Consider the following 144,179-nt stretch of genomic DNA (forward strand, 5'->3'; position numbering starts at 1 on the left):
AATAGGATTAAACGAATCTTCTTGATTCATTTAATCTGTAGCTTAAGTTAGATGTAAAAATTTTTGTTTTACTTTTTCCGCAGCTTAAGCTAATTAAATGAGTTTGAACCGTTCACGAAAACCCAACACACAAGTCATTGTTGGTCTCATTTGTGATTATGCAATTTTCAATATCAATTTCACCACTATATTCTTTACCACCTTCATTTATACATTCAAGTTCGGTCTCATAACCATCAAGACTAAGTGTTGAGTGTACCTCACTAGCGAAGTTTGTTGAGGTGTTGACTCCATCATCTCTCTCCTTTGCATTCCTTGATTTAACAAGCTCCATGAGAAAGTTGATGGTTGTTTCATCGGTGATGTTCTTGCTAGCTATAATTGAATCTATGTCAATTTTCGAGGGATCTTCATCTACACGTGCCATCAATGCAAGGTTGATCTCCTCTTCATTCTCCGATTCCGTATCGGATTGTTCCGTCTCACTATCCGAGAACAAAGCTTGCATAGCTTTGGCTTTCTTCTTCTTGTACCCATCATACTTTTGTCTTGGTTTTCGATCTTGTTGTGCTTCACCATCCGTGTTCTTCAATTGTGGAAATAGCTTGAAGCATGTTTGAATGGAATGCCCCTCTCTATGGCAAGCGAAACACATTACCCTTTTGTTCTTCTCTTCTCGTTCCTTGTTGTATTTTCTTTCAAAGTCAAGTATTCCTTGAAACATCTTGGATAAGAGAAGGGCATCCTTGGATGTTTCATGATCAATTTTGTTGATAAATTGATCATTTGAAAGACGGGTGTTTGAGGAGCTTGGAAAGTTACGGTTTTGTGCCGGAAAAGCTACGGTTTTGGATTTGAGCTTTGCTTCAAATCACCGGATTGTCGAAGTTTTTCTTCAAAACTCCTAAAATGAGCTTAGAGGTCATCCGGTGTGAATGTGTCGTGCGTGCCTTGGATTGCCTCTAGAGCACTCACCAACCCGGACCATCTATCCCTCATGAGCATCACCCTCAATAGCTTTCCTACAAGTTTATTGTTAGAAAGTGGTTCTCCCAATTCGGTAAACTCATTTTGGATATGCATAAGTCTATTATACATGTCCTCAATGCTTTCACCATCTTCAACCTTAAAGGTTTCAAATTTTGCTTCTAAACCGGTTATTTTGGTTCGTTTGATTTGGGTATTGTCTTCATACCGGTTTACAAGAGCATCCCACATTTCTTTCGCACTTGATGCACTACCAAAGAGTTAGGCTACCGATTCACTAACCAAATTGAATATGGCATTGGTTGCTAGGTCATTGTCTTTCTTGGTTTGTTTGGAATCGACGGTCTCAATTTTGGCATCGGTTGAACCCTCGGTAGATACACTTGTGTATGTTGGTGTATACCCTTTTTCAACCACATACCACACCTCAAGGATATTCAAGTAATTAATCATGGTTTTCTTCCAATGCATGAAATTTTTGGTGGTAGTACCAAAAATTAGGGGTTCTTTCACGGATCTATAGGGTGCCATTTGTCAAGTTGATCTAATCTTCAATTAAGTGTGTCTTAATTCGAGTAACTTGCTCTGATACCACTTTGTTGCATTTAGGGGCACCTCTAATTGCTCAAAAAACTGAAATTAAATTGCAATTGAAAGTAAAGAGATGAGTTTAGAGAAATTTGACACGCGGGGTGATAACGGAGTTCGGCAAAACAAAGGCTTACGTCTCCGGGGCTTCGCAACCTTGTGAGGTGCGCCTTCCTATTACCCAATACGAAAGGATTACAACTTGTGAACCGTTGAGCCCTTACACACCAGGCGGGAAGTCAAACGGCCAACTTAAAGAGATGAGAACAAGGTCTCGATTGTCTAGAAACACAAGAGAAACACTCAATAGATCACTCTAACCTAATCTATATCAAGATTAGTGAAGTAGGTTTGAGGTTGCTTGAGGGATTTTGAAGTTTTAAGCTCTCACAACAATGGAGTAGGCTAAGCTCTCAGAAAATCACTTTTGAATTAATTAGGGTCGGCTGAGATAAGTGAGAAAGAAACCTCACTCATCTATTTATAGTGTCAGCACAAAAATGAGCTGTTTGACATAAAACGTTACCAACGTTTTATAAAACGTTATAACGTTTTATTCCAATGCGATTTTAGGGTTTTAATTCTCTGACAGCTTAGTAAAACGTTACCAACGTTTTATAAAACGTTACAACGTTTTAACCTGTAAAAACTTGATCAAAACAGAAGTTATTTGAAGCTTAAATATTTCTCAAACGTTACAACGTTTCATGTTGGTACAGTTCAGCTATGCTTCAGCAGTTCTAAAGCTATTAAACGTTAAAACGTTTGTCAAACGTTATGACGTTTGTAAAACGTCACAACGGTTGTATAACGTTATAACTTGATTCTTCTTTTGATCAGTTTGTTGCTAAAACGTTACAACGTTTTGAAAACGTTACCAACGTTTTATCCCATTTTTCACATACTTTACCAAGTTTCTGATTTTACAATTTGTATTCTTGATAAAAGTCTTCGTGATTTCTTCAGTCCAAGCACATTATACTGCAGTTCTTACTCTTCTTAGACCTACATATTCTCAAAATAGAAGAAATCGTAAAATTCAATAATTGTATGTTTTTGCAAATTAGTCAAATAGACGTAAAAGATTATTGTACGAACAACAATTTCCACCATATCATTGATTCTTTAGATTTTAACCCTCAAAATTAAGAAGTGCATATATGGAGTGTATAGAAAACTGCCCTGAATACAGACACATACTTCAGCCCTAAATGAATAAATTGACAAATAGATGCAAAAAATGTAAATCCTCTCCAAAAAACAACTCATACAATGAGTTTAATTCGAGAAATTATACACGGTACTGAAAGATAGTTAGATTATAGTAAAAGGAAAAGTTAACGAAAACATATATAGACAAACCCTCATGTGATGAATTGGAGGTGGATGGAATCACAGTATTATACAATTTTATGCGCGAGTTCCTCCATTTCCATGCAGTAATAAAGATACATGTACTTCTGGACGCTCTTCTCCATCTCTCTCTATCTGATAAAATTCAATATTAATTATTTAAGAAGAATATTTCATTTTTATGAGTTGCCTGAGGCTGCCAAATTTTTTTATTGAATTGAAATTAGTATTTTCAAACTCCTTTCTTTGGAGGGGATCCAACGCTACTTAATTAAAATCATAGTAGCAAGATTCGCAAATTAAACTCGAATAATTTATTTTTTTGGTGATGCCGAACCGAACATCAAATTATTTGGTTGATCGAACTTTGATCAAATTAAACCCGAATAATTCGCAAATTTTATGAATTTTTCCCGAATTTTATGAATTATTTGCGAATTTTACAAATTATTCATGAATTTTTTTCCAAATTTTTCCCATAAATTTTTTTTGTTCTTGCAGGACTGAGATCTTTAGTCCAGATAATTCCGAATCATTCATGCATTATACCCGAATTATTCCTGAATCACAAATTTTTGACATCACTGAACTGAACCCGAATAATTCATTTGTCACTATGCTTACAATTGCATGGTACTCTGCTTGAATTGTGATTTGTGATTGATTGTTAATTTCGAAATTGTACGCCTAATACATGCATATTGATAGTATCGCAAATGAGCAATTAATGTTTGCATAACTGGTTGAATTGTTTGGTCGTGAATTAAAAATATATGTTTGGTATGCAACATGAATTCGATCGATAATACAATTACTTGAATTGCTTAGGTATAAGATTATCGAATCCTTTTAACTTGTTATTTGTTATAGCAAATATTATTTTAAGGACAAAGTCACATACAAAATTAATTCAGAAAGTGCTCAGTTGCAATACTCTATTATTTTAGAAATTTATTTTAAATTGTGAATTTTATATGCATGTTCAAATTGTCATGCATAACATTTTTTATTAAAACGTGAATCATATATACATGCTCAATTTGTCATTTCTTACATCTGTTGTATTGTTAACTTGCTTATTGGATCCAAACTTTTGAATTGTTGGATCCTCATATTTAATTGATGTAATGTAATAATTACTACCCTCAATTGTTAGATTAAATTGTGTTTGAATTTCAAATTATTACTATGTTGTAGTGGAGTGCATAAATTGAAAAAAAAAACACTATGTAATTGTCTATTTTTTTTTTTCGTCGATTTTCAAAAATAGAGAAATTGCAAGAGATGCAAAAATGATATTTGAGCAAACTAAATTGGGATTATTGGTTTATGCACGTACTTAGGATGTATATTTTGCAAATCATCAAAAGAAAGAGATTGTTGTTCTATACAATCTTCTAATTATGTTATTTAACTAATTTGTAAAACATACAATTATTGAATTTAATGATTTTCTTGTATGAGTGAGTTTGTAGGTTCATGAACATTATACTTGTAAGATTAATTTGAAGAACTGAAGAAATCAACAAGACTTTACGAAGATTAAGATCATAAAATTGTAATATAAAATAGAAAAGTAAAGTAAATTTGAAATTGTTGATTTCTGAAACTATTCGTTCAGAATGGAAGCAAACCATTCAGTACATAATGTATTGAATGGGTTCCGGATGGATAGACAAGCATTCAGTACGGAATAAATGGTTCTGATTAGTAACCGTTTAGAACATATCAGTTATGTTCGCTCCAGGGAACATCCAGGTCAATTATGTTCTGAACGTATGCCAACCGTATTGTACGCTAATTCATGTTACACGGAATTGGAATGAAATATATTATCGTTTGGAACGGACAAAAATGTTCCGAACGGATCAATTAATGATTCAAAAGGCGAAACCCTAATCTCAAATACTTTGTACTATCCATTAGAATGGAACTTTATCGGACTGAACGGATCAATTAAAATACCTAGATCTGAAGCTCCCTCTATAAATAGAGTTAATACTCTTACTTTAGATAAAATGTAGCCGCTCCAAATTTCAAAAAACAAATCGGACCCGTTAACTAAGGCGATTCCATGGCGAAATGGAAATCCCTTCCCCAAGTTGGTGGCTGGCAACAAATCATCTCCAAACGCTACCATCAACACTTCTGTCAAGCGCTGCAGGGAGATCACTACTAGAGTTTTTGTTTTTAGCATGGAGAGAAAAGGCATTTCCATTCATGTGAAGGGTCAATGGAATTAAAATCGGCGTTTCTAACACCATAAACCATTTTCAAAGGTAGGCCCATGGAACAAGTAGTGCATGAAAATCTGTTGGGGTTTCGGGTAGGTTTTAGTGCAACAATTCGAAACAGTTCCAGATTTGTTCACTACCCGAAAATCAGAATCCAAGTATAAAACTAATTCTAGGATTAAAACAGAGTTTACCACTAGACGCGCAGCGGAAACTTCAAGTCCTAGCAGTAATCTTCTTTGGTTTCGCACACCTTGTGTCGGATCCACGCAACAGCAACTGCAGCCACGTCTCTATTAGTATCCACACGAACAGGTTGACAAACAACTGCAAGTCGAAGTGCTAGCGCCAACTTGCAGTCTCCTTCTTGTCTTTCTGTTTTCCTTTTCGGTATCTGAATTAGAGCGAATTCAGACAGATCTGATTTTCAGTTTTCATCCAATAAAACCGAAATTTCTAATCTTTTATTTTCTGTCTCTTTTAATCCGAACAATGCAACAGAGAGAGATAAAACTCTCTTCCGAAAATAGAGATATAGATTTTCTGGAAAAACGTTTCCGATAATAGCATATGTAATATATTTATAATACAATACATCTGTTGATTGCATCCTTTCAGTTCGCACCCATTCAGATATGCATATCCAATTATATCTTATCAGATCATATCAGAAAACAGATTATTTCGGACCCATGTTTGATGCAGCCCAAAAAGACCTAATCCATAATTAATTAACTATTAATTAAGGCCAAAAATATTCTGGCCTGTTAGTACATATCTAACAAAATCCTCCGTGTGTGTCTATGGAAATGTATTATTCCTTCTCTTGGAAAAAGTTTGGCATGACCCGCAACCCGTCAAACATACCAAATATTATATTTTATTTAAAGTTCATGAAAATTCCTCGCCTCATGCCCTTGGAAATAAGTGCGAAGTTAGGAGACATTATTTTCATGAGCTACCTATGAAAATATTTTGTTTAATTTGTTTATATTATTTTATAGTGATGGTTTATGAAAATACTGGAGCACTATGCTTTTGTAAAAGTTTTATTGATTCAGTTTATATTATTTTAAAGTTAGACTTATTATTTCCATGAGGCTATCATTGGAAAAGTTAAGTTCATGAAGACATAAATGTGTATGTTTGTTTGAGATCTCCCTTTGTAGCAATAAAAATAAATCACAACAGCAAGCAGTATTTAATTACAACATATAAAATAAAACACTACAAATTGAAAATATAAATTTTGATATTTGGACTAAGCCAATCTATTTAATTTAGATTCAAGACATTTTGACATATATAAGACATGTCAGTTTTTGTTCATGCTTGACTTGTCAGTTTTTTTCTTTTTTTAATTCGGGAGTGTGCACGAGGATCAGGTTGAGACGGTGGCAGCTGGACTATGTGCGCCTTGTTTTGAGCTGGTGAAGGAAGGGGGTGGGATGCCTCCGGTAGCAGTGACGGTGGCAGTAACGGTTGCGATGGCGTGGGCGGTGACTGGGTAGCAGTTGTCATACTTGAGGATGGATTTAGTCTTGAAGATTTTTGACCTTGAACCAAAGCATACTGGGAGGCATATTCGTCAGTGACTCTCCTTAATTTCTACAACAATTAACACATATTAATAAAACTAATAAAAAAAATAATAAAACAAATAAAGCAAAAATTTCTAAAATAGAAAACTGGATAAAAGAGCTCCAATTTTGCATGTATGAGTAATTACTAACTATATTTGCACATGCATTAAACGTCGTTATTCTTTTGTTTTGTTTTTGTGAAAGTCAAATTAAAGTCAAATGCATGATCAATAGGCAAAGAAATAATACAGAAGCTGTTGAAGGATTCTCTAAGTTATATATGTTGAATATTTTTCGGGATCCAAATATAAAAGAAACTAGATAATATCAACTAGATTGTTGTTGTTTGCATATTTTATAGAAAATAAAATATAACAAAAACACATGATTGATTTGCAAATTTGCTTTCTTCAATGTCAGAGCATTATCCTTCTCTTTTGTGATCAGAATATCAGCTTTCCCTAATTTATGTACAATTATGAACTCTAATTTAAAGAACATTATTAGTAATTAACTGATTGAGACTATACCTTGTACTGACAGGCTTATCTTTATACCTTATAATGATAGGCTTCACTTTTAGTAATTAACTGGTTGAGCATAAAGCTAATTGGAGATTGGAGAATGAATTCAGGGCATATGAAACTAATTGGGGATTGGAAATTTTGATTGTGACATAAACCCTAGAAGGGTGTTCGGCAACCCTCTTTAAGAGGTTAAGAATTAAGATTTTAATCTTTCCTAAGAAATAATTGGAAGGTAAAGTGAGAGGATTAAAAATGAAGACTAGTATTGATGAGCCAGAACGTGACTACTACTTTTAGTATAAATTAATATACATTTTAATCTTAATTTCTACTTGTTGGTGGATTACAAGCGCATAATCCTACCATGTAGTATAGATTGGGATGTCGATCCATAGGAATATATAGTGTATAATTAGGTTATAAAAAAAATAACTAGTTAGGTTGGTTGGTTGGTTTATACGAGTATTTGTTTGGATTTGATGTGGAGCTGCTAATCGAATATAAGCGTTAGACTAAATTATTAAATAGAGATTCTCTAGGGTTCAGGTTCACTATCCTTCTTATTATGATAAAATATATTCAAATGTCGCTCTAGATTTATCCTGTATGCGGCATTGTCACTGTCATGTGCCGTATAGATTGTCCCACATAATGACCCCGCATACGGTACTGTCACTACCCGCAGGCGTCTAGGACATTTACTAATGTGTTTTGAAAGGTTTTATGATCTTTCGATCATCTTTTGGGTTATCATTTCTAAGTATCATAAGTATGCAATTGTCTTCCTCACACGAACACAATTGATCGTTCCCTATTCTACCCCACAATTAAGATATCCCAAAACCCTACTTAATAATAAGTATCTCCCAAAGACCCTACTTAATAACTTCTTTTTATATTTTTTTTTGTGCCCTCCAATACTAATTAAGTCACTCCATATATATAGTTGCTGTGGTATTAATCATGTATCCGTCTATAGATGCAGTTCAACACTTGTGATATTAAATGAACAGCTAGGCTTTTATTTCAGAAATCAACAGATAATTGCAACTGTTTAACTGTTTTAACAAGGAATTAATCATGAGCTGTCAAAGTTTGAAGTTTAATGTATTATTTAATTAGAGTTAATTTCTCATGTATGTACCTTTCAAGAATTGTTGAATTTCTTATTTATTCTTCTACTCTTAGTTATATCTCACATATCCCTTAACTCTTATTTTTCTTTTCTATTTACTATTTGAATTAATAACTCGCAATTAAATATTGTCTAATTTATTTGTTTTCCATTATACCCTTATTTTTTTCTCTTTGATTTAAATTTTGCAAATGGCACTATTGTTATGCATTCTCATGACTTCATTTCATCTAAAATTTCAAAGTTTTGACTTGTTGATTTGATTTGACTCTTTAGTAAATGAAATTATTTCTTGCTCTTAAAAGGATTCATATTCCTGAACCACGCCTCCTTGGAGGATAAATAGATTGGTAGAATCAAAACCGCAGTGTATGAAGCCAAAACTGCTCTACTAATCTTTACCCAAAATCTCAAGTTGCTAGGTGTTACGGTCTAAGATATATTAACAGTCACTCACGGCCCTTTAAACAAAATTTAATTAAGTGGCCCAATGAAAGTGGTTTAGGGATATGAATCCTTTCAAGGGCAAGAGATAATTTCATTTCCAAAAGAATCAAATCAAATTAACAAGTTAAAACTTCAACTTAATAGTGAAATTTTAGATGAAATGGAGAGTCATGAGGATGCGCAATAATGGCGCCCTCTGCAAAAATTTAAATCAAAGAGAAAAAATAAGGGTATAATGGAAAACAAATAAATTAGACAATATTTAATTGTGGGTTGTTAATTCAAAGGATAAATAGAAAAAAAAATAAATAAGAGTTGACGGATTTGTGAGATATAACTAAGAGTAGAAGAGTAAATAAAAAATTCAACAACTCTTGAAGGATACATGAGAAATTAATCCATTTAATTAATAATACAACAAAAATTAATGGCATGAAATTTACTTTTAGCTTGGTAATACATTATTTCAATAACACACACACACTAATCAACAAGTCCTTAATGTAGTAAATAATTCTTAAACATGAGAAAATACAACAATGATTTGTTTAGTATCTAGTTAATTCTTCTTTTATATATTACTTCAGTATATTTCACACCAAGAGCACAATTAATTAATAAAGTTGCTCCTTATTCTATACCATGATATCTATGTATATTTTAGCTAGTGACAGCACATCGATCTATCAACTGCCTAAGCTTATATTGAGAACCAATGGAGAATTCCCCTTGTCGACAGTGAAATTCTGAGTGAGCTTCTTTCCTGTGGTGGTGTCAACCTCCACTGTGTAACTCCCATGATATCCCCTGAAATTAAATCCGCCTTTGTCATCGACCTGTCCTCGTGCGTGCGAAAGCCACTCTTTTTTCAATTTGAGGAACCTCTTTCCAGCCTCATTCAAGTCCCATTCGGCATTAACCAAATGAGCGTTTTGCCGCCACATTGACATTTCCCAAAAGCCCCACAGCATGATTCCCTCCACTGCCGGATGCGCAAATAACTCCCGCAACATCACCTCCAAATCATCAGCCCGTACAAACTCATTATCTGACACCACATCAAGCTCAGTGAACCAAATTGGCAACCCCAACACACCTAGCTTGTCTAGTGTGGCTGACACCACCGGCCCGACTGGGTTGCTTATATGGCCTTGTATTCCGATCCCACCAACCGGTGCACCTTGCTCCTGTAGACCAAGTATATGCTGTGTATATGCATCTGCACAAGCATGGGCATCATGCCCATCTTCAATGCTGTAATCATTGACAAAAAGTGTCGGTGAAGGATCCAATTGGCTTGCAGTTTTGAACATGTTTGCTCGTATGTCCTTGCCGAGCCGATCTTGGTAGAATGAGCCATGTAACATCTCATTGTTCACGTCGTAATGCTGGAACTTGCCTTTGTACCTATTCAGTAGGCCCGTGATTCGGTTTTGCACCGCTTTCATGAGGTCGGTACTGGGCAGAGCTTGCACCCATGATTGTACCGCATTTTGCACCTCCCAAAAGATGCAATGACCCCGTACAAGTATGTTATTTTTGTTGCACAGGTCCAATAGTTCATCTGCATCAGTGTAGTTTATGACGCCTTGTTGCGGTTCCGTCCAGTACCACTTGAGCTCATTGCCAAATACTGCCCAATTGAAGTTCTTGACGAAGAATGAGACATAGTCTTCATTATCTATGTTGCTTCGATTGATGCAGGTGCCAATTGGGAAGCTGTTGTGGGTTTGCCGAACCCGAACTGATGCGCCTGACAGACTGTCCCCGGTTGATCCTGAAAAGTTTAACACGACATCTCTCTTCCGTACCTAAAACAGATTTCATGATTTATGTTAGTTTTGACCAAAGTGACTAATAATTAGTTGGTGCCTTATTTATTAAGCAAATCGTAATGCATACCTTTTCAGTCTGGTGCTTTAGATGCTTAAACCGTGTTTTCCGATCAACTGGAAATAACTGCAGTCCGGCAACCATCAAGTCAACACCAGCTGCAGGACCTTGAACGGACACCATAACCTTGGATGGCTGTTGTTCGACTCGAAACGAGCTGCCAATCTCATACCACCTCGCATCGCTAACCTGAACCTGGCCTCCATTGATCCATTGTGAATCCACATTGATTGTCACATTTATAACCTGAGGCCCATTTTTCGCTGACCCGATTCGAACCCAACCTGAAACTTGGTAAGTAACGTACGGGCTGATTTTATTGGTGACATCTTGCTGTGGACCCATCCATGTCTGGGACCTGTTGGTCACAAGAATACATTTTCCGTCAAGGGGTTCATGCACGTCGAGAGATTCCTGGGCCATGGTAGGGACATAGAGCGGTGAACCGTCTGCTACTGTCAATGTACAGTTGCCGAGTGTATTCCAGCTATTTAGGCCGTCAGTGAGGTCGTCATTTTGTAGTACATTTACTCCATAGACAACATTCTATACATAAATCAAGTCAAGAGAAAGATTATTATAGAGATTCGTTAAGAAAAATAAAATGGAGAAAATGTTTCCCAGTAACGCCCAATTAAAGGCCTGAAAATAGTTCTTTGATCATATAAATTAAGGCCATGATTTTGAAGACCAAGTGATATAGAATTTAAAATAGCCTAGTATGAAGGCCTTAAAAAGAGCATCAAAATGCCTAGGCAATTTGGGTTGAGTCCTTCGGGCTTTAAAAAAATAGAAATTGCAATACGAGGCCACACTGTAGTTTGTTATTAAAAATGTAAATGTAAAAGAGGACAAGAACTAACAGAGAAGTCCGGTGCCGGAGCTGGCGGTGTTTTCTCAGCATGCTTGACAACCAAACTATTTAAAAGGATATCAGCGCTTGGTGGAGGGCCTTCGATGAATATCACAGCCTTCGATATTGTTCCACTCAGAAGAAATTTTCCTTGGATCTGCACCCAGTCTTTGTCCGATGCTTGCGACCTTACAAAAAAAATAATAGATGTGAAATTTCCTAAAAGATTATGCTCAATTATTTATCATTTTGGTAATAATTGAATCCTCCCACTTCAGTTCTTTGCTTTCTATTGTTATTTTCTATAAGTAAATCTGTCCATTTTTTCCCCTGGGTAACACAATTAATGTTTATGCGGTGTAAATTCCCTGCATTTTTGGCATATTGTTTTAGAGTAAAAGTGATGTAAACAACACTAAATCTTTACAAGACACATTTGTTAATTATCAGATAAACCTTTTTTTGAAAATATCAGCAGTAGCTGCGATATATCAGATAAACGTTGTGTACCAAATTTCCAAATCGTCTCCACTTTTACCAACTAAAAAAATTGCTTTGAAATGTAATAAATATATTTCTGTAGCACCTCAAGAGAAGTCGAAACAATAAAACAGAGAAGAAAAGAACAGAGTTGCTCACTTGGCAACTGCTATATACTGCTCTTTGCCATTTGAATCTTGAACATACAGAGTGGCGCTCACATCTGAAGGGGCAATGCTGCTCCCGAACAACCGCACAAGGGCAGTCACCATATACACGAGCTTCCTTTGTACCCGGTCGGTGATGTCTTGCTGGATCCCATTCCAAGTTTGGGTTCGGTTGGTAGTTGATGCGAAGTATTTGCCCATTTGTGGGACCACCTTGCCGTCCCCCAAGGTATCATGCACCTGGACATTGCAACCTCTGCCTGACCAGTTGTCAAGTGATCCATTGTCGAAGTTCGGGTTCAGTATGATGTTCTCGTTGTCTACATCTCCTTTTGTTTTCTAGTAATTCAAGAATAATGGTTTTTTTTTTCCAGATCAGTCGTAATTAGAGGTGAGAAATAAGAATGTTTATTTAAGTACATTTCTAGAAGAACTTGTCTTGGACAAACTTTACTATTTGTCATAGTGACAGTTACGAGATGCATGGTTTATTTTTGCATTATTAATAGAGGCTGCTTGTTGAAACAGGGACATTTAATTGTATAGTACCTAACAAAAATTCTGGGTATTTAATTAATAAACAGCAAAAAGATGATAAAAGTACCTCATGAGACCCATAAACATTGCTACTTTCAGAATCAGCCATGTAACCCTCTAGTTGGTTCAAAGAAAGGAATAAGTCTGATTAAAGATATATGTAAAGAAGTTGGTTTGGGAATAAGCCCAAGGGCTACCTTCCTTTATATACTGTAGTACACCCGCTTGAATTTTGTAATACCGACTTAGTATTAAGTGAGTTTTAAGTAACAGAAAGGAGGACCAATAAACCGACCATATAATTAAAATATTTACCTGGATTGCAAGTTAACCTAAAACCAAAGTTGTTTGTGTTAATTACGATATTAATTATATCTGAACACTGTAATGACAACTAAGAAATCAATGATTTGCATGATAATTATATACGCATTCATAATTATATACGTATATATACTCACTGGTCCTTGCCTATACTGCCAATATGTCAACATAACTACGCGTCTACGCTTCAACTGGACTTTGGTCTGAAAGAGGAATAAGAATGGGTTTCGGTTTTATACTGGATATCCTTCTCTTATTAAAATAATTTTCTCAAATATATATATATATATATATATATATATATATATATATGTGTGTGTGTGTGTGTGTGTGTGTGTCAATCAAGGGCAGAGTCAGACTTTCAAATTATTGAGATCAATCATATAAAAAATATTTGTTACGAATGGAGATCAATATTAATATACAACATTTTATCCTATATTATATAGAAAATTGTACATAATTACAAAAATTTACAAAATAAATGAGTTGTACGTAGCTCCGCCTCTTATGTCAATGTCTTATTGAGTGTAAGTGAACCTAGTAGCTAAAAAAATTGTAATACATATACCAGCAACTCATGTAATGCCAACATAGGCCAGGACGTGCACCCAATTTTAATACGTGATAGATGGCGATAGCTGGAATATTATGCTATACTTAATTATAGGGTTGAGATGAATTAAAAATAAAGTAACTTAATAATCTTTTTCAAACACTACTACAAAAATGATCATTGTACACTACACATTGTACACGAATTTGGCAATTTTATATAAAAAACGTGTAGAATTTGTAATTTTTTGGGTGCCTGAAATATATGTGGTATCTCTACACGGATATTTATTAAAGAATCAGTGTAGAAAGCCGTGAGAGAGCTACACGGACGTTTATTAGGAAATGTACACGGCTTATTGTTTAAATAACAGTGTAGAAAGCCTTGAGAGAGCTACACGGATATTTAATTAACGAACCGTGAAGAAAGGTAGGAATTATACACGGATGTTTGTTTAAATAACAGTGTAGAAAGCCTGTGAGAGCTACGCAGACGTTTAATAAAAAGCCTTGTAGAAAGGTGAAAATTGTACACGGATGTTTGTTTAAATAACAGTGTAGAAATCCTTGAGAGAGCTACACAGACGTTTAACAAAGAGCCGTGTTGAAAGGTTATTTTAGGATTTTGTTTATATAAAAGGTCTTCTCCTTCGAGCATCGTTTTAATCAATTTATACTCTCCCTCTCACAGTTAACAATTAATAGGTGGAGATTTAGGTTTATCAATTATTTTGGATCGCAAATCTATCAAGATGAGCGGTCTGATATAATTGATAACCTACATCTCGAATTCCCATGTGAATTGCTTCATTTTCCCAATTAATTGGTCTGATTTTTGCGCTAAAGTATTTTTGAAGGATAATATGAAGATACATGTTTTTGGAGGCCAGATCTGAGATTTTTGGAAGTTAATTTGTACTTCTCCTCTCTTAGCAAGATTTAGAGGAGAATAAGGAAGATTCTGACAAATCCTAAAACATGTATCTTCATGCTATCCTCTGTAAACATTGTGCTTCTCCTTCCAGCGTTGTTTTGATCAATTTATTGAAAAAAAAAATTCTTTCTCTCTCTCTCTCTGTATTCTGATCATTTCAGAGCTGGATGAAGAGTCGGATGAAGAGGTGGATGAAAGATCTTCAGAGCCGGATGAGGAGTCGAATGAAGAGTCGGACGAGATCGTTCGACTCTTCATCCGGCTCTGAAGGTCCTTCATATATCCACCTCTTCCCTTTTTTTGAAGGTCCTTTATCCAACTTTTTATTCAACTCTTTCTTTATTAAAACATGTATCTTCATATTACCCTCTATAAACTCTACTGGCACCAAAAGAAAAGAACCACCCACTTGTCCCCTCTTCCAGTCCTTAATGGAAATTTTTAGTTTACATATGAATTTAACTTTTGTAATGCTCAATATAAATTTGTATAATTTTTGTATAAATTAGTGTACATGAATTTTTAGTTTAAATTGCTATATATGTTTTGGAATTCTAGATTTTAAATGTCTGTTTTGGAAATTGTTTGTTTTGCTATATGAAAACATAGAAAAAAAAACTAGTGGAAAGCCAAAAACAAAGATTCTGACTCACCCGTGCTTAGGATCCAAAATCCTAGGGGCCAAGATTGGCTCATGGGAAGATCCGAGATAACCGCTGACGGGAGGATAATACTCCCAAAAGAAATGGAATCTGTGGCTCAAAAAATGGTAAGAGTCTTTTGTTATAACTTTGTGTCATTCAAACAAAATTATAACTCTGTACACATTATTACTTAGTCTTTTGTTATAACTATTTTTTTAATTAACATTTGAAGGTGGAGGAGGAGGTCAATTCGGGTGCCCGGACTGTCGCAAGACAAGAAGATTCCTTGTCCTTAGCGCTCCCGAATCCATAACACACGGGTCAAGTTAGGGGCAGAGAGGCCTACAGGGGATGGAATGAGGAATTCAACGAACCAAACCCTGAAGAAGACCTCGTACCAAAGTTAACAAAGACGAGATGGAATCAAGGTTGGCGCAGGTACGCCAGGAGATTACAATGGAGTACACCCAAAAGATGGTTGAGCTGAAATCAAGGATGGTGGACGAAATGAACCAAATTAGGCAGCCATCCGAGCAACACGTACCACCTATTTCACTAGGAATTCGGCGAAGTAGTCAAGCATCCGGGACCGAAGTGCTAGGCGAGTTGGACAATCTAAAGGTAATCACTACTTGTTCATAATCTAAAGGTAATTTTGATAATGTCATTAAGTTACTAGACAATATTTCATTCGAAAAACAACTAATTGTTGATAACTATATATTGCAGGAGGCCACAGCATGCGACCTCGTCTTATGTCACAGTGCTACTCCTCTCACCATTGCTAAGGGCATTGTATATCCTCCTTCAGCCGGTGTTCAACTAAGGCCCAACCATCTCTGTGTAACGGTTGACAAGATCACGCAGGAATGGGCTGCGAAAATACATCTTCCTGTCCCTGACGATGGTATGGTGGTGCTCGATGATGCCCGCCAGGAGATAGTCCAATGGCCCAAGAATCATATTATTTTGGATAAGATAATCTCTAAATAAAACACGGATATCTTATGTTACATTCAAATTATTCTTTTAAAATACTTGAAAAAGGTACAAAATTTGATACAAACATGAAGAGATGCTGCCAACACTGCGGATGAAGCTTTGTCACCAATACGGAGCTTGGAATTAGTCGTCGGGGCTGATGCGCCAGCATCTCCTCATGCGCCACTAGACCGTACGGGGCTCACCAAAGAAGAGGTTAGTTGTTTGCTTAGTGATTTGCGGGATCTCCACGCCTACTTGATTAAGGCACCCGAGGGCATGACGGATGTTACATTCACTGTCCCTCGCGATATGTTTCTACACGAAGGCAGGGATGTCGTGCTTCCTTTCAAAGAATTCAATGACTTTCTACAGGCCGCCTCGTCAAGCGATAAATGGCTCGATGTAGGAGTCATCACCGTTTTCCTCATGTTAGTGACCAAAAATTATTTATATCATGTTTATAGCACTCAAATATATATTCTAATGTAAAATGATGATTTTCAGGTACCTAGTCGAAAAATGCCGTGAGAATACGTCGAAAGGTAAGGTGAACTCGTGTGCATTTTTCGACCCCGGCAGAATTAATGCTTTCATGGTGGAATGGTATGAGGTTGCGTTTGTCAAGTACTTGTGTAGAGTGATGCATCGAGCTCGTGAGGATCAAAAGAAATTTATTCTCCTGCCATACCACCAATCGTAAGTTACTTGTAACCTTAACTTATGTATTGTTTATATTTGATCAGTTAAAGAATTACACCATAGCAAACACTTGTGTCACTATTATATACTGAAATATATATATGTCACTAATTATATGCTAAAGTACTACAATTCTTCTCCTCCCACAGAGGCCACTGGTGTTTGCTTGTGATTGTGCCGCTTGAAAATGCGGTTTATATCATGGATTCTTCACGGCCCGAACAAACCATCACTCCTTAGCAGTTCAAAAAAATCTTCCTTGCTTTATCGAAGTAAGCAATAATAATTCACTTGGTTTGTTTTTTTTTCAATTATATATAACAAATTGTGAAATTGTTAATTACAGTCACTCAATTTTGTAAGGGCTTTTAAGCAATATGTTAGAGAGGGTGGAGTGCAAAGCACGGGCAGGCAGAGAAATAAATTGAATGGGAAGTGGTTGGCAGTGGGCACACTATAATTTTATAATTTCATATTTTGTTCAAAAAATTACTGTCATTCTAACACAGGCTGCTAAATATAAATTTTAGTCCCCGCAACAGGAGGACGGTTGGAAATGCGGTTATTACACAATGATTTATATGTATCACTTTGCCGACCACATACAATTCCAATGGCCAGCATATCTGGTATGTAATTCATATGTTTGCCTTGACTTGTCCATATAACTAATATTGATTTCCTCTAAATTTATTTTATTAGCTGCATTGTTATAATTACAATATTTATTTCTATAAAGCAAAATAGAGATGTAGTTGCTAGATTGTATTTTTGTAACTTGCATATTTTGAATTTTTGTAGTATTCAACAGAGTCAAAGAGTTACTCCAAGGAGCAGTGAGATCATTGTAGATGTATGTGGGCAGTGTGGTTTATGAAACAAGAATATGGATTTGTATAATTTAGTGTACATGAATTTTGTATAATTTTTGATATAATTTAGTGTGCATGAATTTTGTTTAGGGGTTTTGGTATTCTTATTTTGGAAATTTTCTATTTTGGAATTGATCTGATTTTAAATGGCTAGCAAAAAAAAAAAAAACAATTATAGACGAACATTAATAAATATTAAAAAAATCCGTGTAAAAAGGTATTTAAACATTAAAAAATATATTAAAAAAATTAATAAATAAAAAAATACGAGAGCTCAACGGACATTTAGCTAAATATCCGTGTAGAAAGGTATTTAAACATTAAAAAAATTAAAAAAAATAAGAGAGCTACATGGACATTTAGCTACATATCCATGTAGAAAGGTTTTTAAACATTAAAAAAATATTTAAAAAATAATAAATACAAAAATAAGATAGCTACACGGATATTGAGTTAAATATCCGTGTAGAAAGGCATTTAAACATTAAAAAATATTAAAAAAATAATTAATAAATAAAAAAATACAAGAGCTACATGGACATTTAATTAAATATCCATGTAGGAAGGTATTTAAACATTAAAAAAAATAAAAAAAATTAATAAATAATAAAAATAAGAGAGCTACACGGACATTTAGCTACATATCCATGTAGAAAGGTTTTTAAACATTAAAAAAATATTAAAAAATAAAAAAATAAAAAATAAGAGAGCTACACGGACATTGAGCTAAATATCCGTGTAGAAAGGCATTTAAACATTAAAAAAATATTGAAAAATAATTAATAAATAAAAAATAAGAGAGCTACACGGACATTTAGCTAAATATCCGTGTAGAAAGGTATTTAAACATTAAAAAAAATAAGAGAGCTACACGGACATTGAGCTAAATATCCGTGTAGAAAAGCATTTAAACATTAAAAAATATTAAAAAAATTAATAAATAAAAAAATAAGTGAGCTACACGGACATTTAGCTAAATATCCGTGTAGAAAGAGTAATCGTACAGGGATATTTAGCTAAATGTTCGTGTAGAATAGTAATCGTACACGGCTTTTTATGTAATAATCTATGTAGCTCGGTTATGGAGAGCGCCACTGTCAGGGAATTGTACACGGTTGTTTTTGTAATAATCCGTGTAGCTCTCAATAATCTCACACGGGTAAATATCCGTGTGTAAATATTCAGGTATTTCTACACCCTCGCATTCTACACGGCAGGAAATCTGTGTAGCTCCCCTGTTTATGTCCGTGTATAATCACTTATTCCGTAGTAGTGAAACTAAGATAAAGTGATTATAAAATTGAAAAACGTTTTTATATGCACATTATATATATATATATATAGAGAGAGAGAGAGAGAGTCCGGCTAATGTCATAACGTTATAATTTCAACCTAAGTTATAACGAGTCAGTTTTTAGATTTCAAAGTCCAAATAACCTATCCGAACTGTTCATCTTGTTCTCCATATTAATATGTGCTTGGAGACTAAATTTAAATTTTTTGATATTTTTTACTATTTATTAAGCCACTTTGAAAATCGCTGATCCAACAGTGCCTTTTGGTTTTAATATTGTCGTTAGATCAGCGATTTTCAAAGTGGCTTAATATATATATATATATATATATAGAGTTAGGCTGGGGTGCTATGGATAGCATAGCGGCCTCTATGCTACGGCTCAATATTCGAGTTTTCAAAATCCAAACGGTCGATCCGAACCGTTCATCTTATTCTCCATATTAATATCTGCTTGGAGACCAAATTTTATAATTTTCTGAATTTTTTTACTATTTATTAAGCCACTTTGAAAATCGCTAATCCAACGGTTTTACTGTTTTGTGCAGCCACCATTGGATCAACAATTTTGTAAAATACTTAATAAATAGTAAAAAAATTCAGAAAAATGTAAAATTTGGTCTCCAAGTAGATATTAATATGGAGAATAAGATGAACGGTTCGGATCGACCGTTTGGATTTTTAAAACTCGAATATTGAGCCGTAGCATAGAGGCCACTATGCTATCCATAGCACCCCAGCCTAACTATATATATATATATATATATATATATAGAGGTTGGCTAAGATCAAAGTGGTAGTTCCTGAGCTTTGGTGCTACCAATTCGTTTTTCAATATTTTAAAGTTCAAAACATCGATCCGAACCGTTCAAGTTGTTCTCCATATTAAATTGTGCTTGGAGACCAAATTTTACATTTTTCTGAATTTGTTTACTATTTATTAAGCCACTTTGTAAACAGCTGATCCAACGGTGGCTTAACAAAACAGTAAAATCAAAAGCCACCGTTGGATCAGCTGTTTTCAAAGTGGCTTAATAAATAGTAAAAAAATTTAGAAAAATATAAAATTTGGTCTCTAAGCACAATTTAATATGGAGAACAACTTGAACGGTTCGGATCGACGTTTTGAACTTTAAAATATTGAAAAACGAATTGGTAGCACCAAAGCTCAGGAACTACCACTTTGATCTTAGCCAACCTCTATATATATATATATATATTTACATTATAGATTGAATGCTTATCAATTTTTTGGACAATTAATTGTTGAAATATCACACGTTTGCTACTTTATAGATTGAATGCTTACCAAATTTTGAACAATTTAATTATCATTTGATATTTCAACGTAGACCGTCAAACATGAATCATTACAAGTTTCTAGAGTAGTTTGATGGAAGATATTCTTGCATCAATTTTATAATTTTTTTTGTATATCCCCTCTTTTAATTTTACTATAATTTTAAAAAATAGTCTTTTGTTGTCAAACTTTCCTTAAAACCTAAGTCAAATCCTTGAGCTTTCTTTGTACCAAATTATTTCTTAATAAAAAGAGAAGTTGTTCCTTACAATATGGAAAAAGTACAAAATTCGTCAATGAAGTTCTATTTACACAAATTGTTTCATGGGTTTTAAAGAAAAAGCTAAGTAGGTGTTTTTTTTTTAGAATGACTAATTCAAAGACCGACAGATTAATTTGTTTATTCTGAGAAAAATTGAAGGACTAACTTAGATTTTGTTTTTTTTTCCTTCAAAATTTTAAGAACTGATATGTTGTAAATAAAGTATCAGAAACTAATTTGATTTTTGTTAAGAAAACTTGAGATTTAATATGATGTTAATGAAAGTATAAGGACTAATTTATTTTGTCTTTTATAAAACTCGGTAACCAAACCTGTTTTTTTTTTTTTTTTTTTAATGTACATTGCTCTAGCAAATCATGATCATGTATGCGAATATAACAGCAATAACAATTACTGGATAGTGCTAGATACATTAACAATGTTATCCGCAACATATTCCAAATGATTCTGTTTTCTCAGATAAGTAGATTTGGTTTTGTTACTGCAAGTTAAAGCATATGAAAGGCAAAAAGTTTCAGTGTGAACCAAATAATGTAGTCCGCTTTCTTTCAGAACAGAGGCGTTTAAAAAAATCGGTTCTTTTAAAAAAAATAACTTTCGATTCGAACCATGATCCAATCCTTGCACTATAATGTAAGATTTTAGAAAAATTAAAGCAATATCGGCCGTAGTTATATCACTGTTGTAGATTTCTTAGTAGTGTAAAGGCTTTGGAGTGAAGGAAAATGTTGTGTGACAGGTTTGGAATATTATGACTACCAATGAGAAGTTTTGCTTGTTAAAGCCGACAAAATTGACAGAATCAAACATAATTAATAAATAATGATAGAAATGAACGTAATGAAATAGCATAGTACAAGAGTGCGTGTGGAGGAGTGCATATTTTCTTAATTTTGACAGAATCAAACATAATTATAAAAAAAAAAAAAATAGTATTTAGTTTAGTGACAAAACCACGTAATCTTTATATAGAAAGTCATGACTCATGAGTTCAAAATTCAAATAGGAGAAATTATTTGTTGTAATAACAAGGGTATTAAATAGTTTGATGGTTTGACCTACAACTTTACTTAAAAAACATAAATCATAAGAATGTTGCCCCAAAATTATAGAGTACAATGGAAGTTTCCAACTAACAATTTCTTAACTTTGTGAAAGCATCCACATCCCTTAAACTATTAGAGTTTCTAATCTGACGTGGCAGTTTTTAATCCAGTTTCAGGGATGTAGGAGAGTTTCTTATTTAGAAACTATGCAGGAAAATTTCTTATTAAGAAACTGTTTATAAACTCTATGTTGGTCAAATGATTGGCTCAAATTGTTTCTTCTTTTTAATTTGTTGCTGACGTGAGTTAATAGAAACTCTAAAATGAGTTTCAGGGATGTGAGAGTTAGAAACTTTAGAGACCATAATTTCTAAAAAATAGTTAATAGTTATTTAGAAATCATATTGAGTTTTAGAGATGTAGATGCTCTGAGAATAATTTCTACATCTTCAAACTTAAGCAAGTATTTAGTGAGATAATGAGTGAAGAGAATCAATCTTTAGTCTACTAGACAATATTTTCTATATGACTGATTGTCGGTTTAAAATATGACGTAAGATGTTTTGTATATATTTAAAATTGAAAATTTTAACCTCCAGTTTATAGAAGTCAAGCTGGTAACAAATAATGTTGCAAATAGTGAATTAAATGATCCGCAAGCTTTCATAAAAAAAAGGGGTGATCCGCAAGTAATAAAAATGAAGCTGTGGTATTGTGTATATAGGATTGATATGTACTACAGATCAATATCTTTTCTTTTTGAAATTTAAATAGTCGATCTGAATTGTTAAACGTGATTTTCATATGAAAATGTAATTGCAGACTATATTTTATATTTTGTAGAATTTTTTTTAATATGTTTTAAATAGGTAAAAAATACTACTTTTAAATTGTTCAAAATCTTTAAATCAAGTGCTTTCCAATCTATCTAAAAAATAATAAAATAATTCAAAAAATATAAAGTTCGATCTACAAGTATATTTTCATATGAAGATTATGTTGAATGGATCCGATTGATTATTTGCATTTTGAAAATTGAGATATTGATCGATAATACGGACTAATATGTATCATGCATAGTATCATAACCTCACTTAGAGTGAGTAATTATGTCCTGTTCAAAACGAGAATAGGGCTAATTGCTTGGTGGTAGAGGGGGAACCAACTTTTAAAATTATATAGATGAAGCGTGAATGAGAGTTAATTATATAAAAAATTTATGCTATAAATGGAAGTCAATTTACAATATTTATAATATTTTATTCTAAATTATATAAAAACTTATGTATTTAGCTTAAATACAGAGCTTTTAAAAATAATGGAGGTCAAATTGACCGAATTTTTTATTAATATCCAAATTTAATATTAAATTTCAAAAAATAACCGCATCAGCAATGATTCTCGAAATATACCCTTTCCGGAAAAAAAATTTCCGGAAACAGGCCCCATTTCCGGAAAAAAAATTTCCGGAAACTAGCTAAATCCGGAAAAAAAATTTCCGGAAACTTTCCGAATCCGGAAAAATTTTTTCTGGAAACTTTTCGAATCCTAAAATTTTTTTTCCGGAAATAGACGGAATTTCCGGAAATTTTTTTTCCAGAAATGCATTAAATTTAGTTTATAAATTCGCAGAATGTCGTCGCTTTCACATCATCCGCTCTCTCACAGTAAGTTTTAATTTATTTATAATTTAAATTTAATTAATTTATTATTTATAATTTAATTAATTTATTATTTATAATTTAATTTATTTATATTTTAAATTTAAGTAATTTATAATTTTAATTTCATTAATTTATAATTTTAATTTCATTTATTTATAATTTAAATTTAATTTATTTGTAATTTAAATTTATTTTATTTATAATTTAAATTTAGAAGTATTTAATTTGTAATTATTTAAATATGTAACTATTTAATTTGAAATTATTGAAATTCTGAATATTGTCATATTAATTGAAAAAAATAAAAAATGGTGCAGAATAAATTTAAAAGTTTTATTAATTCTAAAATAATTTTATTAATTCTGAAATAATTTTGATTAATTCTGAAATGATTTAGAATTGTTTTAGGAACTTTTTGCTTTTCGGATTCCTTACGGAGCTCTGACAGTCAGATCGACCAGTTTTCGATTGAGGTAATTTTATTTTCTTTATGTTATTTTTAATTTAATTTAATTTATAATTAATTACTTCATTCCAACATTTTTTTTTTATTTTTTATAATATTGTCCAGCAAATTTAGAATTGTTTACAACCTTCCAAAATGGTTTATAATAATTTAAAAAATTCCAATATAGTTTAGAATCTTGCCCTATTAATTTATGAAATTCCAAAATAGTGTAGAATAATTATTGAAAATTGTCTAGAATATTTTTACCAATGGCAACACAATTTTTAATTAATTATATGTTGTTATTTTTGAAATTGCCAGACCAATCGAAATTAAAAATGACAACTATTTGTGCGAAAATTTATACTGGAGGGGAAATCCAATATAATGATGACGGGGTCTATTACAGTACCCGAGCTAAATACTCATTACCGCTAACCGTGAACCACAATTTTGATTATCTTCAGAATGGGATTTATAAATTTATTGGGTACAATGCTAGTCAAGCAAATCTGGAAATTCAAGCCAGGTTTAATATGTCCACCGATGGACAACGTGACTATCAATTAGTACCGGTAATGGACCAACAATCATTCGAAATGATTTTAGGAATTGTGTCATCTTTTTCACAAAGGTTCAAGATTATGGAGTTATATGTAGAATTGGAACCGAACTGTACTAGTCAGATTCCTGAACCTCGATCCCGACCCAGTACCAGTCAGAATCCTGTGGAACCCGACCCAATACCAGTTAGATCCCGACCTAGCACCGGTCGGTACTCTGTGGATGTAAGAATGAGACCCGGACCCAGTACCGGTAGCAACTCTGTGGATCAACCAGTTATATCCCGACCCAGTAGCAGTCAGAATCATGTGGATCAAGACCCAATACCAGTTAGATCCCAACCTTGTACCGGTCGGCACTCTGTGGATATACCAATGAGATCCCGACCCAGTTCCAGTGCGGTCTGCAGACATGTACGCGATTATTCGCATGTACCTATGGATGCAATTGATTCTGATAGTTTGGCGAGTGGAGATGAGATGCTCTCCGGTGAGTCGTCGGGTTCCGATGATGATATCGGACAGCCCAATCAGTCACAACCACAGTCCCGTCAATCACAGTACCCGATTACTGGTCGGGAAAATATGACACATCCGGTTGACAGTTTCAATGACATATCCGGTTTTCGGCCTGCGGATGTCGATTTTTTCGGCAGCTCAAAAAAAATGACAGATAATCCATTGGCTAAAGGTGTATTTTATGAGTCGAAAACGGCTCTAAAGATAGCAATCAATGAGTTTCATCTTGAAAATAATTGTGAGTGCAGGGTTATTAGGAGCGAACCTAGACGTTACGAGGTGGGGTGCAGAGATGCTTTTTGTAAATTTAAGGTGTCCGCAAAGCAGAACGGTCTTTCAGAATCTTGGATTATTACCAAACAAGCACTTCCCCATACGTGCACAGTATCGGCAACACGTACTGATCATTGTCAGCTTACAGCAGAGATGGTTGCCCTTGCGATTGATAAGACCATTAGAAGGGACGTGTGCTCTTCTATAAATCATATTCGAGATATCGTCATGATGAAATATGATAAGGTAACCCCCAAGTACAACAAATTATGGAGAGGTCGTGAGCTTGCTATTGCAAATTTATTTGGGAGTTGGGAGAACTCGTACAACTTGCTTATTCCACTATTGGAAGCCATCAAGAGAAACAATCCAGGAACTAAGTATTGTGTGATCTCGAAACCGATTGAGAAAGAAACTGATAGGCACTTCCACAGAGCGGCATGGGCATTTGGAGCGTGTATTGCAGCGATACCGTTCCTCAGACCAGTGATTAGTATCGATGCATGTTTCATGTCGGGACGGTACCAAGGTAGGCTGCTAATGGCATGTATGTACGATGCTGAAAACCAATTGCTTCCAGTGGCTTTTGCAATTGTGGAGAAAGAAAGCGCTGACAACTGGGGTTTTTTTATGAGATGGTTAAGGTTAGAAGTAATTGGAGATAATCGATTCTTTTGTGTCATATCGGATAGACATTTGGGAATTAAAGCCGTGTTTCAGGATCCAAATCTCGGATGGGATGAGTCTACCGATCAATGTGTGCATCAGTATTGCTCCCAACATGTTGCCGAAAATCTCTACAAGCACGTGGGCCGTAAGAGAGAGGTCAGCGACAGGTTCATAGCTGGAGTGAACAAATGCAAACCTAGGAGGTTGCAGGAGATGTTACAAGACTTTGAAATTGGTTGTCCGAAGGCTATCGACTACCTTAACAAGGTGGGTAAGAGGGACCCTAACGATGAAGACGAGCTTCCATGTCCAGAGAAGTTGTATAAAGCTTTGGACGGAGGCCACCGATGGGGGATAATGACAACAAATGGGTCAGAGTCACTGAACGCCGTGTTCAAAATTAGTCGGTGATTACCGGTTGCAGCGGTCGTGGAGGATACGTTCTATAAATTAAATAAATGGTTTTTTGAACGATGGAACAAAGCTCAAATGGCATGTCAGCATGGTCAGGTGTGGTCCGACAGGGTAACTAAGTTATTGCAAAAGCGTATCGGAAAAGGAAGGGACATGACTGTGATTCCTTATCGTGGAAGTCATGGGCTTTTTGAGGTCCTAGTTAAGGGTGAAAAAATTCCAGCAAGGCGTAATCAGCCGAGACTTGAGTATACTCGTAGGGATTTCGGGTATGGGGTTGTTGTTAAGGACAACAACAAGGTTGAATGTGAATGTCAGAAGCCTCAATTGACCGGCATACCTTGTTCTCATTTCATGGCCGTTGTCCGTGAAATGAGATATAATGAAAATTTATACGTCAACCCCTTGTACCGTATGTCAATAGTGGCACAGACATGGAGTGGACATTGGGAACCAAAAGGCAACCAATGTGAATGGCCCAACGATCCATCTTCCGAACTGTCGCATGCAGCGATCAGGATTGTGATGCTCAACAATCCAATAAAAAATAAGAGGACCACGGTACAAGTAGAACGGCTGACAAATTTAGAGTTCCAATGTTAGGTACAAATTATAAATGTGATGACATAAATGAAAGAAATAATATGACTTTACTACAATGTACCTGGTCCGCCCGGGTTGTTCTCGAAAGGTTGTGGTAAACAGATGCGTATGGCTGCCAATTGACCATGTTATCTGTCAGTTTCTGAATCTGGTCGCGAGGGATACTTGAACCGGAGGTTGCACCATGGGACGAGTTTTCCCAATTGTGTGGGCCTTTCCACATGTCAGCAAATGATGGACATGTATCTTCTGTTTCTGCGCCCCAATTCGGTTGAGATCCCGATAACGACCGGTGAATTTGAAATCGGGTCCACGACCAGTGTTGCAGAAGCATGGTGGGACCATGCATGCTTTTGCATGAAGGACTGGATGCGAGGCATAGATTTCTATATAAATAAGCGAGAACAGCTCCGTCCCAGTTGTACTTTCTCGGCTCGTCCAAGTTTTCAATCATGCTGAGATACCACAGCGGTATTCCGTCCCCGCTATTGTCAGCAAACATTGTATTCCTTAGCATGTCGAGGAGAAATCCACGGACATACCTAACCGTCAATTTTAAAATGTGAGTACATTATTAAAAATATCAAATACGAATAAGGTTGTAAATAAAAAAATACTAACCATTTCAATTGTTCGTCGTTCGCATCTGTTGGTAATGTTTTGAAGCGCTCACGGACAGCTTTTTTGGCGATAAGCATGTCGTACGTATCATTTCCCCTCTTCTTCATGAACCCCTTCACTTCATCATCTTTCACCCCCAGCAACTCATACAGTCGGCCTTGAAAACTCGCCGAGTTTGTAAATCCCGTTATCGGCTCCCCCGTAATAGGCAAACCCCAGAGACAACTCACATCCTCCAGAGAAACTGTAATATATTTGACTTGTCAGTAAGGAATAAAAAAAATATATATATTTAAATTAGTTAATACCTGTCATCTCTCCGAATGGAAGATGAAAAGTGTGTGTCTCCGGACGCCACTGCTCGACAAGTCCATGAATGAGGGCCGCATCGAGGGCGATATCGGGCAATGTCGCGAGCTGATATAAGCCCATTCGAATTAAAAATGGTGCGTACCTCTCATTATACTCGCATTTGTGCCGATAATGTCTCACGGTTAAAATCTCTTTACTCTAAAATAAGAAAAAAATTAATTACAATATTTATTTGATTACTTACAGAGTTATGAAAAACGAAATAAGTAAATGTTTACCTCCTTAGACGCCTCAGATATCCTGTGATTACCGTGAACTATCCACAACAGGGGGCTAAATCTATGTTTAAGTACTGGGTCTGCCATACTACAAAATTCGAACAATATTGTAAATCACCTGAAATTTTCTAAATTATTCTACACTATTTTGGTATTTTTCTAAATTATTATACATCATTTTGGTATTTTCTAAATTAATCAGACAATATTCTAAACCATTAAAATGAACTCATTAATTATATTTTAAATTAAAATAAAAAAAATTCAAATGTAAAAACCTGAATCGTAGATCCGATCGATCAGACAATCAGAGCTCCGAAAGGGACCCGAAAGGAAACGAGATTCCTAAAAAAAAATTTAATTAATCGAACAATTTTCTACATTACTAAGATAATTTTCTACACCATTTGGTATTTTTTAAATTATTGTAAACTATTTTAGTATTTTTTAAATTATTCTACACCATTTCGGAAATTTCTAAACAATTCTACACTATTTCGGTATTTTCTAAATTATTCTACACCATTTGGTATTTTCTAAATTATTCTACACCATTTAGAAATTTTCTAAATTATTCTACACTATTTTGGTATTTTTCTAAATTATTATACATCATTTTGGTATTTTCTAAATTAATCAGACAATATTCTAAACCATTAAAATGAACTCATTAATTATATTTTAAATTAAAATATAAAATATTCAAATGTAAAAACCTGAATCGCAGATCCGATCGATCAGACAATCAGAGCTCCGAAAGGGACCCGAAAGGAAAAGAGATTCCTAAAAAAAATTTAAATTAATCGAACAATTTTCTATATTACTAAGGTAATTTTCTACACCATTTGGTCTTTTCTAAATTATTCTAGACTATGTTGGTATTTTTTAAATTATTCTACACCATTTCGGTAATTTCTAAACAATTATAGACTATTTCGGTGTTTTCTAAATTATTCTACACTATTTTGGTATTTTCTAAATTATTATACACTATTTGGGTATTTTTCTAAATTATTCTACACTTTTTCGGTATTTTTCTAAATTATTCTACACCATTTTGGTATTTTTTAAATTATTCTACACCATTTCGGTAATTTCTAAACAATTCTAGACTATTTCGGTATTTTCTAAATTATTCTAAACCATTTTGGTATTTTCTAAATTTTTCTAGACCATTCGGTATTTCCTAAATTATTTGGACATTATTTTAAACCATTTAAAATTAAATAAATTAAATAAATTAAATAAATTAAATAAATTAAATAAATTAAATAAAAAAAATACCTGAAAAACGCTGATGGGGTGTGATGGGGACAGGGACGAGCCAGCAGCCAGCGCCCTTTGTAGTCATTCTCTGTTTCCGGAAAAAAAATTTCCGGAAACAGGCTATTTCCGGAAAAAAAATTTCCGGAAAGGGTATATTTCGAGAAACGTTGCTGATGCGGTTATTTTTTGAAATTTAATATTAAATTTGGATATTAATAAAAAATTCGGTCAAATTGACCCCTATTCAACAAACATAACTTTGTCACTGGTTGGTGAAAAATGATAACTTGGCCAAGTGTATAACAGATCTAGTTAGGAGTGGAAAAAAAATTCGTAGTTCGTGATTCGTTGATTTGAGTTTAATTCAATTTAAAATTAGTTTGTTCTGAAACAAATCAAACCAGATCAGTTCAAATTTTATTCAAATCAAACTCAAACTGGGTATAATTCGTTCGAAATTGATCTGCGAACTATTTAGGCTCGAATCTCAAATAATGCAACTAATGGATTCAACCATTAATCTTTAATAATGCAGGAACCAAACTTATATCTTAGTTCAAAATTGTTAATATTATGGTAACTTATAATAGGAAAATGTTTCAGCAGCGTAACAAATTAACAATGGAATAAGTTTCATTTGACTAGGTTCATGCCATGATTTTAATCAATACAATAGCGTAAAAGGTAAGGAAATCTTGAACTGGCCCATAATCCATTAGTGTGAATTCATGAAAGGTAAAAAGAAATCGTGTGAATTTTGTTCAGCGAGAAGAAAACTAATGTATAAACTACTAGTATAACTAGGGCTGCCAAAAAAATTTGTAGTTCGTAATTCGATTCGAAATTAGTTCGATTTGAAACAAATCAAATTAGTTCGATTCAAATCTTATTCAAACTCAAACTCAAACTGGAGTTAGTTCGATTCGGTTTGATTCGTTTACAGCCCTAGATCTAGTCAAAGTCTCCTGTTAAGGTTGTGTTTGTAGGCTTCTAGATGGCATATAAAATATCTGATCGTGTAAAATGAAATTTTAATTATTTATTCTTATTTTGTATGAATTTTAAAGAAGAACCTCTTATATTTTAAATAGAAATCAAATTATTTTTTTATCTACATGATCAAGTATATGACGACTACTTACTCATAAATTCTCTATATACAGTGGGTTAGCCAAAATTACTAGCTATTAAATTTTTTGATAAATGTCACAATATAACTCATCAAAAATAAAATTATAGATTTATTAAATTTTGTTCATAACTCTTAGTTCTTTCTATGGCTAGATATTGATATATTGAAAAAAAATAATTTAAAAATCATTTCAATAGATTTCAGAAGTCATAAAAACCACAATTAGTCTCTCTATACATAGATAAGTCATTTATCAAATTCATTGGGTACAGTTTCGAACCAATTAAGTGGTATGTCCAAGGGACTTGAAAATTATGATTTTTTTTGTTGATTTTTAATCCGTAAACAAACTATTTCAATTGAAAAATTGATCTATAACTCTATGTCTCCGTAAATGACAAAACAGTGTAAATATTCATAGCTTTGCTTAATTACTGAGCGACAACATAGCTATGAAAACGAATTTATAACTAGAAAAATATACGTTATTTGTTGTATTTTAAGCTATTTTAAAAAAAAAAAGTTGTTTGGATATATTTTCTATTAAAATCATTAGTGAAGGTGTGTCCTCATAACACATATTTCAAACGAAAAAAATACAGTAGGAAGATAAGATTCACTTTTCGAAAAGAGCGTCATTCGTCTGGTGGTGGAGACCCAACAACAAATACAACAGTGGCTGCTGGTCATTTGACCGAATGATGGGATTCAACTATGCTTCATTGTTTTCCATTTTCCTTAGTGTTTTGTTCACTCTGTAAACGTTTTAAATTACATCTGCTGAGTTCGGTGGTGTAAATATTTATGTACAGGACTTTTTATTTCTTTAATGGAATAGTCGGTAAGCGCTTGCTAACTGACCTTCAAAGAAAAAGATTCACTTTTCGAGAAAAAAATATTTCAACACCTCAAATCTACCATAACAACAAGTGAAATTACACTAATTATACGAGAGCTCAAAACCATTGTATAGGCTAAATTGTGAGACTTTCTTTCTCAACGTCAATTGCATTCATTTTATTTGGTGTAAAAAAAAAAATTGGTTCATATATTAAGATCTTGTAATTTTTGAGATAGTATAAGACATACTTTGAGCCTTTGAGGTGCAAAGTTCCTGTATGTAATATAAGCTAAGTTTTGATACGGCTCCAAACTTAATTGCATTATGATTGTTGATTGTGACTTTCTTACATTTTGGTTCAAATCGGTTGTTGAATTCAGTACAACACAAAATGGGGGGATTTCAGGAACTCTGATAACTTCGAATAACATTTTTTTTTTTTTTAAAAAGAAATTGGCAGCAGCTACCAATGAAAATATAAATTGAAGGGTAAAAACGTCCTTACATCCTTACAACTCACACATTCAACATTACAAACTCCATCCTTGATCAAATTCAGGAAGGTACTACTGTTGCAAAATTAGAAGGAAAAAAAAACAGGTAACCACTCATACCGTACCAGTTCGGTACCAGTATAAATTACCAGTCAGATCCGCTAACTTGCAATTAGACCCGGATCCGCAAATCTTCAATCTTCTAATCAGAATCAGGTCTCAGGTTATCTCCCATCAACCTTCTCGAGCCAGTATTGCAATATTTGAGCCATAAGCTGCCTCTTAGTCTTTCTAACAAGACAAGTTCTTAGAAAAGCCGAACTAAAAACCTGTCTGAAAGGCCCTTAATTAGGCAGCAAGGGTCTGGTCCGAACTATATATTTTTTTAATTTAAAAAAAAAAAGGAAATTTCATCAAATTATGAATGTCTTGTACCATACATCTCATCAAATTATGCAGTTATACCTTTTTATTCTGACAATATCCAATTCTGTTTTCAGGAAAAGACGGGTCATACTCCCAAATTTTATTAATCAGAATGATTAACTTTGAGACGGACATCATCATAGCCTTTTTTTGCTAACATCTTCATCTAGTGACTAATCTGATTAAATGAAGCAACAGCATAAATAACCAATGTGAAGTTAACATAGCATGAATTTAATAATATATGTATAAATTTTATAGTATATAATTTCAATATACATCAATCAAAATAAAAAGGAAACCCATATATGACAAAATGCGTACATTTTGTGATCTGATTAATTTTCATGCTATTAATTTCACATCAATTCATTATTACTAAATGTCCCAAACACCAAGATCCCAAGCATCCTTATTCCTGCATCGCCTCATATGATTCACCTTTGTTTACCAAATTTAAGTTGACCACGAAAGGAGAAACCCCCTTGTTGACCGTGAAAGTCTGTGTGAATTTCTTTTTTGTTACAGTTACAATCTCCACTGTGTAACTCCCATGAAATCCCTTAAACTTGAATTCGCCATCTTCACCTAAATGCCCGCGTGCATGCGAAAGCCAGTCTTCTTTCACCTCCAAAAACCTCTTTCCAGCCTCATTCAAATCCCCTTCAGCATTGACCAAATGCCCGTTATTCCTGCTCATAAACAACTCCCAGAAACCCCACAGCATGATCCCCTCCACTGCAGGATGTGCGAATGCCTCACGCAACATCACCTCCAAGTCATCGGCACGTACATGCTCGTTATCAGATGATACATCAATCTCAGTGAACCAAATTGGCAACCCCAATACACCCAATTTATCTAATGAACCCGAGACTACCGGGCCCACCGGGCTGTCTATATGGCCTTGTATACCAATCCCGCTGACTGGTGCACCTTGTTCTTGTAAACTGAGTATATGTTGGATGTACGCCTCGGGCGTTGCATGCGCATCAACTCCGTCTTCAATGTGGTAATCATTGACAAAAAGTGTTGGTGAAGAATCCAATTGGCTTGCAGTTTGAAACATTTTTGGGCGAATATCCTTCCCTAGTCGGTCTTGGTAAAATGACCCATGTAGCATCTCATTGTTGACATCATAGTGCTGGAACTTACCTTTGTACCGGGTTAAAAGGCTGTTGATCCGGTTTTGCACCGCAGTTGTGAGATCGGCATTGGATAAAGCTTGTACCCATGACTGTACCGCGCCTGGCACCTCCCAAAAGATGCAATGACCTCGGACCAGTATGTTGTTCTTGTCGCATAGGTCTAATAGTTCGTCAGCATCAGTGTAGTTTAGGTTGCCTTGTTGTGGTTCAGTGTGGTACCACTTAAGCTCGTTTTCGAATACTGCCCAATTGAAGTTCTTGACAAAGAATGAGACGTAGTCTTCATTGTCTATGCTGTTTCGGTTGATGCATGTACCGATGGGAAAGCTGTTCTGAGTTTGCCGGACCCGTACTGAAGCGCCTAATAGATTTTCTCCTTTTGAACCAGAGATCTTTAGTACAACATCTCGCTTCCTTACCTTTACAAAAGCCATTTTATGCAAGTATTAGATTCATTGTCATGTGAATCCAAACAATAGCCAAAAAATTTCCATAGGTACCATACAAAATACAAAATACAAAATAAGACAATTCAACCTTTTCACCGATTATTTTTTCCTTGATTAGTTTCTTCAAAGCCTGATCAATTTGAAATCTAAAACAGATAAAATGTGCAAATATATACCTTGTCAGTCATGTTCTTCAGATGTTTGAAACGCTCCTTCCTATCCACTGGAAATATCTGAAGCCCGGCAACCATTAAATCAACACCTGCTGACGGGCCTTGAACATACACCATAACTTTAGATGGCAGTTGCTCAACTCGAAACATGCCCCCAACCTCATACCACCTTTCATCACTAACCTGAATCTGGCCGCCATTGACCCATTGTGTATCCAAACCAATAGCCACATTTATAATCTGGGCTCCTTTTTTTGCCGACCCGATACGAACCCAGCCCGAGACCTGGTACGTCACTTGTAGGTTGATTTTGTCGGTGATTGTCTGTGCTGGGCCCATCCAAGTTTGAGTTCGGTTGGTGACGGCAATGTATTTTCCGCTCAGTGGTTCTTGCAAACCGAGAGATTCCTTGACCATGGGCGGGACAATGCGTGGCGAACCGTTAGCTACCGCCATATTGCAGTTACCGAGCACATACCAATTGTTTAAATCGTCATAAAGGTCACTATTCTGAACTATGTTCACTCCGTATGCAACATTCTGAATTCATATTTAAGGAAAGATTAAGAAAAATTATATCAAGGGGGATAAATTAATATAATAATTAACAAACAAAAGTTGAATTTAGATACAATGAAGATGGTCTAAAATATTTAGGCTAGGTCCGTAGTTATATCTTTTAAAGGTCTTTAGTTTAACAGTAACTATGTAGATAATATGGGGCCTATATATGGCTACTAGCCTTTATGGCCTAATTTTCAAGTTAAAAAAGCATTGCTAAAAGAACATAACAGAGGTGTAGAGCTAGTGTTCAATTTATTCACTGTTGAGCATGACCACTACATGTCTACATCACTGTAAATAGTGCCCATACATTAGAAAAATGTAGATGAAACCTAAATTATGGCTTAAATGTGATAGAAAAATTGCAAATTAAGAAGAACTAACAGAGAAGTCAGGTGCTGGAGCAGGGGAAGGCTTTTCAGCATGCTTGACGACCAAACTGTTGACAAGCAAATCAGTGCTTGGTGGGGGGCCTTCTATGTATATTACTGCCTTTGATACTGTTCCATTAATTAAAAAATTTCCTTGTAGTTGCACCCAGTCTTTGTCTGATGCCTGCAAACTAAAAAAAGAAAAAAGAATATAATTTTAACATTAATTTTTCCAAATATTATTATTTTTATTTTATCTTCATGACATAGATAATTTTGCTGCGCTCAATTCCTCTGGATATTCAATATTTAACAAAAATGAAATTTTGATGAAAGAGAAGAGAACAAAAGAATATACAAGCTGATTGACAAAAATACTTACTTTGCAATTCCTATGTACTGATCCTTGCCATTCAAAGTTTGAACATACAAAGTCGCGCGTACATCCGATGGGGTGACATTGCTTCCAAACAACCTTACAACAGCTGTTGCCTCATATAAAAACTTTCTCTGCACTCGTCCGGTTACATCTTGCTGGATCCCATTCGTGTTCTGGGTTCGGTTAGTTGTCGATGCAAAGTACTTGCCAATTTGTGGTACAACCTTGCCGTCTCCCAGTGAGTTGCTCACCAAGATGTTGCAGCCTCTGCCCGACCAGTTCTCAATGCCATTGTCGAAATTCGGGTTCAGTATGATGTTGTCATTGTCTACATCTCCTTTTGTGGCCTTAGTATATACATGAAAATTTTAAAAAAAATTAGGTCTATTGCGTATATTTCTGGTAAAAGAACATTATTTTAGTCTCAAAAGAACCTACAAGTAGTTTGTATATATGACGTCAAAGGTGAATTATATTATACATTATATTTCGATGTAGTGCACTCGGACCTTTTTTCTAACCTTTTTGTTTTGAAGGATTAAAATGCAATACTCGTACCTCATAGGACCCACATGCAGCTTTTGTTTCAGCCATCAGATCTTCAAGTCAACTAATAATAATTGCAGTACTGGAGATAAAGATAAAATTAAGGGGAATGTGTTATATATGCTCAGAGATCAGTGTGTGAAGAAGCTGCTTTGAGATATCACCATATATATACACTAGAAATTCAAAGGTGGATAATTTTATATGAAAGCCTTTGATTCAAGTAAGGTTCAAGCAAAGCAGAGAGGGACCAATAAACCGTCCACGCAAGAAAATTTCCAAACTAATAATTAAACTCCAAAAGAATTGGTTAGACACTACATAAATCGTTCTCTCTTTTTTTCTAGCATGTAAATATTATGTTAATAAATCATTAGTACTATACTTCCTACTACATCAAGAAATTTTCTCTTATTTAGTATTTATTATGTCAAGCATGCTTCAAAATATTTGACCAAATTAATGTAATTATCATCCTTAGTAACTAGTAAGTATTAGAACACATGCATCATGTATTCATTGATTAAAGGGGGAGTATTAATTAGTAGTGTCATAGTAGTTTATATTAGTTCTCTGTTTATATGCTATATACTGCTTACTATGAAGTATTAATTCCTTCGCACATTCCAAAATAATTGTATAATTTGTGGCATCCTTCAGGATACAATTTTTAACGTTACTATGTCATAATTATGTAAAGACATAATTAAAGTATCACATGGCATGCATCTATATATGTAAACAAGCATCGGTGCGACAAAACCTCTTGAGTCTTTCCATTGTTTATCTTTACATACCTAAGAATAAAAGAGGATAAGTACTATTAAATATCTTTATCAAAAGAGGAGGATTCAAATGCCTTTATTTTTTTTGTGCTTCTCCTGTATCTTTATTTTTAAAAACGTTAATAATTAAATTAAAATTTAAATCATAAACGTCAAAATAAACTATGAGATGTGATATATGTTATTTTCCCTATGTGCTCATAAAAAAGTATGATATTTAAATTTTGTTATTATATGAATCAATTATTTGAAAAATCAACATCTAGAAATTATTCACATTAGCACGTTTTTACAAGCTCGTAATGACAACTAAAACAAAGTTAAAATGTTATAATTTTTTACACGTGTATAGATAAAATGATGTAGATCATATCTAATGGTTTTAATTTGACTTTTAAGTTTTAAATTTTAAATTATTAATGTTCTTAAAAATAAAAATATGATGAAAGCACAAAGCTATTTGAACTCTCCTCTTCATCAATTTTGAATGATTGATTGGCTGGTACTAATTCTTTGCATGACGGAAAGACGAAAATGTACGGAATAGGACAAATATTTAGTTAGGGACAAAATTTAATAAAAAAAAATAATATTCAAGAAACCATAGTTTTTTTTTTTTTAATCAAGTGCCTTCCCCTTTCCTATGTCCATTTGGTTCCGCTCCAAAATTTGTTTACATTACATATGCAACAGCTTAAAGCAGATTCTGATATTCCTGATTTAGCATATCTTTGCACAACATTTTGAAAAAAAAAAAAAAGGTTTACCCAGTATATTATTTCTCATTGTTAAACTGTCATCTATATATCGGACTCGAATAAAAAAATTATTGGATGAAAATTTGTATAAATCAGAGTAATATTCGGGTCCTAAATGTGATATATTTTCAAATGATTTTGGAAAAGAGTTTGTTGCGCGCGATTTTCTCCATATAGGAAATGAAGAGTAAATTAGTTATATAATGAACTTGTAGAATACTAATTTTTATTATTTTTGAAATTTTTTTATTATTTTTTATGATTTATGAAAGATGACAAAAAATGCCTAAAATATTGACAATATTCTTTTATTTTTAAGCCATTTTTTTTCATCTTTCATAAATTATAAAAAATAGCAAAAAATTCCAAAAATAATAAAATTAGTATTGAACAAGTTTGTTATATAACCAATTTACTGAGCTACTTATATCAAAGTTTAAAGTCTATATGATAAGCTTTTGAAGCCGTAGCACGGAATACCTGATGCTATCCATAGCGCCCAAGCATTACTCGGAAATGAAACACAATAATCCATATCTCAATTTTTTTTAATGGCTTTATTCTTAATTTCAAATTATCTATATATATTAATTACACGCATGTTGTAATTTATTAAAGCCCTCAACACAAAAATTATTTAAAAATTTCAATTTCCTAATTTTATATATGATTAGTCTCCTTTGATTTTGCCATAATTTATTTCGGATAAATTTTTATCCAAACATAACCATGCATATCATGCTAACTGACGTTATAATACAAGAAGCTTCCACAAATAACAAGTTGACAGGTTGCTTCAGCTTTGAACTTGAAGAAGCGGCACTTAATTCCTACCATATGATCTAATTCTTGCATTACAATATAAGGTTGAAGAAAAAATTTAAAATAGTTGCAAGTATTTGTAAATTTGGGGAAATGAATACAACGAAGGGCGAGAGACTTTGGAGTGAAGGAAAATATGTGTAACAAAAACGGCATGTGCGTTAAGCATATAATAATGGAAGACATACATGGTTTAATTAAAAAAAAAAAGGAAATAGAACAATAATTCGACAACAGAAATTAGTTTAATGCTATATTTTCTTTCTTGATAGTAATTATTATGTTGAATTAGTCACATGACCTTTTTTATTTTAAATATTTATTAGTAAAATGAATTAAATTTAAACGATAAATATTTAATGCCGTAATTTTCTTTCTTGAAAGTGACAAGTAGTATAACATCATAACATTGAATTTTTTTTTTTAAAGTACAAACTAGAAAAACATAAATAAAGTGAGAAAAGTATAACCAGAATTAAAGTTATTTTTTCTATCTGAAGTTCTTTCCTTTAATTGAAAATTGAAAATCATTTTTCTTTGTCTAAATCATACGTACTCTAAAAGCTAAACTCTTTTATTTAAAAAAAAACATTTATTTAAAGAAATTAGATAAAAGAGGCTTAATTGTTCTGTTCAACTCTTTTAAGTTAACAATTTCAATGTTTTAATGTTAATTTGGTGGTAAATTTATTTCTTGATCATGCATTGGTATTTTTAAATTTTTAACTAGAATGTCATATTATGTAATGTTATTTTTAATTAGATTAACTTTATACCTCGACCAAATATAAATAACTTAGGTTAGGCCTTAGTTAAAATAATTAACTTAGACTTTCTTAACTTTAGGTATCAATCAAACCGCTACTATTATTATTATTATTATTTTTTGAAAGCTTGGTAATGAACACTAAAAATAATTACTTTCTGAAAAGCAATGCCACTAAAATAAGAGCACGAATAAATTGTGGCAAAGTTGATATTGTCAGAAAAAAAAATCAACAAAAAAAATAAAAAGAGAAAACTGGTTCAAGAAGGGTGGAGTTTTTGGCCAAGGGTTTTGAACAAAGTATCATTCAAAAGTCAGTTCTAAACCATTCGATTTGTATTAAATTTTGTATTAATGATTGAGATTTACAAAATCATTTAAACTTATTAAATTTTAAATATATTTGTACGAATTTTAACACAAATTAGACAGTTAAATCTGATTTTATATGAGATTTTGTCTAAAACTCTCTAAACACAATTCAGTTAATGTTCAAGAAAATGAAATGACTGAGAAACTTTCTTAGACTTCCCATAATTGCAAAAGTTCGTAAATTATTATAAAATCAGTGTGGACAGTCGTATCTGATTTTTTTTTTTTTAAGAGAAAAGCCGAATTCCTGCTAATTCTTCCATCTAATAAGCCACGGCTTAATGTTTGCAACGGTTCAGATTTCCGAATTTTTTATTAATATCCAAATTTTATATTAAATTTAAAAAAATATCCGAATCGGTTGGTTTTTTCGAAATCTACCCATTCTGAATCGGTTGGTTTAATTCCGGAAAAAAAAAATTCTGGAATGGGTAGATTTCGAAAAAACCAACCGATTCGGATATTTTTTTAAATTTAATATAAAATTTGGATATTAATAAAAAATTCGGTTCAGATTTTATGCATTTCTTTTTTGTCTTCCTCCTTAGTCCGATTGTCTGTTCCTTTAGTCCATATTTGATTGTAGATTAAAATTATGATGAAATAAGTTGTTTATTTTAAGTTAAAATAATATAAGAGATTTTTATTTAGTTGTGGGTAAAAATTATGATAGAATAAGTTGAACATATTTGATAACAATTGACAATTATTTCTAAATAAAAAGTAATTTAAAATTTAAAATTTAGATGTTAGTTTAGTCGTAAATATTTTTAGGACTGGCAGCTGGATGCACAAAAATTAAGTTCATTCTTACAGAATAAAAATTTAAACATAGATGATATACTAATGTACAGACACAAAAAAAAAAAATTAAACATAACATACTAAACTAAAGATGAAAAAATGTAAATCAAGTGACGCATAGATCACATTAGATATAATTTTAATTTATCTGCCAACTTTGCTTCAAACAATGCGTTCTTAATATTATTTTTAAATAATATATCATGCAACAATGTCAGTCGCACTAGGCAACTCCAAATAATAATAATAATAATAATAATAATAACAATAACAACAACAAGAACAATCATAATCATAATCATAATAATAATAATAGTAATAGTAGTAGTAATAATAATTGTATTAATCATAACAATCAGGGTTCTAAATAGAGTGCGCCGCTATAGCGTTTTCGGATCATAAAAACTTTGGCGCTATAGCACGCTATAGCGGCGCAATATGACAATAACGTCGTTTTTTTAATCGTTCCGCTATGACACTATAAACGTTATTTAAACCTTTGATAATAATAATAATAATAATAATAATAATAATAATAATAATAATAATAATAATAATAATAATAATAATAATAATATATTATTATTATTATTATTATTATTATTATTAACAACAACAACACATAATAAGTTAAACGGAGTTGGCTACGGTGCTATGTGTAGCATAAAGGACCTCCGTGCAACGGCTCAATATTTGAGTTTTCAAAATCCTAACGATCGATCCGAACCGTTCAACATGATCTCCATATGAATATGTACTTTCAAACCAAATTTTACATTTTTTAGAATTTTTTTTTTACTATTTTTTTAGATTTGTAGAAAATCACTTGATCTGAATGGTACAGAATTTTCAGATTAAGTGATTTTCTACATATCTAAAAAATTAGTAAAAAAATTCTAAAATATGTAAAATTTGGTTTGCTAGTATATATTCATATGGAGATCATGTTGAATGGTTCGGATCGACCGTTAGGATTTTGAAAACTCAAATATTGAGCCGTTGCACGGAGACCCTCTATGCTACGTGTAGCATATTAGCATTTTCCTAAGTTAAACACATAAATGATTTTTTATTCTATGCTATCCCATCAAATTTTATTCATATTTACAGGTCAGATATGCTTTGACATGAATATTAAAGGAACTAGGTGGATTTCCTCAAATCGAATTAGTTTGAATTTTGATCGAACGAATCTTTCTTCTTCTTTTTTGAAAAAAAAAAAAAGACTAATAAGGCCGTTTCATTTTACTGAAACATAAGAGTTAAATTACAGTCTGAGTCTGTTAGGGATATTTTCCAAAATAAAAGCACCACATTTGTGCTTCACATACAAAAACATGCAACAGATGAAAGGAGAAATACAAAATCATCAACCGAACTAAATCTAAGCCACTGATATAAGGGCTGACGAACGGTTCGAATCTAAACTCAAAATTTGTTTACTTCAAAGATCCGGACTCTCCTTTTGGAGGTTTGTCACATGGCATTTTGGATTTTCTTGACACGGTTTATATCTACCAGAATATTATCTTAAAAAGGAATAATAATAACATCAATATAAGTATATAACCGCAGATCAATTCTTGGACAATACGGACAGGTAACAAGTCTAAAATCCGAACCATTAAAAACAGTCGAACGGTTCAGAGAATAGCGATTTTTTTTATAAACCATAATTAAAAAAAAAAAACAAAGATTTTTATGCAATCAACGTGATTATTTTTTTTTTTACAAAAATTATAAGAACTGAAATATCATTTCGGTCCGAAATATTTTTTTTCAGAACTAAAATGGCAATTCAATCCGAGGTATTTTCACAAATTTTACAACATTTTTTTCGAGATCTGTGAAAATGACTCGGACTAAAATGACAATTCAGTCAAAAAAAAAAAAATTCAGACCAACATGGTATCTCAGTTCTTATAATTTTTGTAAAAATTAAAACAATTAAGTTGGTTTAATAAAATCTATTTTTTATTATGATTTCTAAAATTTTGCGAGAATATCAGGATTCTGTTTATCTAAAATCAGCAGCAGCGGATATGAACAGTAAACAACAAAAAGAAGAGAAAAAATATACTCGCATCACCGGATCAGGCGAACAGCGTGACTAAAAATATACATTCTTTCAAGCAAAAAACAAAAAGAAATATATTAAACTCCTCTCTGCTTCTTTAGCTAAAAATAATAAATAAAATACTGAACAATTGAGAGATTCCCAAATCAAAATCCTCCTGGAAATAAATCTGCTCCGATCTGAATTTCATGAAGTGTTCCTGAAATTCCTGGCTTTTCAAATCCAACCGTTTAATTTTTTCTGTGCACGCATCTCTAAATAACTGGTTTTTATGTACATGTATTTCGAAACAAATCAAGAATTTTAAAAAACAGAAATTGTAAGCTACTGTTCAGGATCGCAGCAGATTCGGATCAACCCTCTTACATTTTCCTGGACAACCTTCCAGTTACAAGTCTCTTTCATATATGTCCAGTTGTGCACCGCTAATTACAGCTGAACAGTGAATAAAAAAATCGTGGGGCCCAGCGATCAGTGAATTAATAGTTTCGGACTGACTTAACACTTTGACAGAGTTCCTCAGTCTCCTACTTCCTCAGTACCTCTTGGTTCTTGCAAGGTACCTGTTCGACGATTTGCCCACAGAGATAGAGAGAAGGATGAGAGCACTGGGATGGTGGCTGATGCTGGTGGGGTCGCTCCGCCTCGTCTCCGTCTGGTTTGGCTTCTTCAACATATGGGCTCTCCGCGTAGCCGTCTTCTCCCAGACCGAGAGTTAGTCTCCGCTTTCCCATTTAGTTTTTCTTTCAGATCTAAGTTTACTGATTCTTTCTCTGGATTTGAAGTATCGGCATTGATTGCCAAGTGTAAATCCCGTACAGTGCGAAATTTAAGATCAATTGAAGTGTTGGTTTTGTATCAGTGGGCCATTGTTTAGATCATCCACCGTAACTGTCTGTTGTAATGCCTCAATGATTATCCTAGGTAGTTTTCATGAGCCCGAGTGCTTAATTTAAATTAGTTGTACAAGTAATGTTATGTAATTTCACTAATTTGTATATTACTGATCGACCGATCAGTTTCTGTGGATCCATATCTCTATTTTTAAAGTTCAAGCAGTCGATCTGAAACATTAAATATGATCTCCATATGGAAATCTACTTGAAAACCAAATTTTACATTTTGTAGATTTTTTTTTACTATTTGTTTAGATAGGATCAGTGATTTTCTACCTATCTTAAAATAAAGGTAAACAAATTAAAAAAAATGTAAAATTTTGTGGAGATCATGTTTAATGGTTCGGATTGACTGTTTGAACTTTGAAAATAGAGATATGGATCCATAGCATGGGTCGAGCCGGAATATGCATATTACCCTCACTCTTACTTTTACTATTACTTTCTATCATTATTTTCTTGTTGTTATTATTTCTCTAAAGGGTCCTTGAAACCCTGAAACTTTCTTTTTTATTTGCCATACTGCTGCTTCTTTAGCAAGTCAATGCAACTAGCTTCTAAATATTTATTGATGGGAAGTAATCTTGCAACAAAACCCAATTAAAAGAGAGATAGTTAGCTTTTGGTATGTGTTCTTGTCTAGATCTTTTGATCAGCTTTTATTCTTCTTAATAGTAAATTTCTAATGGTTTATATCTGCATTGATGCATCTTCAATTCTTTATGTTATTCAATTGTGAAATTATATCTTCAAGTTCTAATTTACACAAAAAGACAATCGTGGTTTATTGATGGTTTGTTATTTAAGTGGGATGAAAGCTGTCAAAAGGATACATACATCTAATCACATAATAAAGATAAAGTATAATGGTAGGAATGGTAGGAAAAGGCCATCGTAGTTTGGCAAAAACAATTTCAGGAGAAAATCATTCTATGCTTATTTAGCAAGCTCGGATTAAGCCTCCTTTGATAGCCTAAGCATTTTTAATCCTGCCGAATGCTACTTTCTTAGCGAGGATTAAGGAGCCTCCGCCTTGGATTAAGATTTATTTCCTCCCTAACAAGTCATCTCCTTAATCCATCATGTCAAACACCGCTCCTTCACATGGATTATTTTTTTTAATCCTAAAAATCCTGCCAAAAAGACCCCCGTCTTCTTATTACAACACATTAGTAGTTTATTTATTTGTTTGTTATCCTTATTTTGTTTGTTTTGTAGTGACTGATGTACATGGGCGTACTTTTGGTGTATGGACTCTTCTGACGTGTACCCTTTGCTTCCTCTGTGCATTTAACCTCGAGAACAAGCCTCTTTATTTGGCCACATTTCTCTCTTTTATATATGCACTTGGCCATTTTCTCACCGAGTATTTGATTTACCACACCATGGCGGTCTCTAACCTCTCTACAGTTGCTTTCTTTGCTGGTAATTTTTTATTACTGATTTGTTTTGTTTTTTTTTTTCTGGAAGAGATTTAGGAGTACTTTTTTTTTGGGTATCTTACAAATTATGAAAATCTGGTCTGCACATATGCCCTTGAGAAATAGAGTAAATGTATCTGGCAGGTAAGGTACTTTATAAAATGCTAAACTACCAATCTTTCTGCACTTGAGATGACATGGTATGAGGAAGGAGGGGTATTTTCAGCATTTTTACTTGGAAAAGAGGGATTGAAGTTTTGGTGTTTGTCCTTACAATAACGCTAAACATAACATATAACTAGGTAATAGGAAATATGTAAGACCTTCACATTCATTCAAATAATAGTGACGTGCCAAGACTTCAGGTTCCAAGTCAAAATTATATGGTGATTGTTGTTAGGTAAAATCTTTTATTGTTGTATTTGGCTCTTTTAAGGGAAAATAGTTATTGTGTGTTCTTGCAAAATCTCATAGGTACCTGTCAATAGTAAACATTTTTTTAAACATGGATAATTATTGGAAATGCTACCATGATTTTCTATATGCCTCACTATATCTTTTAGATTTACTTGCGGTGAAAAGGAAAGGGTAGTTTGAACTTTTTGTTAAAAAAAGGTAGAGAGTCATAAGAATTGTCCCTTTCTTGTATAGTTGCCCTTCTTTCCATTCCTACTTGTCTCTCTGTGAAGGTGGGAGATTTGTGCTTAGTCTGGCATGTTTAAAAATATGGATAGGAGCGGTACCATCGATGTTTCTCATATATTTATATTCTTTTGTTGTATGTAATACTAAGCTTTGCAGAGGTAAAAGTAGAATTTGTCCTCAATCATACAAAATTTATGGCACCTTCAGAGTTCTATGATCAGAAAATTTTAAGAGGTTACCAGGATTGTATTTTGGTTTTTAAGTTTCCAAAATTATCTTCTTATGAACTGTTTTATGTTTTTCAGGCACTTCAATTATATGGATGTTGCTGGAATGGAACAGAAATGATCTCAATCGCAATGTTAAACCTGAATAAATTTGTTCAGAATGAGCGATTTTTTCAAAGTTTGAGAACATTATTATTTTAGTATGCAACTTATTTTATCAGATATTTGCTCTGCACTGAGCTCTCTTTTAAGATGTCTCATGAGTTTTGCTGATTTTTTAATCGAGAAATGCAAGTCTAATTTTTCAGTTACTTTTCCAGTTTGCCCTAGAGATTTTCTCTGCACTGGGCTCTCTCTTTTTAGCTGTCTCATGGGTTATGCTGATTTTTTAATCGACAAGTGCGAGTCTAATTTTTCAGTTACTGTTTCAGTTTGCCCTAATTTGGTTTGTCGAGGCTACTGTGGACCAAATTGTAGAAAATGGTATCATTCATCACTGCAGCATACAGAGTGGAGTGAGTTAACTTTGCTCCAGTAAGTTTTTTTTCAAAATTTAAATGCTTGATTGGGTTATTCTGGGGCTTAAAACAAACTGAAAATGGGACAGATACTGGTACAGTAAGGTATAGATCAAATCGCAGAGTGATTTATATATATATTTTTTCCCTTGACTGTTTAATTTAATTTTTTCCTTCTTTTAATGGTTTTCCTTGAAACAAAACTGGAATCATGTCATGCTACTATTAACAATTTCAAAGAGAATCCCTTTATATTTAGACCAGAGAGGACCTAGATAATAATATGTAAAAAAAAATCCTCTTTACATATTTATAAAAAAAAAAAAATCTAGTCAGATCTCGAACCTGCATTATAGTTTATGTTTGTTCTTCCTATTTCTCAATAGGTTCAAGAAGTTAATTACAGAAAAGCACGAGGGAGTCTGTGCAACATAAATTGGTTGATATCTCATTATTCGTAGGAACAAAATGTGGATCACCACATTGTTTCCCTGAAATAATCATTAATTCATTAAAATTTCGATGGTTTATCAAAAGGCCTTCAATATACTCCGTCCCAAAGGTTTACCACTAGCCCGGTAGCTATCCTATCTCTATCCAAAGTTACACTACGATTTGTAGTGTCTCGACTTAAACTAAATTGTTGTTATTAGCAGCGATCCCCTTAGTTATATTTCATCACAAGCTTCCGTTAAATATAGAGAATTTGATATGTTTTAACGGAAGTTATATGCCATCATCTCTAAAACATATCAAATCCACTTCATAGTTATGCGTTTAAACATATCAAATCCACATCATCTCTATATAACTATGAAGTTAGTTATGCGTTTAAACCTAAATTGTTTAAGCGCACAACAATTTCCGTTAAACATAAAATAATTATAAACTTTACGTTTAAACGCATAACTATGAAGTGCATTTGATATGTTTTAGAGATGATGGTATTTAGGATGAAATATTATCAATGTCACGGTAGCCAGTTTCTGTATCTTGTGTTTGGTTACTGTGGCATCGGTGGTATGTACCACCAACTTCAAATTTATAGAATAAGTTTCAAACTATGAATTCAAATGGTTTAAACTAATCTATTTTATGAGTGATGTGTTTATATACAAAGTTTATAACATTTTAAATAATTTTAGTATCAAGTTAAGTGGTCAAAAAAAGATAAAAATGAATGCATTAAAATTAACTTTAAAAAAATCTCACATTTAACTACTTGAATTGATTCTAGATAAATTTGAAAAATTATAAATTTTTCATTTAAATGCACTACTTATGAAGTAAATCAGTTTGAATACTTTAGATTCATTATATAAAGCCGATTTATTATGTTTTGGAGTTGATGGTATTTAAGTTAAATACCACAGATGTCACAGTAGTCAGACTCCCGTATCTTTCTAAAATTAATCTTATATATGTATTCTATCTTTTATCTATTAATTGGTCTTATTTTCATTCAATTCTTATTCGTTAAGATTAACATGCAACAAACAAATAATGAATAATTACTAAATAAATTAATTATTTATGTATTTTAACCCAAAAATAAAACAAATTAATATATTAAACACATCATGAAGAATATCATAAACTATTATAATTATTGATCTCATTATTTAAAAATATTAATTATTAATTAAATTAAATGATATAAATTATTGTATAAATCAATTTAATCATACTAATAAAATTATATAGTTATACATATGAGTAAATATTTTTTATATTTTTTAATTTATTAATTATTCTATAAGATAATGAATACAAAATAATTGTTATTCGTATTATTAGTCAATAAATTAATAAAAAAATTATATACTCTTAATAGATCTATTAAATTAATAAAAAATTATATCCGCCTTGCGTGCATCTTTTATGAGTAGGGATGTCTTTATGTCTCATATGTATCTTACATCGTTATCTTAATTTTGAATGTCTAAACAGTCAATCTAAACCACTCAATATGACTTTCATATTATAATGTGTTTCGATAACAAATTTTATATTTTTTTTAAAATACTATTTTTTAAATAGATAATTATTGTTTTTAAATGGTTCAATTTTTTTTGAAAAATAGTGATCTTATACCTATCTTAAAAAAAAGTAAAAAATTCCAAACGATATAAAATTTGATTTCAAACAGTTTAAATATGAAGGATTGACTACTTAAATTATAAAAATTAAGATAAAAGTGTGAGACATAAATAAAACATAGACATAAGCTATTTGAACCGATTAAAGTGAATTTTGCGTTGAATTTCCCGCAAAAATATATGCCTTGTGCGCATACAGATGCTCTTTTGAGTCACAACTGGATTCACAGTTCCTAAGGATGCAAAATAGTACAAACTATCCACAATAAAAATAATTAATAAGAGTATACCCACCAATGATTAAATGGAACCAGCATATTCTCGGGCAGACGAGTGTAGAAGGTTCTTCGACCTTCTCTCAAATATATATGTTGCCACTTTTCTAAAGTCTTCCTTAGACTTACAATAGGCAGCAAAGGATAATACTAAAGCTTTCAAACATGGCCACATCTGTGACAAGATCTGGCCTCCGATGGGCCGCCGCCGGAGCAAAGCGGTTGTCTCTCAAGAGGTCGTTTTCTTCCTCTGCACATCATGATGAGGCCAGTAAGTGGATTGTCTCTCTCCCAAATTTCTAGATTGGTCACTTAAATGTCACAAAATTGCCTTCTTGATCCCTGAAAATTGATAGTTCGTCATAGATGTAATTAATACAATAACAAATTCAATAGAAAATAAACAAATAATTCCATGCGTTTAAGGACAGTAATAATTTTGCAACACACTAGTTGAAAAATCCACATCACCTCAGGTATCTGAGGTACAACTAACAAATTCAGATTGTTATTTTAACTCTGACACGGATTTTAAAACGGACCTCCTAGTAGGAGTTACAATAGACACCGAATTTTTTTGATACAGCTGGACACCTTTCTTTTTCCTACAATAGTCTCGAATTCGTATCCTCTGCATTAACTCAACAATAAATCTTCTGTTAATGCATCTGGACGGTCTGATCCGCTTTAAGATTTATACGGACTAAATTCACACTAATATTAAAATCTCATACTGTCACCGTCACCGACACCGAATTGACACTGTTTAAAATCAAACGGCTTACGTTAACTCAAAATATGTTTGAGTTAATGCAGACGATGCGGACTCCAATAGTCTCAGGGTCTGTGGTGCCTGAGAGATTGAGATTCCTTGTTGAAGAGATTGTCAGATTATGTCCAATCATTGAGATTTGGCTTAGAGTGAGTCTATGGTACTATGCATATTACGATTTGGCACCGTGCTACGGCTCTATATTCGAGTTTTCAAATCCTAACGATCGATCCGAACCGTTCATCTTGTTCTCCATATTAATATGTGTTTGGAGACCAAATTTTACATTTTTTTGAAATTTTTTTTACTATTTTTTTAAAATTTATTGAAAATCACTGTTTTTGGATGGTCCAAAATTTTCAGATCAATTGATTTTCTAAATATCTAAAAAAATAGTAAAAAAATTTAAAAAAATGTAAAATTTGGTCTCCGAACACATATTAATATGGAGAACAAGATGAACAGTTCGGATCGACTGTTAAGATTTGAAAACTCGAATATAGAGCCGTAGCACAGTGCCAAATTGTAATATGCATAGTACCATAGACTCACTCTTTGGCTTATATTGTTCTGCGCATAGAATCGATCAACAAGAATTTTGAATAAAACCCCTGTATCTATGCGGCAACATATTTAATTTAAACTTATTTATGATCATTTCGAAAAAGAAAAGTGATGAACAATAGCATTTTTATTATAAATAAGTTATGAATTTTTAGATATAAACAACTTAATTTTATGTGTAAACGCCTTTTGAGTGCAGAAAAGTTATGCAAAACGTAAATGTACAAGAATAATTTCTTATTTTCTGAAAAGAGTTGGGAAAAAATAATTTTAGGACCACAGAGAAGAAAAGATAGGAATTACTTTCTTTTTTATTATTATTTTGGTTGCAATTGCAAGAATATGAGGTTTATAACTCACTCAAGCTCTCAAACAAAAATACCTTGTGGTGATTTAAGACGGAACAATATGAGCGCATTTTATGATTCCTCTTTCTTACGATTGTCATAACGCCAAGTCTTACATGGATGAATGAGACTAATGAAAGAAATTAAGTAACAAGAAAACCTCTAGTCATCTTAGTTTAGAATAAGCAATTTAATTCTCTTTTAAGTAGCAATCAAACGTGCCCATTGTGATTTAGTCCTCTCAATTTCTTTGCACTAATATAATTCATGTTCTTCTCCAGAGGAGGCTAGCAAATGGGAGAAGATAACATATGTTGGGATTGCAACCTGTACTGTCCTTGCTATCTACCATCTCTCTCACGGCCATCATGAGTTTCCCGAGCCTCCGGTCAGCTTTCAATCTATGCTAATTTCAACATAATTGTTTCTCATATTACTTCCGATTCTCTCTTTATTATTATGTTAACTTAATTATGAGTTTATGACAGTATCTGTTGATGCATGCAGCCATACCCGTATCTCCACATCCGCAACAAGGAGTTCCCTTGGGGTTCGTTTTCTAATCCTTCTTCTCATATCATCCCTTGTTATACTTCATTGTTACTAACTGTGAATAGTTAAAAAAAAAATTCAGTGAATAAAAAGAAACATGGTGTTTTAATCATTTCTTATGTTGGCTTAAAAATTTCTCTGCTTGTGCAGGTCCTGATGGCCTTTTCGAGAATAAAAAGAAACATGGTGATCATTAATTGACTTTCAAAAGTTAAAAATGTGCTCTAGTTATCTTTGGTGAATGTACCAGAGTCAGTGAAACTATGTGCCTTGTCAAGTCTTGAAGTGTTTGCTCCCATGCTGTGGAATAATCATGTAAAATATTGCCAAAGTTGAGTGTTCTGTTTATAATTGTATTTCACATGGTAATAGCGGATGTGCCTCAATTTTTAGTACAATGTTAATTATAATTGGACCAAAAGAAAAAAAACTTAGTGTTCTGACAAAAACACATTTATGCAACTTGTGGAAGATTTGAAACTGTTGTTGCAACTGGTACAAGTGTCTATTCTATCACATGCAAAATAGAATAAATTAAAGCATCTGCAGAAAATTGAGGAAAAGTAACAGATATTAAAAAAAAGAAATGAATTCAGAGACTATAAAAGACTAAAACAAGTATTAGAGCTGGAAGGTTTATCATAAAGTGGATAAGAAAATAAATCACGTGTATAGCATTAGCAAAACTTGCACATCCATAATACATGTACAGTTGATAATTACACGAAAGGGATATAAAAAAAGAATGAAAAAAAAATAAAAATTGCTGTAATATTTGTAAAACTAACACAATTTTTATATTGAATCCTTTATAAACACACAGCTAATGATTCTATGAAAGGGATTAAAAAGTAATGGAAACTTTACAGGAGTGTATTTGACTATTTGTACAGGTAACAGCTCTAACCAGTACCATACTTTGTGTCCTCTGTACCATCTTTGGAGCTAAAGCTACAGCTTGTACAGTATCATACATATAATGTCCCATTTTCTTATCTTTGGAGCCAAGTTACAGCTAGCAGCAGATTCATCAGTAAAAGCAAGTTGTACCAAATTGAACATGAGCTAAACTTCATTTTATTTTAAGAAAATAATCTGATCAGGAGTATCAGAGAATGAGAACCCAAGGCCAATGAAAATAGGGAGGTTTGTTGGTTGTTGACACTTCTACCCTATATTCACCTCAATTTAAAGCAATCCTAATTAATTCCAAATTAGCTGGAAGTCATGTACAAACAGTTCCCAACAAGAATGGCATTCATTTGCTCCCATAATTTAATTAGGTCACATGTCAATGTAATTCATTAATTTCGTCATAGCTAATTGGAACCCATGAAAATAAATGTCCTAGATCTACTTAAGGACAACAAAACAAAGTCAAATTTAAGCACTATATATATTGAACCAAAAATAGACTTAAAAGAACCAATATTTGGTTCTTATTCCGATTAACCCTCGCGAAGCAATCACCAAATCATTTTCCTTTTTGTGAATAAGAGCTCCCATAAACCCCAATTCCTTTTAGATTCCTCCTGTGAGAAATGAATCTATGTCCCTGAGAGGCAAGGCCCATCACCAAATCATTTTTAGTATAAACTATAAAGTAACTTATCCTAGTACAGTTAGAAGTGCTATCGGGTCGGGTCGGGTCCGGGTACTATTATATTTGGATCCGTACCCTAAAAGTGTTCGGGTCCAAATTTCGATCCATATACTTATTTGTTTCAAATCGGGTCGGGTCCGGATCCGGATACCTATCTACCCATAGATATTTTGGGTCCAATCTTTCGGTTCCGGGTAGATAGATACCCGTAACTTGTTTGTGGATTATCGGGTCCGGTTCGGATACGGGGCGGTTCCGGATCCAGAGCGGGTATAGGTCACAACTCCAAAGCATTCGAGAAATTATTTACATTTAAATATAATTATAATTTCTTAAACATCTCATATAATAAATCATTACAATATAAATTAAAAACTACTGCAAAATAAAAATTATACTATTGATCATGTTCATAAATAATAAAATATATCATGTTACATAACAAAATAAAAATAAAAACTCTAAATTATTATTTAATTATGTAAATTAAAAAATACTATCATATTGATTCAACATTTGCAAGTACATTATCCCAATTGAATGTAATAGAATCTATGAATTGAATGTAATAGAAGAAAAAAAGTATAAAATAAGCTGGTTATGGAAGAATAAATTTGATATTCATGTGTCATGTGTCACATGTGTATAATATAGCACAGAAATTAAAGGACGTAATTAAAGGGCTAGTTAAGGCTGTAATTAATAAAACAGTTGCATAAATTTGGTTAAGTTTTATCAAACTATAACTCAGCTGAAATATATTATCTAACACAAAAACTTGATGCAGAGTTATTAATATATATTTTATCGGGTATTTATACGGGTATCGGGTCGGGTTCGGTTATGGGTCGGATAATTAAATGATACCCATACCCTACCCATTACAGTATCGGTTCCGGTTCGGATCCGGGTCGGATATTAAATTATTAATTTTGTACCCATACCCATAATTTAATCGGTTATATTTTTTAAACCATACCCTATCCAAATTAATCGGATCCGGGTCGGATCCGGGTAATCGGGTAAAAGTAGCACCTCTAAGTACAGTTGTACTGTGCATAATTTATATATAAGTCGCAGCACTTCGACTCTATGATTTTGGTTTACATCAATAGCATATGTAGTATAAATCAAATGATACATCTCACACCAAGAAATTCAAGTGTGGATCAATTAATCATATGTCAATGAAGTAATAACAGTAACAGCACAGAGAGTGTGTGACACAACTAATGCTGCTGTCATAGCGAGTTATAGAAATAGTCAGTAGTTTACATCTAGAAACTTCTGTGATATGCACGCTCTCAGTGAGGGTTGCAATTGGAAGGCCCTTTTAAGATTTTATGTCCAGTCCCCTTTATTTCATTGTGGTATGGGGCCTTTTGATATCAGATAGGTATACCAGGATAGTCCATGATGTTGTGCTCTCGTTACTGTCTGACTCTGTATGTTTCGTTTTTTTTTTTAAATGAAACTGGGTCTATATGACCTTTTAAACCAAAAAAAAAAATAACAGTAACAGCTATTAAAAACAAAACATGGAATATTTACAACTTACTCGCAGATTTAGCATTAAATTCTATTATACTTGCTACAATCCAGAAGAAAATAAGCAGGTCTGACCTAATTAACAAAAAAAGAAAAGAGGAACAGAAACAAGAATCAAACATGGCAGAAATAAAATTCCCAAAATACATTAATAGGTGAATGAAGTATTTTGGGATATGTATATGCAATTATCCCAACAATGATACAGATTATTTTTTACAACAAGAATATTCACCCACTCCCTATTATTTCACCATTCTAGCCTCTTATACTAAATAAGCAAACTTGGAGATAGAGAAAACCCTTACGTGGCATTAAGCTGGGACCAGAACCCTTGTACCAGACATCACATGCATGCACAGAGAAACACAGATCGTCACAACAAGCATCGACTTGGCACTCAGATACTTCATCACCTCCAAAATCTCCTCCCTGATGGTACTTGCACCTGATCTAGCACTTTCAATAACCTTCCAGAGTACAAACTCGAGAAATGACCGAACAGTTTCAAAAGTAACCCGACCCGTAACATCCAATACAAATCTTCTATTACTTGGCACGGCCAGAGTGGAAGAAACTGTATTGACCCACCCGCCTTTGTCTGACTGCTTACTGTAGGAAGGTTTGTCCAACTCAATTTTGTTCAAATTTGACCCCGTACTAGCACCTTGCTTGGTCAACAACACATCATGGGAGGTCTTCACTAGTGTTTCAACTGCACCATTACAAACTGAAACAAGCATTTCTTTCATCTTTTGTTCATGTTTTGGGTTTGTCAGACCTGAGAACACGTCATCAAAGGTGTTCATATGCATTGTCTTATCCAAAAACACTGCCACAGCCGTGCTAACAAATGCTTGTACCACATCAGTAATCGTATCTTTGCATGGCTCACTGCACACCACGTTGACCCACTTCGGAACAGGTTGACTTGATTCAGGCAAACCTGGATCTGAACCTGAATTGGATTTCGAATCAGGGTCCTTACTATAGAACCCAATTACAAGATTTCTTGCGAAGCTACCTGCAACTGCAGATGCAAACCCAGCACCAGAACCTGAGAACACCTTATCCAAAACCTGATCCGTGATGCTCTTAGAGTTGGGATCAGCTGGAGGAGAGGCATGACGATAGCCCAAGAGAACTCCTAAGGTTACAGCTTGAGAAAGCTTTGAAACAGAGGCTGATACCTCACCTGAGTTGGCAAGCCGTGCCAGTTGGCGTAGACTTGGAGGTATCTCTCCCCCAAACCGAAGGAAGCGGTTCAGATCATGAGAAAGGAGTGCCACGGTGTCAGCAGAGAAAGCGGCAGCGTCAGAGATGGAATCTAGGGCTCCGGCAAGGCGCACAAGCGCAATTCTCTTGCGAACGACGGTAGGGTGGTTGTAGAGGCGGTACGCGCCATACCCAGCGGCGACGGAGGCGGCGGCGAAGAATAGTAGACGCCGACGACGACGCGCCAGGTCAACGAGGTCCATGGATGGAGAATTAGGGTTAGGATCGGAGAAAAAATAGAGCAAATGATTTTTAGCAGAGGAGAGGTGTGGAGAGGATATGGCCTGCACGAACAAATGGGAGATTTTTCTTATACTCCTATTTTCCCATTTTTTTTGTTCTATCTCTGGAACCGTAGTTAAGTTGTTGGTTTTGGCCTCTTCGTCGAAGGAACTTGGATCTTCTGTGACTTACATAAAACTCGGATAGCGTCGCGGTTTTGGGAAAAGCTGTAAATGGCACTCACTGATGATTTGTTACATGTAAAATCATATAAATAGTGTAGAAGAAATGAAGATTCCTCGAGAGAAGTGATGTGGATAATGGTGGCAGCGTGCGTGGCTGAGATGGTGAAGAAGTTGCTTATTCGGAAACATCATTGACGGTCAACGGAAATTTTGGGCCTCATAAAAAATGGAATGCAATCCGTTATGGGCCTTTTGGCTTCTTTAATTGAACTTCCGAGTTGTTTTTTAATAGAGAAGTTGGAGAAAAGGTAGTAACAGAAATAAAAAAAGGGACTATCTAATTTATTAACTTTTGGAGTATAGCGTGTAAATTTCACTAAATTTGAATTTATAAATTGGAAATGACTCCTGTAACTGGCCCTTTCTGAGACCCATAATGGAGATGCTAGCTGCTGAATTTTAATTTATAATTGCTTGTGTCAAATACTATACAGATGATATTGTTTTGATTTTAATATACAAAATGTTCAACCATGTGCACTTATCTATTGTTCTTTTGTTTGGGGATTAAAATAAGAAATTACTTAACTGCTTAATATCGTTTTAGTGTTGGTGCCTTACTAGAAGTATGTCATTTATTAATGATTTCTACCTAAAAATAGAATATTAATTTAGTAATTGTTGAACTTCTCTTTTTGTCTCCTAATTTGTATATGAGTTTAATATGGAATTAGATACAATTTCTCATGTTTGACCACACACTTACAAAAATATATAATGATCCACGTTGCATGGATGAATTCAATAGATTATTTTTTTAGTTTATTTTGCGTGCATCAAAGTTCGACAGATAATTAAAAAGTAAATAAATATATCGTCCACATAGAAAAAAAAAAAGTATAATATTTTAACATGTCTTCTAAGGACTCTTCACAACTTCTATCGATTTAAAACTTTTTATATCTGTTGGTTTCAAAAGTTCAAATGAAACGTTATATCACCGATTTTTTTTATTAATAACATTAAATTAATCAAATTAAAGAAATGACATCACTACTATTTGGAAAAAATCAAGTATGACAATTGATTATTCAGGGGAATTATATTTTTTTTTGTAATTCTTTTGGATTATTCAGCGGAATTAGATTTTTTTTTCCTAATTTTGTTGGATTTCTATCCTTAAGAAAAAGCTAATTACGCTAGATTATTCAGCGGAATCATGCATCTAATTTTGCTAAATAATTTAGTGAAATTGGCCATAAATTCCACTTAATAATTCAGCAACAATGTTATTTATAAAAAATTACAAGTAGTGATGTCAGGTTCTTCAATGACATTTAAGTTTTTTTTACTTAGCAAATAATCATTCGTGGGGCAAATTTTTATGTTGATTCTCCAAAGTAAAATGCCAAAATCTTCTTTAACATGCTAAGAAATGATATAAATCATGCCTCCCAATTTAAGTTTCATTCATATTTTATAATACTTTCTTATCCTTTAAAATAAATAAATAAAATAACACGATAGAGAAGAAAAATAGGAGTATTTAAACCTTTGTTCAATTTGTATATAAAAAGTTTATTAGTACCACAGGAAATTCCTCATGTGTATCAATCTAATTAAGTTTTCGATGAAATTTATAAAGATTAATGAGTATTTGAACCATATTTTTCATCCAAATCTTGTAAAATAGTTTTATTTAATAATTAAAAGTTCAAAATCAAGGAGCAAATTGTTACAAGAAATCTGAATTTCTGATCAATTAATTCTAAAACTATCTCAAAAAATATATAAAATATATGATTCGCATAAATAACACACCATATTTGAAGTGAACACTTTGTAATGGATGGAGTTTTTGTTCAAAAGTTTTTGGATAAAAATTCATCTAAAGTCAATTCTAAACTATATATCTTATTCATATTAAAATTTGTATAGACGGTTATGACTGACTTTGGATGAAATTTGAACTTCATCCAAAGGCCTTCAAACAAAACCCAATTCCCTTTGCAATTGCGTGTGCCATTTGTATCAGATTCTTCACCAATATTACTATCAAAGAGGGCATTTTGGATTTTGCAATTCGGCTATACAATTAAGAGACCTCAAAAAGCTCCTCAAGCTTGTGATCGGACTCCTATGATCACTTATTATTTTCTTTCAATCCATTTGACGTCGACCTCCACCTCCATTGGATCTGTTGATGAATAGAGTTGATGCACAATATTTAGAGGATGAATAAAGAGACGACCTCATTGAAAATTATAAATAATAATAATAACAATAATAACCATCATCATCATCATCATCATGAGGAGGAGGAGGAGGAGGAGGAGGAGGAGGAGGAGGAAAGAGAGACCAGAGTCTCGTTCACTAACGCTAACAGAAACAGAAACAGAAACAATACCCTTCATTTAAGAAGTTGCATATTCGGAATCTGAATAGAGGAATTTCTTGTGGATATTAAATAGTTGGGTGATTGACCTTTACTCAAAATGTTATAAAAGTTTCAAATTTGAAAGAAGAGGAAAGGTGGGGTTTTTGTCCGAAGAGCTTTGGATAAAGTTTTATTCAAAGCTGGCCTAAACCGTTCAATTAGTGTCAAAATTCTCACGGGCGGTTAGATTTAGATAACAGTGTAAATTTATAAAGTTCTGAATTATATGCACGAATCTCGATGTATATTAAACAGGTTAGCCGAAACCAAGGATGTTTCTATATCTTTTTTTTTTAATAAATAAAAGCAATCTTAAAATATCACCGCTTGTATTACGAATAAAAATAGAAAATTCGATTAGTGTCAACATTATATACTCCCAATTGTTCGCAGCAAAATAATCAGTCATTGAGTCATTACATCATCAAATTCATCCATCAAACTACTCACCAGAGTTATGCTGCACCATTGTAATCTGTGTAACACCATGCATCAAGACTAGAAGCCTTGAATATCCAGTGTTAAATATAAGTCTATAATTTTTTCAAGCCACATGATCCACCCACACGTATTGGGCCTTGATCCGGCCCACTTGAATATATCCCCTTGTAATCTAAGACAGTTTTTTCAAAATAATTCAAATCTCTCAAGATTAAGCCCACGGGCATTTCAAATCTCTCAAGATTAAAATTTAAAATGTTACTATATCTTTGGCAACGAAATGTTAAAGCCCCTCGAATTCTAGCTATGTATCGATCTTTTCTGATGCAAACTATGATTGTCTCAGTGCTTGAGAAATTAATACAGGAATGGACCTAATATCAAATAATCTGAGCTACTAGTTGGGATTGATTCCACATACTTTTAATTAATCATCGACAGCCAAATATGTAACATAGCAGTGTTGTTTACGGAATAAATTATCTTCCAAGCAAGAAAAATTGGTCAAGTCAAGATCCTCACTTCAAAATAATTCTTTTGTTTATCACACAGTTCAGTTCAGATACTATTTTCAAGAATTAAATCAGCATCTTTTCTTTTCGAAAAGAGACGAGGACTCGTGCCACTGACAGAGACTCTCTGTTACACAAAGAAATGGAGACAAATCAGAGACTCTCGTTGCTGGAGCCTGAAGAGTGAAGACCAAATCACTCAAAGAGGGAGTTCAAGGAGCTCAGATTCTCTATTTCATATCCCTTTCAAGTAGCCTGTTGCATGTCCCTGACAGAGGATTGGCACCAAAGGATTTGGATCCATATAATTTGTCGTAAAGAATTGGCAACAAAGGATTTGAATGCATATGATATGCCTAAACCACGCGCCTTATTCAGTCCCCCCTCTTTTATGACACCGTGTCCGGTTTGTTGGAAGCGGCTTTAATATAGCCACCTATTGCTTCAACCAAACCCTCAGTGCTGTATCTGTGATGTAACGTACCTATCTGTAGTGGGAAAGGGATGTAGTTCAGTGCGACTAGAGGAGCTTGTGGTGTAAACGGATAACGCTACTCAGAGAGAAAAGTCCGTGTATACAGAGAGAATTAAGCAACGCATCAGAATAAATAAAGGTATTCATTGTTTGGGACCCTTTCATTCTGACTTGTGGATGCATGGATGTGTATGAGTGTATCGCTGTCTGATTGTCTAATGGGCCATGGTATTGGGAGCATGATGCCCCTCAAATTTAATACTTTTGCAGATAAATTTTCAAATTTAAAGCGAATTAGAAAGAAATGAGAAAAATAAAGAAGAAAATAAATGAATTTACAACATTTTTTTTGTTCTGTACTAAGTGTGCACTCCAGCTCAGGTGTAGGGTTGTAAATGAGCTGAGTTTGAGCGAGTTATCTCTAACTCGAATTCGGCTTGTTTAATAAACGAGCGAGCTAACTCGAGTTGAGATGATAATAACGAGTTGCAGAGCCAACTCGAATTCAGCTCGTTATCAACTCGAGTTGGCTCGCAACTCGTTTAACCAGTGATAGTATTACAACACAAGTTCAAACTCAACTTGTTATCAACTCGAGTTGACTCACAACTCGTTTAACCAGTGATAGTGTTACAACACAAGTTCAAACATATTTTACACGAATCTCAAAGCACAAATAACAATCTAGATATTCATATTTTATTATTTTGGAATTTATTGTGACTAATACTGTGTAACTTTATGTAACTCGAGTTATAAATGAGCGAGTTGGGGTCAACTCAAACTCAGCTCATTTATTAAACGAGTTGGCCAACTCGAGTTGTAAATGAGCTAAGAATATTATGAAATTAGCTCAATGGAAATCCTTGGGTTTTAATTATCTCTTTAAAATATACATGTGTGTCTATTGATATGCCTCTCATTCAGGGATGAATGTAGAATTTTATCAAGATAAGGCAAGAAATTTTTGAATTGGATTTAAATAATTAATTGGATTTTAACTCATTAGATAATCAAGTACTAGATAAAACATAATATAAAAAAATAGTATTTTTTTACATAATAAAAAATCAAGCAGCGATGAAGGAGCCAATAGTATATCCGTGTTGTAGCTTTTTTAACATAGCAAAGTTATCTCTCTGTGTCACTGAGAGCAGTCTTTTTTTTTCTTTTTTTTCTATGCTTAATTGTGTTAAGTTTCCTGAGGAGCAATAAGTCACTAGTTGGACTATGTCCGTAATTGATTTTGTTTCTTATTTTTTAATTTTTGGGTTACAATTTTGTATTGCGTAAGAGAAATCATTTTTGAATATTAATTAATTAGTGCACATTTCTCTCACTCTAAATTTTGAGTTGTCGCTAATTACTCTGGACTGCAATAAAAGAAGAAATGTGAATCATGGACTATAGATTGTAGTAAAATTATGGGCTAAGGATAGAGCATTTTATTTTCTCAGGATGAGACAAGAATCCAAAATTCAGTATCTTTTTTTGATGGTTGACAGCAAGTTGCCATCAACAAATTTTATAAATAAGAAAAGGTTATGATTACAGATAGCTATTTGTTATTTACACTCTTACAAACAAAAGAAAAAATAAGCAAAATAAATGTATAAATATCAGAAATTAGAAATTTGCCATCCACAAATTAACTTCCAAGACTGTGTCTGCTACCAGTCTCTCTTCCTATCGTCGGTTTCCCGCGAAGGTTCTCTTATTTCTCTCCCTCCATAGTGCACATGACCCCGCCGCCCAAATAGTGCCCTATCGCGCAAAAATCTAGTATCTTAAAAACTATTTTTGAAATTTCAAAATAGCGCAACTGCCTTACTCTAAAATATACTGGGTCCGCCCCTACTCTCATTTTTATAATTATCATGTATAACAAATTTGTAATTAAAATAATTAATTCGAAAATTATGGACTTGACTCTTAATTTTCCTCAATAAGTAGTTCGAAAATTAACAAATTTGTTAAGAAATATATTAATTAAAATTTTAATTTGAAAAAAGAAATTTAAAACCTTCGGAATAAGTGTAAATTCGATGGCATTGGTCTCCTATGATGTCTGTTAAAAAAAGAAAAACAACAACATCAACACCAAAAATCTTGCTTGTTATTATCTACAAAAAATTGGCAGTGGGTTTGTCACGCCGAGAGACGTGGCACATAGTAAATTTCTGAAAAGAGAGAAAATTGAAAGGAAACAAACAAATGTGATAGTGGTTCAGGCCATTTGTCAATCTGGCCTCACTTTTTGTTTCTGCATCTCTGACTTGAACTTTTGTTAGGCACATCCCCACCTTATAATTTGTGCTTCACAGCATGTGGAATTAATATTGTTTTTTTGGGGTTCTTTTAAGTAAATATCTCGGTCTGATTCTGGAATGGAACGAAGAATTAAAAAATAGAAATAATACTTGTTAGAATAAGGTGGGAGAAGAGTGTGTTGTGTGTGGTACTTTACGCGTCTATATACCAAAAAAAAAAAAAGTGCTCTGTAGCTCTCTCGCACACTTGGCACTAAAGAATATAATTGTGACATTTTTTACATTAGTTCCTTTATTTATTAGGCATGGATCGAAATTATTTTGTATATGGAATTCACTTTTCCTTCACATCATTTGAATGTCACTATTAATTTTTTTTTTAAGACAAATATGAAGTCCTAACATTTCAACTTTTAATATTCATCAAAAAATTATTCAGATTTCAAACCCGTAATTTTTTATACGAAGAATACTGTCATTCGTCACTAGATCAAAGACTGATTCTTAACATAAAGATAAGATAAATCTTATGTTTCATTTGTAAGGTTATTCTTCTCTAACAAATTACGACCACATCAGATAAGGGCAATTGGCTTGTGTTGATTTAATTGAAAAAGGCAATAATTTTCATAGCCTCTTATACTCCTTACTCAAGTTATATACCAGTTTAAGAATTATGTTTTAGTTAGAACTTAGGAGAGAATATCACTTGATAATTTTTATGTTAACAACCTTAAAAATATATCTTAATTTTGAAATTTATTTAGTCATGTATGGGTTCGAAACTTCAAATTATTTGTTTTGTTATTGTGTTATTTTTTTTAGCAAATTAGAGATTAGTGAGCATTAAATATAAATATTAAATGTGAATTATAGTGAGATAGATGTTACTGGTTACATGGACTTATATTTTCCAATAAGAAATGTCCCTTTTCTTTTAATTTTGAGAGACTAAATTAGTCAATGAGTGAGATTGGTGCTCAACAAGACTAGGGATTCTCATCATACCCATATTTATATTTTCGGATAATTTATAGAAACAAGCGATGTATTTGTCAAGAGTCAGCTAAGTCCTTTTCCAGGGGCGCGCCGCGCCATTAATCCAATCCGACCTACCCGAGTGTCAGTGGAATTCGTATCCTCTGAGATATCTCAAACTTTGCGTGACTTTATGGAATATCCCAACCGTTTAAATACGTTCTGCACGAATCTCAAAGCACACAAATACTGACCCCCTACATCACCCCCGAATAGGCACCGGACACGTCGGTCACGCAAAAGTTGAGATATCTCAGAGGATACGCACTCGTTTCAGTGCCTCAACTGTCCATTTTCTTCTATCATTCAGTTAGTGCATTTAGAGTGTAACGGGTTACTTCTATATGAAGTTATAACTTACTATACGGAGTTGCACAATTAATTAATAAGGAAAATCAATATTCCTCAGGCAAATCTCTCTTTCTTCTTTCCTCCCCTTTAATGCTCCCTCTTCAAACATTAACACCACCTTTACTATCTCTATTGCACCTTCCATAAGATCTCAAACCCACTTTCCTATTTCCAACAAATCACGCTAGTTAAGGAAAGAAAGAGAGAATAAAACCAATGATGAAGAGTCGCTCGCTCTCTCTACTCCTCTTCTTCCTCCTCCTCGCCACCTCCACTCTCTCCTTCGCAACCCCTCGCACCACATCCAAAACCCAAAACCCCACCACAAAGCCAAACCCTAGCCACAGCACTAACCCTGATACCAGCCTACCTGGTTTCGACCCGGCTGGTGGGTTCAGCATACCAGGCTTCGGTAACGGTAACCCGTTTGGTAACGGTCCGTTTAACGTACCGGGCTTCGCTGGTGGATGGGGTGGCGGGTCTAGTGGGTCCAATGGTGGGCACGCATCTGGAGGCGTGGTGGTACCGTCGGTGGTTTGCTCTGACAAGGGGCCCTGCTACAAGAAACGGGTCACGTGCCCCAAGAAGTGTTTCTCTTCATACAGTCGGTCTGGGAAGAATTACGGAGCCGGTGGAGGTGGCGGCGGGTGTACCATCGATTGCAAGAAGCGCTGTATTGGGTACTGTTAAGTGGGTCCCACAGGGCTCATGTAGTTTTTGTGTCTGCTTTTAATGGTACCGGATTGTTATGTATGGTAAGTTTGATAGCTAGCTACTATAATTAAGTCACATGTACGGTTGGTATGTTAGTATATGAATTATGTATGGATCAATAAAAATGGCTTTGCCATGGTGTGTTAATAGCTTAATTAAATTTTTGAGCTAGATTTGAGGCTTTGAGCGGTGTATTAATTATCTTTGATTTTTTTGAAATACTGATAGAGGCTATCAGATGGGTTACAACAGAATCAAGTGATTCTGTACCATTTTACACGTCTTAGACATCTAGACTAACAATAAGGTGTATTAATTATCACAAGAAAAACAAAATAATGCCAGCTTTTCAAATTAAATTTTTGAGCAGAGTGTTAACGTTTTGGTCCTTCTAATCGCTGTAGTGTTTCAATCGATTATTTAGTCTATCTGATTCTGTAATTTGTTAATGTAAAGCATGCTTATAAAATGGTCGAAAAATATATTTGTGTGATGCATTCTAAAATTCACATCCCGTGTAGTGTATCTCTATATCTCGAATAGGCAAATAGCTGAATCTATGAGCCGTCCGATCAAACATGGAAGGTTGTCCATCGGTGTACCCAAAAATAGGGAAATAAATCTGCTCTTATTCCAAAGAAAGGATTAAGAGGACCATGTTATTCTGATTTCAACCGTTCAAATTTTTCCATACGCGAATCTTAAAGAAAAAAAATCATGTGTGAATCTCACCGAGATCAATGGTTGGGATCAGAATAACAGGTTCATGTTATTCCTTTGTCAGGTTTCTACTGCTTAGTATATAGCTTATGCAGTTGCATAAATGTTGGATCTTTAGAATATATACTCTGTCGTTTGTTGGAGGATATTTGACATCTTAGCAGTTGTAATGTCTGAGATTACCAGTTCATCCTATTTCACGTAGCTGTGATCTGATTTTCACTGTGAGGGGTTGCTATGATCTGCTGACTAGGTTTCTCTTCGTCTTTTTATAAGTTGCACGATCTGCTGCTGTAGTTACTGGTACGGTTACTGTTTGACTGGTACGATAGAGCTGAGAATTCCCTACTTCCCTTCGTTTTTTCCATATTCTTTCGACCCTTTCGTCTTTTAATGATACTGGTATTTACTGGTTAGTTGTTGCTTATCGATCAATACTAGATCAATTGGTACCTTTCCTTCATCCTTTTGTTTTTGAACGCATCGGCATTTGTTGTTTTGATCGAATAAAAGTTGTACATACATGTCCGAGTCAGATGCAGCACTTTGTCCCTTCTAAAGAAAATTTATCCATTATGTGAAAACTGACAAACTGTTCAGTTGTAGTTTGAGAGATTTTGAATCACGGGACTAAGCAAACTTGATTAATAGATGAAAAGGCGAACAACAAATGTGTTTCGTAGCTCATATTATATTGTTGTAGTCTGACTTTATGCGCTGAATTGCATACTCTGCGCACCTTTGTTAAGATGAGAGTTCAAATGTTTCTAATTTTTTTGTCAATGTTATATATATATATATTTTTTAAAACTACAAGTCTACAATAAAATTTAAAAATGAAAATAAAACAATTAAATATGATATGTTCTATTTTCTCTATGCGTACATAAAAAGTCACGATATTTTAATTTATTTTAATTAGTATCAAGTGTTTGTAAAAATACACCGATATAAATAAATTTGAATGTTAATTTTTTAACTTATTAATTCATATAAAATAAACAATAATTTTTTTATGTAGAGAAATAATATAAATTACCTTTAAAATTTTTATTTTAACATATAAATTTAAAAATAAATATTATTTAAAAATTAAAAAGTAAAGACGTATAAATAATTAAATCCTCTGTACATAAACATATACAGCAATTTTTTTTCACAATAATTACATATATAAATCATTTTTAAATAAAAGAACGCTGGGTTAACATAAACAATCCTTTGCTTCTTCCAGAGAACCATATATGACCCGACCCATGCGCCTGCACCAGTACAAGTAACCGCTAAAACCCTAGTCGACAACCGCTCTTCCCCCTCTTTCAGGTTTACTCTCTCATTTTTTTTTCTTTATTTAGTTAGTGCAACTACTTGAGATTTCAAATTTGGTAAGCTAAATTTGAAATTGATCGTCCAGCCCCGACCGATTGAAAGGTTTTGTTAGTTTATTTTTTCTTTTTCTAGAATCTCTTGTCTTGCCATCGGTGTTCTTCCAGTACATTTTGTAATTGTGCAATTGAACGGATTACATTCGATAAAATGCTCAAGTACCATTTTGTCTTCAATGGTTGATTTTTGTATATCCTATTTTTGGTCTAATGTAAAAGAAACCCAGCCTATGCCGAAGTACCGTATTGTCTTCAATGGTTAATTTTACATGTGAACAACTCTGTATTTGATTAAAATCATTGATAAAATGGGTTTATGCTTTGTGTGTGTATGTTTGTTCAGGCCTTTTGCCTATACAAAACTCATGTGTGATCAAATTCTCAGGTGAAGAATTGCCGTTTAGAAAAACATGGAAAGCTCATCTCTTGTGAGAATGAAGAGTGCTTCACATGAATATCAATTTGAGTTTAATTACTACAAGTCGAAGCATCTTCCAATGGGTGAATACGTCACTTCTCCTACCTTTAATTTTGAAGGATATGATTGGGCTGTCCATTACTACCCGCGGTATGATGGTAAAAGTGGCCATTTTTTCTCTCTCAATCTTCTAAGCAAAGCCACAGGTGTTTGTGCAGAGTATTCCTTGAACCTACTCGGTAAAAATGAAACATCTATTGTAATTTTGCCGACTTTGCCCTATACCTTTATTGATGATGGCAAAATACGTGGTAAAATCTTTCATAGAAATGAAGTGAAAGCTTTTATGGATATGCATGGCATTTTTATTATATCTTGCAAGATTAGAGTCTTAAGTGGGCCAAAAAATGTAGTCAATATCAGTTCCGGGGGATTGCACGATCATATGGAGAAATTGTTAAACATGAGTGATAAATTTGATGTGACTTTTGAAGTAGAAGGAAAGAAAATTCCTGCTCATAGATTGATAATGGCTGCTAGATCTCCCGTGTTTGCGGCAGAACTCTTTGGTTCCATGTCTGAAGTTGATATGAAATGCATCAGGATTGAAGATATGAAAGCTGATGTCTTCATGGCAATGCTTAGATTCATGTACACTGATCAGATTTCTAGTGCCGGGTCTGGTGATCTCGGTAAGCTATCTTTTGAGTTGGAATTGGTTCAGGATTTGTTTGTAGCTGCTGATCGTTACGCTTTAGAGAAACTGAAGAAAATCTGCGAAGAGATATTGTGCAATAATTTATCTGTCAGAACTGTTTCAATCACTCTGCTTTTGGCTGACCGGCACAGTTGTCCCTGTCTTAAAGAGACATGTCTTCAGTTTGCTTCCAAACCAGAGAACTTTATGCAGCTTGCGCTCACTGAAGAATACCTACACATGATTCAAGCTTCCCCCTCCCTCCTAGTCGAATTGCGGGAGAAGGTAAATAACTTGTCAGGTGTAGAAAATAAGAAGCAAAGAATTGTATAGTTTTCTGAGTAGATGGATAGATTGTTGTAGATGCTGCCAGTATGTTTAATTTTGTTGAGTAGTCCTTTGTATTGACCCAAAACTATCTTATCCTTTTGGTATATTATCAGGATCTAATTGTGTGGCTTTTGTAAATAAAGTGCTGGTTGCAGAAATGATATGTTATCCAGTGGTAAAGATTGCTTGTTAGAAAATATGCAACTGTTTTAACAAAATGGCCTTTTGAAATTATCATTTTATGACCAAGCTTTCAATATGGATGTGTTTTATTTCAAGTTTATATTTTTCTTTGAAGTGTGATTTAAAACTTCTTTTCATTGAGTGTTTGGTGTTTTGTTGATCAAGGCTTTATGAATTTGACGAGCTTAATTGCTGGTTATCAAGCCTTGACTGGAAATATATATGATGTTTATCAGAAGATGAATTCTTGACATGAAATCTACGCAAGTAAAATGTTTTTCATTGCAGTTGATTTCTGAATTACGTCATTAACAGATAATAGCAAATCAATATCGTAAAATAGCGTATACTATGAATGGCATCCAGCAAATAAAACAAAATTCACATCTGATTATTTGGTCACGTTATTTTTAATTGAAAAATTAACAAATTAGAATGAAGTATCTTTATCTAATTTTATAAGCAATGTATATTATAGTTTCATTGTTTATAAAATAAAAACAATACGTGATACTACAGAAAAAATGTCGTGAGCTGCGTTCCACATTTTACGCACTCAAAACACTAAATTATTGTATATTATTAATTATTAATTATAGCAAGTCATACTCAAAATATATTTCTATAAGAAAAAACTTAACCTGTTAACCATTGCTAGAGTAACAAAAGATCTAGAGAAATAGCAACAAATCCTATTGTTTTCTTTTTAAATTACACAATTACAATTTGAAATTTGACCGCATGTGTTCAAATAATATGCTTTTCATGTTTAGATGAGAACAATGTGTTGAAAAATCATTTTATCTAGGAGACTAGGACAAAATCGTCCGTTAGAAATGTGTCACGTTGGTGAACTCTACATTTACAAAAATGTGAATGATATATAATTTTTTGTGTAGAATTCAATTTACAATACTCTAAATTATATAATAAATCATATATAAATACAAAAAAAATAAAAAATGGGGGTATTTTCCCTATTTATTGTACTCAAGTCCGCCCCTAAGTTCAGTCAACCATTCAACATATTTCCGACTACAGAACTTTTCCTTCCAGAAAGACATTGACCATATGGTCATTGGTTTTGAAGATATTTCTTGAGGAATTATTTTGAATAAGTAATAAACTTTTCGAGGGACCTGAGTGACAATTGACCTGTTTTGCTTATCCTAAATTTAGAAAGTCTTCTTATTATATTCTGGGGCGCTGCACTCATCTACTAATTGAGTAATTGACGAAACAAAGTAGTTATCAAATTACCAATTTGGTAAAGAAAGCAGTCAAAGAATGCGGTCATCGTATGTGACCATTCTATTAATATTGCTTCATAATCTTTTTTTCCTTTTCTTTCCATGGACTAGATAATCATCTCAGCTGGAATCACTATACAAAGGACGCTGATAACAATCCCCGCAGCCTCCACCCTGCATTTATCCCCGCAGATATTGCCAAAAAAAACATGCGGGGACCGCTCAATCATTAATTAGCGTTTAAAAAACTGCGGGTATTTAACTTGAAGCATCAAAGTATTTACCTTGAATTTGTCAGGTATTAACCCTCTGCAACGATCTCTATTTATGAAAGAATAAATCAATCCATTAATTGTCCCCGCACAAAATTTACTTTTTTTTTTAATCGTCTCTGCACAACTGGGGACCATTAAACATGGGGGGACCGCTCAATCATTAATGAGCGTTTAAAAAACTGTTAGTATTTAACTTGAAACATCAAAGTATTTAACTTGAATTTGTCAGGTATTAAACCCTATACAATGATCTCTATTTATGAAAGAATAAATCAATCCATTAATTGTCCCCGCACAAAATTTTCTATTTTTTTGAATCGTCCCCGCACAACTAGAGACCATTAAATAAACAATCCTCTCATCCAATGATAAATACTCTGAGACATAATGATAAATACTTTATGTTACATGAGTAAATACTTTACATTATATGGATAAATACTTTATGTTACATGGATAAATATTTTTCAGGCATACTTGCAACTTTCAGTAAAACATCAATGATAAATACTCTCATGCATAATGATAAATAATTTATGTTACATGGATAAATATTTTGTATTACATAGATAAATACTTCTCAAACATAATTGCAACTTACAGTAAAACATCAATGATAAATACTTTCAGACATAATGATGAATATTCTATGTTACATGTATAAATACTCTATGTTACAAGGGTAAATACTTCTCAGAAATAATGATAAATAATTTTTTGAACATCAATTAACAGATAAGCATTTATTAACGGGGATTGTTATTAGATAACAGTATAATTAATGCGGAGATTGTTTTTAAATGAATAATTAATGCCGGAATTGTTATTAGAGGAAAACATAATTAATGCGGGGATTGGTATTAAATGACAGTCTAATTTAATGCGGGGATAAAATGAAATTTTTAGATAAATTAGTGGGGGGATATATGACAGTTAAGGAAGAGAGAGAGTGCGGGAAAAATGGGAGAATAGGAGTGGGGGGTTTCATATAATTATTACTATACAAAATGGGCGACATCTAAATTCTAAGTCGGGGAATAGGAGTGGGGGGTTTCATATAATTATTACTATACAAAATGGGCGACATCTAAATTCTAAGTCATATATTGCAAATCTCAGAGTTGCCCACCTCGTACTAATCTAATCGTGCGTTTGATGTTACGGTCTAGATTCTCGAGACACGACTCAAGCACCATCTCATCCCCTGCTCCCCTAAATATGAGATTGGATTAGATCTGCAGCTGAATCCATGCGAATGCAGATAATTTATGCAGACACAAAAATGGATAATTCAGAAGATTTCCAGATTGTTATAAATTCCAATCCCAGTACACTATTCCTGCCATAAAAAACAATCCGTTACAATAACCAGGAACCATCCTTAAATAAGAGTCAACAGTAGAACTAGGGTGTTCTTAAGTTCACCAAGTCAAATCCGTCAAATTGGTTTCAAATGACGAATCCGAACCGTTAAAACTCACCTACCTTACGAGTGATGCGTCTACATGTGAAAATTTTAAACATTCAAATTAATTTAGTATAAAGTCAAGTGGTCAAAAAACGTTCAAAAAATGAATGCATTAAAATTAATTTATTAACCTTCTAATTTTGACCGATTGACTTTATATTAGATTAATTCGAATGTTTAAAATTTTCACATGTAGACGCATCACTCGTAAGATAGGCGGGTTTTAACAATTCGGATTCATCATTTGAAGTCAATTTGACGAGTTTTAAACTTGAGTTCACCAAAGGACTTGGTGAACTTAAGAACACCCTAGTTCTACTCGAGAGTCAAACCATCAGTGATATCCAAAACTCACCAAATTAAAATGCCCAATTTTCACAGAAATACCAAGACATTCTCCAAATTTTATGCCAAAGAACCTCAGAAAAATTTAAATCAGGAAGAAGGATTTGAATTTGAATTCACCATAGCCATCCTTACCAAATTCCAGTTGCTCGGTTGTTGGACATGGCTATCTGATCAGTTATTGGACATATGAAATAAAGTACCTTAAAATTGAAGTACAAGAATTTAGTCATCATAAAAAGGAAGTTGTAATAGGTTCTATAATGAGCCTAAACTAATAACTTAAGAATAACGCTAATAAAATTAAACTCAGTGAGGAACATATTAAGGCTGTCAAAATGGAATGCATTAGCAAAGGACCAATTCCACTCAAGGGGAAAATTACACAACATAAACACGGTAGAGAAGGATAAATATACACCTAAGACAACTGGGATTATGATAAAAAAAATTTATACAGCAAGAGAGAGAGAGAGAGACCCTTTCACAAAGAAAAAGACTAATCCACTACAATATCATCTACTTTAAGCCAATCACTTGATTTATTGGACTCTGGACTTGAACCTGTACCTGTACCATTACCACCATTGTCAGTAACAGGTTACTTCTTTCTGAATACAAAATCATCATCATCTTCCTCTAAGTCACTAAAAGATACATCCACCTCCACTTGACCAACCTGACCTGTGTCCATTCTACCGGTACCCGGAGCTGTCTCGTCAATTTCCTCCTCAAACCAGCTAGCGCTTTTGTCTGCAGTCAGCTCTTCTTCGGTGACAGTTTTGTCAATGATCTGTGCTTCCGAGGCATGAGTCAAATTCTCTTCAGTATGTATGGGTAGGATCACTTTCTCTTCTGCGGAAGGTTCTCTGACAGTGGGGACCACGGCATCAGATAATTTTCTTTCTGGTTTCTCAGGTTGGTTGCTCAGCTTGGCATGTGAAGTTTCTAAAAGCATCTCTCTTGCTTTCATTATCTAAAAGAAAGATAACAAAAGTTCTAGCTGTTTTGAAAAATAAACAGTAGTGAAAGAAAATACTCTTATTGATTCCACAGTTAAATACAATTGCTATTAGGCCCAAACTTAACAAAGACATCAATTGAACACTTGGAGCCTCAAATCAATTAAATGATGACTCACTAAATATTAATATGCCCCGAATTTGGTCACAAATTTAACCTCAATTTTGGAACTCAAATAAAAATAAAAGTGATAAAGAAAGTACTCCAGTATCATGATGTAAGGTACTATATGGTGTCGGTTCACTCAATTTTTACTAAGCCCCAAATAGCCATGATCAAACCTTCAAAAACAGTGCTATCCTCCATGATTGGCTTTTGAAAAATAGCAGTAGTCAGAATTTCAATTTGACAAAAAATCATAAAGTTTCAGAACTCAGGTGTAAAATTGGCTGTTTCCATGCATGTATAATACCTGAGGAGATGAAAGGAGCTCTCCTTTGTCCTTATCAAGTCTAGGAAAGAGAAGCAAAAAATAAATTGTCCAAAAGCGCCCTTCAGTCATGCGACTGGGGCAGAGCTCATTTTTCAAGTCTGTTAATTCTGGAACAAGATGCTTGATAGCCAAGATGTGCTCCTCTTGAGCTTCTGAAAGTTCTGAATCTATAACAAAGAAGGATAAAACATATACAACCTTAGATCTTTTGCATACCAAAAGTTTCACTGTATATGATCCAGAAAGTTGTTTGAGCGATTACAATCTTCGATTTTTGGCTACTGACTCAATTAGGACAGTGATCTTGGCAATAGTGCAGTCTCACTGAGTCACAAATCTATTCTGCATCATTTTTTTTTTCTTTTTTCATTGACTTGTTGCTCAAGTGAATGGCTAACTTAAATGGAAAGAGATGTTGCTTACCAAATGAGTGTATAACATAAATTTAGAAAATTGTACTAATTTTAAAATAAAAAAATCTTAGTAAAGTGTTGGTCACTTAATTAAGGGTTAATTCAAGCCAACTGCTGACAGAGTCTCTCCTGCAAACCGGGAGTTCATTGGAGCATAATTCTGATTGTGTTAATCAAGGCTTAATAGGCTTGGTACGGCCTTCATTGTACATATGAAAGCAAGAAGAACCTATAGCGTTACTTACCACCAGCATCAAATTCTGGAAAATCAAGCCATGTTTTCGGATGCATCAACAAATTCTTTACAAAAACGACCACCTCCTCATCCATCTCATCTTCTTTATCCTCTTCTTCAGATCCGAATTGAAGCAACGAGGTAGCCATCTTAGAAACCTCAGTCACTACCTTGGCATTGGAGAAGAGAGAGATGCCGCTCTTGAACTGGTTACCGATCTCAGCAAAATCGCTCTTAATTCCGTCAATCCTCGGAGATCCGGCGATCTCCGCATGATCATCAGAGGTGGAGGATCCAGGGTTAGCGTTTTGAGTGGAAAGCAAGGACGCGACGCCCCAGAATTGGCGGCTCAGGGTCTGGGTGAGATCCGATAAATCCTCTTGCACAGTACGATTGGAGTTATCGGATTCGGACTCCAATTCGGATTCGGTATTGGGTTCTCTGTTTGAGGTGGCTGTGGGTTCTTGTTCTTGTTCTTCGTCGAAGGGAGAGAGGCGGAGAGAGGAGGTGAGGGACCTCGCCAGCCATGACATCGGGCCAGAGAGACTCAAAGAGGAAAAGAGAAAGATGTTATTTGTTAAACCCTTATTATTATTTGTTAAATACTTAAATTACTAAATTAGTATTTACAGGATGAGGTTTTATAATCTCTCCGTTTCTAATAAACAGGAGATTTCCGGTTATTCGTACCACTATTGTAATGAACATATCCAACGACGATAGTAACTACACTGGAGGTAACAGTGGAGAAAGTATCCCTGTTTCAAACTTTTTAATCTGAATCACCACGAATCGCACAGTAGATTTAGATCCAGCTGAACAGCTTATGCACTAAACAAGAAATTAAATTAAAGAAAATAGCGATCTTTACAACGGATCACATCCTCTCCATTACCTGAAAAGAAAATCTTTTACAGTTATCTGATCTGGACCGTTCTTTTTAACATGGAACGAATCTCAAAGCTCAATAATACCGCCCTCTACGTTAGTCCGAATATCAAACCAGCTGAGATTTAATCTCAAATAGTAAAGTGTACTGGATTCTCTACGGTACCAGAGAGGATCTGGATCCATCTTTCCAAGGGGGGATGTGATGTCACATTGTCACATGCGGTTCAGTGGTAAAAGTATAATCAGCGTTTTGTTATGTACTTCTTTGACTCGACCGAGAAAACAGGGGTCTTAAAAACGATTAATGTCCTTTGTACTCATTATCTTTGTTTTGTTTTTTTCCTGACAAACTTTTGTCATTGCTGATTTTAATAAGATTTTTTTGTTAATCCCACTGCTAGACTTCTATGACTTGCCACTGTCATAGAATTCTGTCAAAACTTTAGAACCTATTTGGGCCGGATTTGGGCCTAAAGTTATTAAGACCAGTCGAGCAAGATGGTTTAGATCAGCATTGAAATATCCAACGAAGAACGGAGGAAATGTACCCGTTTTACTCAGCTAACTTATTAATTTTAATATTTTTAGAACATATTTTGTTAAAGAATATATGTCAAATTTTGCAAGATTATTTGAACAAAATTACATTACAAAATGGCAAAATATCTATTATTAGAATATTGTTTCATTTTGCCTCTTTAACGAGAGCAACATCCATGACTAATGCTAACGAACACTCTCTGAAGTAACTTAAAAAGGTTTTTGAGATTGGATCAGAACCGTCATATCAAATTTCAGACTAATTCGACTCAAGTTTAAAATTGACTGGAGTCTTTATTTGTATAGATTCTGATCGGATGATTTGAATTCAAACTCAAAAGTAAGATTACTTTAGAGGATTCAAAGTCCCAATAATGAGTAATGACTAGTTAAACAGTCACTAATCAAATCCAATAATTTTCTTTTTTATCTTTTTATCTCTCTTTTTGCCATGCCCGTATAGACCTTCTAAACGAGCCGGGTCGGCTCGTGGGCTTTGAGCTGGACTCTTAAACGAGTCAAATTGAGCCGAGCTCAATTCGAGTTAAGCCCGAACTCGAAATAGAACATCCTTTCCCTAATCGATCCGATCCGAGCCGGGCCGCCCATTGAGTCGAACCATCGCTAAGATACTCTTCGTCTCTTCGAAGCTCCGTCGCTCTCTCACTCGGTTGCTCTCCAGTTTCCATCTTCTCTCTTCTCTCAAGTGCGCTATCTCTCTCTCTCTCTCTCTCTCTCTCTGTCTCTCTCTGAGTTAAATTGGTACGAGTTTATTTTTATCACTGGTAATTTGGTACGAGTTTATCTTTATCATTGGTTATCTCTGAGTTAAATTGTGGGTTTTGTTAAATTGGTACTGTTTTATCACTGGTACTGTGTTTATTTTTGTGGGTTTATTTTTGCGGTAAATTGGTACTGTTTTATCACTAGTAAATTGGTACTGTGTTTATTCACTGGTAAATTGGTACTGTTTTATCACTGATACAATCTAGGATTCTACTCACTGGTACCTGTACAGTTTCTTTTGTTTATTATTTGCATTGTCCTCTTTGCAAAGAGTAAACGTTAAAATTGAATCTAATTCTTTCTTATTGTTTTGCAATGTAAATATTTATACCTCAAGGCCTTGTATCAGTGTAAAATCATGACAAACTGGTTAATATTGACAATCAAATTGTATCAGATAAATCCTACATATGAACGAACTTAGCTGTATCAGTTCAATCAACATAAGGAATGTAAATTGAGGTAAAAGGAATAATAGTGTTTCTTCTGTAGCAGAGTTGCTTATATATCAGAAAAACGCAGCACCCAACAAGTATGGGTCTAATCCGAAATAACTTTAGTTGTGATTTTGAATGCAGCCCCATTAACTTTATTTTTGCGGTAAATTGGTACTGTTTTAGTTGTGATTTTGAATGCAGCCCATTAAGATTATACCATGATCTTTTGAGCTTAATTAGGAAATTTTTGCTGTTTTATTTTCCATAACAAGATTTATTGATATAATATATTATATGGGTCAAATCAACAGGTGGCTAGAGCTCAAAGCTATGAGGAAAATGGAGCAGCATGCTTGAGTGTGCTTACTGATAAAAAATACTTCCGGTCTGATTTTTAGCTGTGAGGAAATCTCTTTGATCGATTCGATTACGGGTACGTCATCATGGTTCTGTAAAAGGGTAATTAAATTGTTGACTTCTGATTTTAGTTGATGATCCCCGACTTTCGGACTTGGAATTTATTGGTAGCAAAGTGAAATTTTGTTTCTGACTTAGGTTTTTTCAAATACTCTTAACAACAGTTACTGTGAATGAAGCTATAACGGGCTTGAAGTCTTCTTTCAGTTTCAAAATCCCTGATCATAAGTCCGGCAAGGTCACTACATTTTATTTATTCTTTTTGCTCTACTTTTGCTTTCAAAATTCAAAGAGACCGAATACCTGTTAATTAAACTAGATTGACACATTTTGGGTACTTACAAAAATATGGCAGGCACAAAGGTGCATTTTTTTATATGTCCAAGTTTTTTTAATTGCTGCTATTGCTTAATATGGTATCTCCTGAATCTATTGTTTAGTAAATATAAACATGGTAAATGTTGCTTTTGGCAGCTTAATTTGCAATACCTCAAGTTGAAAATTGCATTAAACTGTGAAATTGGCATGACAACAACTTTGATTGATTGTGCTGTTTCTCTGCATCCCTTGTTTTTTACGTCATCTAAACATAATGTCTCAATCTCATTATTTTTATTAATTTGATTCATAGCTCCAATGTCTCAATCTCGTTATTTTTATAATTATTTTTCTTTAAAACTATCTCGGTCAGTTTCCATTTCATTAATGTGTTTGCATTGTTCCTGTCCGGCTATGGCACTATGCTAATATCTTGATATATATAGCCATTTAATTTTGATAAGAAAAAACAGGAAGAAATACAAAATTGGCTTCAAAACTGACAAAAAACACTACAGTTCAGTATGGAGGAATAAATATACTTTGATCTGTAACCGGGTCGGATCCCATTTTCTGCGGTATACATGGTACTGGTACCATATAATTCAATTACTGTATTTTATAAGCTACTGGTACCAGTTTATTGGGTTAACAGGTCCCTGGTACAGGAAAGTATAGTTTGTTCTCATTGGTGTTTTTTTTTCCTTTTACTTTTCAACTGTTGTTGTCTTATTTTATTTCTTAACTCATGTTACCTGTAAATATAATCAAACCGGCACGACTTGTTGCAAGATAAATGAAATTTGAGGACTTGATTCTCACCTTTCTTCTAAAAGAAGTATGATTTTGTTTTGTGCGAAAATTAACATCCAGGTCATACTATTAGTAGGGTATTATATTTTCCCTTATTAAAAATATATGGAAACTCAGATACTTTTTCAGTGTTTTCTGTTTGTCATAATAATTTATAAAAATTAGTTCTTTAAATTATGTTAACACAGAATATTTCATTCGCGTAAGCACTAATTTAATACCATGCAATCATAGAAAATAAAAGAAAAAAGTCGGATAACATAAAGTGCAAATATTTTCAAACAAAAACAAAATATATAGTTGATAATGGATCTAAATCTGACTTAAGAATACATAAGGTATAATTGGGGCTGTACAAAGAAGTAACAACCCGTCCAACCCATTTGACACCTATTATTTACCCGGAAGAGCTCCAATGGGTCCTGGTGATTTGTGAGTGGTGAGTCAGACATGCCTTTGAAATATATTACAATTAATTGAGTTTGAGCCGAGTTCGGGCCGAGCTTAAAGAGTCCAATGGACCGAGCTGAGTTTGGGCCGAGCCTAAAGAGTCTAATGGACCTAGCCGAGTCGGGCTTTACTCTTCAAAGTTGAGTCGAGCCGAGTCAGATTCTAATGAAAGAATGAATGGGCCAGGCCGAGTTTTGAGCGAGTTACCGCTCATTAGCAGGCCTATGCCCGTAGGCCATTTACTTTTTCTTTGTGGAGATGGATGCTCGTATGCTACGAATTAGATCCTATCAGAATTGACCCAACCCAACCCAATAATAGATTCAAAATCAAAGCCCACAAGCCCACAAGGCCACAAAGACCCACAATCAAAATTTACGATCTTGGAAGGGCAGGCCTTGGGGCTTGGAAGGTTGGCGCTCTTCTTTTTCTTTGCTTACTGGCGGGAAATTATTGCCTGATAAAACGCAAGAAAATGAAAAATAAAAAATAAAAAGCTGTTATTCTTGCATTTTCCTCGCTTTTAGTTATTGAGTTTTCTCTGTGCTGTGCTGTGTTGTGTTGTTAGTAGCTCCTAGTCCATGCCGCCATGGAGCAATTTATGTTGCCATCTTCTCTCCCACGAAACCCTAAGTCCCCCAGTGATCGCATAAGGTGGACACGGTGCATTGCTGAGGTGGAAGGCCGTTTCAGTCCCCAATTCCGCCACCAGACCTCTCAGCTGCTTCTCCATTCCTACTCCGAGGTAAAGAAGAAAAAGTAAAAATAAGAAGCCACAATCATATCTCATTTCCAATTTCCAATTTTTTTATGAAAATTGAACCCTCATCCTCGCAATTACAGTTTCACTGATTTTATTCTCAGTATTCATGTGTGCAATTGCCATTTCTTATATTTCTCCCTCTCTCCTCACAAATTCCAAATAGACGGGGGCTTTTGCGCATAATTCCAATGATGGAGAAAGTAGCTTCCTAACAACTGTAAGTTTTGCACGCCACTAACTCTACTAATTAGAGTACTCAGACGCTAAGTTTTGTACCAAATAACTGAGAATATAAATATATAGTCCGTAATGAGAATATATAGATCATTATTTCTAATATAACTCTTAACCTTATCTTTGATTTTTTATATAATTTTGTGCGTACTGTTGAATATAGAATTGACCCTTTTTTTTGTTCCCATTAGTTGGAGCAATTTTATCCTTACACAAGTCCTTTGCCACATCCTTCATTTGGTCCGAGGTCTCTCTCTAGCTCTTTATTTGAACCCTTGCAGAGGGGAGGTCTCTCTCTCTCTCTCTCTCTAAACAATAATATAGTTACATAGCTACAGTTAATGGTAGTACTGGCAGTAAAAACTAACTAGACTTGATAGTAATTTCTTTTCAGTGGAGGTGTTTCAGCATTAGAGTTTGACACCAAGGTAAAGTATCTTTTCAAGCCAAAACATAGCTACTTATCTTTGTGGTAGTTTTCTAAACGCTTGATTTATGTTTCTATTTCATTATTCTTTTCAGGGAATATATGTTGCTTCAGTTACAAAATCTGGTTGTCTGTCTGTGCATGATTTTGAGACCTTATATTGTACCATTCATGGTCCCTCCTCTTTGACAGCTAACTGTAAGCTTATACCAGCACATTTTGTGGTACTTGTAATTTTATTTTGAAATGGTCTAACTTTATTACCTCATGGTTCGACCTAGCATGAGGTTTTGATTATTTGCTATGTTGTAGGTACTGGAAAACCTCTGGTACACATACAGTTGTCAATGCCTCTAAATGCTATTAGGTGGAATCCATCAAATCAAGATGAGGTATACTATCTATGCCAGTACCTGTACCTCATATTCTTTATTAACAGAAACACAACACCTGTTTCAGCTGGTACCGTTCTGGATTGGTTTGGAATGTGTCCTATATTATTTATGTCTGATACTGAAGATTAGGTTTCTGAACTGCAGGTTGCATGTGCATCAAGGCAGAGAGATAAAATCTTCATCTTTGACATCAGCTATGTTTGTGACAAACCTACTGAAGTAAGTTCTGCAACATTTCTTACTTTTTTTCTCAGATCTTTAGCTTTGGTTATGCTAACTCTCAAGTGTGAGCATAACCATAATCCAGTCTCACTGGTACTAGTCATACCTGTTATGGGGGTGCAGATATGAACAACATCATTTTGGCTCAATACAGTACAGAAGTCAAATCCTTTTTACTTGGACGTCAATCCCTCTCTGGAAATAGAAAGTACAATAATGAAGTGAAAGGTGCTTTCACATCTCGGAGGCTTCAATCAATACTGACAGAAGCCTACAGCTTCTCTTTATAGAATTTCAAATATATTAAATATTGAAATTACTTTTAAGGTCCTGTAATGTGCTTTGATTTTGAAATTTAGCTTGAAAGAATTTTCATAATCTGTACCTGTCCCAATTTAAGTATTCTATACTAACAAGCATAGGTAAGTGCACTATTATATAACAGCACAATTTTGCTATATGACCTGTTCATTATGGTATTAGATATTTTGCATGCAAGATCTGGTACTGATTTTAAGTTTCTTAATAACAAAACAGGTATTTCACAAAGGGAAATCTAGAATAAACTGTGTATGTGAAGACGGTTTCTCTGACATTGTTTTTCCATCAGAAGACAAATCGAGGTGTGTAACAGTTTACTTTTTCTAAGAATTAATATACTGTGCCCATTGGATCTTAATAAAATTATTAATTTGTTACTGACCAAGGATTATTATTTCCTGCTTTGATTTGTGCTGGTACTTGTATTAACCTCTATTCAGTATGCATAAGTTGCTACAAAATGTTAATTAACTTAATATGCGAAAATGTAGGTTTATGTTAGAATTACTGTATGCATATTATTCCGGTGGTACCAATGGTACAGATCTAAGTTTATCACTTGAGTTGGAATGTTTTTTCAAAAATAATAATTACTTGCAACTTTTATGGAGCCCTTGAAATAGATTGTTAGCTTCAAGCTTGAATGGTGGGATTTACATGTGGGACCGTCGTGTTAGCATTACTCACTGCCTAGAGCTTTTTACAAAATCATCACAATGCCAATTCAACAGTCTTGAATTGGATAGAGAAAACAGGGTATGCATATATGATCCTCCTGTTTTTCGGTGATCTTGAATCTAAATTCAGCACTTTGCTACTGTCTGGTACTGCTGTTCACGCCTCATTTTGTGTGTATGATGGGTTTCTATTTTAATTAATTCTTCAGTCTAAGTCCACCACGCCTCCAACTCATTCGACAAAAAGAAATTGAGCTTTCATATGTTTGAAATACTATGTCACTGCAATCTTAGCTAATACTACCAGTTGTTCAGTTTATGAATGTTGTTAGAAGCATTTGTGGAACAGCTATTCTGGTTGATAATCACTATATTCTGAATTTGTAATTTATAAGTTAACTTCAGTTTTCTTAAATTACAACTAGGTGGTGTTTGGGGCAGGCAGAAATGGAATCATATATGCATGGGACCTACGAGGAGGTCGTTCCTCTTTCGCTTTCCAAAATCCTAATGAGGTACTCCATCTTTCTCATTCTTCCTCCTATTGGCTCTGATCTAGTATACCTGACTTTCAGTTCCAGGAATGACCTGATGTATTAATAAGCACTTTTCCTGACATGTCAATAAGATTTTAGTGTTGCATAAGTTTGTTTCTCCAGAACTAAGTGTGCCGTACCAGTTTATAATGTTGCAGGTATCAGATGGTAGTTTAATAACTCTTTTAATTTTCAGATCTCACTGACAAGTTCTTTCATCATAATATGCAGGTGCCGATTTTGACATCTATGAAGGTATCATCTATGCTAGAGAAGATCAAAGCTTTGAAGGTATAAATGAGTTTAAGTTCGAGCAATGTTGGTCAACTTTGCAATAACTTAAGTTTAAATTACATTTTGAAAAGATCCATGACTAGACAAATTGACCGGCATTGGAACCCAATATAAGGGACTCAGAAGTATGACATTCTCTGTTCTTAAGAAAAGTATTATTTCTATCAAAAATATCACCGAAGAAAAGTAATGCTAATGAGCAGGATTGTGCTGCTAATCAAATTTTTAGGAACAATCAAACATAGTACCGAGGGAAATTCACTCGATAATGTTTGACCCTTCTTGCTCATACCAGTTGGCATTTCATCTTGATGATGGCTGGTACACTTCTTTCCATATCAATTATTTTATTGCTTTTGACCTTTTTTTAATAAATTGAATCACTGCATAACCTTTAATGATCCACTTTTTTATTTCTATTTCAGAAAAGTACTTCTAATTTTTTGGTTTTTAGAAATTTTGATAATTTATTTGTTTAGTTAATTATTCAAAAAAAATATTTTCTCTTTTGTAGGTCGGGAGTCATAAATGTAAATGATCTAGAGGTGACACATGTGCACTGCCCCCCTCCCAATTGGTTGTTAGTATCAATCTCAAATTTTATATTTTATGCTATGGTGATCATATATTTCAGAATTTTGTTCTCATCCTAGTTTTCGAATATGCACTCTTAATCTCATCCTCTTTGATTGTTTGTTTTAATAATATTTTAGGGATGGAATGGATGTGTCGACTTGCACTTATATAAGAAGACCAGCTTGGCTACCTACTTATTCGGTATGTCTGTATGCTTGTCTTTGCATTTACGTAAATTACTTGTCTACACGTGTACATGGTAAAATATACATGTCTCATGTGCATGCCCTATTTGTTGAGCAGGGATATGCTGTAGGCTCATCAAGTAAAGGAATATACCTTGTGGACTTTTATCCCGATAAAACCTCGCCTTCACACATTTATTTCAAGTCAGTCCCTTTTTATTCTGTTTAACAGACTAGTTGTTTTCGCTTTAGATATCCTCTGGTCTATCCATGCAAAGCTCAAATGATTGCTCAGGTGTCATTTGATCATATTCTCAAGAAACAAAATAATAAGGGAGTCACTAAGAAGAAAAAAAGGAACTGAGGGTGTAATTGTTTGAAAAGAAATGGGATGGATTAAATGTCAGGGTACAGATGAAAGATTTTCATTTTTACAATTTTTTACACTGTCAGTTGTGGAAGTCGGTACCATTTTCTGGTACCCCTTGCCAGCTTGTGTTTTCATATATGAAGTCGGTGGCTATGCCCACTTTTATTCAAAAAAAAGAAATTATACAGTCTCTTTATTTATTTTATTTATAATGCAGAAAAGCCTGGCCTTTTGCTACTTTTTGACATAATAGTTGTTGTATGTAACAAGGACGTTAATTTAGGCATATTTTAATGAATCCAATATGGACAAAAAATTTAAGTCTTTTTTGTATATGCATTTTGACAGTGATGAGATAGAAAGCAAATCTGGAGAAAAGAAGAGGCCAATGAAAAATAAATTGATCAACACGTCTGAAGATGTGATATCCTGTGCCGTTCATCCGTTCCATGGTACCATTGTCGCTGGAACAAAGGTGTTATTGACCACTTCATAAATATTTTTGTCATGGATTACAATACCACTACCAGTATGACAGGAACAGTATTATTCATACCGTAACAAAGAATTAAATGGATCAAGACTGTTACCAGTGAATAATCTCATTTGTTTGGATTTACTTGAATTTATTAATCTAAAATTTGTTTGTGTTTGTTGTAGGAATCTTCTTTGATGGTGGTATCCCAAAAGGCTAGTATTAGTAATGAGGAGGAGAATGGAGAACTCACAAACAGCTGATTCTAATTTGTTTCAACACAACACTCCTTTTCTTTGTCAATCCACACTTTTACTTTGTCATAATTGTATGGCTATATTACATGAAATTAGGATGACAATATTGCATGACATTAGAATGACTGGATGAGGGAGTAACCGTGAAAATTTACTAGATATTTCAACATTATTATAGCCAGTACTACATAACATGTAATTCTGCATATAAATGGGAACCGAATCTGATCCTTGCATTTAAATGAACCTTCTCTTATGTTCATTTTTCTTTCTTCGAGAGATCAATAAGATCCTTGCATTTTTTTTTATCTTTATTATAAATACTTTTGTTGATATTTTCTGAAAAGAGCATACAAGAACAGATGTAAATAGAGCTAATAAAAAATAAATAAATAAAAAATACACACAGAGACAGAGACAGAGAGAGAGAGAGAGACCTTTGAGAAGAAATAGAGCTAATTTCACTTGAGGCAGCCACTGCCAAGATGTAAAAAAAGAAATAGAGCTAATTTCATATGCAAAACACTCTTTGCCTGGATAGTACTAGAATTATTGCCTGAACACACCTAATGTCTCCCAAAATTTACAAGCCTAATAAATCCCCCATGCACAAATTATGCATGCCCGCAGGCAATAATGTTCCTAATATGATAGTGGCAATTATCCTTGCAACGAACCCTACTAATAAAACTCTAAGATGCTCTCCATCCGTCTAATTTAAAACCCCAAATTCCATTCCCACATGCCGCAAAACAAAATGTTTCACCGCATGGACATGAGCATCTTGCACCTGGCATCCCTCCTGGAAACCCTAGCCCTAGCTGGAGTGTTCTGTTTAAGTTTCTCTCTCTTCATGTTTCTCTTCACGATCCTCTCCAGCTTCTCAATGGACTCAGTCAGCTTCTTCTCATACGCCTCCATCTCTGGGGTTTTGACAACTTTGATAGGCGTGAAATCAAGAACTGTTGGATTGGGTTTGTCCGGTTTGATCTGGCTACTGAAAGTGCTATTGGTCAATTCCGGAGTATGGAACTGAATCTGAGCAGGGGATGGCTTCTTAGGCAAATTGGTTGTGGGCCTGATCTGCTGAGGTGTCATGGCAACTCGCATATTCATCCTCTGGATGGCCTACCAGCACCGAAGACATACACCAGAGAAAACCATAAAACAATTTAATTTTCAAATTATGAACACAAATGCAAATTAGTTCGAACAATGCACTGGACAAGGAGAAATAATTGGACAGAAAATATAAAGAAGATAAAAATATATGGAAAACAAAGGTAGGAAGAATAATCAGCCACAAACCTTGCAAATGAGAGTGATGTCTCTCAGAGGGGTACGTGGGTACCAATCCGGCAAGGGGCTCTTCTTATGCTTTGATTGTGAAGTCGTGCCACGTCCTGCAACCCGACCAGCTATCGGGCTGATGAGATTTTCTGTGTTGTTGCCGGCAGGCGGTGTGGGCCGCACTAGAGTGTTCCTTGTGGAGTTGGTGGAGGTGAGAACTCCAAACTTTACCTCAGGTGGCACAACTCGCCGAATGAAGTAGCCCCCCATCACCTCACCCATCTGGCCTCCTTCTAGTATCATCTACATTCAAAATTGTAAACTAATAATTAAACAGACAAATGAGGTGACGCCAATTTAGGCCTTAATTTCTCCTACTAATTCACAGAAAAAAATGTTAAAATTAAATAAATGCACAAAAAGAGAGAGCTGCAAAGAAGGAACTAGATTACTGGAATAATGTTAAAAGATATTCAAGAAAATATAAATTTCATCCAAATAAAGTGCCCTAGAATTGCAATTGCAACTCTGCGTGCGCACCTCTCCCAAAAATCCATTTATTCTCTGGGAACCAAGGTAATCAAGAAAAAAGATGCAGACGACAAGACATTCTTTGAGATTTGAACGAATTCAAAATATAACCTTCGTTGATTAAAACGCACGCACAAATTAGCAACCTATCAAGACCCATTGTCTAACAAAATAGAGGTCAAGCCATTCGCCTCATTGCTGAACCTGGTTACAAAATACAAACCAAGAACGATTCCATACCAAAAATGTTTTGGCACACGAATTCAAACCAAGATCGATTAATATTTAAAAAAGAAAAAAGTTCAAGAAAGAGGGGGGAAAGGGAGAAGAGTTTACATTGGATTGGATCTCCGTAGTCTATCTCTCCGTCTCGTCTCTCCTCTCTCGTTTGTGTAGTAGTAGTAATCTGAGCACCGAGAAAGAACACGAAGAGAGAGGTCACTTCTTGGATTTGTTCCAAGATAATTTAATGGTAGCAGAAGTGACTTGGAGACGGAGAGAGGAACAGTGGCGAAAGGAACTGAGATGCGGTTTTAACAATTTTTTCGCTTAATATATTGTTCTATAAGATCCGTGCAACACAGACTAACCTAGGATACCATTGGCCTGGCCCACTGTCAGTGAACCGCTTAGAAAATCTCGGTTCTTAGGCGGGCGGGATATTAGCAGTTTTCAAATTTTCGAGCTTCAAGATTCGTGCGGAGAGCCAGATCGTTTAAAATGCGGGTCCATAGTGAGTGGTCCCGCCAGTCAGTGAGCGAATAACAACGAAAAACTGTTGTTTAGGTTAGGCGGTCTCCCAAATTTTTCTAAAAATTCGATTAATCTAAATCTCTTGTGAAGCCTACCTTTTTTGGAAGAATCTAAAGCTCTCGCGATTTGTTTGAGTGACAGTTTCGAAGCCAATAGAAAATTTTGAACAAATTGATAAATGGAAAACAAAATGTACCCTGCATTAATTGCAAATTGAAGATTATTACATTTTTTTTTTTTAAATTGGAGATTATTAAATTGTTGGCACAAACTTTTTGAAACCCTTGCTTATTCCTCAACTCGTGTCCATTTCTGCGTAGAAAAATTTTAGTGCAGATTTATGTTTGTTCGTCTGTTTTAAAATTCACGGTAACAGATTAATTCACGGTAACAGACATTTTAAAACCCTCTTTATAAGACCACTTATGTGAATCCACGGGGAATGCGTCTCAAATAAAAGGATGATTACCCGCTTTGAAAAAAGATGTTACAGACTATATAATGTAATTCTAATCTGAAATTAGACGAACTTATTGTCTTCTCTCTTCCTCTTTTTTTTTCTCTAATAAAAAAAAGGTTCTGAAGCATAATCTTATAGACGTGTCATATTTTTAGTCTCCTGTTATCCTTCTCACTAGTGTTTTAAAAGTTGGTTTAGTCGGCCGAATATTCGGTTCGAATCCGAATAGAAAATGAGTATTCGGTCTAATATTCGGTTTCGAATATTCGGCCGCATATTTTTTTTCCGCATATTATCTATTCGGTTGAATTTTTCCGAATAGAGAATAAGAATCCGAATAAAAACATAATAAGTTATAAATTAATTTATTTAAGTTTGAACTTATGTTTTATTTATGCTTATTTGTAGTTTTGTAATTTGTAATGTGGGTTAACTTGTTTTAACTTATGTTATGTTTTATTTATATTTATTTGTAATGTTTATCTACGTTTATTAGTGTTAATGTCTATGATTTTTTATTTGAAAATCCGAATATATAAATCTGAATAAAAATTCGAATATACAGCCGCATACCGTATATACGATTTTTGATGGCTTTCCGAATACCGAATAAGAATCGATTATTAAAACACTGCTTCTCACTGTGTCCGATTAATAAAATGAGGAGGGTTCTCAAAATCTAAAACGTAAATATGTGATCTGTATAATTTTTACTATGTGTTCGTTAAAATTTATCACATTTTAATTTTGTTTTTTTGTGAATTACTAAATTTAAAAATGAACGTCTAAAAATCATCCATATCAATACATTTTTATAAGTTTCTGATAACAAACACAACAAAGTTCAAATATCATTATTTCTAACAGTGTATAAATAAAATAGTGTAGATCATATCTAACAATTTTATTTTAACTTTTAAGTTTTAAATTTTGAATTATTAAATTTTTAAAAAATGAAAATATGATGGAGACATATGGTAAAACAATACTGGTGGACCATCAAACCAATAGAATGCTGGGTTTTAAAAAAGAGGAGGGTTCAAATGCCTCCATGTTTTTGTGCCTCCATTTCTCTCCATCATTTTCAAAGTTCAAACAGTCGATCCAAACCGCTCAACCTAATCTCCATACTAAAATATGTTTGGAGACCAAATTTTATATTTTTAGGAATTTTTTTTATAATTTTTTTAGATATGTACAAAAATACTGTTTTTAGATGGTTCAGATTTACTGATTTTGTACCTATCTAAAAAAATAGTAAAAAAATTTCTAAAAATATAAAGTTTGGTCTCCAAACATATTTTAGTATGGAGGTTAGGTTGAGCGGTTCGGATTGACTGTTTGAACTTTGAAAATAATAAAAAAAGATGGAAGCATGATGGAGGCACAAAAACATGGAGGCATTTGAACCCTCCTCTTTAACAAATGTTAGTTGATTACTGGATGTTGGAAAGGCCCAATTTAGTTTGACACTTTAAGCCCACTAACATATTTACGGGCCTAAATATGTGATTTTAGTTCACAATTTCGTACTTTTCATGGGAATATGAGCGATGGTGCCAATCCCTACCATGAGCCCATGACATTAGACTCTGGGCCTCTGGGATCGGGCTCTCTGAGTTCGATCGATTTTGTTCTCTATTTAATCCGGGAAATTTCATGTATATTCTTCAAAAAAAAAAAATTACGTATTTTTCATTTTAAAATTCATAATATATGGTTGTAAACTTTAATAATTCACAAATTTATTCAATTTATTATCTTTTCTACTAAAACTCATTTTAAATATATAAAGTTGTCATTTAACTATTTATTAAAAAAGATAGAAAATATATGTGCAACATTTGTAAGAGAAATGTTCACTTTTCTAATTGAATAGTTTGTGAGGAAAATAATTCATCTTCCTACTCGGCGATGCACAAACAACATATGTATGTATATCAGGTTTTCAAATAGCTAGCTATAGCTACGCAATAGCTACGTTGTAGTTTTTTCGAACATCAAAAGTTATAACGCTATTAACCGTTTTTTTTTTATAATGATTCTAAATAGCTAGCTATGGTTGCGCTATAGTTTTTTCGGACCTTAAAAGCTATAGCGCTGTAATTGCTATTTAGAACCTTGATGTATATATGTATGTGTCACAAGTAGAGATATAAATCATTTATTCTCATAAAGTGACCAATTATAAGATTGAACATTTTCCTTACGCATACTACATTTTTATTTCTAATAAAAAAATTAAAATAAAAACTTTTTAATTTTAAAATAAGTTTTAATAAAATGGATAGATTTTCGATTTTTTTAAATTTGTAAGGGAAAATATAATATTATAAATTTTAGAAAGGAAAATAAATTATTTCGAGGTTTTTGAAGGGTCTCCATTAAATTCTTCATTTTAGATTTTCTTTCCTTTTCTTTTTTCTCTCTCTAGGTGACTACGTCAATCGATTGAGAAAAACACAGAGTCCAACCCAAGTAGATCCTAAATCTAATATGATTTAATTGTAAGTCGAATTGAGTTCAATGTAAATTTAAATCAACGAGATTTTAAGTTTGGATCGATTCGAACTCGAACATTCAACAAATTCAATTATTATAACTTAAAGAATATAACTACGGTGTTTTAAAGCTCATCAAGTTTCTTAATAAGTCTAACATCAAAACTTATCAAATTGACTTCAAACGGTAAATTAAATTGTTAAAAAAAATATTTTATTAATGATGTGTTTACATGCAAAAATAATAATTTTTCAGATTAATTTAGTATAAAGCAAGTGGTCAATGAATAATGAAAAATTAAAATTAAGATAAAATTATTATGTTTTATCAATTGATACCATATTTAATTTATACAGAGATTTATAATTTTTTCATACAAATATATCACTTGTACAGTCAATCCACTTAAATAATTTGAATTAGTTGTTAATATAGGATTTGAAGGTTATCAATAGAACATTCTAGTTCTACTCCATTTTAAATAATCATTGTATATTATTTAAATAATAAACTTGTGAAATAATTCATGTTTATTTTTTACATTATAAATGTTTATTTGCAGATATTTCTCAGGTTTTTATAATAAAATTACAAAAAAATATTACTTTATAACTAATAAATTGGCATACTGTAGAATAATAATTACTACATACTTCAACTTAAATAACCTAATTAATTATTTGGACTTAAGCTTGCTCGAGTCAATTAAAATATTTTTGTATTCTAGCACGAGGTCAAGCTGCCAAAAATATAATTGACCAACCCACACTCGAGTTAGATTCAAGTCGATGTCGTGCAAGTCACTATCTTCAATTTTTTTCTATAAAAAAAATAAAGAGATAAGAGAAAGAATATCTTGGAAAATACCATTTGAAAAAAAGAAGAAAGGAATCAATATTGTATGCCATTTAGTAACAAATCGTATATCGAACGTAGAGAATCAATTTTAAATTTTTTATTTAATAGTAATGATTTTTTTAAGTAAAGAGTGAATGTTAAGTCACCTAACTATTTAATACTTACATTATTAAAAAAAAAATTATTCGTATTTTAAATTCATGATCTTTTATATTAGTTGCTATGTAATTTTGTCACAAAATCGAAGACTAATTCTTAATAATATTGTTTTATGTGAGGAGTTGCTGCCTTGCAGATTTGAAATCTTAATAAAGATCACCTATTCTTCTTGTGATTATTAATCAAATTAGGTGTGTTGACCCAATTTTAATTTGCTAAAAGAAATCGTATATCGTATATTAAAACTACACTACACATTATTCAAAACTGTTTATTTGGTAAACACTTGAGGGTTATTAGTACAAGCATAAGAAGAAATAAAACTTGAGAGCAAAGAGAGGAGACCGAATCGTCTGCCCCCTGGGGGCAGAAAATTTCTGCCCCCCAGAGTCACTGAAGAGTGGGCTCCTAGTAAACAGTAACCAGTTAATTTTAATCCTTTAACAGTAATCGGACCGATCCTGCAGTGACTCTGGGAGCAGAAATTTTCTGCACCCCTGGGGGCAGGAGATCTGATCTCCAAAGAGAGCACATGCATCAATTGATATCTGATAGATATTTTATCGAAGGCTGCTGGGCGCGCGTTCAAAGAACGTGCTGTTGACTTTGGATCCTATTCCTGGCTGTGGATCATGTTTGTTTGGTGAAATGATAAAATGGCTCATACAAATCCTCGGATTCTTTGTGGCCATTGAGCTTAACAGAAGTCGCTAAACAATCCTGAAGAAAACTGTAGCTAACATTATATATATTATATAATATAAGAGATCCACTTACAACATTTAAATTCTAATAATAATTTAAGTTTTGAAATTTTTAAAGTCTAAACGGTCGATCTAAACCGTTAAACATGATATCCATTTTTTTTCTCTGAATCGTTGGCTTCGATGATGATGGCGAAATTTGTTCTGGGTTTTTGGCTTTCACTCGTATGAGAAACCTATATAAAATAGAAGTAGGTGCAGAATTCTCACATGTAATAGCATTTAGGAGAGCTCTCAGTCACTATGCTTTGATTAATTGGAGTTTGACTTGGGGTGAACGGGTAAAAGAAACTTGTGCAGTGCAAACCGGTAGTTATGGACCGTTCAACGGTTTTTTGGAGCTTGCACAACCGGATTTTACATTTTTTTTATTAATAATATTTTATAAAATATTTAATAAATAGTAAATAAATTAAAAATATATATATAATTTGATCTCCAGACACATTTTAATATAGATATCATATTGAACGGTTTGAATGTAATGTGTATCAATAGTACGAGAGGCTGCAATTTTTAAAAATACCATTTCTTAAAAAAAGACAAACCAAAAAACCACCATTATTGAAAAAATTCAAAATTAGACATGACCACACCCTGTAGATGCAGACACTTTTACTAGGGACCGCATCTAGAAGATGCGGAACATTAATGAAGTCCACACATTTGCTTTGAAGTTTAATTGAGTCAAAAGGATACAAATTCATGATTTATTTTTTATTATTTTTTTGTTTCCAGAGGATACGAATATCAAAATTTGAAATGATATTATAAATTAAATTGATTATTTTATTTTATGATTACTCTAGAAGTTTATTCACCGATAACCCTAAATTAATTTTTATTAGAAAGAAGTCCAATTAAATATATATATTATTTTTTGTGGTTATTTTTCACTGAAGATCCTAGAAATTCATTCGCCCATATCACTAACTTTATTTTTATTTCAAAGAAGTCCAATAACATATATATTATTGTATTTTATTTTTTTTAATCATTTTTCTTCAAAGATCCTAAAAGTTTATTCGCCCTCTAAATTATTTTTTATTACAGAAAAGTTAAATTACATATATATTATTTTATTTTATGGTTATTTTTCACCGAAGACCCTAGAGATTTATTGGACAATATCCCTAAATTTATTTTTATTCTAAAGAAGTCCAATAACATATATATTATTGTATTTTATTTTTTTATCATTTTTCTCCGAAGACCCTTAAACTTCTAGGATTATCAGCGAATAAATTTCTAGGGTCTTCGGTGAAAAATAACTATAAAATAAAATAATTTATATATCTAATTGGACTTCTATGTAATATAAATTAATTTAAAGGATATCGGCGAATAAACTTTTAGGGTCTTCGGTGAAAAATAACCATAAAATAAAATAATATATATATATATCTGATTGGACTTATTTGTAATAAAAAACAATTTAAAGTTGTCGATGAATAAACTTTTAGAACCTTCAATGAATAATAACCATAAAATAAAATAATCAATTTAATTTTGAGATTCGTATCCTCTAAAAACAAAAACAAAAAAAAATCATGAATTTGTATCCTTTTACTCAATCAAAATTCAAAGTTTGAAAAAACAAAGGGGATGCGGACCCCATTAATAGTCTGCATCTCCTAGATGCAATCTCTAGTAAAGGAGTCTGCATCTACAAAGTGCGGACGTATCAAATTTCGAACTTTCAGAAAAAGTGATTTTTTGATTTATTATTTTTTGAAGTATGATATATTTAAAAATTTCAGTACGAGAGGTTAAGGGGACAAATATATAATTTTTGTGTCCATATGTTGTTTATAAATACATTTTTTTGCCTAAAATAAAAATATAAGGCCATGTTTGGTTGTGGAGTAAGAGGTGGAGTAAACCTCTTACTTCACGCTTAAGGAGTCAAACGAGGAGTAACATAGGCGGTTTAAGATGGAATAAGATTTGAGCTAAATCGGAGTAACTTACACCACCTAGAGAGGTGGTTTAGCTTACTTCATCAAACATGATTAACTTACTCCGATTTAGCTTAGAGTAAGAAATTTAATCCGGTTTAACTTTACTCCACAACCAAACATGACCTAAGTGTTTATTTTGGTTCAATGGATTATTTATTTTGTTTTGATGAATTATGATTTGTAGCTTAAGTGATTCATTTTTTCAGAAAGAAGTATAGATGTGATATTTTCAAATTTTAAATGTATCACGATCGATGGACACTTGATATTTCACACCAAAATAGATATATATTTTCATTATAGTTGAAAGAAGAATTTATTTTGGAAGAAGGAAATGCTTATTTTTAGGTGTGCATGCAGAAAATTACATAAAAACTATTGGGATGATTGAAGCTCGGAATTTTTGTCGAAACTATAATCATATATTTATGCAATTATCTGAAGTAAAATTATGTCAAGTCTTGAGCAATAAAATGATTATACAATCTTCGTAAAATGCTAACAATTCCTTTATTAATCTTTTGAATCATGTTCACACTAATAATTAAATGTTTCTTGAAACTATAAACAATATTCCATTAATCTAGTTTTCTAATTCCACCACTGATCATCATCTCTTATACATGCATATTTTCTCATACATAACATTTTTGCAATAGAGAAACTAAAATAAATTAAAGGAAAAAATTAAATAAATTAAAAAGAGAGAGAGATGATCAGTTGAAATCCAGCTTGCCAAACCTAATTAATTAAGTAAAACCCAAATCTAATTACTTGACAAAAAGAAAAGATAGAAAAATCAAGGCACAACTTCACTAGTATTATCCAAACCCGCCATCCATGCCGGGCTCAACAGTGGAAACGAGCACCATGCCGAATAAAACGACGGTGACACTAACCCCGCGGTTGGAGATCGTACGCCATCTGAAATTCCGATTTTGTCCTCTGGGAACAACTGCTTATTCATCTGCGCAGTCGACTCTAGCGCCAGTGGTGGCGGTGGCACGACCGACTCCTTGAGCTGACGTGGTGGCTTGCCTGTTAGTTTCTGTACAAGGTCTCTGAAGCCACGAGGTTCGACACGGTACACCCGTGGAGCAGCCGGCATGTTGTCGGTTTTCCGCCAGGGCTTCGCCGGTGGCTTCTGCACTGAGCGTAGACTAGAAAGGAAATCCTTCTGTTCCATGGTCCTTTTGTCTTAGATCAGGAATTAGCGTTTGTTTTGGGAGAGAGGTGTTAGAGTATCTACATCAGATTTCAGTGGGTTGCTGGAATCTTATATAGAGGTTTACTAGATGATCTAATTAATGGGTAAGCATGAGTTAATATTGGGTGGATTCTTACCTTAGACTAGGCATACATTTAATGCATGGAATGGAACTCACGATTTGTTTGTTTTTCTTTTAGGAAATGAAAAAAATAACAAAATATACTTAATTTTCAAATAAACATTATTGAGTCAATTAGAGCCTGTTCGACTGCAGCAATGAAATTACTGTTCGCGTGGGAGAAAAAAATTCACTCGGACTGAAATTTTTTTTCCCATGTGAACAGTAATTTTCAGTTGAAACTTTTCCTGTTCTTGTTCCTATTCTCATTCCATCGGTTCCGCCGAACAGGGCCTTAGTAAATGAGCTATTTTATTAACAAAAAAATAGCAAACAAGTTTGTGGAGTGGCATGATATTTATCATAGGATATTAATGGAACAAACATAATGGTAACCATATATATATAATATTTATGTAAGTAATTTATGATTATATGAGGTGTTTTCTTGTTTATTATTTTTTGCAAATACAATAAAACATTTCATTTTGAAACATAATTTCCCAATAAATTACCTATAGCATGAGTATTAAGATTAACCATGCTTGAAAGAATGAACAATATTGTACATCTCAGTAAAAGAATCATGATGTGTCCAAATACCATTTTCTTATAAAAAAAAAGCTGATAGGAATAATTATACAATGACAAACTGAAAAAAAAATATTAACCATAATTTTATCTGAATTTATTACCTAGAATTTTAGGAGTTATGTTTACATCATTAAAAAATTTATATTCAATCATATCTATCATTATAGAAAATGAACCATTTGAAAACAATATTTTACAGAAAATTAACTTACTTTGTGCATTACAGCTCAATAAACGTTGAAATATTACATCAATACAAACTTAATTATTTAATTTATTTAGAGATTAAAAAAATATTATAATTTTATTCTAGAAAGAGAGAGAGAGATAGATACATATTCCATCTGCTTTTGTCTATATTGAGATGTTTAAATTATCTGGAAAAGAACAATTAGCTTTGGCGTTATAGCAATTGCGGTGTGGAAATCAAAGGATAGTCTAGGTTTTTTCTGTTGATTTGAAAGCCTAGTAGGATAGCCTAGGTGAGGGAATAAAAGGCAAGGGAATATTGGGGGCTTAACTTGGACCAAACAAGCAGCATTCCAGATTATCGTGGCGGCTACGTTAGTTCACCACGTGGCGAAAGAGTCAAACTAGGAGGGCTCCTTCCATTAAAACATTTTTTTTTATTTTAGAAATAAAAACAATTAAATTACTAGAAACAAGATGTATTATTTTTTCGATAATGGATAAAACTGAATTCATGGTTCGGTTCCATTGAAGACAGACCAGTGGAACGGAAGTACGGAACTAGTAGTTCGATCCCACTGTCTTTTACATCAACGACTATAAAGTGTGTAAATTATGAATAGGTTTTTAACTTCAAATGTAAATTATTTTATGAATAGGATTAAAATGTATTACTAGTTTTGTACTCCAATCATTCTTTATATTTTTATCTTTGTTTTCAATGTTCAAATTGCCGATTCGAACATGTCAACATGATATTCATATTAAAATATATTCGGAGACCAAATTTAAAATTTTTTTGAATTATTTTTACTATTTTTTTTAGATAGGTACAAAAGTACTATCTTAAATGATCCAGAATCATATCAAAACAGTGATTTTCTAACTATCTAGAAAAATAGTAAAAAAAAAGTTTCAAAAATATATATAATTTGGTCTTCAAGCCTATTTTCGTATGAAGATCATGTTGAGCGGTTCGAATCGATTATTCGAATTTTAAAAACGAAAATTAAAATGTGGAGTATGATTAGAGATTTGAAGCACAAAATTAATAATACATTTTAGCCCTACTCATTATTTTTATACATTAAATTCACAACTTCTACCAAAAATCTAGAACTGAATCAAAAATTTAGTTCCAGTAAATTCTGAGTCTTTTTGTGACCACTAATGAAGAGACACTGCAATTTTAAAAAACTATTTGAACCAAACAATTGATAAGATACTCCAATATTGGACCGAACAAAAAAGGACAATCCATCCATTTTCGATAATTCAATTTTTAAATATCTAAAAATAAATTTGTTTTGGCCAGACCTTCAATAGTAAAGTTGTTAGGTCTGGTACCAAATTATTCTCCTCGTGCGGTTTGCGATGTAATCTTAGACAAGTCTTTGATTCTCTGTAGCAGTTATTAACCTTTTTTCAGTGTAGCGAGTTCTCATGACCAATGACTACTTGTTTCTTTTGTGAATTTTTGAGACAAATTTTAAAGTGGCCAACTATTTACAGTGAATTACGAGATGGAGTGATGGCTCCGTGTTTGCCACGTGGAATCTAAAAAAAATTGAGCTGTCAATTTCTGTTAATTCACTCGTTTGTCTCGTTGACTCTCACTAATTGAGTTTACCGGTTCTAATTTCTATAGGCTAAGAAAAAATTGAATTGATTCTTTATTTTACTTCCATACTAAGCTGATAGCACATTGGCTAAAAAAGTCAATCTTGTTCGTTCAATTCAGATCAAACGCTTAGGATGCAATGATCTTTTGTTAATAATTTTTTTTTTGAAATTCGCACAAAATTTAAATTGCAACGGTTAAACACTTAAACTACATATCACAATCATATTATGTCAAAATAACTACGAAGGCCTTGGAAAATTCTCTTGTAAAATTGAGTCCCGCTGTAGATGATTCACCCACTCAAGTAGCTTTAGAAAGCTTGGTATATATTTTTTCTGAAGTTGGTCAAATCTAAACTTTATTAAGAAAACTAATTTATATATTATAAGAGGAAAAGAATATACAAATAAGAATGTTAAGATTTTATGTGGATGTCTCCTCTTGCTCGTCGGTGCGCTGTCGCACTCTCTCCGTGTCTGGCCGCCTCTCTGACAAGCAAGTGCGGAAGCTTGATATTTGTTTTTAACTTCTTCATGTTTGAATGATTAATGAGAGAAAATAAATTTATCTTTCATTTTCGTCTTATTGCTTGTTTGGTTATTTAAAATTTAGAAGGTTAATGAGAAATTACATAGGTAAGATATATAGTTGGACATTTGTATTATTTTTTCTAAAAATATTTGTAACAAAATTTATTTTCATCCGTCACACTCTAATTTGGGAGAGAAATTGATTATATTGATTAAAATGATACAAGGTTAAACTTTTCATCTCCGATATAATTTTATCAACCAAACACGATTCGATAGAAAGTTTTATTTTCTTTCCATTACCTCCCTTCCTCTACTATCTATCCAAACAAGGTGTTAATTATTTCAGAGGCTTTGATGTTTGAATTGATGACACAGAGTTAAACAAACAGGAGATAACTGCGCCAAGTTCAAAATTAACTCTGAATTAATAAAAAAAAGAAGGAAAACGGTTTGATTTTAATAAAATATTATATTTATTGTTTTCAAATACACTTATTATTTTTGAAGAGTCAAGCGACAGTACTATGAATAGCATATATCAGTCTTTACTATTGATTAATATTTTCATTTTTTAAAATTAAAATAGTCGATATTAACCGTTCAATATAATTTATACGAAAATAAACTTTTAGATCAGATTCAATATTTTTTAGAATTTTTAAAAATGGATATAAAATCACTTGATTGAAAGAAATAATAAAAAATTCAAGTAAATACAAAATTTAGTCTGTAAGCACATTTTCACATAGTGATTATGTTGAATGGTATAGATCAATTGTACCGACTTTAAAAATAAAAATATTAATTTATAATACGGATAAATGAGCCATGCCTATGTATTGTACCACACAACCTCACCCATTTTAAAATATAATTCAGATCGACTGAATAAATTAATTTTTGTGAAGTTAGGACATGAGATGGTTAATTCTTAGAAAAGGCAAAAGGCATGTTTGAATTAATGAAAAAAAAATATTTGCCGTGCTTTTAAGGATCAACCATCTTTCCTCAATACAAGTTTCATAAGCATACAGATCTTACTTTTACAACATTTAAAATTATAAATGCAACTTAATATATGAATAAAGATACTAACATCATCATCGTTGTTTTTATTTCGTACAACACAGGAACAATAGAGTCAATATGAAAAGAACATACGACTCGTATGCAGTATGCTGCGTGAAACAAAGCTATGAATATTTTTACCCAATTTATTATGAAAAGCCTCCGCAATAAAAATTAATGCAACCAAAGCTTGGAATTTTCTTGAACAGAGTAATTAAATAGCCAAATCAAGGTGACCAATTAAAATGCGTTTCCGTTAAAGTCTAAAACATCTAAATTTAGTGAAAGTAGCAGTGGCAGCCAAAATAGATATGATATTTTTAGGAATCAGATCTCCTGCTCCTGGGGTGTAGGAAATTCCTGCCTCCAGAGTCACTGCGAAGTGGGCCCGATTACTGTTTAGGGTTAAAATAATTTTGGATTTAAGTTTTAATGGAGAACCACTCTGCAGTGACTTTGGGAGCAGGAATTTTCTGCCCCGGCAGACGATTCGGTTCCATATTTTTATAGAAGGTGGCTAAACATGAATTTGACTTGGTGACATAGACATGTCGGTTTGGCAGGACCGTTTGACTTTTTTTTTGTGGCGCACTAGATGTTAATTCATTACCTGTTCAAATATTAAATCCAATTGAATATTACTACCTGGTCCCTGTTTTCCGTGTTTGTCAAAGTCTCCGTTCAAATGTGCTACATGTCTCTTGTTTCAGATAGAAGCTTCCAGGAAGCAGCATAGATGTTCCTACATTATGACCTATTTTGTATCGCCTTATCTAAATTTTTTAAATTGAATTGGTCATTAAATAACTGGGGTTGTATGCATTTTGATCATGTTTGGTTGTGAACTAAAGTTAATAAGATCTAACTTGGTTATTTCAACTTAAATCGATCTAAATTATACATATTTGATTGATATCTAAAGTTATACTTCGACTTAAATTATTCCTTGTTTGGTAATAATTTGATGGCTTAAGACATGATTTGATATTACAAATTATTTTGTCCTACGAAATTTGTAATAATAATAATAAAACTATTCTTCGTAATTTTTTTTTTTCATTTTGATTGAAAGAAATTGTACAAGAAAATGAGATATGTTAAATTAATTCTATATCTTAGAGAAGCACATTGTATTTAATGAATCTTATTTAATTAAAGTTATATGTATACTAATTTATTTGTCAAAAATATGTTAGGTTGATGAACACAAATTTTATTTAATTATTTTCTAGATTGCATATTTTGTTGATAAAAGTAAGTGAGACTTAAACCCCTTATTTCACTGTTTAGTCCACAACGAAACATGACCTTTGATTCTTGTTATATATATGTTTCATTCAGGCAAAATTTGTATTATATTTGGAAAAATTGTTGCTAGCTGCTAGCATTAACGAATTTGTTTAATTTGGTAGAGTATCACCTGTTTAAAACGGGTTCCGTCTGTATAGCCCCCTTAATGATTTAAATTAAGTTTGAATTTTTTTTTTGAAGGTCAACTAGCAAGAAGCCAACCAACAGTATATATTGATAAAAAAGAGTTATTTACAGTTAAATTAAGTTTGAATTATGTACTTATGGTTTGATATTTAAAATTTCAACGAAAACTTAAAGAGTTACTTTTGCTATGACTGGATGACGATAAGTCGATACTTGATGATCATGGATGACGACAACACAAGTGTAAAAAAATATCTTTTTTATAGAAGGATCATTTATACCTTAACTAACAGAGAACTGAGAGAAGGTTGGTTGATTCACAGATACACGACTCAATGGCTATCCTTTAAATTTTTATTCCAAGATGTCCTTCAATTTTGTTTGCCTAACATTTCAAGAAATAATCAATCCTTAGTCTACTAATAAATATGTATGTCAGAGATCATAAATTTAAAATACGGATGGAGAATTTTGTTGTTGTAATAACAGAAGTTTAAAAAAGTGTTGGATTTCCAACCCTCTCATTAAAAAAAAATTGATTAGATCAAGTGCTTCTCCGAATATATTTAAGTATCACGCATTACCCAATAGTTATGTCTGTATTTTAAAGGAATTTGAATAATGCGTGTGAATATTTCAAAATATCAAGTATTCAGATTGGTTCAAATTAATTAATAAGTGTTTATTACGCAATAATTAAATGTGTAATTTTGAAAATTTTGGACAACGAGTCATCTATAGCAATATGATTTTTTTGGCACGGTTAAAATGCATAATAGCTGTAAGCAATTAATTAAAATTAAAATTAATAAATGTGCACTATGTAATATGTATGTGTCTATTATACATCAGTCCATTGTGCATTCTAAAGTTCGAGGAAAATTATGGGGGGTTATTTGAGGTGTAATTTTATATTGATAGTTATCTACTATTTATATTTTCAACTTAAAATTAAAACGCAGTGAGAATAAGTCTTTCATTTAGTAACAAAGGCACGTGGTTCCTATATGAGAAGTTATGAGTTCAAAATTTACAAATAGAAAATCTTCGGTAATATAAATAGAAGTTTAAAAATCTATTGAGTGTAGAGGTGTAAACAGATCCGATAGTCCGATATGTATTCACTCCGAATTTGGAAATAATCTATATCTGTTTAATTCGGATTCATATAATTCAAAATACAGATCTGGATATTTATTTTATCTATGGTGCACTTATCCGGGATACAGATACAGATAATTCCACAAGAGTCTAAACGGAGCGGATATCTGCATATATCCGGATCCGAAAGCTGTATCTGCTGATTCGCTTCCAACCCACTCCGACTTAAAAACTTACTAACTTTCAGACTCTGAAGTGCTATATATGTAGGGATGTCAACGGGAACGGTAAGAGTCAGGTGGAAGCATTTCATATCCATATCCGTTATAAATTATCCTTACTCATACTCTATCTTTACCCACTACAAATTATCTTACCTGTACCATACCCTTACCCGTTATAGCTGTTGAATAACGAAACGGTAGCGGGTAAATAACGGATAATACTAATATAATAATTATTTTTATTATTTATTAAATAAAACATTAAAACATATAAATTCATTTCACACATGTGTAGTGCTTTATTGGAAAAAAAATTCTAATCATGCTAAGCGCAAGTAGGGGTGTCAACGGGTACGGTAAGGGTCGGATGGAAGCATTTTCATATCCGTACCCGTTACAAATTGTCCTTACCTGTACTCTACCTTTACCTTTACCTGCTACAAATTATTTTACCAGTACCCTACCCTTACTTGTTATAGTCGTCGGATAACAAAACGGTAGCAACGGATAATACTAATATAATAATTATTTTAATTATTTGTTAAATAAAACATTAAAACATATACATTAATTTCACACATATGTAGTACTTTATTGGAAAACAAAAATCTGATCATGCTAAGTGTAAGTAAACCAATTAAAGTACTCTTTTCAACACTTATTAATATAATATATATATATAGTAAGGCTACGGTGCTACGGTTCAATATTCGAGTTTTTAAAATCCTAACGGTCGATCCGAACCGTTCATCTTGTTCTCCATATTAATATGTATTTGGAAACCAAATTTTACATTTTTTGAAAATTTTTTACTATTTTTTTAGATAGGTAGAAAATCACTTGATCTAGAAAATTCTGCACCATTCAGATATTTGATTTTCTACCTATCTAAAAAAATAGTAAAAAATTTCCAAAAAATGTAAAATTTGGTCTCCAAACACATTAATATGGAGAACAAGATGAACGTTTCGAATCGACCATTAGGATTTTGAAAACTCAAATATTGAGCCGTAGCACCTAGCCCTCTATGCAACCCATAGCACCACAGCCTTACTCATACAATATATATATATATACACATACACACACACATAGAGAGAGAGAGAGAGAGAGTGACTAATATGCATTCGGTAGCATATGGGTCGATATGCATATGGTTCAAATTTGAAATTTCAAAATCCAAAAAGTCGATCTGAACCGTTCATCTTGTTCTCCATATTAATATGTACTTGGAGACCAAATTTTTCATTTTTCTGAATTTTTTTACTATATATTAAGCCACTTTGAAAATTGTTGATCTAACGATGGCTTAACAAAACAGTAAAATCAGCAGGCACCGTTAGATCAACAATTTTCAAAGTGGCTTAATAAATAGTAAAAAATTCAGAAAAATATAAAATTTGGTCTCCAAGCACATATTAATATGGAGAACAAGATGAACGGTTCAGATCGACTTTTTGGATTTTGAAATTTCAAATTTGGACCGTATGCATATCAGCCCATATGCTACCGAATGCATATTAGTCACTCTCTCTCTCTCTCTATGTATATATATATATATTGGGTAAGGCTGCGGTGATATGGGTTGTATAGAGGGCTACGGTGCTACAGCTCAATATTCGAGTTTTGAAAATCCGAACCGTTCATCTTGTTCTCCATATTAATATGTGTTTGGAGACCAAATTTTATATTTTTTGAAAATTTTTTATTACTTTTCTAGATAGGTAGAAAATCAAATATGTGAATAGTGCATAATTTTTTAGATCAAGTGATTTTCTACCTATCTAAAAGAATAATAAAAATTTTTCAAAAAATATAAAATTTGGTCTCCAAACACATATTAATATGGAGAACAAAATGAATGGTTTAGATCGTCTGTTAGGATTTTGAAAACTCAAATATTGAGCCGTAGCTCTCTATGCAACCCATAGCACCATAGCCTTACCTATATATATTTTATAATTATCCGATCGAGTAAAGGATACGAAATAGGTTTTACCTGTAGTCCTATACCCTTACCACAACGAAAAAAATCTTACCTGTACCCGATAAGTTTACGAAAAAAAATCTTACTTGTACGGGTCAGGTAAACAGATATAAGGGTGCCATTGACACCCCTAAGCGCAAATAAACTAATTAAAGTACTATTTTTAATGCTTATGAATATATATAATATATATAATTTTTTTATAATCACCTGATCAGGTAACAGGTACGAAATATGTTTTACCTGTATCTTTACTCGTTTAGATAACAAAAATAATCTTTATTCGTACTCGTACCAGATAAGTTTACAATTTTTTTTTACCCGTATCCGTTTTATCAAATACGAAGCAAGTCGGATAAACAGACAAAAAAATATCATTGACACCCATGTCATGTATCTTACGTTCATTTTAATTTTAGTTGTGGAACAAGTATTTGGCTACGGTGTTATGGGTTGCATAGAGGGCTACGGTGCTACGGCTCAATATTCGAGTTTTTAAAATTCTAATGGTCGATTTGAACCGTTCATCTTGTTCTCCATATTAATATGTGTTTGGAGACCAAATTTTATATTTTTTTGAAAAAAAATTACTATTTTTTTTAGATTTATTGAAAATCGTTGTTTTTCAGACAAATCTGGACCATAAAAAACAACGATATTCAATAAATCTAAAAAAATAGTAATTTTTTTTCAAAAAATGTAAAATTTGGTCTCCAAACACATATTAATATGGAGAACAAGATGAACGGTTCAGATCGACCATTAAAATTTTAAAAACTCAAATATTGTGCCGTAGCACCGTAGCCCTCTATGCAACCCACAGCACCGTTGCCAAATCCGTGGAACAAACTAATCAAGTTTTCTCTTTTCCGCTTCGCTCTGACAAGACTTTGGGCTTTTTTGAACCATGCACTAATGCACGTGGCCAGACTTACTATTTCAAACAATGGGCCGCCTCTTGCTTCCCCTTTGGGCTTGCTTAGTGGACAGCTTCTTCTGCGTCTGAAATTGGGTATATTTTGGTTAAGAAATATTGTATCCATTTTTAATTAAATGGACTTGTCCATTCTTTATATTTTGGTTATCAAATACTATTTTTATTTATGTACAGAATGGAGGTGATTCGAAGGCTGCTTAATTTTTCTTTTCACGATAGTTTTGAAGGCTATTGTTTCTATCATGGATCGAATTTGGGATACAGGTAACATATATATTTTATATTTCATATTTAATTGTTCATTTATTTTCATATTTAAATTTCATTAATTATTATTTATATCTTAAAGTCCAGATAATTGATCAATTATCTGACAATTAATTGTTTTGTATCTCTGTGTGTGCGTGTATTCGGATCCGTATTTGTGGATTATTCGCTCTGTATCTGTATCCGTTTAAGGTGGATTTGGTTATAAATTTTAACATCTATTTACTATCTGTATCTATATTCGTATCCGCTCAATGAAACGTGGATATGGATTTGGTATTAGCATTATCCGTTCCGTTTACACCCCTAGTTAGGTAGCCTGAATAAAATCAAAACGCAATGCTCTTTTTAAATAAATATGTTTATAGTATATTATATTTTTAGAAGCACAATTACGTATAACTGATATCTTAAAAAAAACGTAGAATTGATCTCATTTCTAAAACGCTAAATTAAATGATTTGATAATTTGAATTCTTCTTAAAATCTCCCAAGATCGAGATTCTACCATGGCGACATCATCTTTCATTTTTTTTTTTGTGAGACATTAATTATCTCTCAATTTAAAAGAGGCTACTTCAACAAAATTGACGATAAAAATATTTCAGCATGTTAATTTAATAAAATCTAATTTCCACAAGGATGTGCTGAAAAAAGGTATGAAGGAACAAAATAAGGTACGACTTTTTCGAGAGAGAAGTATTGTAAAAACAATCTGTCCATAACCGGGACAATAAATATTATACAAAAATGTGGAAAAAGGCGAGATATATTTTTTTTTTGAGATAAAAAAATGGATTCACAAAATTTATTTAAAAAATAACAAGCAAGGCTGAAGCAACTTAACCTCTTCCACTCAATAAGCCAACTGTAACCAAAGAGGCAAAGATGTTGCAACTATTTAAGTAGATAAAATATTAATAATATTAAAAAATAGATACAAAATATAAATTTACGATTATTAATAATATTTAAAAAAAATGCAAAACATAACATTGTCTAAACAACAACATAAGAGAAGCTTGTATAAAAACATCTATTGAAGAAAAAAAATATATAACTTTTAATAGGAAGAATTTTGTATTTAGAACACTCTGGACATTCAAATTTTATTTGAACTTTAAGAAGCGCAATGATAAAAACATATTTTAAAAATACGTTATATCTTTGTCATATGCAAGGGCTGCACAACAAAATCGTAGTTCGTGATTCGATTCGAGTTTGATTCGAAAAAGTTCGTAAAGATTCGATTCGAAATTGATTCGAGTTTGTCATATGCAAGGACCTGGTTCGCTCGAAATAGGCTCACGAATATTCTAGTTCGAATCTCAAAGTAACGTGAATTGTTGATTTTCACTGATAACTTAAAAGTTAAAACATAATGTTGTCCAACCATAAGTCATAACTCGTAAGTCGTAACTTTCGTTTTTCTAAAATCTTAGGCCATGTTTGGTTGTGGAGTAAGAGGTGGAGTAAACTCCTTACTCCACGCTTAAGGAGCCAAACGAGGAGTAACATAGGCGGTTTAAGATGGAGTAAGATTTGAGCTAAACCGGAGTAACTTACACCACCTAGAGAGGTGGTTTAGCTTACTCCACCAAACATAATTAACTTACTCCGATTTAGCTTGGAGTAAGAAATTTAATCCGGTTTAACTTTACTCCACAACCAAACATGACCTTAGACAGCTTTCATCTCTTGCTTTCGGCAATATGATCACTTTCCTTGTCATAAAAAAAATTCATAAAAAATTTGAAATTGAGTTCGTAAAAATTTAATTTTAAATTAATTCAAACCAAACACTGGGCTAATTTGGATTCGGTTGGATTCGTTTGCAGCCCTCACATGAAACACATTTCTTTGAAATAAAAAATAGAGGAGCATGATATAAAATTCATTCGATTAGAATAAAATAAGGAGACTAAATAATGTGCTCACTGCTCAGAGATGGTGCCTCGCTCCTCTGCAAGTGAAGTTTAAGGTCCTCATTTCTCCCTTCCTTCTTTTTGTAATATAATTATTCATTTTTCTATATTTATTTTCGTTATCGGTAGCATGTTTTCTGAGAACAACTCGAGATTTAAGCGTGAATTTTGGAGAAGAGGTTTTGTGGGTCTGTGGCTACTATGGCTCTCCAATTCTCCTTCGGTAAGTGTTCTTCTTTTATTTATTTTGAATTTTTTTCTAATAAGATACTTCGACTCTATTGAACCCTTTTAGTTAATTTGAAAAGGAAAGTAAACCTTTTTGTTGTTTCTTCCAATTTCTTCCTCAGTCATTATTCCTTGAGGCAATTTGTTCCCATTAATAGCTTGAACAAGATTTATTAGCAATTTTTTTAGGATCAACTTATGCTATTTGATTTGACTTAATTTTTCCAAATTTACAAAATTAATCTTCAAAATGCCAAAACACCTTACATAGTTACATGTTGAGGGAGCAATGTGGATAGTAGTACTGTTGGAGTAGCCTGTGTTCTTACTGGTAAGGGTTTAGTTGCAGTAGATATCTTGTTAATTTGGTGGGATTTAGAACAAATTACTGAGATTCGAGATGAATGGAATATTATCTGACTCGATTTAATTTTCCTGCTAAGGTTTAAACCTAAATGAGGGTTACTAGTATATATATTGAAGGATGAAAACGTAGACCAAGCGTAAGTAACAAAATAAGTATACAGGTAGTTTTGTAAAACAATTTGCTTTACCATGAGCGACTTTTAATTAGTACACGTGGCAATGATATGATAGGTCAATTCGGCAGTTGTGCTGAGAGATTTTTTCCTATAAATATTCAATAAATCCGTGCTAGGGTTTTCGAACATGTTAAACTATGAAAAAGACGGCGGGTGAAATATGGTACAAATCAATATATGTTTCTATCTTCTAAAAGCAATGGGAGTTTTGGCAGATTCGTTATCAATAGGTAAGCAATCAAATCATCTATATATTTTTTTCTTTTTCTAGATAATGGTCACCATTTTTTTCCTCTCAATTTATAGAAATCGCTGATTGACTCTTTCTGTAATAAACTATGATCTTATATTGGCTCCGATCAAAAAAAATTTCCCATCATGCAAAATAAAATTTTATGCATATTTGTGAAGTTATGGTATATTTGAATGGGATTTTATCTGTAAACAGAGACTATAACTACATTTTATGAAGCTTCAGATTATTATCTGTCCCTAGATATGAAATCTAACTTTACCAGTATTTAAATCCAACTTTACAAACAATGAGAAAGCAAAGTTGGATATAGATACTAGTACAATTAGATTTCTTCCAAATTATGTGATAAAGAATTAATTTGGAAGAAATTTAATAATAAAGTAAAGTTGAAATAATTCATGAAGTATGTGAACTATCTAAAGTAAAACTTTCTGAAAAAAGAAGGAAGAGGTTTGTGGATCTGATTTGAAAAATTTGGGGTTTAAGGTTGTCAAGTAGGTGTATTTGTGGATTTTATTTTCATCCGGGTTTATCTATTTTTTGTGTAAATTTCTTGTTCTTGTTAGTGGATAGTGCTCGATTGAGGTGAAGTCATGAATTTTGGTTCTGGTTGTTGATTTGGTTGTGTTGGCCTAGGTTAGGGATAGAAAAGGGTTATCAAACTATAGCCTCTTATTGAGCTCTGTAATTGTGCTGTAATTGGAGAAATTAAATTTCAGATGGTGAAAAGGGTTTGTCCAGTTTTATGTATGTTGTACTAGTACTATGTATAGAACTTCTATCGTAGATTTCACCAGAACTTCATATTAGGACTCCCCAAAATCTGTAATAAATCAGACATAATGCGTGAATTACAAAACTAAAGGCCATAAAAGAAATCACTGTACCAATTAGTAATAATGAATGTGGTATGTATATAGGACATAAGAGCACAAATCACCATACCATACCTGTTAGTTTTCATGTGAATTACAAACTAAAGGCAGTTCTGCAGAATTGACAAGTTGTTGTTGTTTTAATTTTTATTTTTATTTTCCATGTTTGAAGCTCTAGAGATGAGTGAGGAGAGCTCTTCAGGCAACAGTATCATTCAGAGCAAGGCCATTCCAAACCGAAAGAGGAAGGAAACAAAAGCGGTACCAGATCCATCCATTGTGGAGGAGGATATTTTGGTACATTCAGATCACTCGATGAGCAGCCATTCTGCCAGAACAACGCTAGTGAGAAATTTAGATGAGTCTCCATTCCGTGCTCGGGTAACAGGGAATGATGGGGTAAGTGATTTAATCTACTGTACATGGGTGAGTTTTTACGTGGAATTTGTTCAGAAGCTTCACCATATAGCTCAAATAAAACCACTACTTCAGTAATATATCCTTTAGTTTTAACAATAGGAGGCACTTGCTATTCACTTGGCAAGGACAACATGTGTGAAAATTCCCCATTGAATTATAACATTCATTTGGAGAATTAACTAGAAATATTTTAGATGAGTGCACCCTTTTAATTTTCTTCTTTTTGCATATTTATCCTTTTTTTATTGCAGCACTACTATGGAAGGCAGAACATTGTTCCAACACCAGTTGGAGGCCTTGAACTGGTTGAGGAAATGCTGGTACCGATCAAAGAATGTTATTTTGGCAGACGAGATGGGTCTCGGAAAGTGCCTTTCTCTTTGCACTTTATTGTGAATTTAAGGTCAGACTCTTTAACTCTCTTCCTTGGTTTTAGTTCCTCTTTCAACCTTGCCAAACTGGCTAGCTGAGTTCTCTTTGTGGGCTCCACATCTTAATGTAGAGTACCATGGCAGAACAAAGGCGAGGGCTATAATTAGGCAGTACGAATGGCATGTTACTAGGTCCTCCAAGCCCACCAAATCATACAAATTTAACGTGCTCTTGACCACATACGAGATGGTTCTTGCTGATGCTTCATACCTCTGCAATGTCCCTTGGGAGGTGCTAATAGTAGATGAAGGGCACCGACTAAAGAATTCAAGTAGAAAATTATTCAACCTACTGAAGGCATTCACGTTACAACATAGAGTTTTGCTGAACAACACAGGAGAGATGTACAACTTGTTGAATTTCTTGCAGCCCACCTCTTTTTCTTCTCTCTGGCCATTTGAAGAGAAATTTAAAACAATTATTTATATAACTTTTTTTTGAAAGAGTGGAACCTGTTATGTAATTGAAGATTTTTGAATGTTTAAATTTTATTTCAAATAGAGTATTGCTGGTCATTTCAGGTTTGGGTACAACAATCCTCATGTAAGATTTTTTACTTATGACAAATACTGGTTTTGATGACATTAGTTGATTAGCTTGTTCTGTTTATAGAGATTTGTATAGTTCTGGTTGTTACACATTTTGACAGAGCAATTTTTAATTCATGTCGTGCATAGACAATAGAATTAAAATAATGTTGCATACGACTCATGTGCTGCATTAATTAATATCTACTATGTTAATTGACTCGGCACTATACGGCTTTAAGTCAATTTATTCCTACTTGGTACTCTTTATATTTTTGATTGGGTCTCTACTAAAGAAGCTGCTGAGCTGGCTGGTAAGATCGACCCTGAGACAATCGGTAACCTTCCAATGCCTGGTGAAGTTGATTTCATCAATGGTGGACCTCCTTGTCAGGTATGCATTCAATATTACCTTTGTCAACATATATTATACAAACTTCTATAATTTCCTTTGTGCAATAATTTATCGTGTGATTTCCTCATGATGTGATATCATTACACTTACCAATTAGGGTGTTATTTGTGCAGAGACAGTTTATAAACTTCAAATGTTACATATGTGCCGGCTGTTGATAAGCTCTTTTGTTCTTTCTTTTTCCTTGATAATGGCTGAGCGAAACTCTAAAAACTGAAACTTGTTTTTCTGTTATATTCAGGGATTTTCTGGGATGAATCGGTTTAACAATAGCACATGGAGTAAAGTCCAATGTGAGATGATACTGGCTTTTCTATCTTTTGTCGTCTATTTTTGTCCTAGATACTTCCTTCTGGAGAATGTTAGGAACTTTGTCTCTTTCAACAAGGGGCAAACATTTAGGCTTTCTCTTGCTTCTCTACTCGATATGGGATACCAGGTTTATACCGCTCTTTCTCTCTCCCTATCTCTGCATCATTGACTTGGTGTTTAACTGTATTTTAGAATTCTTATGTTTAACAATCTTAATTTCAAATCATTGTTCGAAAAGATTGGCAGAATTTTAAACATCAAAGCTATGCAATGGACCACTACATCTCTGTATCTTTTTATAATTTTGAAAATTTGCATATTCAATTTAACTTTTGTTCCTTTAGGTGAGATTTGGAATTTTAGAAGCAAGGGCATTTGGTGTAGCCCGATCAAGAAAGAGAGCATTTGTCTGGGCGACTGCACCAGGGGAGACTTTTGCCAGAGTGGCCAGAGCCAATGCATGTCTTTGCGGGTTTGGAACTGAAGATAGTTGCCCCTGGAGGAATATCCTATGCTGCAGTTCCTAGCACTGCCTACGGGGCCCCCTTCCGTTCCATTACAGTCAGAGATGCCATTGGAGAGCTTCCACCTGTTGAGAATGGTTCCTCCAAACTCACAATCGAGGTAAATTTTTTGTTATTTACCAATTACCATTTCTTTGATATGGTATTTTTCACTGTATCATATGTTAGCATAAATGATTTAGACCTTTCTGGTATAGATTTGTCAGATTTTGTGATGCTTGTAATTTACGTTGTTCATTTTTATTTTCTTCTTCTTTCTGGCAGTATGTAAGCTATCCCGTATCGTGGTTTCAAAAGTATATCAGGGAAAATATGATGGCATTGAATGATCATATTTTTAAAGAAATGAATGAGCTTAACTTGATACGGTGTCAACGAATCCCACGATGTCCAGGAGCTGAATGGCGGGACCTACCAGATGAAAAAGTTAAGCTTTCATCCGGGCAGACTGTTGACCTAATCCCCTGGTGTCTGCCTAATATAGCCAGGAGGCACAACCAGTGGAAGGGGCTGTTTGGTCGCCTTGACTTGGATGGAAACTTCCCCATCTCTGTTACCGATCCCCAGCCCATGGGCAAGGTAGGCATGTGCTTCAACCCAGAGCAGGACCGCATCATCACTGTTCGTGAATGTGCTTGTTCTCAGGTATGCGTTTCTCAACTTCATGCATATGTGATTATACAATTGTTGTTTGGATGGATTTTGGGATGGTTTCTTTGACCCAAGTGGTTCTTGTCTGTCTATACTGCTATTTATTTGTAGAATAGTTAATATTTCTTACTTATAGAATGGAGAAGCTATTTAGACGTTTGGAGGGGGGGAGTTTGTGGTGGGATTAATTTAAAAAAAGAAGAAAAGAAAACGCAATTTATGAGTTTATTTGGTGCAATTCACCTTATATACCATAAACCAAGTAACCAACAAATGGCATTTTGATGGGAATCGAGTTTTTGGAGAGGCATACATGATTACTGCATTTGTACGGGCCAAGTTTAGTACCCTCAAATATCAGAATAGAAAGAAATTTTGCTTCTTTGTTTTACTTATGTGGTGTGGAGTACTTGAGGTATGCTACAATTTCTGGTTAAATGCATTGAATGGTGTACTTGCAGGGTTTCATGGATAGTTATGCTTTTTGTGGGAACATTCAGAACAAGCATCGACAGATTAGAAATGTGGTGCCTCCTCCTCTTGCATATGCTCTGGGAAGGAAATTGAAAGAGGTGATTGACATGAACCAACATTCATGTTAAGCCTTAACATTTAGGATTTTTTTCTGACTTATTTTGTAAAGGCATACAAGCCAGAATGTCCATGTCTAATCTCAACTTTTATAAGGGGGTTGTTTTGAAAATATCTATGATATGGGATGTTATATCAGCTGGAATGTTGTAGTTTTGGTCAATCTTAACTGTTGTAAAAATGTTGCATTCGAGCAGTTCATACTGTGCTAATGTTATCTGGTGATAGATTGAGGTTTGCAATTCAATTTTTTTAAATCATCTCATTATGTAGAAAAATAAAAAAATTCACCGTCATATATTGACGAAAGATGGATTATCTGTACAAGTACAATAAAGGTGGAAAAAGGATGTACAACACGGGAAAAATATAGGAATTTGTTGTGGTTGCATTTGCAATTTTGCACACGGCATGCTATTGTTGGTAATAAAAAATTACTGAAAGTGTAACTCCAATCCTGTGTCTGTCTATTTATATTGGAGCATCCATTTGATATTTTCACAAACTGTCATAAAAAACTTAATATTAAGTAATTACTGTTGTGTCAATATGCCATACATCATATCCAGATATACTTATGGTGCAGTATCAGTTTTAGTTTGAAATGGAACTTATTTGGTCATTTATTGAAAATGCAGTTAAAAATAAACTGTTTTGACGGCCCATGATTTATGAATGCAAATAATCTATAATACACATTCTATATATCTCATTGGATTAGAACGAATCAATAATTTATCCTTTCAATTTGAACAATATTAGAAAAGATATTGAATAAATGTACTACAAAAATATACATACGCTTTGACAACTATTTTTTTTTATCAGAAAAGAAATATTTTGCTAAGCAAATTAGTTACAACCTCTAGTTATCCGAAAAAAGAGTAATCTACAATAATATCTTCATCTTAACCAACTCCCCAACAATTAAGCTTTCAATTAACGCCCCTAATTAACCAAGAAATCATACATGATACATGGATGGTAGTATCATATTCATTTCATATCCTTCCCTGTCTCCCCTGAAGGAGAAGAACTTCCACCACTGCCACCGACGCTTCCACTACCACTGTTTCCAGGAAACAAGCCGCTCCCCCCCAACTGATGTTGTTGATGCTGATATAGTGATCCTGACATAGGGGACCCACCGTACAATTCTTGACCCATATCCATCATGCCACTCCCGTCACTGCCAGCACCGCCTGTACCAGTGCCATACAAGTCGACACCATAACTACCACTGACATTACCCCCTCCACCAAGTACATCAGTTGGTTGTGACAATATTGATGATGAAGCAGACCCACCGCCGCCAGGTGCACCACTGTACAATTGTTGACCCATAACCGTCATGCCACTCCCGCCACTGCCAGTACCGCCTGTACCAGTGCCAAACAAGTTGACACCATAACTACCACCGACATTACCCCATCCACCGAGTAAGTCAGTCGGTTGTGACAATGATGATGAAGCAGACCCACCGCCACCAAGTGCACCACTGTACAATTGTTGATCCGTAACCATCATGCCACTCCCGCCACTGCCAGCACCGCCTGTACCAGTTCCATACAAGTCGACACCATAACTACCACCGACATTACCCCATCCACCGAGTACATTAGTCGGTTGTGACAATGACGATGAAGCAGACCCACCGTCGCCAGGTGCACCAGTACCAATGCCTTGCTTATCCCCCTCGAGTTCACGAAATTTGTCAAGATAAAGTTTGAGGGGATTAATATAGTCATCAAAATCTAGTGTTGCCATAGCCCACAAGAGGTCGTCTCCGGTGATGGTCTTGCGCTTCTCCCTCGAACACTTGTCAGAGGCCTCACTGGTTATGAGGCTGATGAACTCCGACGTACACTCCTGCACCGCCTCCTTGGCCTCCTTGTTTATCTTGGCATTGGCAGGAAGTGCTTTTTTCATTATCCTGATCACAGTTTGTTGTGGTAGAAGCCTGTGCTCCTCCTTGTCATTGCTGCCGTTGTTTTCTCCACCTCCGGAATCTTTACCAGAATTTGCCATGCCTTGAATATTCCAATTAACAGCAAACTAGACGACCTCTGAGTGACTTAAAATAACAAAGATACTCTCTAATGGAGATCTGAGCAAGAGGAAGAAGAACTTGATTTACAGAGCTTTTGTATTATGACATGTGTAGTCAGTGATTGCATCGGAAGAATTCAAGAAACAAAAAGATTAGATCTTTTGTTGTCTACCGATACAACTGAGAGAAGACAGAGGTTGTACAGCAAGAGAGAAACCCTAAAAGTTGAGATTGCACCTATTAGAGGCAGGAAAAACTGTAATCTAAGCTAAGGTAAAAGTAAAATAGCAAGAGAGAAGAAACTGTTTCTTGTATTCATTTCAGTGTGTGAATTACATCGTACAATGCCTCATTTATAGGCTAATCAATGACTAACAGCAATCCTATAACTAATTAACTAACTAACTAACTAACTAACTCCTGATACAAACGCTAACACTTCTATCACAAGCTACTGTTTGGAATCTCAGTATTTGTTGTCTGGACCTGGTGTATGTGATCACCTTGGTTATCAGGTCGTCTCCCTTTCCCTATCTGTCTGTATGTTTTCTCTCGCTGGATACTGAGTGGGGAAGCGATGAGGAAATGGAAGCCTTTGACAACCATTAACCTTGGTATTTTTATATAACTATAAAAACTAAAATTTAATAGTATAAGGACATTAATGGGTATTTGAATAATTTGGATTGGAGTATATTCATATCCAGATTTGAATCGTTTCAGATTCTGAGTCATTTAGGGCATGGATTGTCTGAGGTTAAGATCATTTCATTACAGTTTCGAAAATGATATGCCACATCTTAGAATTTTTCTGTCTTATTCTTTGAATATTTAAGTTGTTGATAACAAAAGAAAAACAAGAGGGAGGGGTTTCTATAATTTTATACTTGTTCACCAGAAATTTGATAATGTCCTTAGACATAAATTGGAGAGAGAGAGAGCACAGAATTGACCGGAAAATGTGAATTGTTTAATGTGAAAAAATTATAAAATTAAAAACTCGTGCCTAATTTACGAAAATAACTCAATATTGGATCATCAAAAAAAGAAGAACACGGAAACATACGGAAAACAATAACATGTACTATGTCTCTAATTACAGGGAATGTTTGGCCAGCCGTTCAAAGGCCGAAATTTTTAATTTTGACCATCTTCAAACAAAAAATTAATAAAAAATAATCCTTTTTTTATGGGAAATTTCATATTTAGCAGGATCAAAGTTCGAAACTTCGGTACTAACCAATAGGACCGCAGTTTCAAACTGTGATCTTGATAAATATGAAATTTTGATAAAAAAAAATAGAGTTAATTGTTTTTTGTAAGATGGTAAAAATAAAAATTTCGGGTTCAATGAGCCTCACTAATTTGTAGTTCTCCTTACTGATCAAACAATCCGTATAATTTGGGCCTACTAATGGGCCATGCGTTGTATTAATTTCAGGCCTTTTACTGTAGCATCGGATGATGTTCTTAATTTCTTATCATTATCGATCACTATATATTACATGAGAGGGTTCAAATGTCTTAATTTTTTGTGCTTCCATCATGTCTCAATTTTTAAAAACTTAAATAACTCAAAATTTAAAACTTAAACGTCAAAATAAAACCGTTAGATGTAATCTATGTTATTTTCTCTATGTGCTCATAAAAAATTATCACATTTTGATTTTGCTTTTATATGAATAAATAAGTTGAAAAATCAACGTCTATAAATTATCCACATTTGTATACATTTTTACAAGTTCAAGATGACAATCAAAACAAAGTTGAAATGCCATAATTTTTTACATGTGCATAGATAAAATGATATAGTTCATATCCAACGGTTTTATTTTGAATTTTAAGATTTAAATTTTGAGTTATTAAAGTTTTTAAAAATGGAGGCATAATGGAGGCACAAAAAATTGAGGCATTTGAACCCTCCTCATATTATATATATAATGCCTCTATGCACATCGAACTGGGACAGAGACATAACACAAATTCATTTTGTTTGTTTGGTAGATACAAAATAAGAGAAGTGAAATTTCATTTTACAGTAAATTTCACAACTGCTTAGATCTGTCATTGTTTGAGGAAATTAGATCTGTCATTGTAATTATACATAAGTTTGTTGCTTTGCGCAAGATGCACTGCTAAGTGTTAAAGGGAGACGCAAGTTTGAAATTAATTAAAGTTATTTTCAAAAGCATTGCACCCATGCAATTAATTTTGATTGCTTTTAGCATTCAGAAATTATAAAAAAATTCTCATACAATTTCGAAAATTAATTTCCGAGATGACTGAATGTGAATGAATATGAATGAATATTTTTGTCAAGGCAATCTAAAAACAATTTCATTATATTTATGAAATTATCATGTATACATTTTTAAAATTACAAATAGAAATGACAATTTGAAAACAATTTCATTAAAATAAATATTTATATTATGTAATTTTCACGTTGACATTTTTTAAATTGCAAATAAAAATGACAATCTGAGAACAATTTTATTAAAGGAAATATCCATATTTATGAAATTATCATACTTATATTTGTAAAATTACAAATAAAATTACAACCTAGAAGCCGAGATTAATCTTTTCTTTTACTTTCTTTGAGAAAGTGGCAACTTGTAACAAAGCAGTTTCATACCAATCTTGTATAAAGTCGTCTCACGTGATTAAATGACAAGGCTTGTTGAAAAGTGAAAACTTTACAACATTGTCGTTTAAATTCTTCCCACCTTTTATTGCAAACGTATTTTTCCCACCCTCATACCATTTTTCTTGATTATCCTTTTCCACGAGCTTTGATTGGCAGCGAAAATCGGAAAATAGATTAAGAAAAGAAGAAGACCTGAGACTTTTCTGCCTCTCTGATTATATAACGCAGAGCAAATGATGGGGACGGAGAAGGGACTCAATGGTAGCGGTGCAATTATATTTGGGTGGATCCGAATAATCTGACCAGTTTGGTCTGATAAAATTATGGACTTACAATGTGATTAGTTTTAACGGGGACGGACTCAGAATTTTTATTTAAATAGCTAATCGGATTAAAATATATTTACTAATTAGTAATTAGATATTCAATAAAAATAATATTTTAACTTATACTTTTCAATATTCTAACTTGTAATTTTTGATTCTCTAATTTATAATTCTAATTATTAAAGAAATTTATTTTAATTATAACCTAAAATTTAACTTGAATTACAAATCAAACATCGAAAGAGGAGCAAAAAAAATTCAGGAAAAACAAAGTCGAGCGGAACATCCTGATATCCACTAAAATTCAAAATTCAGAGGGGGGGAGGGCAGTTGCCCCTCTGGGACCATGTGGGTCTACCCCTGATTAGTTAGGTTGAATCGAATTTTAATTAATCCAACAACTAATTTAAGATACGGATTTTAAAAATAATTTGAGTAAAATTTGATCCGACCACTGTATATTATTTTATTTTTCTTAAACAGTATTAATATCTAACTATAACAGTAATATCATTATTAAAACAGTGTGATATCTATTTAAATTTTTGTTTTAATGAAAAATATCTCTATTCCATTGTTAGTTACAATATGCTATATTATTTAATTTGTACTCTTTTAAATTATAACTTATTTTACTTATATTTCTTTATAATAATTTTTTAATGAAATCTATTTCAACCACCTAACATAAAATTCAAATTGAATGATTTTTATTTTAATTAATTAGTTGCGAGTTGAAAATCTTACTATCCAAACATAGTTAATTGGATTAACAACCTGAACAAAATCCGATTAATATATTATTTACTCCAACTCTATGGACATAGGCAGTCGCGAATTCATGATTTTCATCAAAGGGGGTGGGTGGGGAAGAAAAAAAAATAGCGAATTAGATTTAAATATCTACCGGGTTCAAATTCATTAGTTAATCAGGTACTAGATAAAAATAATACTCTGACTTATAATTCTAATTATCAATCCGAATTTCAGAGCGATATAAAATTGGTCCGAACTTATAGATCTTCATAAAATTTCAAAATTCATAAGGCGCACCTAGACAAAGGAACATATTTGATTTTGTGCTATACTGCTATGTGATTGCTTTAATGCATTCACAAGAAAATGACGCAATAAGACAGTAATATAGAATTTTGTGATATCTGGCTAATTTATATTTGAATGAAATATTTCTTTGTATTGTTGTAAGTTAGAGCGTTATATCAATATATATTTTTTTAAAATAAACATTTGAAAAATCGTAAAGCCGGACGGACCTCTTAACATGAAACTGGAATTAAATATCTTATATTTTTATTAATTTCTAATCCAATAACTCAAATGTAATTTAATCGCATTGATGAAACGATACCGACCAATGTAACCAGAAATTAAAATAATAAAAATTTAAATTGCGGTGAGCGTGGATCGAACACGCGACCTTCAGATCTTCAGTCTGACGCTCTCCCAACTGAGCTATCCCCGCTTTCATATTTTATTATACAATCTATAAAATAAATACCTTAATTATCGGAGGGCAGCATATTTCCGAATAATTGTTTAGGCTTTCAGCAAATGGTTTCCCTTTTTAGCGTCCGAATTAACATTCGAGCATTTTAAATCCCGGAAGTGCTGCTTGACAGTTTGAGTAATTATTTCATAATTGCATCATGGTTTTCCAACCTTGTAGGTAGAATTCATGAAATTTCCGTGTACAGAATTGTAATTGAGTTTTGGTCCTACGTTAGAAAATCTAATTGCAACAATATATATATATATTTTTTTTAATCTTTGGACTGTGAAGTCGTAAGAGAGGTTCAAATTCTCGGTCTTTGATTAACCATAATTCTAAAACATTTTTTCGTAGCCAACTATAATACCGCTTCTTCTCTTTTTCGTGAACTTATCAGATATAGGTACGAGTAAGAATTTTTTTCTTTAGTTTATTAGATAAGAGTATGAGCTAGAGCTATTTAGTAACTGTTACTCAATATAATAATTAATAAATATAAAACTATAATGATATTTTTCATATAATTAAATGCACCCAAATTTTTGTGCACCTAAATGTATCCTATCTTTCAAATTCTTTTTCTTCGTTTTCAAAGTCTGAATAGTCAATCCGAACTGTTAGATGCGATCTATATATTAAGATGTGCTTGGAGACCAAATTTTATATTTTTTGAATTTTTTTTACTATTTATTAAGCCACTTTGAAAATCGCTGATTTTACATTTTCTGGACCATTGGATCAGCGATTTTCAAAGTGGCTTAATAAATAGTAAACAAATTCCAAAAAATGTAAAATTTGGTCTCCAAGCACATTTTAATATATAGATCGCATCTAACGGTTCGGATTGACTATTCGGACTTTGAAAACGGAGAAAAATGATAAGGTGCATTTGGGTGCACAAAAATTTGGGTGCATTTGAACCCTCCTCATTAACTATATAATTTTATTGTTACATTTAGATTAATTTATACAATATTTTGTCATTTTATTTAATTAACAATTTAAATCTTTTGAAATAATAGGATACAAAATTATAATGGGATAAAAATATATATTTTTTATTTTCGGATATTAGATAAATGATATATTTTTTATCAAAAAAGGCACATGATGTTTAATATATATATTTATTTATTATACTTTTGAATTAATTTATATATACTATCAATTTATTCGTTAATTATCATTATTTGTTTCGTTATCCAATATTTTAGTCGATAAAGATAGAATATGAGTAGGCTAATATTTATTGGATAAGAGTGGGATATTGACAAAACTTTTTAAGTTTGGTATGATTATGAAAATATGTCTCCATCCGATACGTACCTTACTTATTACACTCCTAGTCCTAGCTCAAATGAATTGGAAGGTGATCTAATGTCATGTAAAATTGTCCAATTCATACGAATAACTTTAAAATTCACATGGATAAAGTGCGCCTAAATTATAATCTATTCATTATATTGATAGGGCTAAATTATATACATATTCAATCTGATTTTTATCATGAAATAACATCAAATATCTTGTATTTTGAATATAAAGTGAATATAATACACCTTGGATCAAGTTACTGCGTTTGTTTAGTTTTAATTTGTAGGAAATGAAGAAAAATGAAGAAAACCGAAGGAAACTGCTCATTGCGGACACACGGTTTGTGATATGGCCAAAATAAGTACTTAGATGGATTTCTGGACGCGCGCCAATTTTAAAAAGATATAATAAGCTATACATCAAAATCCGTGCGGATGCACGGATATCGATGCGGACGCACGGATCGCGATGCAGCCGCACTCTGGTCGCACAGGAAAAGTCCGAGCCTAGTGCGGATCTCGATGCAACCGCAGTGCGGATCCTAATGCGGATGATACTGTAGCAGTGCAGACGCACTGTAGCACTGTAGCAGATGGTGAAGACGCAGTGCGGATGGCCTGGCCGCACTGTAGCAGAACGTATGACTGGAGCCTGATCTTAAAATAGTCATAACTTTTGACTCGTAACTCCGATTTAGGATTGCGACCACTTTTTGGAAAGCTAGGAAGAAGATCTACAACATGAGAAACTAAAAAAAGGAAATTTCGAGTCAGTTGGACGCACAAAACTCGCAGACAGCCAAAATTACACGTTTTCAACACGGTTTCTATTTTTGGCGCACCAATGACACGTTTTTACGGCCAAATGTGGACAATGCAATCCTGGGGAAACAATCCAAATATAGCACCCACTAACTCCACTTCCTAGGCTCTTAATTGGGCATGATCCTTGGCTATAAAGGAGGGGGTTTATCATCCATCCATCCTCATCTCATTCTCTCCATCACACACATCATCTTTACATCTATTCCTCTTTCATTCTCTCCCCACATACACAATACTTAGCGATAAATTCTGGAGAAAAGGAAAGCTTTCAAGCAAGGAGAAGAAGGGTTTCCTGAGCAAGAAGTCGGCAAGATAGAGGTTTTTGATTTGTTAAAGGGTGTAATTACTTCATTTATTTCATTTCTTCTTACTTTGCCAATTTTTGTAATGGATCTCTCCATGAGGGAGTAGTTCTCTCTCTAGGGGTTTAGGTCAATGCATGAACTTGTTTAATTGTATCTTATTCGGTTATTTGTTTCTATTAGATTGTTTTATGGGATTTGATTGTTAATTTCTGTGATTTATTCTTTATGAATTTCATTAGTACTTGAATTATAGTTCACCTGGTTAGGTTTATTGAATCAAAGTAGCTTGAAATCATGTTATATCATGTCTTTCCGCTTTAGTTTATTAAAATTCTAGCATTGGTCTAGGTAAGGAAAGTACTAATTGAAACCATAAACATACATCTTAGGATTTGGATTAGAAGCGACCGTACTTTGATATCCATAACCGGAACTATAGAAATTAAGGGTTAGGGTTTGGTGAAGAACGACCGTGAAGTCAAACCCCTACTTGGGACACCTTAGAACAAATATTGTGAATTACTTTGAATTATGTGTATTAAAAATCCCTCTAGGTAGTGACAGCCCTAGAAATCGAGGAACATTAATCCGTTCACCCAAAGTATTTGTATCAATATTTGTTCCAAAGGCTAACACAACTTAGGTTAGAAACTCCATCAAATCATACATGAATTCAAACAAATACCGAATAAATAGAGTTAGCAAGGGATTGTAGACCAAAGACCCCTAGATCTCTAAACCTTGAAAACGAATCAATTCCTTTCTTTTTCATTCGTTTACTTTTATTGTTTTAAATTCTCTATTCGGGTATTGAACCCAAACTTAGGAATTGTTAGAACAAACCCCCCCAATTTACTTTTATTGCACTTTACTTTCCTTTTATTTTCTGAAATTTATTACTAAAGTTTAAACTAAGTTTTTATCATACTCCCTGTGGTTCGATACCTCAAATACTACTTTGATAGAATTGTGCACTTGCAATTTAACTCAAACGTGTGTTAAAGGTTTAAAAAGTACATCTTTGTACTGAAACTTTGCACCATACCCTTTGGACGCATCATATATCCGTCTCTGTCAGGAGTCAGGACAATCCAACCAGAAAACTGCATGTAAACAGTTTCTGATTATATTTTCAAATGTGTTTTTTGCATATCATATCAATCAATTTTTTATTTTCTTTATATTGGTAAGAAATCCAGCTAGTATGACATTGGTGTCATATGACACTAATTTTAAAATTAATTGAATAGACTTCAAACGATTAATATAAACCGTTCAAACCAATTTAATTACTTTATGAGTGATGCGTTTACATGTAATTTTTTTTACATTTTCGAGTTATTTTAGTATCAAATCAAGCAGTAAAAATATTGAAAAATGAATGTATTAAAATTAACTTAAAAACTCATTTGACTGCTTGACTTGATACTAAATAAATTTACAAATTTATAAATTTGCATGTAAACGCACAACTAATGAAGTAGATCGGTTTGAACGGTTTGGATTCACCGTTTGAAGTCGATTCGATAGATTTTGGAGTTGGTGTTATATAGGCTTAAATGACACTAATATTATACCACCTAATCCCTAAGCCTTCAAACAAACTCATTGTTTGTACGTATAATTGTATTTCGTAAAACCATAATTCCATACAGATAAAGCAATCAACACAAACGATACAAAATTGCTTCTTTGTATGAATGAATTTTACTTATAAGAAGAAAAAAAAAACATGGTTTCTGTTAAGTACAAAAGAAGGATATTATGTTTGCATTTCATTTTTCTTCTGAAAGAGGGAACATTGGTTAATCAAAATCAGGGTCTTTATATGCTTGCATTTAAATTTTTATCTCAGAAATTATTTTCTGCGTCTTGATATCTTTAAATGTAATTATGTAGTACAAATTTTAAAATAAATACTTTTCTCTTCTTCGCTTGATTTGTACATTTTCATTTTAGATAAATGTAAGATCAAGTTACTAAATTTTGATTTGTAATTAGTGGGAGTGTAGGTGACTAGCTAAGTAGGACTTTGTACATAAAACCTTTTTTTTAATCAAATTTTCGTTGGCGGATCCTTACCGCCGACCATAAAAAAAAGTTACTAAATTTATAAAGAATCTTTGAATCGAATTTTGAATTCGTAATAAAAAATTAATTTAATTTGAAGGGGCAGATTGAATTCAATTTATCAATTCCACTCAATCAATTAAACAGGAAAGGGACTGCTATTAAATCACGTGGTACCTTGATTTCAAAATTCTGACCATAGCCTTTGAATTGGTACAGTCACGTTTTGGTTTACATCTGAACCCGTTTGAATTGTCAGTCTACTTTTGGGGTGCAAATGGATTGGATATTATCCGACGGTATTCAAAAATTAGATACAGATATAATTTTAAATTTTAATTATTTATATTTAAATAATAAATATATACTATATAGTTTAATATATATATATTATAAAAAAATTATATTATTCTCTATTATGAAAAGCAGATATTTGTAACCATAAACGTTTAATATCCGATCTGTATCCGTATTCGTATTCATCTAATATCTAATATGTATCCATATCCGAAAAATAAAAACAAATACGAATATGATTTTACCATTATCCGTTTGCACCCCTACAAACAATACAGTGGTATTTGAGTAAATGAAAAAAAAAAAAATGTTTTTTCTGGAGATTTGTTTAAGTTTGCTTAGAAGTCTGTCACCAGTCACCACGCATTTTTTCTGAAATATCTGTCAGCACGCATTATTACGCTAAAAACAGAGCATACCTTTGCATAAATGTAGTAGTGCTTCCTTGAGATGCTTATTAATTATTAATGCCTTATAGCTTGTTTGGATATGTATGATCGATATATATGAAATGTTGTCAATTTAATTAATTCATTTGATGAACAATAATATTTTTATATATTTTTATCATTTTAATATGTATGTTCATAAAAATATAGATTATTGTTTTACAGTTGTCATATCTAGAACGATTTGTTTCAAAAAAAAATATTTTTTCCATCTCTAAAAAAATAAACCAAATAATTTTATTTTTAACATTAACTTCGAATAAAATTTGGGTGTCCGCAGTTTGAAACTGAAAACCATTTTTCTTCTTTTTGTGGGCCCACCGCTTAAGCGGTGAATTAGTTAATCGTATTGAAATATATTATTTTCCATATTCTTTATTTTCAAATACAGATGGTCCTATGACTTAAAAAATTTAATTTTTCACAAAAAAAAAATACAATGGTTCTTGCTGAACCTTCGAAAAATAAGCGGTAGATTTTCAATAGAATGGTTATGCGGACCAATTATATTTACATCAATAGATTAAGGGGTGAATTAAGCGGTAGATTAAGCAGCGGGCCAACAAAAAAAAATTGGTCTGCAGTATGAATCTGAATTATTTGATTTTTTTTTTAGAGATAGTAAAAATAAAAATTGAATTAAGCAGTGGGCCAATAAAAACTAAATTTTCAGAAAAAAAAATATATTTGATTTTTTTTTAGAGATAGTAAAAATAAAATTTTTGTCGACTTGTCGTTATTGAAAAGCTTTTTCATTTATCAGTCAAAAATAGAATAAAATAAATTCCTTCTTGTGGGGATTTTGACAAGAGTAATGAGTAGGGGCTGATTTAATTTGCTAAACGGGGTCTATTGATATCTAGAAATGTCTAAAAACCGTACTGCAGTTTATAATATATTTAAGAGAAAATTGCTATATATGTATATATATATATGCTAATTTGCACTCTATTTGTTTAATCTTTTTTTAAGCCGACCCCATATTCCTTTTTGAAGAGAAAAATGTGTATGTTAAACCACAGATTAAAATTCTGTTCCAGCGGCAGCCACTGGTAATGAATCCTATTCTTTAAAAGTCGTAAAGGACTCGTCTGAAATTCGTTTCCGTAAGCATTGAATGAGCCCTGTTAGGTGTTAACCCGACCCGTTAACACCTAACGGGTCTGTCTCTCCTAACCCCGTCAAATTTTTCAACCTTATCACCAAACTCCCCAAGTCCCCGGTTGCTATTTCAAAGGGCCACGTAGGATCACTTCTGTTTGGTCATACTGTATATTTCAATGCACGAACCCCTAACCATCTAATGAACTATTCCATATAGAGCTGCTCATGAATCGAGTTGAGTCTGAATTGAAGACAATTTAGATTCATCTCGTAAACTCATAAGTTGAGTTGAATCAAAGTTGCTAGTTTAATTCCTAATTAGAAACTCTAATTTGAAATCAACTCGCGAGCAACTCAAGTCGAGCTGAGTCGACTCGTGACTCATAATGTAGTATATAGTGAGACAATCTAATTTCATTCTAATAAAAAAATATTATATAATTTATCAAAATAATACACAATCAAGACAATACATAATGAGACTGATCAATACAAAATTAAAAATTACGAAAATACTAAAATAGTACATAATTAAAAATTACTAAACATGTAAGGTTTAGTAATTTGAGAAGCGATGATTTTTTTTTAGTTTAAAGCGACAATACATTAGATTGTGGAAAACATGTATAAGGTTTGGGGACGCAAAAATTTGGTATATATGGATTAGGGTTCGGTGTGAGTCCAACTGAGTTGGAGGTAACTTAGATTCGACTCATAAATTAACCGAGTTAGCAAACTCGAGTTAGTTTTGATTCAAGTCAGTTTCAAATTGAGTTATCAGCAAGTTGAATCCGAATTGATTCCAAACTGAGTTTCGAGTTATAAGCGTTTTGTGCACCTCTAATTCTAGATCTTGTACTGGTGGACCCGGCTTAGCATCTACCGATACAAATGTAAGGTCTTGGCATTTAAATTAACACCAGTTCCAAATTATGAGTTACGACTAAGAGACTTGCCTAGTCATACGGTAATCCAAGCAAAGAAACAGCAGTCCACCGTTTCAAATCCAAACCTTCTCTCCCTGATCGAGTCCTTGTATTAAAACCACCTCATATCCTTTCCTTCCTATCCAAAAATCATCTCAATCTAATCAAATTCGCCAAACTATTCCTCTTTTTGTCTCTTTTCAAGCTGATAATTTCACCACACAATGAGCAAACCGAGCCGGTTAAGCCGTGTGTTACTCGCACCAATCCGAGCGCTTGGCCGTGTGCGTGACTTCTACGTGCGGAGCATCACGGACTGTGCCGGACATATGAGCTATGGATCTGGGTTTGGGTACGATTCTTACAACCTGCCGCGTAGTTTCAGTGTTACGTCAGATCGTGTCAGTGCAAGTGATGAGGACCTGAGAGAGCTGATCCGGGCTGCTTCTCAGAAACAAGCCAGAGGCGGCGGTATAAATGGAATGCCTCCTCGGAGTCATAGTGTGGCTGTTGGACGGATCGATGAGGATGCCCCGTTTGATTTCGGCGCTGCTGATGGTTTGGAGGTAGGCACAAATTTGGTGTTTCCTCGCAGTCAAAGCTATGCTTCCGGAGGAACCAGAGGCAAAGGGTTTGCTTGATCAATAGTGTAAATATTGATGCTTCCTTCATGCTTGTTTATGTGCTAAAGTAGAAGATAGCAATATATCTAGAAATTTATTGATTCAAAAGAATCAGATAATTGCTTAAATATTTGTTTTTCTTTTTTGATCATCTTTTGCTGTTCCAAAGATGCATAAGTTTCCTGTACATTAAGGGTGTTGATTGAATTCATGAGATATTCGTATTAGTGAAGTAATTTTTTATTAGTTATCACCTTTTTCGTTCTAGTTTGATGTGTGCACATATTTTTCATGCAAATAATTATTTTTGTTGGAATAAATAAGTATCTTGTTTGCGAAATGCTCTGTTAATAATATTATTATATTTAGAGTTATCGATCATTTTAAATGAATATTGAAGCACGTTATATAATGTATAGGGAATTAAAGTATTATAATTGTAAGCTAAATTGTATGACAATATTGGCAATCATGCATGATCCTATTTATTGAATTGACCTCTTACCGTAGAAGTTCAGGTTTCTTCAGAATAAAAGAAGGCTACTTGGTAGATTTTTTTTAGATCAATCAAATTCTGATGTCTCAACCAATTTGCTTGTTGGTGAATGGACGCTGTCGACCCCTGTCAAAGTTCAAGGCCCCATCTTTTTTTTTTTTTTTTTTTTTTTTTTTGAAAAATCTAATAGAGGCTATCAGATTGGTACAGAATAGAAAAAATAAAAAATACAACAGTAGTTGGTACGCAGCCACAGTACCAGTTCTCATACCAGTTCTATATGAACAACACCACAACCACTGTACCCCCTCTGGTACCGCTGTATGTGCCAGAACCTTTAGCTGACACCATCGCCTATCAGTAAAAACATCAATGAAAAGTTCAAGGCCCCATCGCTATCTCAATTACTAGCTTTTATTAAAGCTAAAAAACTGGATGCATTTAAATCCGAAATAAATCTGCTGTTACTCTGATTCCAATCGTTTGAGATTCACGCATAAAAAACTTCATTAAAATTCGTTCATGAAAAAAATTAAACGGTTGGAATAGGAATAACAGGCTCCTGTTATTCCCAAATAATAACAACAGATTTATTTCCATCTAAATCACGTGTTTTGACTTTTGACGTTAGATTAAATCTGTTTTTTCTTATTCAACCGTTCAAAATTTTGACAAAAAAAACTAACTTTTAAATGAGAAAAAGTAAATTTCTGCTTTATCAATAGAAACAATTTCATTCCGATATATTCACTTTAAAAAATAGGCCAAATTCTGAAAGGCTGATTTGAAGATTGATCATTTGACTTCGTAGGGGTAAATGGATAAAATATTAGAGAATGTTTTCTTATTGCCAGTAATTGTGTACATATATAGCTAACCCATTCGTTAATACAAAGGCGCGGGTCACGTGATCATTTGCATGTGTTATTTATTTATTTATTTTGTTAAATTTACACAGTATTAAAACCACAACTTAATTAAGTTAGAGTTATATAGCTATTTTTACCGCGAGATCAAAATTTTGATTTATCCATCTCTTTTTGTTTGTTGTTTGATGTTCTCGTAACTAACCAAATTTTTTATGTTTCCCTTTCTCGTTTCTCCTTCAATCTCAAAATTTAAGTCAGATAGAGATCTGAAACCTTCCACCAAATATATGGTAGAAGTTGTTAGCAAATAATTATTTAAGTTGTAAAACTTTCTGATTGTTGCAATCTTTTCACACTGAAGAATTCAAAGCGGTTGATTGGTCAAAATAGAGATTTAGTGGTGCTAATTAAAAAATATGCAATTCACACACTCATTATTTTCCAACGGTTCAATGACTGTTTGTTCTTTACAGGCCCAATTGAATTAGTAAAATCCATTTATATTATTTATGCTAGTGCAGTGACCGAATGAAACGGGAGAATGAGGGGAAAAAAATAATATATTAATACATAGCATCTGTAATACAATACCTATGTATAATTTCTCTCAAATTCTGCTTTATCTCTTTTATATAAATAATAAAAACACCAAATATTATGATTATTTTATATATATTTAGTAATGAGATGTTGAACTTTATATATAGTGCTCGCCACATCCAATCAATAAATCTTGCCACTGGAGAAAAGACAGGAAAATATTTGCTTGGGATGCGAATTTAGGATGAATAACTTTATTAGAGATGAGGGTTCAAATGATTTTATTTTTCGTGTCTTTATTTTAAAAAAATTTAATAATTAAAAATTTGAAACTTAAAAGTCAAAATAATACCGTTGGATGTGATGTACATCATTTTATCTATGCACATGTAAAATATTACGACATTTCAACTTTGTTTTGATTGTCATCAAGAGATTGTAAAAAAATGTACTAATATGGACAATTTCTATACATTGATTTTTCAACTTATTAATTCACATAAAAACAAAATTGAAATGTGATAATATTTTATGAGCATATAGAGAAAATAACATAGATCACATATAACGGTTTTATTTTGACATTTATAATTTAAATTTTGAGTTATTTAAGTTTTTAAAAATAGAGACACGATTGAAGCACACAAAATAAAAAAATTTCAACCCTCCTCACTAGAGATACTATTGTTTCGATGCACGGTGATAGCATTGAATTGGGGCCTTTTTTTGGCAACTTACTGGTGAAGTGAAACGCAGTAAGCAGTTAAAGTAACTTAACATTTGGTTCTTTGCTGAAACCGGCACTAGTGTCTTATCAAAAATAAAATAAATAAAAATTAAGATATAATACTCGTCAGCTGACAAAGCTGATACTAAAAAAATAAAAATAGAGCTAAGCCACTATAATAGGGCTGAGATTAACATTTAGTTTCTGGCATGAAAGTCTGTACAAAAAAGTGTTTTTGATTTTCTTCATCAATCTTCTGTTGTCTCTACTCCCTGATAAACTACCATCTGATGGTTTCCTGGGGCCCATGTCCTGAGTGGAACTGCATCAATGCACACCAGTAGCCATTCACCTGTATTAGTAGGATTCAAATCAGCTGAAATCCGAGATGCATGAATAGTAACTCGGAAATTCCTAGAATTTCAAATCCAACCGTTGAACTGTTTTGAGATGCGTGCACAGAAAAATCAGCTGTTCCGAGATCCGTGCACAGAAAAAGTTGAACGGTTGAATTTGAAATTTCAAGAATTTCAACGGTACTGTTAATGCATTTGTATTTCAGCTGATTTGAATCCGTATTAGCATCTTCCATTTGATATTCCTTGTCCAATATTCAACAAGAGACAAAATTGGTAAAATAATATTCTTAGCTTATTTTTTTTATTGAATTAAAACAAAGTTGATTTCTATATTTCCACGAGGCCCTGCAAAAAAAACATTGAATACCATCAGGAAATGAGTGATTTGTTGACCTCTAAACTGCATGGAAAAATCTAATATATTATAACAAGTGGTCCATTGTTTGTATACATCTTGACTAGGTGCTAAATTTGTTGTGCTAGATGGCATGTTAAGAAAAAATAATAAATTGTCTCTATTATGGCAAAACAGGTAATGTTGGTTTCCTATCTACTCTCTAATATTAAGGGTGTGCTTCAGAAGAGGGGAGAGAAGAAAAGAGATGATCAGGTTGTCTAAAGAATGTTTACTTGCTCCACAAATTAAAATTTTGGATGAGAGTCGAGAGAAGAGAAAGAAAGAGAAGAAGAATCAAGACACAACTAAATAAATTTCTCTCCAATCTCTACTCCTGAATTTGAAGGGTAGCTCCCTCTCTTACTTCATTCATCATCTCCCTTTTCCTTTCCTTCTATTTGAATTTTGTGGAGCACACTCTAAGATTATCTTTAATAAGTATCTCATATGTGTAGACTAATCACATAAAAATTTTAATTTTTGAGGAAATTGAAATAGTTCAGCATAGAAGAGTTCGTGTATGACAAACTCTCCAAAATTAAGGAATTTATACACAGAGCTAACAATGAATTTCTCTGATGGATCCCACTTCCAAACAATTTTATCAGGGGTATGAGTAAAAGAAATAGAGCTAATTCTCTTTAGTAATTCAGCCCATTACGTTATGTGGGTATCTACTAGAGTTCTTCTAAAATGAACAGCCAACCTTTGAGAGTTTACTATATCTTTTAAATTATAGAAATTATTTCCATTACAAGTTTTATTTTATTTTCATTAATAAAACTAACAGTAGTGTGGTGTGTTGTTGCTTTTGTTCCAATAGCATAAATTGATGCCTTCAAATTTTGGAATTCGTAAACTCAAAAGAGAATCTTTTGAGTTAATAAATAGTGATCATCTGATCTGTTTTAAGATTTGTGCCGACTAAATCCACACTAATATTAAAAAGGGCTCCTATATTATAAGCAGAGGCCGAATTAACTCAGTTTAAAATCAGACGGTTGAAATTTGTTAACTCAAAAGATTCCTTTTTGAGTTAATGCAGAGGATATGCATTCCAAATTTTGAGACGACAAATTAAGCATGCATATTTTAGTTGGGCTCAAAATAGAAGGACGCGGGAGGTAAATTTTGAATGTCAACTATATATATATATATATACACGTACCTTACATGAATAGTATTGATTTATTGAATTGTTAAAAGTTACAAAGTATGAAATTGTCATATATATATACACGTACATCTTACACTTATATATGGACTGTATTAACTGACAAAATTATGTTAAGTTTGTGTAGTCAATAATTATAAATGCACCATTTTTAATTTTCTTTAGTACACAACTTTAAAATTTTATATATATTATATATATTGGAAAACTAACAAAAATTACGACCAATAGTTGGAGGTCATGAATAGTAAATTGGGGGAATTTCACGTATACCCCTCAAAAACTTCAAAATTACGTATTTCCCCCACTAAATTTGAAAATTACATATTTCCTCTCTAAACTTCAAAAACTCACATATTTACCCATTTCATTGTCTTATATATTAAAACTCATTCTAAATTTATAAAATAACTATTTTACCTTTCATTAAAAGTATAAAACGTCACATCAAACTCAAATTTGAATATGAAGGGTTTCTCTACCGTTCGATCCGCGTGCATCGCAATAATGATTAATGCGTGCTCGCTTCAAGATTCGTTCTACTCTAATCCGCACGAATCTCAAAGCAATTTTGATCCGTGTGCATCGCAGTAGATATGTGCACATTGCTTCAATTGGTTGTTTGTTTGCTTCAATATTCGTGCTGATCTAGCGCACACGGATCTCAAAGCAATTCGGACAGTAGATGAACCTTTAGATTCAAATTTGAGTTCGATGTGGCGTTTTATACTTTTAATGAAGGGTAAAATAGGTATTTTATAAATTTATAATGAGTTTTAATATATAAGACAATGAAATGGGTAAATATGTGAGTTTTTGAAGTTTAGAGGGGGGAATACGTAATTTTGAAGTTTTTGAGGGGTATACGTGAAATTCCCCCTAGTATATTATCCAATTGGTTATTCTTATATCTTTTATTGGCCTACAATAATACAAAATTAAAACAATTTGTCATTGTTTTTTCCTTTATATATTCTCAAATACTTACTATAGTATTGACAAAATCAGAGCGAGAAGTTCAGGAAATGGTTTAAAGAGATAGCGGTCAAAGTTGGGTGTCATGATCAATTAACTAATTATTTGAACATTTTCTTATTTACGATATTCTAAACAATATGTCCTTTGTCAAATTGAATTATGTTTTGACTAAATACCCTTTACCCTTCCATTTCATGCACTCACTATAGTCAATAGAAAATTATAAAATAAAAAGGTGCTGATATTACGAGTTAAAAAAAAAACCCGGTCACCGTATAACTCATAACACTTGATTGAACTCTTCCCCTCTGGATTTTGATTCTTCTCCATTGCCAGAAAAAAAAAAAAAAAAAGGAAAAAAAAAACGAATTTTTCTTGCCGTGAGAAGGAAAAAAATAAAGTAAACCGTTAAAATGGTGTCAAAACGTTAGTTCAAATTTGTTGGTTCTCTTCACTTCTCTTTCTTTCTTTGTAATATTAGTGATATGTTTATGTAATTTTCTTTTACTTCCTACAATGGTTGTACTGTATTGTAACTTAAATGTTGTTATCTTAATGAAATACTTACATCTTCTTTGCCAAAATAAATAAATAAATGGCTTCAAAAATGAAGTCATTTATGCTCATGCAAATAGCACCATCCAATCATATAAAACAACAAGTGCCGTGGGTACTTCGTGGAAATCAAATTATTATTATTTTTTGATAACTTTCAACCCACCCCCCCCCCCCCCCCCCCCCCCCCCCCCGAATCATCATGAAAGCTAAAATCATTTTTAATTTCTATTAGGAAAACGGCTGCTCCAATTTCACTTATCAATACATCTTTGCAAATGTGACAAACTGATTTCCAGTAGATTTGTTCCTTTAAATAAAAGTTGTAAATTTGGAAATATCAGGGTAAGCCCGGTAAGGGGATCTGATATAAGAATGCTCTGCTAGTTTGACTTCTTCGGTTGGCACCACGAGCAAAATTCACAACGGACTTGGCATGTACGAGGCCCATAGGTTCAAATTCCGGTCAATACTAATAAATGTTAGTCGTCAGATTTAAATGGCAGCTAGTTACGTGAAGAAATTTATTTGAGTAGTAGGGAAATTGTATTTCTAGGAAACTTCAATGTTTTGTTTACACGCTGAATTCATATTAGCATCAGTGATAATTTGAGAAATCGGCGAGAGAGGCACAATCGGTATTTTGGATTAATAGAAGGCACAAAAAACCCAAAAGAAAATTATTCTTACATGACAACATACTGAGTAAAAAAAATTCATGAAAAGGCAATAATTTCGCAGTCTTTAAGCTTGCTTTGTATCACCATCACAATTCATGATAATACATAGTACATGGTTCCGAATAAGTGTTGTTCCTCTAAAAAAGTGAATTGTAGATTTCTAGGCAGTTTTTACTGGGGTAAAAAACAAATAAAATCATCGTAAGGACATTACAAAATCTCTTGATTTGTTCCGATTAGTTTAGATATTTTTTTTTTCTTGACTTTCAGGTAATTTTTGGTACCACACTTCTAAATATAAATCTCTTGATATGGATGTAATTGTTCATTTTATATTTTATATCTTTTTGATACCACACTTCTAAATTTTTTTATCTTGCAATTAAGGAGAGTGATTTATTTCTTACAGTTACTTCTTTATTTAGTTAATTTAATGCAGAATATAGAAATAAATTAAGAATGATATAGCATATAATTTTAGCATTCTGCCATTCTGGTCCAAAGGCTATAAAAGCTCTACTTTTGCTCAATTTTGGGCCTAAACAATAGAATAGTATGCACAAATCATGTAAGCAAACAGGCCTAGGAAATAAAACAAACACTGAGACACCTGTATAAATCTCATTTCAAATCATGTCGGCAAACAGGCCGAGGAATATGACCTCACCTCATTATCCAGATTTCTATAGTTGACAAACTTCGATCCAAAATATCTTGTAACAATGTCACTGTTGCCCAATGTGTGGTAGAAATTGATAGGCCTAATTTTAGTTTTTTAGACGAAAATGAATTAAGTTATTAATTATAGGCAGGAAGTAAGTTGTTTCGTAATTAAATTATAATATTATTAATCCATTTTAAGAATATTTTCGTTTTTTAGGACAGTTATAAATAATTTAACCAACAAATGAAATGTGAATTTAGGTCTGTAATAGTTACTAAGCAAAAAAGAATCTATAAAATAGTTATTAATTGTAATTATTTATTTACAGTGTATATGTTTCTTAAAATGTTGAATTCATGTTGAGAAAATTAATGAAAAGAAGGACTAGTCACGGTTTCGGTTTTCTCGAGGTCGAATGGTTGATACTTGATAGTGCCCCACATATCTCAACCAATTTGCAAATCAAATTATAATTGTAAATAGGAAAAAGAGAAATGAAAAAAGAGCGCGAGAAGCGAACGCAAACGCTCTGTTAATCTATTCTCCATCTAAAACCGCACCGTTTCTCATTAAATCGGTATCAATCAGTTCTTCAAATCTCCCCAGCTCAAACTCAAATCACCGTAAGTCCACTTACGACAACTTGTTGGATCACAGATGCAAGCCATGCAACCATCTTCCCCTCGAAAAGGCCTCAAGTTTCTCTCTTTCTTCTCTGTTTTAGTTCTGGGGTTTATAATACTAAGCCTATTTACGACCGGTTACTTTGATTTCCAAGCTGTGGTGATTCAAGCCCGTACCCGATTCGACCCGGTTATTGATACACCGACTCTCAATCTCAGCCATTGGATCAAACTCCCATTGAATCCGATGAATAACATGACAGAGGAAGAGTTGTTCTGGCGTGCCTCGCTGGTACCAAAAGTGAAAAACTATTCATTTAAAAGGGTACCAAAGGTTGCGTTTATGTTTCTGACAAGGGGTCCTCTGCCCTTCTATCCACTTTGGGAGAAGTTCTTTCAAGAGCATGATGGTCTTTTCTCAATTTATGTCCATGCCTTGCCGGAGTATACACCGGAGTTTGGCCGGAAGTCGGTGTTCTACCAGAGACAAATACCAAGTCAGGTATGTAATCAGTTCTAATTTACTATTTTAGGTTTTCCTTTTTATTTATATCTCCCATTGTTGTAGGGATAGTTACAAACTTACAATTGATTGAGCAATCTTTTTAAAGTTTGCTTGTGAGAAGAGAAAAGAATGTTCTTTATGAAATCCTCTGTCTCTGTATGTTTTCTCAGGAAAGGAAAAAAATAAATTAAAATAGAAATCAGTTATAGATAGCGAGGGTAAAAATGACAGACTATATTTTGCAAAGGTAAAGTAATAAATGAAATTATGACTTTAAGAGAAGTAATTAAATTAACGAAATCCTCAGTGATGCAGTTTTCCTCAATTAAATGGGAAAAAGACGTGTATGGTTTTGCTTTTTATCTGCATTAATTGGGGTTTATGTGGATAATAACAATTTTATTAGACATTTTAACTAATAAAATTGAAGCAGCCATCTTGGAAAACAGACGGGTGTATAACTAGAGCTTGTTTATGTTGACTATATTCTAATATATATAGAATTTAAGCAACTAAATAACGACCGCCTAGTTCTCTGTTGTAGAAAAATAAAGAAAGAATCTAAACAGGGTGGATTTGGGAAAATTTTCATTTTTGTTCCAACTTACAGCAATACAGCATCATAAATTGTCTCTTTCTATATCCGTTAAAATTGCCATATTGATCCCTTAGATATTCTTAACAGATCCAAAACTAGTAGGGACCACATTGCAAAGTTTTCTCCTCTGTTGTGTTGACCCCGCTAGAATCCATAATCCCGCAAGCACGGCAAGTGACTTTTTGATTCCTTGTGTTGCGTATCTATTCAATCATTGGAATAATATAAAGTTCTCACATTTCCGAATTGATAAAACAAATCTCTCAATTTGTTACCATGTATTATAGAAGTCAACAAACAATCAGTGCTTGCATGACTCACGATTAGAAAGAGGAAATAGACGGTTAAAGATATTGACAGTGAAGCTTTGCCTTCATACAACAGACAGATAATAGAGCAAAACAACGCTTATAAAGTTAAAACTCCTCTGTCATTATCTTTTACTCAAATAAACTTCGAATCCGTTTTACTTTATTAGTATTTAAGCAACTCAAAATATCTTCAAAGCTTTCTAGTTGAATTATAAATTATAATCTCACATATAAGAATCAGTCTTTGACCTAATAACAAAAATACAACACTTCTATGGAGATCGTGAGTTTGAAATTCAAATGAAGAATCCTTTATGTACATAAAATAAAATTGGTAAGTTATACATCCACCTTTCTTATATAAAAAAAAGATCTCATATACAAAAAATTAAAATGTACCTTTTTAATAATTATGAGGGAATTGTTATGCAGTCAAATAACAAATCAACTACTATGAAGAAATTTTCATGTCGATATACTGTCATTCTTGTAATTACAATGATCAAAACCTGATTTATTTCCTTTTAATTATAAAAGTTCAACTATTCTGAGAGGTTGTGGGAGGCTCAACATGCTCACACCGGAACTACAAGGCCACCTCGTAGAATCTGGGTTAATTATCATTGAGCCCACCAGAAAGTTTTTCATTATATTACAGCCCATCAGAACCTTTTTTTTTTTGGGAAAATTTCCAATGTGCCCATCTAAATATTTGAAATAGCCAATATACTCATGATATCACAATAATATCCAATATCCCCATCAAAAATTAATTTACCTTCTTCTATCCCCATTTATTTATTTTTTATTTTATTTTATCATTAAAAAAAATGAATTGACCATAATACCCTTTGAAAATTAAAGGAAGACGTCCATTAAACTTTTAACAGGATTGAAAGAAAGTTTATTTTCTTCGAGACGTTCATCTTCCTTCAGGCGCCAAATATTCGTCGCCTCTTTGTTCTGGTGTTATTTGTTCCACCTCTCTCTCTCCTAGTCTTCTGCTCTTGTTCTACTGTTTTTTTTATTACTCGATAAGAGATTACTCTCTTCATATTCTCTTCCTCCGTTTGTTGTTATCAGTCGCTAGCTTTTAAAATAGAATAGAGTCATGATTGATTCTTCTTTTCCATTTATTTTAAATAATCATCTTAAATATGGCACAGTTAAGTTATGTTTAGTTGTAGTTAATGTCATTTTTTTTCCTTTAGGGGTTAGAAATCAATAAAAAACAAAATATTAAAAGACTAAATTAAGCCAAGGAAACGAACAGGGTTCTGGTATGCTCCTCAATTAACCAGTATATATAATTCTTATGACATGAACAAGCTTGCTTTGGCACATTGTTGTAACTAGTGAATTATTTTTGCCTAATTAAATTTGAGATCAATTAGGGTAATCTGAACGAATTTCAACAAGTGCCAGATAAACAATTGGCTAATTTAAAAAGCTTAGAAAGGAAGATAATTACGCAGCCGATGGTTCAACCGGTTCAATTGCTGGTTTTTTAAAAACATATATATCTTATTATCTAAAAACCAAACTAGTTTTGTGTTCTTACCAAGATGTGTTTTCTTTGCCAGTATATAGAGCAAAGTTTATATATTGAAATCAATTAGAATGAATAAATGCATTTTTGTTATTTTTGAATTCCAAACTTCTTGTCAGCAAGTAAATAGAAGAGAGCACAGATTTATTTGGAGCTTTGCCTGATATATAATGACTTTTTTTATCAAAAATATATGATGGTTTATCTAAAGTAAACACATGAATAAATGAAATCAAGGCACCATCTCTACAAAGTGAAGAACATGCATCAAAATGTACCATAATTCACCAAAAACATTATTAAACACTGGAATCTTGCAGAAAAGTCTCTGGACAAACCAAAATTTCAACATAAATGGATCAAAACACTGAAAATTTACAATTTTAGCCCTGTACATACCAGAAACATTATCTGCTAGACTGAACCTATTAAAATCAAAATCAATTTATTTTATCATTACACAAGACATCTTATTTCTCAATTCAGTTTGAACTTTTCAGCAATTACATGAAATTTAAAGGTAATTATCATTCATTGAGGCAAAATTAGGGTTAATTTGAATTAGAAGTTATCTATTGGGTATAATTGGCACTACTCATCATGATTAGGCATTTTACAATATACTTGCAATAGTCCTATTAACTAATGTCCTAGACATAAAGAAAAGTGTCAAATAAGAAACAAAGGTAGATTACATTAATAAATAAAAAATGGTGTCAGATGCTCAGGATGTGCTCCCTATTGCATTTGTTTATTTTTTGTGAATTTGCATTCACATCCCTGAGCATGCATGTTTATGGTTCCATATGAATTTATTGCCCCGTAAACCAACTGTGATACTCCCTTTTAACCTCCATTTAATTCCTTGTACCATTTCATATTTATCATGTAAATATTTGCCTACATCTCTCACACCAAATGAAAAAACATATGGTTGTATGCACTCTTCTGACTTGCTGGTTTGGAGATACTGTAATTGCTCCGTAATAATCACTAGTAATGTTGTACTGGCACAATGGTATTTGCATTACATTTCACTGATAACTATGTACCCTTGGGAACTACAAAACAGTAATCTAACCTAATACAAATTAGCACAAATATAAAACCTCAACATTTTGGTATTAGTTAAATGGAACCATCATCCATTAGGTATTAATTATTCATGAAAGCATAATTAATTTCATAATTCAAATAAGGTATTATTAAGGATCTTGATGGATTCGAACCATCGTCCCCCTGAAGATTCAGGGACTCTGTCCAGATATTTGAGCTAAAGATCCATTTCACAAGACAAACTAATATATGTACATCTAATCGTCAAAACTTGTCAAAAGAAATACATAAAACAAGTGCCACAACTAAGTACTAAAATCTAGTACCAACATATATACCTGAATTTCATAGTCGAACCCATAATTAGATAGTAACAGTTTCCAGCAGGCCAGTCAAGTCTAATACCGACTAATACCAGTGCTAATTTGAACCCTATCGTCTTCTCTGGCACAAACAAGTACCAAGTATCACCCCCTCCAAGTTAAAGTAAGAAAATACCTGTGCGATGGGATCGAAATATACTGTGCAAGAGAGGAGTGAGCAGATTTCGTGTGCAAGGTGGTCCGAGTGCAAGAGGTTTGCCGGGAAAAAGGAGACGTCGCTTCTGTGTGCGCGAGAGGTAGAGGCATTAGGGAGTATGATGAGGGGTCAGTGGAGGAGAGCGGCACGGGCATCGCTTCCAATGATTTTTGATTTAGGGAGAGCTCGGTTGCTACCAAAAAAGAAACGACAGCTTTTGAAGAAGAACAAAAATTAACAGCAGAGGTAGCGTAGGAAGAAGAATAAAAGAAAATTAAAGTACTGGAGATATCTATTTACAATTAAAGGGGCATAATAGTCATTTTAAATTTTAAAATAATTAAATAAAAAGAAAAATAATTAAATGGGGATTGAAGAAAGAAATTTAAATTTGTATAGATATATTGGATATTATGATGTTTTGATGGAGAAATTAGCTATTTCAAAATTTTAGATGGGTACATCAGAAATTTTCCCTTTTTTTTTCGACCCAACAGAAAATTGAACCAAGTAAATTCATCTTGTAATAACATCTCTCTTGTTAGTTTCATCATTATTTCTTAATTTACAAACATTTGCAGCCGGCAGAGTGGGGGAAGATGAACATGATCGAAGCTGAGCGACGGCTACTGGCAAATGCACTGCTCGACTGGTCAAACGAGCGCTTTGTGCTCCTCTCAGAATCATGCATCCCACTCTTCCCCTTCCCCGTCGTCTACAAGTACCTCATTGAAGCAAAATACAGCTTCGTTGGCTCCTTCATTGATCCCGGCCCTCATGGTCGAGGCCGCTACAACCCTAGAATGGCACCTGAGGTGATCATTTCTATTCACTTATACACACTCGTACATGTGTTAACAAATTTTCGATTGTAAGAGACAAGAACTATTGCTACATAATAAGTTCAATTTAGTATATGCAAAAACATGTAAATAGTGTATCATAATATGTTGAGCATTTTTTTTCTGTAGACATTTCATTTGCTAGAATAATCTGATTTTATTATTTGATGTAACAGGTTAATGTCTCTCAGTGGAGAAAGGGGTCTCAGTGGTTCGAGGTGCAACGAACGCTGGCAGTCAACATAATATCCGACACCAAATATTTTCTAAAATTCAAGGAATTCTGTAGGCCGCCCTGCTACGTCGACGAGCACTACTTCCCGACCATGTTGGCATTGGAATCTCCTAGCTTGATCGCTGGGCGAAGTGTTACCTGGGTTGACTGGTCGAGGGGTGGGTCCCACCCGGCAACATTCGGCAAGGGGGATGTCACAGAGGCGTTTCTCAAAAGGGTCAAAGACGAACAGAAGTGTCGGTATAATGGTAACGGGTCTTCAGTTTGTTTCCTGTTTGCAAGGAAGTTCGCACCAAGTGCCTTGGAACCTCTGTTACGGTTCTCTTCCAGCGTTCTTGGATTTAGTACCAAATAATTTTTGCACCAGTGATTGATTACGGATTTATTTTTTATATATAGAGAATTAGAGATTGAGTTTACGTGTACAGTTTTTCATTTAAATATAGTACGCATAAAATTGAAATAATGAACGCAGGAAAAAATTGTGCTCGTCAGATTTTCTTATATCTAACGAAATTATATTTTATGTACATGATATCAGTCAGGCAAACCGCTGAAATACTGAAGTTCAGAAACTATGTCCTACGAACCAAAATCACAACACATTAATTCGATTTTTTTAGAACAACAGTGAATTTGAGGTGCTGGAATTTCTGGCAAGGTATCATTACAGTGTGCCAGATTTTTAATGCTCAAAAGTCAAATGGGAAATGAAGTTACCTTTTTTAAAATACATTTTGGTAATTAAGGCGTATAAATTATTTAGTCTATCTTTGATATTGGTCTGTTTATTTCTACGTAGTCAGTTTTATTTATTCTTTAGTAGTTTCAGTTCTTTATGGCATGCATATTTCTGAAATGCAATTCGTTGAACTCCATACTGGTAAGTGGTAACTGATCTAACTTTAAAGAAAATTACTGGTTTAGAACTTTTTCTCATGAAGATTTTATTATAATCGCGTAGTTGAATTGCAATTCGTTGAATTCCCCTGGTCCTGTAGTAAAACAAGCTTAATGCGAGTATGCAACCAATTTGTGTTACTTGCTTTATTATTGTCGCTGCTCCTGGTACACTGTAGATTGAGGCATTTTTTGAAGCCAAGAAATTTGGTTAATTTTGATTTAGTTAGTCTTGGAACTAAAAAAAGTTTTGTTAGCATAATTTTGTTTGATTTCATCAAAAAGTTGTAATTAGACACAGGAGAAGGCAAAATAATAAAAAGGAAAAAAAGAATTAAAACATATCAAATTAGCGTTAGAATGTTAGAATGAGACCCACTTTTGGGTCAATTGGACAGAGAAACAATGCATAATTATATTTGCATGAAAACTGTTGGGAAGGTGCAGCGGAAACATTTTGGAGTAATGTACACAATGCGTGTATACATTAATACTAGTATCGTGCCCGTGCATTGCAACGGAAATATATTATAAGATTGAATAGAATATAAAGAGACATTTTTATTTGACATTCACACAAAATTAAGAAAATATATATTTAAATGAAAATAAAAGACACAAATGAGAAAAAATAGATATCCAAATAATAAATAACAATAAAAGAAACAACAACAAATGAAAAAAAAAGATCAAATATAATATAAAAAAAATTCTTAAAGTATCATTGTGATTTAATATCTAATTTTCTCCACAAGCAAAACATGTTATTAAACGATTTAGATAAGAAATAATATGTAAATAAACAAAATTGGAAAATATATGATTAAATGATTCAAATAAAGATTTTCTCTACATATATATTTAGATCGGAAAGATATGTTTGTTTCCATCAGTACAAGATCTGTTATTCATCTATTCATAAAGATACAGTAGTCCTAAATAAAATCCAAAAAGATATGATAGTTTCCATTTTCATTGTCGAAACCAATGTTATCAGAACCGGACCGGGCATCGACCCGGCAAAGCTTCGGGTCAATGGTTCAGTGGTCGAACCAGTGGGTCAACCGGTTCAACCGTTGATTTTTTAAAACAATTATAACTTAATATTAGTGTCAACTGAACATCTCTGAAGCGAAAGTTGCAGCTCGTAGGAAATCTAATCAGTGTACTTTGATTCATATATAATTTTCCAAGAATGATACTGGCAAATCCTCAAAAAATTATGAAATTGACTCATTAAACATTGATTGTTATTACTGTGTACTTAATTTATATTTAGATGAGGTATTCTAAACAATTTTGCCGACCATAAAAATTCTATTTTGATTTGAGCATTTCATCAAACACCTTAAATGCATTGATTTATTCAATAAAATCAACTAAAAGTATTAACCTTTCAAGTGTTCTATCAATTTAATCATTGATTACATGAGACTAATTAGAGTATTTGATCTCAACAGTTTCTATTGTAATTTTGTTTCAAAATAAACCTTGAGAATGAGTAATGGTTTTGTGCATAGGAGAGGAGATCAGAAAATCGAGAAAAAAAAAAAAAAATCAAACCAATTTTCTTATATAATCCAGCAGTATTGTTTTAATCAATTATATCCGGCTTAGGAATCTTCGCCCTTGCTTTTCTACTTATTTTGTTTATCTTGTGTCAAATACGGAGCCACAGCTTCATACATGGGTGAAGCTCATAGTACCTCCTATCTTTGGATTCTAGATTTCTGAAACCATTATTTTTGTTGAGTTTATTATTTCGCACATTTCTCCTCTCTCCCTTCAGTCATCTTGCCTTGTCTTCACTCATCAACAGAGACAAATCGAAACGAAGGAGGTTACGAATGGTGCGAAAGAGTTGGGAAGAATCTGTTTTGAACCGGGGTTTTTCGGATGGTTTGTTTCATCGTTTTTTAATAAAACCAGTCGGTTTAACCTGTTTCGGCCGGTTTATTTACACAGACGATTCTACATAAGAACCGAACCGGACAAGAGACCGGTTCCGGTTTTTTCCGGTCGAACCGACCGGTCCGGTCCGGTTCTGATAACACTGGTCGAAACTATGGAGGAAAAGAAGAAATGAAATGGAGAAAACAAAGAAATAAGGAAATAATTTAATTATAGGAATTAGAGATAGTTGTAAAGAGAAATAAGGAAATGGATCGCTAAGAATTCATTCAATTTTAATTGTGACAAACCATGTAGCAGTTCTTGTGGCGAGTTTGTTTTTAACTAAATTTAAGACTTTTACACATAAAATAGATGTATTTAATCAAAAGAAGATAGATTATGTGATTGAAGGGCTGATATTCAATCAATCTCAGCTGTTGGCGGATCAGGACAACTACGTGCATAACATAAGAATAGAGATTCTCTCAAATGTAGAAATATAGAAGATACACAAGAAGCAACCACAGGTCCACAACAAACAATTAAGTAAAAGAAAATAAAAAACAAATAAAATTTTCCGTGGAAACTCTTTAGAAAAAAAATCACAGAGCATGATACAAAATCACTATATTTTGAAGTCTTTACAAATATAAAAAAATTAACAAGACAATAAATTATTTGAAGAGAAGGCAAAGTTGAAGAAAAGACTTATTTGGTTCAACCTGGTCCATCTCACTCTCGCTTATTTCCTTTCTTCAGCTGTGAAGGCTTCAAGGGCCAAAGCCCATTTGTTTCCTTCAAACATGAACAAAAACAACATGCAGAGCATGTCAAAACTTGAAAATTTATCATTTCCAAAAGGTAGTCTTACACTTTCTTTGTCGCAAAATCTCATACAGGTAAAAGGAAATTGCAGTTCTAGGCTCCTTTCTATGATCGCGAAGCTACTTCTAACATTGTTGGATCAAACATAATAATTCAGTTCTTAGCATGCATTTGTTGTATCCAAGGCAATTTATATGAGCTGTAGTTTCATGACTCTAAACGAGTTACCAGACGATCCGATTCACCATTGACTGATAGCAATGTCTCGATCGACCAACATTAGATCAAGTGTGTTAATTCCGAGAGATAACTACAATTTGTGCTATTCTTCTTCTGAATATTTCTTTTTTTTTAAATTATGGGTTGGAGATTAAGTCATCCATTTTATATTTAAACTCCAATGTATATTACGGATAATTTTCTCACTTTATGGATTTCGAACCTATGACCTTTCACATGAGAATAATGTCTCTTTACGTACCACGACAATCTCTGCTATTCTTCTTTTGGATATTTTTTAAATCAAAACTTACCGATCTAATCAACTAGCTGCTCAAGCTGATTGATAAATAATGCATGATCAGATTCATTGCTAAGAAGAAGAGGCATCATCAGGTTCTCTCAGCAATAAAACCTGGTACATTAATCCAGCTAGATTGGCATGACCTGTTTATTGCAAACGTTTCGGGTCACTGATTTTGAGCTGTCAATCAGCCGAGGAATGGTAAAAGAAGTCAAAAAAAAAAAAATTTCTTCTCTTTGCAACGAGATGAAAAATGTACCGGGCCAGTACGAATTGGATTGGGTCAAACTTGAACTCCTTGATAATTGTAGAAGATATCAGAATTCAGAAACTGGATAAGTCCAGTACAAAGCAAATGGACAGGAAACTGGACTTAAAAAATGCTTCAAAGTTGAAAGTATTTTCTGACATAATCAGTTAGATAGGATACTCATTGAGCTCATACT

At 33.2% G+C, this 144,179-nt stretch overlaps 16 protein-coding genes and 1 non-coding gene across 25 annotated transcripts; 9 read left to right on the plus strand and 8 right to left on the minus strand.

The window, feature by feature from the left end:
- Positions 1-8,722: 8,722 nt before the first annotated feature.
- Positions 8,723-85,572, minus strand: LOC144572159 (protein POLYCHOME-like). 2 transcript variants are annotated; one of them, XR_013517694.1, is made up of 4 exons: positions 85,360-85,572; positions 84,511-84,795; positions 83,769-84,330; positions 8,723-8,734 (listed from the first exon to the last, which is right to left on the minus strand). XR_013517694.1 is itself a non-coding variant. In XM_078321595.1 (3 exons), the coding sequence occupies exons 2-3, from the start codon at positions 84,793-84,795 to the stop codon at positions 83,965-83,967; spliced, it is 651 nt and encodes a 216-aa protein (XP_078177721.1). In that variant the 5' UTR covers positions 85,360-85,572; the 3' UTR covers positions 83,641-83,964. The 2 variants fall into 2 exon arrangements, 1 of the variants encoding a protein (XP_078177721.1); XM_078321595.1 differs by lacking the exon at positions 8,723-8,734 and having other exon boundaries at positions 83,641-84,330.
- On the minus strand, positions 9,353-12,963 carry LOC144572511 (endo-1,4-beta-xylanase 1-like). The gene is made up of 5 exons (XM_078322107.1): positions 12,852-12,963; positions 12,240-12,586; positions 11,611-11,788; positions 10,757-11,293; positions 9,353-10,665 (listed from the first exon to the last, which is right to left on the minus strand). Exons 1-5 carry the CDS (start codon positions 12,891-12,893, stop codon positions 9,541-9,543), a joined length of 2,229 nt encoding a protein of 742 aa, XP_078178233.1. The 5' UTR covers positions 12,894-12,963; the 3' UTR covers positions 9,353-9,540.
- Positions 32,467-36,013, minus strand: LOC144572513 (endo-1,4-beta-xylanase 1-like). The gene is made up of 5 exons (XM_078322108.1): positions 35,885-36,013; positions 35,330-35,673; positions 34,961-35,138; positions 34,016-34,552; positions 32,467-33,809 (listed from the first exon to the last, which is right to left on the minus strand). Exons 1-5 carry the CDS (start codon positions 35,918-35,920, stop codon positions 32,655-32,657), a joined length of 2,250 nt encoding a protein of 749 aa, XP_078178234.1. The 5' UTR covers positions 35,921-36,013; the 3' UTR covers positions 32,467-32,654.
- On the plus strand, positions 42,641-45,757 carry ERG28 (ergosterol biosynthesis protein). Its single transcript, XM_078321596.1, has 3 exons — positions 42,641-42,970; positions 44,371-44,577; positions 45,524-45,757. The coding sequence occupies exons 1-3, from the start codon at positions 42,856-42,858 to the stop codon at positions 45,592-45,594; spliced, it is 393 nt and encodes a 130-aa protein (XP_078177722.1). The 5' UTR covers positions 42,641-42,855; the 3' UTR covers positions 45,595-45,757.
- LOC144572161 (cytochrome c oxidase subunit 6a, mitochondrial-like) lies at positions 48,432-50,854 on the plus strand. The gene is made up of 4 exons (XM_078321597.1): positions 48,432-48,608; positions 50,302-50,408; positions 50,528-50,570; positions 50,723-50,854. Exons 1-4 carry the CDS (start codon positions 48,503-48,505, stop codon positions 50,767-50,769), a joined length of 303 nt encoding a protein of 100 aa, XP_078177723.1. The 5' UTR covers positions 48,432-48,502; the 3' UTR covers positions 50,770-50,854.
- On the minus strand, positions 53,699-55,338 carry LOC144572158 (protein PHLOEM PROTEIN 2-LIKE A10-like). Its single transcript, XM_078321594.1, has one exon. The coding sequence runs from the start codon at positions 55,199-55,201 to the stop codon at positions 54,038-54,040; it is 1,164 nt and encodes a 387-aa protein (XP_078177720.1). The 5' UTR covers positions 55,202-55,338; the 3' UTR covers positions 53,699-54,037.
- On the plus strand, positions 63,034-63,814 carry LOC144572489 (uncharacterized). The gene has a single exon (XM_078322081.1). It carries the CDS (start codon positions 63,146-63,148, stop codon positions 63,617-63,619), a length of 474 nt encoding a protein of 157 aa, XP_078178207.1. The 5' UTR covers positions 63,034-63,145; the 3' UTR covers positions 63,620-63,814.
- Positions 66,159-67,196, plus strand: LOC144572799 (BTB/POZ and MATH domain-containing protein 2-like). The gene has a single exon (XM_078322472.1). It carries the CDS (start codon positions 66,159-66,161, stop codon positions 67,194-67,196), a length of 1,038 nt encoding a protein of 345 aa, XP_078178598.1.
- On the minus strand, positions 71,039-73,412 carry LOC144572633 (uncharacterized). Its single transcript, XM_078322280.1, has 3 exons — positions 72,829-73,412; positions 72,150-72,337; positions 71,039-71,690 (listed from the first exon to the last, which is right to left on the minus strand). The coding sequence occupies exons 1-3, from the start codon at positions 73,349-73,351 to the stop codon at positions 71,316-71,318; spliced, it is 1,086 nt and encodes a 361-aa protein (XP_078178406.1). The 5' UTR covers positions 73,352-73,412; the 3' UTR covers positions 71,039-71,315.
- Positions 74,827-83,339, plus strand: LOC144572157 (Transducin/WD40 repeat-like superfamily protein). Of its 3 annotated transcripts, none has more exons than XM_078321593.1 (20): positions 74,827-74,955; positions 75,784-75,905; positions 76,054-76,127; positions 78,039-78,215; positions 78,397-78,450; positions 78,659-78,714; positions 78,862-78,895; positions 78,990-79,092; positions 79,207-79,286; positions 79,434-79,508; positions 80,049-80,134; positions 80,456-80,588; positions 80,935-81,024; positions 81,277-81,336; positions 81,569-81,660; positions 81,854-81,919; positions 82,053-82,116; positions 82,219-82,304; positions 82,819-82,945; positions 83,131-83,339. In XM_078321593.1, the coding sequence occupies exons 4-20, from the start codon at positions 78,060-78,062 to the stop codon at positions 83,206-83,208; spliced, it is 1,440 nt and encodes a 479-aa protein (XP_078177719.1). In that variant the 5' UTR covers positions 74,827-74,955; positions 75,784-75,905; positions 76,054-76,127; positions 78,039-78,059; the 3' UTR covers positions 83,209-83,339. The 3 variants fall into 3 exon arrangements, with proteins under 3 accessions (XP_078177719.1, XP_078177718.1, XP_078177717.1); XM_078321592.1 differs by having other exon boundaries at positions 78,042-78,215; XM_078321591.1 differs by having other exon boundaries at positions 76,054-78,215.
- Positions 85,573-93,279: 7,707 nt separating the features above from the next.
- On the minus strand, positions 93,280-93,666 carry LOC144572800 (uncharacterized). The gene has a single exon (XM_078322474.1). The coding sequence runs from the start codon at positions 93,664-93,666 to the stop codon at positions 93,280-93,282; it is 387 nt and encodes a 128-aa protein (XP_078178600.1).
- A 12,112-nt stretch (positions 93,667-105,778) lies between these two features.
- Positions 105,779-108,933, plus strand: LOC144572351 (uncharacterized). Of its 6 annotated transcripts, none has more exons than XM_078321890.1 (4): positions 105,779-106,694; positions 107,768-107,994; positions 108,267-108,418; positions 108,765-108,933. In XM_078321890.1, exons 1-4 carry the CDS (start codon positions 106,625-106,627, stop codon positions 108,886-108,888), a joined length of 573 nt encoding a protein of 190 aa, XP_078178016.1. In that variant the 5' UTR covers positions 105,779-106,624; the 3' UTR covers positions 108,889-108,933. The 6 variants fall into 6 exon arrangements, with proteins under 6 accessions (XP_078178016.1, XP_078178020.1, XP_078178017.1 ...); XM_078321894.1 differs by having other exon boundaries at positions 108,365-108,418; XM_078321891.1 differs by having other exon boundaries at positions 107,768-107,976.
- Positions 108,934-109,006: 73 nt separating this feature from the next.
- Positions 109,007-111,714, plus strand: LOC144572801 (DNA (cytosine-5)-methyltransferase 1A-like). Its single transcript, XM_078322475.1, is given in 7 exon segments — positions 109,007-109,019; positions 109,217-109,368; positions 109,631-109,828; positions 110,046-110,132; positions 110,134-110,325; positions 110,490-110,870; positions 111,338-111,714. Coding segments are annotated over 7 exon segments (1,164 nt in total). The 3' UTR covers positions 111,479-111,714.
- A 749-nt stretch (positions 111,715-112,463) lies between these two features.
- On the minus strand, positions 112,464-114,067 carry LOC144572802 (uncharacterized). The gene has a single exon (XM_078322476.1). The coding sequence runs from the start codon at positions 113,493-113,495 to the stop codon at positions 112,464-112,466; it is 1,032 nt and encodes a 343-aa protein (XP_078178602.1). The 5' UTR covers positions 113,496-114,067.
- A 3,836-nt stretch (positions 114,068-117,903) lies between these two features.
- TRNAF-GAA (transfer RNA phenylalanine (anticodon GAA)) lies at positions 117,904-117,976 on the minus strand. The gene has a single exon. It is a non-coding gene; the product is annotated as a tRNA-Phe (tRNA).
- Positions 117,977-125,516: 7,540 nt separating this feature from the next.
- LOC144572803 (uncharacterized) lies at positions 125,517-125,933 on the plus strand. The gene has a single exon (XM_078322478.1). It carries the CDS (start codon positions 125,517-125,519, stop codon positions 125,931-125,933), a length of 417 nt encoding a protein of 138 aa, XP_078178604.1.
- A 7,889-nt stretch (positions 125,934-133,822) lies between these two features.
- On the plus strand, positions 133,823-140,122 carry LOC144572350 (glycosyltransferase BC10-like). The gene is made up of 3 exons (XM_078321889.1): positions 133,823-134,479; positions 139,097-139,330; positions 139,534-140,122. The coding sequence occupies exons 1-3, from the start codon at positions 134,012-134,014 to the stop codon at positions 139,945-139,947; spliced, it is 1,116 nt and encodes a 371-aa protein (XP_078178015.1). The 5' UTR covers positions 133,823-134,011; the 3' UTR covers positions 139,948-140,122.
- Positions 140,123-144,179: the final 4,057 nt, after the last annotated feature.

The sequence above is a fragment of the Carex rostrata genome, chromosome 20, assembly GCF_964058835.1.
Source record: "Carex rostrata chromosome 20, lpCarRost1.2, whole genome shotgun sequence".
Lineage (NCBI taxonomy): Eukaryota > Viridiplantae > Streptophyta > Magnoliopsida > Poales > Cyperaceae > Carex > Carex rostrata.

Coding starts and splice junctions, on each gene's coding strand:
- LOC144572350 (XM_078321889.1), top strand. CDS start 134,012: ATGCAAGCCATGCAACCATCTTCCCCTCGAAAAGGCCTCAAGTTTCTC. Junction 134,480..139,096: donor AGAGACAAATACCAAGTCAG/GTATGTAATCAG, acceptor AAACATTTGCAG/CCGGCAGAGTGGGGGAAGAT. Junction 139,331..139,533: donor ACCCTAGAATGGCACCTGAG/GTGATCATTTCT, acceptor TTGATGTAACAG/GTTAATGTCTCTCAGTGGAG.
- LOC144572159 (XM_078321595.1), bottom strand. CDS start 84,795: ATGATACTAGAAGGAGGCCAGATGGGTGAGGTGATGGGGGGCTACTTC. Junction 84,331..84,510: donor ACATCACTCTCATTTGCAAG/GTTTGTGGCTGA, acceptor CGGTGCTGGTAG/GCCATCCAGAGGATGAATAT.
- LOC144572511 (XM_078322107.1), bottom strand. CDS start 12,893: ATGGCTGATTCTGAAAGTAGCAATGTTTATGGGTCTCATGAG. Junction 11,294..11,610: donor CTCCGGCACCGGACTTCTCT/GTTAGTTCTTGT, acceptor ATTTATGTATAG/AATGTTGTCTATGGAGTAAA. Junction 10,666..10,756: donor TAAAGCACCAGACTGAAAAG/GTATGCATTACG, acceptor AATCTGTTTTAG/GTACGGAAGAGAGATGTCGT.
- LOC144572489 (XM_078322081.1), top strand. CDS start 63,146: ATGATGAAGAGTCGCTCGCTCTCTCTACTCCTCTTCTTCCTCCTCCTC.
- LOC144572799 (XM_078322472.1), top strand. CDS start 66,159: ATGGAAAGCTCATCTCTTGTGAGAATGAAGAGTGCTTCACATGAATAT.
- LOC144572802 (XM_078322476.1), bottom strand. CDS start 113,495: ATGGCAAATTCTGGTAAAGATTCCGGAGGTGGAGAAAACAACGGCAGC.
- LOC144572800 (XM_078322474.1), bottom strand. CDS start 93,666: ATGGAACAGAAGGATTTCCTTTCTAGTCTACGCTCAGTGCAGAAGCCA.
- LOC144572161 (XM_078321597.1), top strand. CDS start 48,503: ATGGCCACATCTGTGACAAGATCTGGCCTCCGATGGGCCGCCGCCGGA. Junction 50,409..50,527: donor ATGAGTTTCCCGAGCCTCCG/GTCAGCTTTCAA, acceptor TGATGCATGCAG/CCATACCCGTATCTCCACAT. Junction 50,571..50,722: donor CAACAAGGAGTTCCCTTGGG/GTTCGTTTTCTA, acceptor CTGCTTGTGCAG/GTCCTGATGGCCTTTTCGAG.
- LOC144572351 (XM_078321890.1), top strand. CDS start 106,625: ATGGTACAAATCAATATATGTTTCTATCTTCTAAAAGCAATGGGAGTT. Junction 107,995..108,266: donor GGGTAACAGGGAATGATGGG/GTAAGTGATTTA, acceptor TTTTTATTGCAG/CACTACTATGGAAGGCAGAA. Junction 108,419..108,764: donor CACTTTATTGTGAATTTAAG/GTCAGACTCTTT, acceptor GTTACAACATAG/AGTTTTGCTGAACAACACAG.
- LOC144572513 (XM_078322108.1), bottom strand. CDS start 35,920: ATGGCTGAAACAAAAGCTGCATGTGGGTCCTATGAG. Junction 35,674..35,884: donor CTGCATGTGGGTCCTATGAG/GTACGAGTATTG, acceptor GTATATACTAAG/GCCACAAAAGGAGATGTAGA. Junction 35,139..35,329: donor CAGTACATAGGAATTGCAAA/GTAAGTATTTTT, acceptor TTCTTTTTTTAG/TTTGCAGGCATCAGACAAAG.
- LOC144572803 (XM_078322478.1), top strand. CDS start 125,517: ATGAGCAAACCGAGCCGGTTAAGCCGTGTGTTACTCGCACCAATCCGA.
- LOC144572157 (XM_078321591.1), top strand. CDS start 78,060: ATGGAGCAATTTATGTTGCCATCTTCTCTCCCACGAAACCCTAAGTCC. Junction 81,025..81,276: donor CTTTCCAAAATCCTAATGAG/GTACTCCATCTT, acceptor CATAATATGCAG/GTGCCGATTTTGACATCTAT. Junction 82,305..82,818: donor CCTTCACACATTTATTTCAA/GTCAGTCCCTTT, acceptor GCATTTTGACAG/TGATGAGATAGAAAGCAAAT.
- LOC144572633 (XM_078322280.1), bottom strand. CDS start 73,351: ATGTCATGGCTGGCGAGGTCCCTCACCTCCTCTCTCCGCCTCTCTCCC. Junction 72,338..72,828: donor TCCAGAATTTGATGCTGGTG/GTAAGTAACGCT, acceptor TCTTTGTTATAG/ATTCAGAACTTTCAGAAGCT. Junction 71,691..72,149: donor AGCTCCTTTCATCTCCTCAG/GTATTATACATG, acceptor TCTTTCTTTTAG/ATAATGAAAGCAAGAGAGAT.
- LOC144572158 (XM_078321594.1), bottom strand. CDS start 55,201: ATGGACCTCGTTGACCTGGCGCGTCGTCGTCGGCGTCTACTATTCTTC.
- ERG28 (XM_078321596.1), top strand. CDS start 42,856: ATGAGAGCACTGGGATGGTGGCTGATGCTGGTGGGGTCGCTCCGCCTC. Junction 42,971..44,370: donor CGTCTTCTCCCAGACCGAGA/GTTAGTCTCCGC, acceptor TTTGTTTTGTAG/TGACTGATGTACATGGGCGT. Junction 44,578..45,523: donor TACAGTTGCTTTCTTTGCTG/GTAATTTTTTAT, acceptor TATGTTTTTCAG/GCACTTCAATTATATGGATG.